This window comes from Cyprinodon tularosa, unplaced genomic scaffold (genome assembly GCF_016077235.1).
Source record: "Cyprinodon tularosa strain WSP-4 unplaced genomic scaffold, ASM1607723v1 ctg613, whole genome shotgun sequence".
NCBI lineage: Eukaryota > Metazoa > Chordata > Actinopteri > Cyprinodontiformes > Cyprinodontidae > Cyprinodon > Cyprinodon tularosa.
The window spans coordinates 327,229-471,407 of NW_024039356.1; the positions used below are offsets into that span (position 1 = coordinate 327,229).

Below are 144,179 nucleotides of genomic sequence, written 5' to 3' on the forward strand. Positions count from 1 at the left end.
TCCTATTCATTCCCCTCCTCCTTCTCAGGGAAGCACGGCTGCACGAGCAATGACCAGAACAAACACATAACACCATGCACGGGCTATGTGTATGTGCTGTAGTCGTGTTGCACACATTTTGTGTGTGAGTTGGGGATCTATAAATAGGCCTATAGCACTGTTTCCATTGACATCATTTAGGCAGGAGAGATGGAAAAATAAATAGGGGGAGGGGAGGCGAGGAAGGACGGTGGACAGGGTTCCTTAATCTGGGTTTAAAATTTAAACAAACCCTGGCCAGCCATCCTCACACACCTTGCACACACAAAACAAAGCTGGTTTTAAATGCAAGAGCGCCTGCTTATCTATTCCAGATTTTAGTTGTTCACCTAACTTTATAAATTCAGTAAACCATGACCTACAGTAATTATACACCTTGGCAACATAATCATTAAAGAAATTATAGAAACATCATGTTTACAATGTAATGTTTGCTGAGAGAAAGCCGCTGCGTGTTTGTCAAACGGGCATGGTCTGGTCAGAGTTGAACATGAACGGAGGAGGGCAGTCATTGAAGGAAACCTGGACCAGGCTGCAAAAGGCATGAAACTGGAGTAGAGTTTCATCTTTTCAGCTGGACGTTGGTGACAAACAGCTACAATGGAATGACTGAGATCAAAGCTCCAATTGAGAATGTGTTATGGATTCAGGTCTCCATCCAGACTGACTGGAGACAATATGGAGGGTAAATATGACTTCTATGTAGCTAGAACCCCCTCAATCTGGTTCCTGTTTTCTTCATGGGAGCGTAGGTTTCCATAGGGACCATAGGGACATGTCCCTACCAAAATTTTGGCCAGACCTACTTGTCCCTACCAATACGTGAATAACATATTTATAATTTACAAAACAGTGTTGTTGCAGCAGTTGCTTCTTTTCCTACAACTTGTATATTGAAGTGAATATTTTAAAAGTGTCAGTTCCTCTTATAGTTCCCACACCCATGTAAATACAATACATCTATTTGCAGTCTCTTGAATATGTTTTTTGCTTTGTTTTACAATACAGAGAATATACGCATATCAGATAAAAAATAAGAGTGGGTTTTACCTCTGTTCACCTATGCAAAATTCTATTTCTTCAACAAACAAAAAAACTCTGGATAAATACACACAACAGATATATTTAGACTATATTTGGTTAAAAAGGCATGTATTTTCCTTCCGTCTCAGTCAAATGTAACCCTTTTCAAAGTGTTAAGTTGTCCCACATTATTCCGGGCCACTCATGCTTCAAACATTGATAAACAGCATCTTGTGTTTTTAGTGCTTATAAGATTTGTATAAATTTAGCAAAAAATGCTGTTTTCTCTTTGAACAAAATGCGCCCTGATGCTCACGTCAAGCAAAAACAAAATAGGAGCATGCATAATACGTAGGACCACTGACATTAGACCAATTCAACTTAAGACCAGTGGTGTCAGAAGTTCACACATTTGTTACTTAAGGAGAAGTATAGACGCTGCAATTTAAAAACACTCTGGTAAAAGTTGAAGTGTCAACTTGACCTCTTTACTCAAGTAAAAGTGAAAAAGTATGTGCTCCAAGAACTACCTAAAGTTTAAAAGTGTAAATAAACCTTTGGAAAAAACAGCCAGATGCCACTATTTGAATTGAAAGCATAATTTTTGAACTATTTCTAAAAATCATTAGAGATAGGTCCAAGGATGAGGGAGGTCTTGTTGGTCTCCATATCCCGATACGCTCTCGCCTGTGTCCGACCTTTCAGACATTTCAACATCTTTTTCTGAATCCGACATTGTAGCATGGCATAGACAATTCACGTTAGCAGTTTGAAGAACACCTGCTTGCTTCTGATGATTTCCTTTAGCTAACCAATGAGTGTTTGCGTTATATGACTCATCCAATCACAATAGTTTTCACTAGATGTGGATGGAGCCAATGATCTGCATTGGATGGAGCACTTGATGTGAAATAAATATTTATAAACATTTAACCGAAGCCAAGAGCAACGAGTAACGTTTGTTTTAAAAAATATAAGGAATAGAAAGTACAGATACTTGTGTGAGAATGTAATGAGTAGAAGTCAGAAGTAGGAAGAAAAATAAGTAATGGAGTAAAGTATAGATACCTAAAAAGTGTACTTAGGTACAGTAATGAAGTATTTGTACTTCAGTACTTGACACCTCTGCTTAAGACCAATAGTGTCCCTATCAAAGTTGAGATCTAACCTACGCCCTTGGTTTTCTTAGGTTGTTATTTAAAATTTACATTGACACCTCAACCTAGCTATGACACATTAAATTGAGGTGCTACATCATTGATCGTCCTCTGTCAGCCTTTCCTCATTCACCAAGGACTGATAATAAACAGCAGAGCAGAAAGCTCACCGTTTCCAAGAAGGACGGAGCCTACAACTCAGAATGGAAAGGTGGAGACATCAAACAAATCAGGACCATTATGTCTACAACAGCTAAGCACTCATACACATAAAGCCGCTGGGAATGGAGTGGGGAAAAAAAAACTGAGACATGCTTTTTATTGACATGCTTTGATACAGTGAAGCAAAACAAAACATTTCTAAATCACGTCTCAAGCAGCCTGACTTGTGTGTTATGCTCTTATGAAGTGTTTTCTGTTCCATTGTCGGCGTGTCTTAGTCACAGCCAGGATCTCTATCTAAATCCCTAAGTGTGTCGTCAGCCTTGGCACTGACCCCTGAGTGCTGCGTGACTTCCACTGGTGCCGATGACGTCTCCAGTGATACATTTCTCCCATGTTTCCAGCATGTCCTGTGATCACACATTTCAGAGTTTCAAAAAAACCTTTGTTTGCCTTTTACTGTTTCACAAAAAATCATTGCAATGTTGTTAAACAAAAACTACAAAGTTCAGAAGGACTTTTTTTTCACCATCTCAGGTACTTGATGTTTCAGCTTGGTAGCAAGTCAGAAAACCTTTCCTCTCTTTTGTTGATCACACGCTTCTCTTCCACCTCCTCCAGCAGGACCCCTCTTTTTAAATAGTGTGTTTCACACACTTTTCTAGCAGCAGAAACTAGATGGGTGTGGTGTAGAATGGCTGCTGAATCTGAGCAGCAGCATCCTTAGACATCTGAAATGTGCAGCTTTCAAATTGAAGGGGATGAATCACAAGGCTTAATTCAATTCATGATCAAAAAGTATTTTTGCCTCTCTTCCTCTTGACACATATACTCAACCCTTTTAGTCTTTTGTTTTTTTCATATGCTACCAATAATAGCCCTCCTACATTGCAGGCTTTAAAATAATATATCTGAGATGATACGCTAAGACTGGTGTAGGGTGAGTCCAAAATCTCCTTGAGAGACAGAATTAACCCAAACCCATTTCTACAGCCTAATTATGGATGTTTTATTAGTTTTTAACCCCATAACCTTGTGACAGAGGATGCCTTTGTTAAAGATGCATTTGGCTATCTTAAAAATTGTGTTCTCTTAATTTTATATTTAATTAAAGCACAGCTAATTATAAATTTTGCGTGATTCAGTGCTTATAATTAATCATTACGTTTTCCCCTCCTGATACATAGAAAGCCTTTTAAAATAATCCACCCCCTTTAAATGTTACAGATACAAAAGCCATTGTCTGATGTTATATTCAGAAGCGCTTTATTAAAAATCGACCAGGAAATAATGTTTTTTTGTCTGAAGTGGAAGGAAAATAATTCATGAGTTTAAACATTTCTATAAATAAAAATCCTAAAACTGTGACATGGATTAATATTTAGCTCCATGAAAAGAACATGCTGTGTAGAATGCCCAATGTTTTCTCGTTTTTTTAGAACCAAACCCTGCTGTAAACTTTGCCTCAACTTTCTCCCTTACCTGTGTGCTGAGCTAATTTTTCTCTGCATTCACTGAATGTCCGCGTTAGTACTGAGATTAAATGACACACAGATTAACTCAGGGTTCTTCTGACAGCAGCTGGTTTCACTAGAGCTAATTTTGTGATGTTAGAACAATGAAAAGTTCCTTTTTTCATTCCTGCTGCTGAGGAAATCCCTATGAATCAATTTAATATTTGTGATTTTACTAATGCTGCTATCACTTCCCAATTCAGTTCATTCAAAACTATTTTAGAGAATCCAAAGGGATATTAAATCTTTTCTAACTCATGTATATATGAATATATATGTTGATGCTGTAGGCAGGTGGGATCTTCTGGAGTGGTTTGTCTGGCAGGGGATCTGGAGAAGACTCTGACTGAAGAAACTTTTTTGTTTTTTACCAATATTCCGAAGAGGATGCTCACCGTTGTCCATAGCTTTCTTCACTTTAAGAAGAATTGTTCTTTGTAAAGTCCTTTACAGAGCCCTCCTTATTTATCAGCTTTTAAGCTTCATTAAGTAGTTTGATCATCAGAAGGACCTCAGCTTTCTTAGGAATCCAGTCTGCTCTGTCCATTCTTGCAGATGACTTCACTTACCTCCAGTCCAGTCAGTTGTCCAGGTGAACACCAAGACATATACTCTCTTCTGTAACCTCCACTTCCCATGAAGGTTTGAAAATGTTGACTTGTTTTATTTATGTTTAAAATAAGTAGATTGTTTCCACACCATGCCACAAACTGTCCACCAGCTCCCCGTTCCCAGCTTCTTTTCCATCCCTGATCACCCAGTGATTGCAGAACCAGCTAAGTATTCCTGGAGATGACAGGACTTTCTGGTACTGGAAGTTGTGGGTGTATAGAGTACAAATACTTTGTTACTGTACTTAAGTACACTTTTTAGGTAGCTATACTTTACTCCATTACTTATTTTTCTTCCTACTTATGACTTAAAAAAAAAAAAAAAAAAAAGACTGTTTACATTTCCCTTTCCTTTCCTTTTCCTTTTAATATATTTATATATATTTTTTTTTATTTTTCATTTTTTATTTTTATTTATTTCACGGTAGCTGATATGGAAGTCCCAAATCTCATTGAATCCGTTGCAGAATATAATGACAATAAAGGCTTTTTGACTTTGACTTTGACTTTTCTACTCATTACATTTTCACACACCTATCTGTACTTTCTATTCCTTATATTTTTAAAACAAACGTTACTCGTTACTCTTGGCTTCGGTTTAATGTTTCTAAATATTTATTTCACGTCATGTGCTCCATCCAATGCAGATCATTGGCTTCATCCACATCTAGTGAAAACTATTGTGATTGGATGAGTCATATAACGCAAACACTCATTGGTTAGCTAAAGGAAATCATCAGAAGCAAGCAGGTGTTCTTCAAACTGCAAAAGTGAATTGTCTATCCCATGCTACAATGTAGGATTCAGAAAAATATGTTGAAATGTCTGAAAGGTCGGACAAAGGTCAGAGCTTATCGGGATATGGAGACCAACAAGACCTCCCTCATCCTTGGCCCTATCTCTAAGAATTTTAGAAATAGTCGAAAAATTGAGCTTTCAATTCATATAGTGACATCTGGCTGTTTTTTTTCAAAGGTTACTTTACACTTTTAAACTTTAAGTAGTTTTTGGAGCACATACTTTTTCACTTTTACTTGAGTAAAGAGGTCAAGCTGATACTTCAACTTTTACCAGAGTGTTTTTAAACTGCAGTATCTATACTTATGTGTGTACTTTTAACACCACTGGTGTAGAGTGTGAAGTAAAGTATCTGATCAATGCTTTACTCAAACTAACAACAAATGAATTAAACTGTTATGTTGATTGCAGGAGAATATACAGATTTCAATCATATTAAAATGATTTGGGAGTGTTGAATGGTGTGTTTGAATTACAAGTTTTACAAGTTTCAGAGTAGGCTTCATCCGTCCGTCCGTCCGTCCGTCCATCCATCCATCCATCCATCCATCCATCCATCCATCCATCCGGTGTTCTGCTCATGTTTTCAGACTGTGGGAGAAGCCTGAGAACCCAGAGAAGGAACACAGAGAACTTGCAAAAGAACCCAATGCTGGGTTTCAAGACCTCCTTTTTTGTTTCCAGACCAATTTTTTTTTTTGTGTCTGCTTTATCAGTGTTTTATTTTCATTTAAGATTAAGATACAATCCTTGCTTCCTTTTTTCTTTTCTTTTTATTTTGGAAGAATGCTGCTTTAGGTTAAATGGGGGAAAGAGTTTAAACACAGTCAGCTGAGGTTGGAGGATATTTTTAGCCAGGAGAAGAGACAGAAACAGAAAGTAATGAACCCATCCTCACTGCTTTGACCCAATTTTAAAAGCCTCTCCTCTTTATAAATACTTTCATCTTCATTTTATCATACATATCCCTTCCTTTACAATAATAACCCTATTGTGAATGTGTAAAATCTCTTTTGTTTTAGTCCCGTCACATTGAGATATGCAGAGACATATGTGTGTGTGTGCGCCGGTCAGCTAGGGGGGGGGGGGGGTTAACGGCAGAGAATATAGGTAGATAAATAAATCTCCTGCTATTCCACATCCACCCACAAAACCCACATCACCCCCACTCATTTTATCCAGCTGAATTAATTTGATACTATTTTTGAAAGTCAGTGTTTCTAAGGGATACCTAATGACGCAATGACGTCAATGCAGGTCAATAGCACACTGCTGGAGAAGAGGGATAGAGAACGGGAGGGAAAACACAGAAAGACGGTGAGAGTAAGATGGAGGAAAGGTTGTAAATGATTTAAATCCCTTCCCTGATTAGTGTAAAATAATATATCCAGAAAACATTTTTTTTTTCCATTTGAAACCCAGTTGTGCGTCTATCTGTTTCCCCCATTTTCCATCAATGCTTTCAGCATGACTGGAAGTCACACAGCACACACAAAAAGGCAAGAAGAAACGTCGAGCCGAAGACTGAGCGTCTGCATTGGTAGATGAGTCGTGTTTGCGTCTCTCCACATGCGTAAAGCTCCTTGATTTGGCGGGACCCCACCATCCGCTGAGCTCCACTACTTTCTGCGTTTCTCCAACCAACGCCGCCTGTAGCCCCTCCCAAGCAAACTCAGCCCTCATTAGAACAGACTCCTTCAAATCATAAATGGCAACCACAAATATGTCAGTTTACCAAAGAACTGGGAGACGGCGCACATCCTGACGCGGGGGGTGGAAAGATGATGCGGGGCGATCCCGCGTTGCCATATTCCGTTCTGTCTCAGCCTACAAACGGCATTTACTTGTAGAAAAAAAAAAAAACCTAAATCTGAAAGGTAAGTACCTTCGTTTGTGGGAGCAATATTGGATGTTTGAAGTAAGAGTGTGTATATATTGCTAATTCTAAAAACAAAACGGGCTGTTAAATTAGTACTATCAAGTTTTATTCCGCTTTTCTTTTGAACTAGGATTTATTTAATGATAACCTTGTCCATCTCTCCTAACTTCAAATTACATTCAATTGCATTTCCTTCAAGAGTTTCTCTCTTACATTATTTCTCAAATTTCAAAACACATCTCAGCAGTTTGATAGGTCACTATTGAAAGTATTTTTTATTACAGAGAATCCACGACGTTATGGGAGCCTTTCATTTTCAGCGAACAAGCTGTTCAGCACCAAGAACAGTTCCTATCACTTTACCTCAGTATCTTCCCGGTCGTTTTCTTTTGTTCGACACATTTTTAGGATTGATCATTTGAAACGGTGCAACAGTTGATCCGTGTTTTTATCGGCTCAGGGTTTGGACGCATCAGTGGGCGCTAAACTTAAGGTCGTTCACAACTGTTTTATGTCTGCTAACATGAAACAATTGTGTTAAAGTAACTGAAAAATGATTAATTAAATGCCAAAAGCGGTTGTATTGTTTTTTTCTTCTTCCTAAAAGTGCTTTATGGCATTTAAGAAATGCTAAATTAATCTCCAAATCATTATTAAAAAGAAAAGGGTAAAGTTTAAAAGGGTTTGATATATAATACATAATCCACTATTAACAATAATACAGGCTATGTTTTTATTAACACTATTTAATAAAAACGCTAATTTTAAGGAAAACTTTCAATCTCTATAAACAGAAAAGTGAAGCCAAATTTTGTTTCGATTTCGTTTCTTGGACCTGCAAGAAGATCTGTTTGAAACTGCAGTTAGATCTTCAATGAAATATTTTATCATCATTATCATAATATTTTGGTTGTTAAATATTTTTATTGAGGCTGATATAAAATAAATCTAATTTAATCTGTTTTTAAGTTTATTACATCACCCTCTCATGAGTTTTTCTATCTCATGTCTTCCATTTTCATTCAGACTTTTGCTTTTGGCACGTTAGGTCTTCTATAAAAATGACGGATTATGATCCTCGGTTTAAACTAAAGTAGCCTAGTTGGCAGCCCCTTAGGAAACCTTCGATAAGAAGCTGCAGTCGTGCTTGAGTGAGTGTAATAGGTCGGAATTTTGCTGCTTGGGTGAGACATTTAGATGGGGGGGTTCTTTTGGGCAGCAACTTGGTATTTTTTTTTTTCTAAGGTGGGATGGGTTTTGAATAAGGAGCTATGGTCCTGATTTTGGCGGCACCTACAGGTAATAGAGGCACACTGCGCTGTGGAGATTGACTGGGTTTCAAACTGCTGTTCTAATGAATGATGTGAGCCAAAGAAAAATTATATTTATATTTTTAAGGTCTTTTATTTTATGTATCAGCGGTGATTTGTGATTATGGCATAGGTATATGTCATAATAGGCAGATATTGTTATTATTATTATGTGTCCCCGTGCGTACACGCACGCGCCAGCGGTCACGGATATACAGTTGGCCCACAGGCAAGGATAAAAATAGCACAAGCCGATGCGACGGGCGCAGCCCTTTTCCTCTACCAGATCCCATTTTCCCCCTTAGGTTTTCACAAAGCGGAGCTTCACCACAGATTGATTTCCCTTCTATGGCCATCATTGTCCTCTCGTGTTCATGTCCACGCAGTGTGCACGTGTAGATGGACGGAGTTGTTGTGTGGAGAACGTCTCACACTGAATGATAGAAGGCTGGGGTGATAGACAGAACATCCAGTGATAGGAGGTTTATTTCTGCGTATTTGCTCGGACGTTTACGCACCCTGTTCCGCGGGGGTGTCATGCGTGTGGAGCTGCCTCAGCTCACCGTGGCTCTGTCTGTGGTTTTACCCGCCAAATGCACTGGATGCTGGGATATAAATGATCCAGGACCAAAACAGCATCAACACTTGGATATACAGAGAAGTGGTTGGGAGGGGAGAGACGGGAGAGGGAGGGGAGAGGAGGGTCGCTGGAAACCCAGATGCTCCAGCCTTTGAGGAGGGATTTTACCTGGAGATAACCTGCTCCAAAAATGTGTAGTTTCCAACGAATCTTTGACACATTAGCCGATCTTCTCATTTATTTATTTCTCCCTATCCATGGCACAATTCGGATATAGCCGAGCGCAGAGAGACAGTCTTTAATCAGGCTTTACGGGCTGGAAAGTGAGAGAATCTAAACGTGACGTCAATGCCTAGTAACTGACGCAGCCCTTCAACATAAAATGGCTTTTTACTCATTTTTTTCTCCATCTCCTATCGTCAGAAAAGCTTAATTACTAGATTTTACAGTGCTCCGTCAACTGCAGAAAGAAAAAGAAAATCCCTGCAAGCAGTGCCGGGTAGGCCTTGCTCTTCAATATTTGGACACATTTAGCGTTCACGAGTTTTGTGCTGAAGTAACACTGGGACCAGAAGCTTCTGAAGAGGGCGACAACACCTCAAACATAGCCGATGGTAGTGGCAGTGTCCAGATTCTAGTTGTTAGGAAGGAAAGTGGCGTTTAAAGGATCAAACGGACGTTTTTTTGTTTGTTTGTTTGTTTGTTTTTTTTTTTTAAGACACTGCAATGATGCAACGGATGAGGACTCGACGCTCTTAAGCAGAGTTGGAGAAGCAGTAAAAGATATTTTTATTACATGGTGCACAACATGTAACGATTCCAAGCAATGCGTTCGTGAGTGTTGTTTTGTTTGTTTGTTTTTTATTTTTTTTATTAAAAAAAAAATGTCACTGCTAAAAATAGAATCAAAGTTTTGATCTTGCGCCAGAAATAGACAAACGGCTTTCACTTATGAGAAAAAAAAGAAAAAAAGGGAGGCGATCCAACTTGGACGTGCCACTGTAAGCCTTTATGAAAACAGCTCTGTGTGCGCGTGGAGAAGGAGGCTTAATCTGTTGCATTTTCCCTGCCTTCTGCTGCAGCCTTTCTCTAAAAATCTTAATGTTTTTTCTGTGCATCTCCCCCATTTTCTTCGAAGTTTAGAGCAAGGACGAGCCAGAATTACGGTGAGAGAGGCACCTGCACACGCAACGTTGAGTCCCCTCTACTTTTGTGTGTGTATATATTTTTGCTGTGTATGTGTGTAAGTGCATGCTTGCCGGTGCCTGATCTGCTTCTTTTCCTTTTTGCTCTGCCTTGCCTCCCGGTCGCTCGGATATCATTACTTAGGGATTGCTAGAACAGCAAAAGCAGTCCCTCCGGTAGATTTGGAATCACCATTTCAGTAAACAAGCTATAGTAAGAAAAAAAAGTGTCTTTGTTTGCTGAGTCTCAATTACCCCCTCCCAATTTCTATTCATAACCGTGAAAGCGAGGGGGGACCCTTCTCTGATTAATGCTCAAGGACGACTTTCCCATCGTTTTAAATCTTCAATTTTTATCCCGACTCCCTAAAGAAGAGCCGTACTGACAGTAAAAGGTCGGAAGAGGAGGAAGTGAAGGAGCTGTTGCTGCTGCAGAGAGCCAGGCGCACCGCATGGGGAAACCCGGTAGCTCTCCAGCAGCAGTGGTGCTGTAACTACACCAAGTGGCAGTAGTGGGCTGTTGCCGTGCATGCGTGTATGTGTGTCTCATTATATGCACGTGTGTGAACACTAGGAGTTGGTGTTGTTTTGGCACTGCTGGGGAAACCAGAGATTTGTTCCTACTGAGTGAATCCTCGTTTTTGAGAGGACTATGGGAACCATAAAATGTTTCGTAGATAACAAATGGAAGACATTTATCAAGAAAGAAAAACAATAAGTAGCGCTCTCCTCTGATGTAGAAGTAGAATTCCCTCATCTGAGGCGGCATGGAAGACGAAGAGGCATGGACAAAAAAAACCACAACGATCTGGATAAGCTTTTCTTCTCACATTAGTTTTGTGATCCTCCACCCCCCACCTGTGTCCGATCAGCTCATTAAAACGCCAGATTTACCCCACTCTTTTCATCGCACCTATTTTTGCAGTTGGAAGAGTTGAAATGATCTGTGTTGACGTAGTTATGATAACTTCGCTTCCTCACGAGCGGAGGGCGCGCACGAGTCAGAGGCAGCAGCTTTACGCCGTGCTGCTGTCTCCTTCCTCTGGAAGGGATCATCCTTTTCGGTTGTGATGGAGACACTGTGACGCCTGTCTGCAGAGCTCTGCAGCCCGACTGGAACAGCGGATTGTGCGCTTTCCTGCAGCTGATGCTTGAACAAAATGTTCGCTATTTTGCGTGCAGGAAACCGTGTAACAGAAAATGAGTTAAACACACACACACACACACACATATACAGACAGACAAGCGGTTGTGTTTTCTCGCTAAACAAAATCCATCTTTCCACACGTTACTCCACCTTTTGAAAACCCAGACACACATTAACAAACAAAACAAAAGGAAAGACTAAAACACAAAAGCGCTCCGTATCCGTCGTCGCACAAAAACGGGTCCATATGACCAGAAAGGGTAAATCTTGTTAAATATTGCAACAAAAAACGTTTAATTTCGATGGAAACAACACGGATTCCCGAGTCGTGACTGCCAAAGTGAGTGATGTGCGCGTTGGCTGCGTCAGGAGAGGCAGTCACTGTGCATTGCCGACGGTAGGGGGAGAGTCGTGACTGACTAGGCTGCACATAAAAAAAATAAATAAAAAAAACGACCACTCGATTTAAAAACAGAAAAAGAAGAAAGGAATATTTAGAAATAAAACATGGGAAGACGACAAACACAGCATACACACAACTGGAAGGGGGTTCAGTTTATGGAGGGGTGGTGGGAGGAAAGGTGGAAGGGGTCTTGCTTCGGTGTTCTGGGTGGGATTTGGGTTAGGGAGCTTCTCATCAACAACCCCCCCCCACACACACACACACACACACCCCACAACCTAACAACAGTCCTGAATATCAGCTCTCTCCCTCCACAGGTTGTTTTTAAGCGAGAGCCCTGCTGATTGTTGGTATGCTGACAGTCTTTAGCAAGTTTCATCAGTGACCAGACCAGAGAGAGAGAGAGGGGGGGGGGGGGGGGGGGGGGGGTAAGGGAGTGAAAGAGAGAGAGCAAAAAGAAGGAGCAAGGGGGGATAGTTAGGGAACAATTTCGGGTATAGGGGGTCCGGGGATAAGGGTTTGGGAGGGGGTCTAGTCCAGATCATGACATTGGCCTCTATCTCAGTAACTTTTCCATCAGTAGTTTCATTATTTTGTGAACAGAAGAAGAACCAGGGTGAACATACAATAGCTGCATCTAAAAAAAAAAAAAAAAAAAACTACGAAAACAAAACAAAACATCAAACTAATTGAAGTGTTGCAGGAACAAGTAAAATTGAGGTAAGTTCCACTTTTTAATTTTTCCTTTGACTCACTTAACTTTGAAATAACACATAGAAGGAAGATCTGAATTGAACGGCCTGTGCGTGTGTTTGAGAGGAAGTGGTTCATGGTCGTGTTGAGCTCCTCCTCCTCTTGAATGTGCTGTTCTGGGACTCGCTGGTTTGAACATTGTTCAGTCCATTCTTCCTCAGTAAACCGTTGCATTGCGCTGCAGTGTTGACTTGATTTCCAAACACTCACCTTACCCTCATCGTTCCGCGCAGAGTCTGCATTTGGAGTTCCTCCATCAGGAACCCCCCATAGCGGCTTCCCTCTCGCAGCACCCATCTGGATTTTGCAGCTGTAGGCAAACGTTTAGTGAATAATTCTTACTCTGTGCTATGCTGGAGAGCAGTAGCAGTAAAATCCTGCTTGACCAATATGAAGTTACTTCCTATTAGACTTGTTTACATTGTTCGCCATCACTGCTTTTGGCTGCAAGGGTTCTTTATGAATCCTGTCTCGGAAGTGGGCTATTTCTGATGATCACATATGGTGTTTATTGTTTTGCTCTTCATATTTACTCGTTTTCACTCATCGTGATTCAGTGTCAGATTGGCAATCCTGCTGGATCCCCCACAAACCAAAACAATGCAAGCAAAAAACACAGATATTCAACGCGCATTTGTTTTGCATCAAAGCATGAAAACCAAAATATACACTTACTGATATAGATTACAGTTTAGTTAGTCGTCCTTTCCCCCATCATTTTTTTTTTCAAAAAGGGGGGTCCCTATGAGCGAGGCACCGATTGGAGGATGACGAGAATTAGTTTGCTCCAATCAGATCCCTCCCTGCTCTCTATTTATTGCTAGCAGTTTACAGCCTGGTTCCCTCCTCATCCAGAGCTTTAGCGGCTGCAGACAGCCAGCGCTTTTTACTTTACAGGGAGCGGATAATATTACACACACAACAACAAAACGCATCGGTGCACAGCTCATTGCGATCACACGGGTTTTGCACAGAATTGCGTTTGGCTGTGGGGAGAAAATTAAAAGATATATATATATATATATATATATATATATATATATATATATATATATATATATATATATATATATATATGAATAAAAAATCTACTTGGATGGGGGTGAAGAGACGCGAGAGGATGATAGAGGACAATTCAAACTGGAGAAAGGAGCGTAAGGACCTTGGACAGATCTCAGTTGCAGCAGCAATAGTCGGAGACACATCTTTCCTCTCCCCCTACCGCCTTTTCATCCTCTCCTCCTCCTCCTCCTGGTACACGTTGGAGGAAATATAAGCAGCGGCTCGCTGAAAGCTGGAGATACAATCGACTAAGCCGGGATTGGAGATACGGGAGAGCGGGGCTACCCGGGTGTCACGGAGTGCAGCAGCTGATAATGTCCTTCACGAATCTTTTTGCGGTCTGGGCTTGCTGTTCATTACTATTAATCTGGGAAGCCCTTACCCCAAAAAGCATTTGCGGAGGGCGCAATCGACGCGCCACGAGGTTCTCAACGCAAAGACAGGGGTCCACTAGTGGAATTTTAAAATCGTATTTTTTATGGACTTTTCTAATTTTCCTTCCAAGAATTCAATTTTGATAAATTGTTGTCGGTATTTACCCTGTCAATTAAAATAACAGTGGAGTTTTTATCAAGGTTATTTTAGAATCTAAACATTTACATGTGTCTCCAAATCTTTTTTTTTTTCTTCTGTTTTTTGTTTGGGGTTTTCTTAATTGTCAAATACGACAAAGCAATCTGCCCTACGGGCTTATACAATTTTATATTGTTCTTTTGTTGTCAAAAAACGTCATCGGACCCCAAACTTGGACCATGTAACACCAAGTCACTCCCTTAACCAAACACCTCCCACCCTCCCTTCACACTTGGTCCCAAACTAAGCAAAAACAAAATAAATAAATAAATAAAGAGTGCCAGCAGAGCGAGTTTTAAACACATGGAGACCCGTTCACGTTACACGTGGAGGGTCGAGCTGAGGTGTCACTTAATTCAGAAAACTCCTCTACGACATATACCACCTGATTCAGAAAGTTTACTTTGGGAATTCCACACATGACCGGTCCGACGCTACTGTTGGTGAAGTGCACGATGTAAAAGGATTCCTCCAAAGTGTCCATCCTGACGGACACTTTGGAGGGGGGTTAGAGCTGCTTCACGCCTCTCGTTAAACACTGATCGTGGTGATCCAAGCAGCTTCCTCCTTTACGCACACCCCATCTCTGGAAACACACGTGTCTCATTTCCAAGTTTATGAAAAGCATCCATTCCCTTTAAAAGACCACATCCTTCTAGCATGACGCTTCTTTTCCAACCCTTTCACGTACAAAAAAGAAATAACAATAAAGAATAACATAAAATAAAAATTGACCAAAGTCATGTTTGCAAAATCAACTCAAAGCACTTCCATTCCGTAAAACAAATTAAAAAGTTTGCCTTCTTAAGCAATACTGTAAAGCAACAAATTACGCAGACAGAAGTATTCAGATCGGTGAAGATAAATGAAAGACGTGACGTTTAACACATTAACCAGAAATAGCGAAAACAGAAAGAAAAGACCCAGAAAAGTTTCACTTGGAGGCAAAAGAAAAGGATGAACTTCAACCCTGAGTTTCTGTTTCATCAGCTGTCCCACTAAGTTTCATACATGCGCTGTTTATGAGACTCCCCCCCTCCCAAAAAAAGATGATAATAAACAACATATATAATGTTTACAGTAAAACAAGCAATGACAAAGGGACCAAAAGAATAGCAAATATCGCTGTAAATCAGATCTTTCGCTTCACGAACGTTCAACTTGGCAACAAAAAGAGTAAACAAAAGAAAAAAGCAAAAACAAAAACGTTTTATCTGAGTGTGACGGAATGGAGGAATAGACAGGTATCTCAGTTGGAGTTTGTTGGAAATCGTTGCGCATTGTGTGAGTTTTCAGGAGAGTCTTCGTTCTTCTTTGTCTGCTGCTTTATTGGCAATAAACTCTAAATGTTCCAAAAGGTTAAAAAGCGGCCTACCTGCTATCATTGTTCATGTAAAGAAAAAAAAAAAGAAGAAAGAAAGCCGCTAATAATTCATACAGAGAAACGCACTGAGGTTATGCAGATTAAATAAAACCCGACCTCTGACCTAAGAATAGGCCTTTAGATTTCTTTGCATTGTTGGCGCCTAAATCGAGGAATAAAACGCTTTCTGTAACAAAACGGGAACCTGTCTGGCTGTAGAGGGGACTGGTGCTGAAAGGGAGGCGTCGTTTTGACTTTGCGTTGCGTATTTCTTTCAGCTCGGCGCGTAATGAGGGTTCCAGGTTCACTGTCATTAAGTTGCAATGCTCTCCATGCAGATGTCCCCCACCCGCGACTCTGTGAGGCCCCCAGTGTAACTTCCACACCCCAGAAACATGATTTCCTGCTTTTTTTGTCTTACAGGAGAAAACAGTAAAGAAAACCTCAGTGACCTGTGTGGACTCTGCTGCTGCGGCAGCTTCAGCCTGAGGAGTTATCCTGCTGCGCTGCGCTCCAGACAGAAAAGGTGATCAGCGGTTTGCACCGAGGACTGAATGGCAGAAATACCTCTATTTTTTTCTGGATTTCCCCCAACAAGGTAATTGCACGGGCTCCCCGTTTGAGTGTGACGTCAAACTCCAATCTGCTGTTAAATTGGGTTTTGCGTAAAGGCGGATGATTACTGCACACTTGAGCAGGAATTGAGGCAGCAGAGGGTCCAGTGCGGTTGCATTTACCTCTGGTCTGTTCTACAGCTGCAGTTAAAATGATCTAACATCAAGTTCAACCACCTGCTGTGTAATTTCTCCTTTTGCTCTTATCCTGTCTTCAAATCTTATACTTAAAAGTTTAGTAGAAACTTTGCAATTTTTACGCCTTGTTGAAGTAAAACATCCATGATAGTCTTTGTTAGTTTTATATCAGTCTATGACGTTATTCCTATTCAGTCGCGCAGAATCATTTTTTTTCCGCCCGTATTTCATGCAATAAGAAGTTCCCTCATTTTGGAGCAGAAGCAAACTGTTGTCGCCCCATTAAAAAGTAATCTGCTCCATCCAGCCTGATCGCAGCCTTAAGTTTCAGCGCACATGTTTACAATTCTGCATGGAGAGACTCCAAAACGCAGCACCTTCTTTGTTTTAAATTTAAAGCAATCCCCAACTCTGCCTACATCGTGACTTGGATTTTAGCATTCGTTATCAAAATTAGGCAACACCTCTTCTAAATGTTTTCATGTGTATAAAAAGTCACACGTTAACCCTTAAACTTTTAATTGCACATATATTTACACCCGTAGCTACGTCTTCATCGATGTTACTCACCTGTATCAGCAAACTGTGTTTTACTGCACATAAACATAAAATCCCTTAAAAGTTCTCCTGATCATCTGTAGATGTAAAAGGTTTGATCAATATGTTCCAAAGGCAGCTCTTGCATGATTCTGATCCTATGTGGACTCCTTTTAAAACCAAAGCAAGCCATGACAATTTTAATTAATGCAGGATAATCAATTTCAATAGACTATTCAATTAGACATTCACTCTGTACTCAAAAATTCGAATATTCTCAAGTCTACAGTTAATAATATTTTTTCCCCCAGTGTTTTATTGTCATTAGATTGTCACAAGAATAGCACAATGAAATTCCCTCTCTGCATTTAACCCATCCCCTTTGGGGAGCAGTGGGCTGCCACTGTGCAGCGCCCAGGGAGCAGTGTGGGGTTCAGGGTCTTTGCTCAGAAACACAGAGTGGCAGTCTGTGGGAGTGGGGCTCAAACTCAGAACCTCTGGATTCCAAGCCCTATTCCCTAACCCCTAGCCTGCCACTCACCCAATAATAAAACTAATGATAGTAAAATTAATAATATACCCTATGAAGTTGGACTTCTGACTGGAAATTCAGTTCAGTGTCACATATTTCTGCTGTAATAAGTGAGCGAAAAATATTGTTAAAGTCACAGGTGTAAATCATTTATTATTAGTACCGGGTGCATATTCATTACTGTAGAAAATCAATTAGAATATGTTCCCCTTTTTAAAATTAAGAAAAATACATACATCATTGGAAAGTTAGCATCCAAACTCATTGTAAGTTCATCTTGGAAAGAATGAGACAAAATGTTTGCTTATTTTCCTCCTTCATCTCCCCAGTAACCCAGATATAAAAGCATGGCTTTGAGATTTCTCCATTTTTCTGCGTTTTCCCACTTAGACTAAATGTTTCATAAAACTCAACAAAAGTGAAAGTGTAAAAGTAAAAGAAAAAACTGCAATATAGAAATTCCAATTAAATATTAACAATTCAAAAGTGGAAAATGTAAAGCCACACATTTATTATTATTATTTTTTTAACTATATCTACTCTGATGCCCACCCAAGTGGGTTGCTGCCCTGGGTGGTGAGCCACAGTCAATTCCAAAAATCTGCCTGAGGATTCTATGAATACGCGGTGGGAGCAGACGTTGATTTGGTCATGATGTTTAGGCTGGGGTATACAGTTGTATAGTTGTCAATCTGGGCTGTCTATAATCATCATCATCATCATCATCATCATCATCATCATCATCATCATCATCATCATCATAATTCATTCAAACTGTTAACATTAGTCAAACAATCTCATTGGCCGACCTGTACCCTTTGCCATCTCTCCAAAATAGAAACATAAACTGTCAAGTTGTAAGATACTAAACCCTCAAACTCCACCAGAGAGTTTGCAAATTAATTCTATTGACAGACAAACATCCCAGAATAGTCATGGCATCCTTAAATGCAGAGATGGGAAGTAACGAAGTACAAATACTTTGTTACTGTACTCAAGTAGATTTTTCTGATATTTTTACTTTACTTTACTACTTATTTTTATGGCGACTTTTTACTTCTACTCCTTACATTTTTACACAAATATCTGTACTTTCTACTCCTTACATTTTAAAAAATTGTCTCGTTACTTTAGTTTTGAATCATTTCAATGGAGTTACCGTTATTATTTTTCACGTCATCAATACCAAATTCAATCTAATTGGATGGGAATCTACATTGCATTTGACGCACCACTACAAGATGAATCGACAGATTCGGCGGTATTCATTGGCGGCAAATCATTGCAGCTTGGTGGCGGTGGCGTTAGCATAGTAGCATGGACGACGAGATGATTGAAAATGAACACAACAGAGATCTATTGGCAGACATCCATTTAAAATGTAGGCAACAGCATGAAAAAAGTGGTTTCTACTTTTACTTTTATACTTTAAGTAAATTTACAAGCCTGTACTTTGTTACTTTTACTTGAGTAATGAAGTTTAATCAGTACTTCCACTTTTACCAGAGTATTTTTTAACACAAGTATCTGTACTTTTACTCAAGTACGGAAAGTGAGTACTTTTGCCATCTCTGCTTAAATGTAGGGTTTCTGTGACAGTAGCAGCGCTCGCTTTCATTCAGCTGGAGTCCATGAAAAAGCAGACTACCTGCTCCGATTTAAAGGTGGAGCCCTGCAAGATAACAATCAGGTTAACTGAGTCACCAGATCCTCAACATTCTCGTCACTCAGTGAAAAAAATGGCATGTTTTTTTCTAGTAATTTATCTCCTGTTCTCCTAAAAAACAACAATACTTTAATTAATTTTTTAGCAGTACAGTGTGTCTGAAGCAGGAGGACATTTCTTCATAAGTGGCTTCACACACACAGGTGGCGTTCCTCATTGTCCCTTTTTTATCCCAACACATCAGTATGTTTTAACCTTAGATGATCAGGTTTAACTTACCACAAAAAAAGGTCTTGTTGTAAAAATGAAATATTGCCCCAGTACAAACAGACACACCAGGGCAGTTATTATTCCATAAACTTATGTATATAAGAACATATTTGCTGCGTTTGTTGTGTTGTAAAGGAGCTGAAGGATGTGTGTCATCCATCCGTCCTGCTACATTCAGTAAATCACAGCATGTAGCTAAATATCTGCTAACAATCGTTTGTCTTGTTTGATACGACCTACCGATGATAGGCTATATTTAGGAAGATGACGTCATGGTTAAAAGTGAGACCAAAGGGCTTTGAAGGCTTGAGCAAGAAAATAGATGAAGGTCTTATCGAATGGAAACACAATACATGCAGTGAATTATTTCTTGTTTTTGCTATAAATTGGAGTTTTTTTCATCAGATGTTTGTCTATGAAAATTATCCTCCTGGATGGTCCCACCTGATCAGTTTCAGGTGAGGATTTGCTCAGGATGGGTTGGCAGTAACTTCTACAAACGCATCTTTCATCTTGGTTTGATCTAACATTATGTGGTTGTTTTAGTTGTTGATCGGATTTTGCAGAGTAAAAATAAAAATGATAATCCCCTAAGTTTGTTCCTTATTTTCATTCAAATTTTAAAAAAAATCTCCCTTATTAGTACCGCTAAAATTTCCCATGTGCCAGAAAAATATGTTATCAGTTAAATTAAAATGTATAAAGGATCAAAGCTTAAAGTAGTCTCCTAATACATGTAGCTCCTTTATCCAAAAGCGAAGGAAGAACCTCCATACTCCCACATTCATACCTGTGAAGCAGTGATGCATCCATTCAGCCGAATGTTCTCCCTCTGTTCTTTTTTGGGTTTCCTAATTATTTACTGTTACCAATCATGACATCAACAAAGGGTATTTTTGAAAAAAATAACAAACTTTGTCTTAAAATTCAGACGCTCCATATGAGAACGGCAGGTCAGAATAAGATCCACATGGCTGAATGAGCCTTTGACATAAAGGGTTTCATGGTATCGCAGTAGTAAAATTCAAGTTAAACCAAAACTTTCCCCTTTAGTTATTAAAAAAAAAATCCTACATCCGTTAAAGTAGTTTATTAGTTATTCTGATTACCAGAATGTGATGGATTCAAAAAGCTGGCGTTCGGCTTTCAGCAGAGATGAAGCACTGCACTTTTCTGTGTTTCGATGCTCGTTATCTGGCATCAACTAAACAGGATTCTGAACTGTAGGAGGAGGGACTGGGAATACATATAGGCGGTTTCCAACTGATATGCTATCCTAAATATCTTAAAATCATTTAAAATACAAAACCTTTATTTTATTGGGATTTAAATCCGATGTTGGTTTTACACAGTGAACTGATATAACCTCTCTGCTTCACTATCAAATTTCCTCCTGGTCTGCTTTTAAGAAACGTTCTTATTTGCCTGATTCATGAAAGAGAAACTCTCTTATTGCTTTATTGTGTTTGAGATTTTCCTTCATTTTGATTTGGTTTCATCTGTTGCACATTGCTGTGATATGTACGTGTGTAATTAAGTTTCAGCTATAACACGGCGTTCGACAAAACCATAAAGATATAAGAAACAAAGCCATAGTGAACAACATAATTGAAGCTCTTATGTTAAAAGATACAATCACGCATACTTATAAAAAAAAAAAACATAAAAAATCATGCTTTTTATTTCAGAGTTTTATTCAAGTGAAAATTGCACACTTTATAAAGTAGAGCCTGCAGTAACTGTACCATTTAGTGTTGCGCCGATGCCATTGTTTGGCCCCGAGACCGATACCTGGCTGTGCAGTATTGGCTGATACCATTTGTTTGAAACTGAATTTTTTGTGTATATATGAAGAACTGCATACTACTTTGACAGTAAAAAAATTGTATTGCCTACCTGGAATGGGTGACATTAGTTGAACAAACTTATGGCTCTCAAAATGGTATCGGTGCCGTTTTTGTTGGTACTCGCCGATACCGATACCACCATTTTAGTGCTGGATTGGGGCCCTGCCTGATACTGGTATCGGTATTGGTGCAACACTGGTAATAATCAGTTTAAAAGTAGATTAATATAATGCCTTGCAAAAGTATCCATACCTTCCCATTTTGTTATATTACAACCAGAAACCGCATTGTATTGTATTTAAATACCGTGTGATACTGAAGTAGAAACATTTTCAGAATGAGAGAAGTATGGGATCCATTTATTTATATATATATATATATATATATATATACCCTACACAAAACCAAGGAACTATCCTAAGAAGCCACTTGATTCATCCATAGAGCCCACCTGTGTGTCATTTTGATCCCGGCTCTCCTGTAACGGCTTCAGCGGGTTGTTAGTGAACGTTTGGAACCAACAGCATCATGAAGACCAGGGAACCTAGCAGACCGGTCAGGGTAAAGAAGCTTAAAGCAGATTTAGGTTATAAAGCAATATATATTGTTAAACTCTGGGAACACTGATCACCCCACTGTCAGAACACTGGAACAATAGCAAAGCTAAGACATGGCTGGAACAATGTTTGTCTTGTACTCCACATTTCTGAAAGAGTTATAAGATGAAAGCCTTTGATGACGGAAAGGCAACAAAGCCCTGATTACGAATAATCCACAGGCTATGTAATGTTCTTCTTCAGCCGCTCTGATTGGATGAAAACTAGCGGTTTTATCCTTCAAAACTCAATGTATGGCAGAAAAATTAGCATAAAAATAACTCGGACCACAGCATCCAAATGGTGAAATATATGGTGGCAGCATCATGCTGTGGGGATGCTTTTCTTCATCAGAGGCTGTGAAGGTGGTCATAGTTAACAGGAAGATGGATGGAAATAAAAAGGAGTTAATACAGGTGAAAACCTTGAATTGAGGATACAATCTCCCACTCAAAATACCTTACACATCTGTTTTTTCCATGAAGTCTTACTGACGGCAGAAATCTCAGAGTGGGGTGGAGGTTCATCTTCCTGCAGGTCAGGGACCCCTAACATACAGCCATGCTATAAGAGAATGCTTTAGGTCAGAGGTCACGGATTAGCGGACTGCCGTCCAGATCCAAACCCACCTGCTGGCTAATCCGGATCCAACATTTAAAACATTTATCAATTATTGCATGTTGTCTGATGACAGTGTCTAAATTCACTTGCGCAGCTTCTCCTGTTAATACAATAAAGCCCTCCGGAGCATACGGCTCCAGGCTGCACATGATCCAAATGAGCCAATGAGCTGCTGTCAGTCTGGGTTGCTGCTGCTGCTACTTTTAGACACAGCAGGCAAACCTGTGGCAAGCCGGGCGATGGGAAAGAAGCAGAAGATGATGAGAAAAAGAGAGCAGAGAAAGTGTGGACTGCTGGAAGAACTGTGGTGAACTGGTGAAAGAAAAGTGAAATGGCGTGCTCAAAGATGACCCTGCACCTTTAGAGGATGTTTGGCTCAACCTGCTGCTGTGAAGCAGGATTCTCCACCATGAACAGAATCAAAAATAAATATGGATCCAGGCTCAAAATGAGCACCTTTATATGCGCTTGAGAATGGCTTAGTCTCCATTCAAACCCAGGTTTAAAGCCTTGCAGGGCAGCATAAAGCCCACTGCGAACATTAAGACAGAAAATAGAAAGAAAATAACAAACGATCAGTTCAGGTGTTTGATAAAATATGTGAATCAATTCAATTCAATTCCGTTTATTTATATAGCGCCAATTCACAACACAACAACTCAAGGCACTTTACAGTTCAACCAGATCATACAGTCAAATTGATTCAGGAAGCAGGAAACAGTCTATAGGCTATACCAAACCGAATGATTGTTTTGTACTTCTGTAAAAAACTATTCTAAAATCCAGTAAAGGTCTATTCTGGACCTTTACTGGATTTTCTTTATTCAGACCCCGCTGATTTTTAATTGCTTACCCCTGCTTTAGATCAATGCATAATGCGTTAAAATTCCCATTTAAAACCATGATTTAAATCAAACTGAACTTTTAGGCCAAACTTCTTACTTGTGTCCATCTCCATACAATCAAATCTGCTATCATAAATGATTCACAGCTGTTATATAAAGTCACAACACAAAGTTCAGATTCTGTTCCCCATATTGATGTGTGATATGCAGGTTTGTGGGGTGTGAATACTTTTACCTGCTTTTTTCCGATTATTTTGTGAGTGAGTGCGCCAACTTTTTTTTCCTGAAGTTTACAAGCACCCTTTGCATCTTTTCCCAGGAAGGTTACTTTAGATATTCTAACAGTTTAGAGGAAGTTCTGGTTCTGTAGGCATGATACCTCTACTGACTGCATCCCACAGGCCTCCTGTTCACTTGGTAGACTTTTCCTGTTTCTCATATCACGATGCTAAAATTCAGAACAGCTTCACAAGCACATTTTTTTTTTCAGTTGCATTTTTGTGCAATACATTTTTAAATAATAACTTTATATTATCTTACATTCCTCATTTATTATGGTCTCTAATTTAGGAAAAAATAACTTTGTTCTGCAAAAAACAAACAAAAAACTAACTGGTACGTCTAGTTTGACCTATATACATCACCACTAATTAGACAAATATCCCTTTAAAGTTCACCATCAGTACCATCAGCACCAAAAGATCAGTTACTTTGAGTCATAGGACTCTTTTTGGTATGCGTTTTTTCAGAGGACAACATTTCCAAGCTTGCTTAGTGCTTGTGTTCCTTAGCAGACTGGTTGGTGACAGGTTGAACAGGCTGGTAACAGGCTAAATAGGTTGGTGATATGCTGAATAGGCTGGTGACAGGCTGAACGGGCTGGTGGAAGGCTGAATAGGATGGTGACAGGCTGGTGGAAGGCTGAATAGGATGGTGACAGGCTGGTGACAGGCTGAATAGGCTGGTGATATGCTGAATAGGCTAGTGACAGGCTGAATAGGATGGTGAAATGCTGAGTAGGCTGGGGATAGGCTGGTGACAGGCTGAATAGGCTGGTGATATGCTGAATAGGCTGGTGACAGGCTGAATAGGATGGTGATCTGCTGAATAGGCTGTGACAGGCTGAACAGCTGGTGGAAGGCTGAATAGGATGGTGATATGCTGAATAGGCTGGTGACAGGCTGAACGGGCTGGTGGAAGGCTGAATAGGATGGTGACAGGCTGGTGGAAGGCTGAATAGGATGGTGACAGGCAGGGGCGTTGCTAGGCACAAAGCTTTACTGGGGCACTGGCCCCCTACCGCATATGCCCCTCCTTCCATACACAAATACAGACAAGCACACTGCCCCACCCTGATGCATTCCTACCAAAATTACCAGTTGAGATATTAATGAGTTTAAGAGCATATTTGTTTTAACAAAAATGAACATTTTCAACATTGCAGCTATAAAAAATAAGACATCACCAACTTTGACAAAAAGCTTCCCTATACACATTCTGAAGTAATCATTAATTCCTAGGTTTCAGAGTTTTAGCTCAGGGGAAAGTTTAACTGAACCTGAACTAAGTTTTTATTTTAGTTTATGAGCATTAAAGTGTACCTCCTATTTTTCATTTTTTCAAAGCGGTCAGTCACTAGACTGTGACTCAGCTTAGAAAGTTCTTATTCAACTGATAAAATAGCAAGATGATGGAGCCTGTCATGTCCCATTGTGCACCTCGGCCAAGTGTGGAGCCTTCTCAACACACTGAATGACCTTTCACAACTCCAGCTGTTGACTGGGATTGTGAGGGAGATCTGGATGACCTGCGTTAGTGTTGGGAACACGATGTTATTAAGCAAGTTGAAAACACACTGCATATCCTTGATGACAAGGCTTTCTTTATCAACCAGGAAAAGCTTTCAAACCATTTTGAATTAAATGAACGTTTTTTTACTCCAAAATTGTGGGGATAGTGGGACAACTTCACTTGTCTAGGACCATCATGCTTTCCCCCTAAGTCACTAATGTCCCCTTCTTATTTGTGGACGCTGGTTGTTGCTCCCTCATCACCTTCATGGTCCTGTCTCTCTCCTGTCTCTCCTGTCTCCTGTCTGTCAGTCTCGCCTCCTCCTCCATTTACTACTCCAGCACCTTCATTCTCTACAGCAAACATTAAAAAACATAAATCTATAATTAAGTAAATATCTATCATATTGCTTATAACGTTCCTAATGTAACTGGTTACATTAAATCACTAATTCATCACGGGACCTTACCTCCCTCTCTCATCTTGTTTTACTGCTTCTCTGCTTCGTGTGAGGAATTTCCTGATATCCATCTACAAACCAATGCAGTAATTTTCAGTTAGTAGCCTATAAATCATGTGGTTTCACTGGGAAAATAATGAAATTGACAGGTAAGAAACGTTACCAGAACTAAAAATGCGTCGCAGCCGCACAGTGTCCCATCCAACTCAGTGAGAGCTGCGCGTTAATTTACCTGCAGTTCATGCAGTGACATGCACTGACGTGGGGGGCGCTAATACATCCTCAATTTGGAGTTAACAACACACTTGCTGCGCATTTGAGTAGAAATATACGTCTACTCCCGTTGGAATTATCTAAATTGATGCATTAAAAAAAAAGTATTACTTTTACTGGGGCACAGCTCATTTATACTGGGGCACGTGCCCCAGTAAATGGGGTCTGGTGACGCCGATGGTGACAGGCTGAATAGGCTGGTGATATGCTGAATAGGCTGGTGACATGCTGAATAGGATGGCGATATGCTGAATAGGCTGTGACAGGCTGAACAGGCTGGTGGAAGGCTGAATAGGATGGTCATATGCTGAATAGGCTGGTGACAGGCCGAACAGGCTGGTGGAAGGCTGAATAGGATGGTGATATGCTGAATAGGATGGTGATATGCTGAATAGGCTGGTGACAGGCTGAATAGGATGATGATATGCTGAATAGGATGGTGATATGCTGAATAGGATGGTGATATGCTGAATAGGCTGGTGATATGCTGAATAGGCTGGTGGAAGGCTGAATAGGATGGTGAGAGGCTGGTGACAGGCTGAATAGGCGGGTGACAGAATGACAGGCAGGTGGAAGGCTGAACAGGATGGTGACAGGCTGAACAGTCACATGTCAGGCTGAACGGGTCAGGTGACAGGCTGAATAGGCCGGTGACAGGCTGAGCAGGCTGGTGGAAGCCTGAACAGATTGGTGACAGGCTGGTGACAGGCTGAATAGGCGGGGGACAGGCTGAATAGGATGGTGACAGGCTGAATAGGCAGGGGACAGGCTGAATAGGCTGGTGGAAGGCTGAACAGGATGGTGACAGGCTGAATAGGCGGGTGATATGCTTAGTAGGTGGGTGACAGGTAGGAGGAAGTCCAGGTTGTGACAAGAGTCAGACGCAGATGTGAACCCAATGAGGGCAATCAAAGGAACACAGGATGACAGGTGATGCACTCAAGCACTAGAATAAAAAACAGTAAGGGGGGGGGGGGGGGGTCAAGCTAAGGAGAGGCAAGGGGTGGACACAGACAGCAACAAAACAATATGGCAGAGACTGATTGTGACATGCAGGTATGAAGATAACAGCTGGAAAGGAATGAGGGTGATTAGGGGAGAGACAGGTGTATCTGCTTTCTTTAATTATCAGAAGCAGACAAGTGAAAGTTTCAAGCATCCCAAAAACAACTAAAACAGACTCTGGCTGCATGACAACCTTGGTGACCTTCTGACTCTACCCACTGGTGTCCCATAATGCAACTCTCTAATATGGGGGTCTCCAAATCCAGTCCTGGAGAGCCATGAGAAAGAAATATCCCTGCTCCAACCCAGCTGAATCAAACAAATAAATGACCCCCTCAGTGGGATATCCAGTTTGGCAAAAGCCTGGTAATGAGCCACTCATTTGATTCAGGTGTGTTAGAACAGGGACGCATTGAACAGCTGAAGCTTACCAACTCATTGCTGGTCTGTCCCATTGCTGTTCTGCATATGTATCACATTTCCTTCATACTGAAGGGTTTCTTTAATGTAATCGTCATATTTTGTCTTTCAGGACCAATACTTTATTTAGAACGGTCAAACCATTTTAAATCAATCGTTTTTCCCAAAGATATTTCGGACTTTTAACTTGAATTTTGACTCCTGTTTCTTTCAATAGCTGTTTTTTCCCATTTAGCTATGATGATGATGATGAAATTAATTAGCTTAATGAAAAGATCATTAAGAGTCACTGACAACATCGGCAGAAGAATCATATCATTAAAAGGGGTGCAAATATATTAAAGTTAAGGTAAAATTTCATAAAATTTAGCTATAGTTAAAACAGTCACTATTCATCCCGTGGTCTTGATTAACTAACACAATTCTTAAGAAAGAAAGAAAGAAAGAAAGAAAGAAAGAAAGAAAGAAAGAAAGAAAGAAAGAAAGAAAGAAAGAAAGAAAGAAAGAAAGAAAGAAAGAAAGAAAGAAAGAAAGAAAGAAAGAAAGAAAGAAAGAAAGAAAGAAAGAAAGAAAGAAAGAAAGAAAATGACACTGTCTCACCTTGACTAGAGTTTTAGGCTCTAGTGTATTTTCTACTATCAGATTAGTTGGATGGGCTACTAAAGCTGACCATGTGTTCAGTTTAGCAACTTAGCTGTTAAACAAAACTTAGCTAAAAAAAAGCTGTTTATAGAACAGCAAGCCAAGAACATTTTTAGGGAGATAAGCATATATTTTCGTATCTGTTCCTCTAAAGGGGAACCACAGAGATCATGTTTCTGGTTTTAGAAGCGCCTGCTGAAAATTACAAACTGGTTTTTCCAAGAAAGCAATAACTTAATCAGAAAGGAACTCTTAATGCAAGGGGTTTACCCCGGTTAGAGCAGGAAATGAGTCTAAGAAATCTGAAGCTGAAGATTTCTAGTCACCATGCTTGACATTTTTTCCTGGGTCAGACCTTGCCTGATTTTAGATTATAGCCCATCACAAAAAAGAAAGATGCAATGTTTTCTTCTACTGTTGACCTGAGCTACTTCATCTCCATTTAGCCTTCCCAAATAATTTCAAACTTTGCAACTTGTAAGATAGAGAATAAAAGTCACACAGCGGCTGAAGGTAACAGAAACAGCTCCCAGTATTTGCACAGCTGTTGATGAATGAAATCTGTAAAGTTGATGCGTTTTAATCTGCATTCTCATCGGATTGTATTGACCTGCATGACAGTAGGGTGCTATACAAATAATGTATCACCTTTGTAAAATATATAAAGATAAAACCACAAATGACTATTAATTTGAAGAAAAAAATATCATATTTAAAGCTTTACGTGCTTGAAATTAAATTTAAAAAGCATATTTTCAGTACATTACTTTGGTTATTTCTGAAACACATCAAATTTTTGGGTTATTATTACTAATGTTAATGTTATGTGTTTTCTATTTATTTCTTTTTTTATTTCCCATTTACTTGTGATTTTTTTGAATCATCTGATAGCCATAATGTCACGTTGTGCATAGGCTGATGATAGTCTTTCTCTCAGCATTTGAATGAAAAGGAAGTGTAATTTTGTGTGTGTGTCTGTGCAGTTATGAGAATGTATCGTCACCACCACTTCTGGTCGTGACTCCCGGCTCACAATGCTTTTCACTACCTTCTGGAGCCCTTTATTTATTTTTAGCTGAGCAACGTTTTATTCACTTGAGCGCCGGCCCTGCAGACAAAAGGAAACACACGTGCAGAGGGATGTATGTGAGGAAGAACATGCTCCTGAACGTCTGCACGCTCTGATTTTTATTACACGTCTTATTTTACCTTAAATGTGCTCAATGTTCATGTTGAACAAGCGCTGAACTGTTTTATCTATGATCTTTGACCCACCCTGATAATCCCAGTTAATCAAATATATGGCTAGATTTAATACTGTGTAATAAAGACCCAAATAATAGCCTGTAGTATCAGGTTTCAATCAATGCTTTATAGCTGCTTTATAACCTTGTTCCTTCATTATAAAAATATTAATTTAGGTAAATTATAAAAATAACATTTGGTAAACTTACTCCTTAAACAAGTAAAAGCAAATAAACCAGAGGCCTCTTTGAGTCTTAATACTAGATGAAATAAATAAATTCATATGATATGATTAATCTAATCAATTAATCTCAGTGTGGTTTCAGTGTGAACAATTTTTCATGTTACAAGCACATATTAGAACAAAACAAACCAGTAAATAATTTACAAATACTTTAAATAATTGTATTTATTATTTAATAAATACCAAAGATGTATTTAAAAAATAATCTTTGTTTTTGATGACAAGTCATGCATAGTTTTCACAAATAGAAATCTGAAGCTGTTTTTATTCTGCACCTTTATTTTAAAACCACTAAATAGAATTTACTTGAAAATTCACCAAAAAGAAAATGATCATGCTTTTTTTTTTTTTTTTTTTTTTTTTTTAATAGCACAGCTACTCTGTGGAAACGTCACAGGTTTGTTAGAGAGCAACAGTTATAAAGGAATGTGCCAAACAGGTCAGGGAGAAGCTGTGTAGAATTTCCAATCAGGGTGTCGTTTAAAACAAATTCCCATGTTTGAACATCTCACTTAGCACCGTTTACACCATTATAGAAATGCAAAGACTTTTATAAAACTGGAAATCTACCAAGAGATGGAGGTCAACCTAAACTTACAAGACAGGCAAGTTGAACAAAAACCAGAGAAGAGATCAACGGTAACTCTGGAGGAGCTGCAGAGATTATGGAGAATAATCTGATGGCAGAATAATTATTAAAGCTGTACTGCACAGGTCTACCCATTATTGATAATTGGCAGGAAGAAGGCCATTGATGAAAAAAAGATCCCACTTAATGTTCACACATGGTGGCGGCAGTATCATGCTGTGAGAATAGTTATCTTCAAGATGTAAGGTGCTTAAAAAGGAGCAATGACTTAAGAAAATAGCAGAGACCGGGGAAGAGGTTTACGTTTCATCTGGATCCCAAACAGATGTTTTCCATCCAGTCTGACTGAGTGTGCTCTATTATGCAAAACAAACAAAGGACAAGAAGTCTCTGTCTGTTTTTGCTAAGCTAAGAGAGGCATATTCTGCTATAATAGCAGCCAAAGGTGTTTTTACAGAGTTTTTACAGTGTAGGCCTATAGACTCAGGGGTTGCTGAAAACAGATAAACCCATCTGAGTCTTTAAATAAAGAAAGGAAATGTAAGCTATCCTTTTACTTTCTGTAATATTCTTTATTTGAAAAATCAAACATAATTTTCGTTTAAAACAACTTAATGTTTACAGGTTTAAAAAAAAGATTTTGCACAGCAGTGTAGGTGTCCCACAAAGGCAGTTATTTTTTTTTTTAAATCTAACTAGTTATTGATGGTGACACTAACTAATTACATCAGCTACATTTCCTATATCTGCAGCCAAGTAAGGTTAGATTTTATAACCATCTATAGATCTTAGTTTACTTTTAGGCCAAAATGAGGTCCAGGTGTTTAACTTTCATTACTGCTTTTAACTAGTGATTTCACATTAAACTAGTAAGGTTCATACTGAGCATTTATTATGCTGAATATAATATATATTACATACTCTATATTGCCAAAAGTCTTCACTCCCCTCCCCTGACTCACACATGAATTTCAGTGATATCCCAATCCCGGACAGAATGGGGACTATATAGTGGACTTGAAGTAAACTCAGTTAACTTGCACTTTGGACAGATGATCACTACTTTTCACTCGCCATTGGTCACGTGACTCTGCCTCCTCGCACAGGGCCTGCAACATCTTTGTTAATAGTCGTCGCTACAACAAATCCCATGATGTTTTGCAAGGAGAACTCTCGCAAAGCAATGGGATATATCTGCTCGACTAGTGACCATGGATGATCACTACTTTTCAAGGTGCATTGTGGGAGATTTCGAGTCCACTACTTTTTCAGCCACTAGACGTTCAGACACTCATAAAATGGCGTAATCACTATATAGTGCCCTATATAGTGATTAGGGTGGATGTTTGGACACAGCCAATGTCATGTGTTTGTTCCGCCCAGCCAATTAACCAGGTGAGTCCAATCTGCAGTTAATCAACCGGTGCAGATTTGACTCTTGATGTGGTTCAGTGGCTGGGCAGAACAAATATATGACATAGAGATGACTTGTTGACTCCAGATCCCCTATTTCTGCCTGTAGCCATGGAAGTGATTGGAGCACCTGATTCCAATAATTTGGATGGATGTGAAAATACTTTTGTTAGTACATCGTATTTCGCAGTACTATCATATGTTTTCTTTTTAGAAGAAAACTGCAGTTGCTTTGCCAGAAAGAGCAGCAGACATCTACAAAGCATCTTACAGAACCAAGGCTTGAGCTTTTGGAAATACTTTGGAATGTGACAGATAACAATAATTGCGATCGTTTCTTCATTAGCTGTAATACTGAATTTAGTGGTGATTCTATAATAGGTCTAAGTAAAAATTAGAACAGTTTAAATGTTAATCAGAACAAAAAAATGCATATCGATTCCCTTCCTCATGATGCTTTGAGCCTGGTGAGCCTACCTGCTCAGTCACTTTTGCTTGTTTGTCCTCATTTCTTTGCCCCCTTGTTGTGAGTATTCCTGGTTTTCAGTATTTTTCGATTTTGAGGATTACATTTGTGGATTGTTGCTTCTGTTAACCTTTTTATATTAAACCTTTGCCCAACCCTACACTCTCCTCTCCATCATCTTCCCTCATTGACTCTTTAACAGGCGCTTAATGGGTAAGGAGGGAAATCTTGGCTGGACTGTGACGTTTCCTTCCTTTAGTTTCACATTCCCACATCCACACTTCCTGTTCTTCAGAAGGTGTTGAGTTCTTCTTCTCTCCAGCTCCTTCAGTTCATCCTCATCCTTGGCTTTTTTCCTCGATTAGTTCATGTAAATCTTTGATTTTCATTCAAAAAGTCTTTCTCACTTATAGGCCAGGTAAAAATCTTCTAAAAACCCCTATAAAATGAATTTACGTTTAGCTATCATTTGATTATTGGCACTATAGAAATAAACTGAAATGAATTGAATGAATTAGTTGACAACTTCTTATTAAAAGCAAACATGCAGACAATCCTTCCTGAAAGCAAATTATTTGCTCCATTCTTCTTTGAATCCTCTGTTCTCATCAGCAATCTTCCTTTTTTCCCTTTGGGATCCATAGCCTGAGACACACCCACCGCTTTGTTTACAACAGCCACCTGCCTGGCACCGCGCCGCACGGAAACGTGTGATCCAGGTTATGACGCAAATCTTCACTGACATTGTTTAAATGTATTTATTATACACATTTTTACAGCATTGGAAAACATATTAATGAATGTTTGTTCTTCCTCCTGCACACAATATTAGAACAAAAAAACAAAAAAAATCCATCTTTTCCCATTTTCATACATTTCTTAAAAAGCTCCAGTGAGCTGCAAGGAGCGCATTACAGAGCCGCGGGATTCCGACCCCTGGTCTAGAAAGTATGGGGCTAGAGGAATGGTCCCAGACCCTTTGTGATCCACTAAACCTGTGTTCAAAATATTCTTGGAAGGGATACTAATATGAAAATTATACATGGGATTTTTTTTTTCTCCTGACCTGAATGTGTGTGCTCAGATAATAGTTTGGGTCCATCTACATTTTATTCAGCTCATCTTTTCTCTAAACAAACATGAGCCATTCTGGGTTTATATATTTCATTTATGGGTGACATTTGTTTACAGGTGCCCTGAATTTAACAGAAATAAAACGACTTATAAAATGTTTAACCTACTAAGCTCTACCTTTAATACAGTCTTTTATTTTTTATCAAACATGATGATGATCAAACCTATGGAAACCAAGCATGGCTGCTTTGGAATCAGAAAAGGCATAAAATGTAAACACAGGACCCCTCTGTCACTGATTCCCTACTTTAAAATCATAAAGGCATAAATTTGAACAGCAATCCATCAACTCTGCAAAACTCCTTTACTTTTCTGAAAGCTGGAATTGTCCTGCTGGGCCATACGTCACTGACAGATGTGTGCATCTTCCGGTTTTATTTCTGATGATCAGGTGACAGCGATAATGACTCAGAGGTGTTTCTTGCAGCTTTAAGTTTTTCTGATCATCTCTGCGTAACTTTGGAAGTGTGATGAATTCAAGGTGTTTAATGTGGAATGAAATCTGTGAATTTAGGAATAGATGTTTCATGTTTTTAAACTTTTTTTTTATGTCTGTATGCAGGTAAATAGAACCCCTCAGCACCAGGGGAGGCAGGGTTTAGGCCAGGGTCCACTCAGCCCTAACACAGGTGAGCTCAACGTGTTTATACCAAACTGGATAAAAGCTCTATTAAAGTTTCAGGCAAAGAATAAAAGACATTTTGGTAAAGTTCAAAGTTTTATCCTAATTTAAGAGCTTCACAAGTGACAAAAAAACAGTCATCATTTGGGTTCCTTTTTTAAAATATTTGATTTTGTTTTGAAAGATCTTTTCTGTATCAATTCATTTTTTTTCTTTTCTGTATTAATTCTGTATTCATTCATTTCAATAATTTAATTCATGAGAGGTCAGTTTTATAAAAGCTAATAGAGCAACACTTCAGAATGAGTCATTTTAATGATGAAGATTTTTTACTGATCTGAATTAGATTACAAGAACAATTCTTTCCAAAAGGTATTCACACCCCTCAAAAATATTAACAATTTGTCATATTGCTTTAAAATGAAGAGTAATTTATATGGATTTTATGTGATAGACCGACACACGGTGATGCATGATTATGATGTGAAATAGAAATACCAACGGAATAGAAAAATGTGGAGGGAATAATGTAGTTTTTGTAGAACCAGGAACCAGTTTCTCCAAAAGATCAGAATTGATCAAATTTATCATCTTTAAAAAATTAAAATTAAATACAAATAAAACACATTTTGCTGTTATAAAAGCTGTATACGTTTTGTGTATCTACTACATTTATTAACAAACTGCTATTTTTTTAATAGCTTGCATTCAATTAGATTGGAAGGAGGAACATCTGTAAATAACCGTTTTTCTGTTCCTTCACAATCAATTGGATTCAAGTCTGAACTTTCGCTGCTCTGAAAGAGGACATTCTCTTAATCAGGTCCCAGATCTTACTTTCGTGTTTGTTTGGATACCTGTATGGATCTAAAGGGAATCATGCGTTCAGGGATAATACAGAGCGTTAAAAACCTTTCAGATCTTTTGCAGCTTCTCCCAGGTGTTTGCTATTTTCTCTACATGGTTTGTGGTAAACTGGAAAAAAAGTTGTAATGTATTCCCTTTAAAATCTTCTCTTTCGAAAATCATCCACAAAGGCAAACTTTCGCTAATTAGGTAACACCTGAAGGCAGCAGGTTAGATCAAACATATAAATACCAAAAAGATTTTATTGGTTTAAAGAAAGGATTTAATTTATTCAACATGTGAGAAACAACTTGTTGGTTCCAATAAAATACACTGACACAATGTCAGTTTCTGCTTGTTTTGATTTCTACATTACTGGTAATAATAAAACATTTTAATTTTCAGTTTTATCAGTGTTTACATTTTCTTTACTGACACATTTTGATCCACTGCAGAGATTCAGTTTTTTTTCTGCTTTGGATCATACCACATTTAACAATTTCTGACTTTTTGAAAAGAATGTTTTTTTGTGTGCAGAAGAAAATTATGATTCTTTACAGATTTTTTTATTCTTCAGAGAAATGATCTTGTGTATTTTCACTTGTGTCGTATACTTGGTGTCTTTTAAATTCTATGTCCCATTCAGAGACAGAGAACCTTGCAGTGAGTCATGCTGTCATGAGACATCATTCATTTAATGCACTTTTTAATTCAAATGCACCGTAGTCCTACATTTTGAAACCCCAAACTATTCGTACACTTGGCCAATTCAGTCTTTCTGTTTTTAAGAGAGCTGGAAACTAATGACTGTTTTGCTAACTGATTAATCAGTCAATTATTTTTTGATTTATCGATTAATAATCGGATAGCAAAATGTTCCTCAAGGAAGATTTTTAACAGAATTAAACCACATGAAACTATAACTTTTCCACTTGAGGAGTTCTGGATAGAACAGATTGACAGATTAAATTATCATTATTATTTTTTTTTTTATTTATTGTTATTTTAAATGCAAAATATTTCTATATTTTTTAACTTCTGAAAAAGTTTAAAACAAACAATCCACTGGTCTTTGTTTCCAAGGTTATTTTTTAACAATCTGGGTATAAATGTGTCTTTTTATGTTAAATGCAAAATTTAAAATTTTCTTTAGTTTGTTATAATTCCTGCTCTAAGTGGGTCGCTCTGTCAGCTAAAGGCATACCTTAAAGTCTCTATACTCCAGTTAACGATTAAACAATTACTAAATGAGTTGACGATTCTTTCAATAATTGATTCATTTTGATTAATCTGATTAATTGTTTCAGCCGTAGTTTTTACCCATGTTTCCTCTGACTGGGGGGGTACATTGACATTTTTTTGTACTCCACCCAAAGTACCAACTTTAATCTTTGCAGGGAGTAAAAGTTTAGGGTGAGGCAGGGAAGCCCCATAATCTCAAAGACTTTCAGCTCATCATGAATAAAGCTGCTCAGCAAATATAGGAGTGGTTTGATCTTTGTAAATATGTTGTTAACTTTTTACTTTCTACTCAATACATTTTAAATACAAACTCATTAGTTTTACTTCATTTAAGCTCATTTTCATTTTTTAAGCTCATCAAAATAATAAGTTTCATCCAGACAATTAATTTCCTTGTGGTTAGACTCGGTGCTGCCCTAACTTGTTGTTCACCACAAACCAAAATAAATATTTTTTCAACATAATACAAAGTTAAATGTGGCACTGTTACTGTTAGTTATAAAGATAAGAAAATGAAGTCTAAGGAAGTTATCATCTAGAATTGTAGAAAAATTTTCCTTTAATAGGGTAGAATATAAAGCTTCTGTCCTTAACATTTTTTCCTGCATTACTTTTACTTTTTTACTTTAAGTATTTTTTAAAAATGGATTACATTTTCTCAGATGTTTTCAGCAGTGCTGTGAAGGTTCTTTATATCTGCAGATCTAAGTGAATAATACGATTCAGGGGTACTCATTTATTCACAGACAAAATGTTAATTTTTTTTTATTAGATTATAATTTTTTCATTTTTGGTATAATTTTCATGGCAAACAAAGTTTCCTTTGTACAGCCATAATCAAATATAAATATAACCACTGGTGCTTTTTGTTATTCTATACTGCAGCTGAATTAAAAGACTCAAAATAACTTTTCATTCTAATGAAAGATACATGATAAAATTAATATCCCTTTATTTCTTATGTCTAATGAATATTTTAGTAAATGAATTGTGAACACAAAATGTTTGATTTGTAAACTGTCTACTTACCCAGAAATCCCTGCATATGTCAGAGAGCAACACGTTTGCGAGTTACTTCTCACTCTGACGCACTGATAATGACACTCGCTGACTCAGACTCACACGCTTGTCTCCTAACGGACACATTCAGTCACATGCTCAGTTAACGCCAAACTATAAACACGTTTCAACTTATTCTTTCACTTTTTTAGCTGTTAAACTTTTATTTTTTCTTCATTTACAAAATAGTTATCTATCTATCTATCTATCTATCTATCTATCTATCTATCTATCTATCTATCTATCTATCTATCTATCTATCTATCTATCTATCTATCTATCTATCTATCTATCTATCTATCTATCTATATCTAATCATAATCATCTCAACATCACAAAGAAAACAAAATGCATTGTGGGAAAAAAAGCAGACATCATCCACTACTTTTCTGTCTCTCTTCTCGCTCATGAAGTTTGTACTAACTCTACTAAACAAACTCACACTCAGCTTTTAAAAACTATAGATATCGTAACAGATCTGGTCATATCTGTGTTTTTAGTTGGTTCTATTTTTTGAGAGTTTTCTTCTTTCCCAGCGTTTCTGGGAAGTTAATCTCTCACTGCAGTCAGATGTCGTTGGGCCTTAGTGGAGGCCGCTGAGAAAATAAAATATGTTTAGTTTAATTGCTGAGGTAGATAAAGATAAATAAATCTTTTCTCTACCTAATATTACATAGTTTGTTCTGACCATTTGTACCACTTTTATTCTGTAGTTCTAGGCTGTTTATTCCTTCCACCGTTATGTTTTTGTTCCTTATAAAAAAGATAAACTTCTTGATAAGGGTTTCAAAGTGAATTTAAAATCTTGCTGGATGTGGGAACTTTGATCAATTTTAATCTATTTCTCATTTTTAATTGTTCTGATTTTTTTTCAAGCACCTTAACATTCAGAAATCTTTTAAAAACTATGACAACTGAACAAGCTGACATATCCTATCTGATGTCTGAGGAAAAACATGTTATTGTAAGAAAGATTTGGAGATTTTATATAATCAAGGTTTTCTGCTCCATTTCTCTACAGTATTAATTTAGATTTACCGTTTTAAATTTTAAAAATAAAACTGTAGAAAGGATGTTTTATCATAGTTGAACAAAGAAAAGTATCCTTGTTTGATGCTGAAGAATGGAACTGTGTGTTCATGAAATTATTCCATTTGGGGGGATTTTTCTTTCCAAGCAAATCAAATCAAAACATTTGTTGAAGAGCTTTAAATCTACTTAGCTAACCCCTACCTCCAACTCTTTTTGTGAAAATAAAAACTTTATAAAGGACTTATTTCCTGTTTTCAAGATGTTCAACTTCAGAGATTTAGAAACTTAGAGCAAGACGACAAACTGGGTTCACAAACTTTTGTCTTTCTTTGTTGTTGTTCTAAGTACCTGAATGAAGCGGACTGGAAATGGTAAGTATTTGAGAAAACATACAAAAGCCATTTAGATTTGTTTACAGCAGCACTCAAGGTGATCTATCCGCCTGCAAACATTCAACGAGGCAGCTTTCAGAAGAATGTTCAACTTATTATAGAATCTTCAAAAAGTTTTTTTTTTTGGCTGGTTGGCTTTATAAAGCGGCTAATAGGAGTCTTTTAGAACGAGCACATGGCAATGAAATAATAATAATAAAAAAAAGGAAAATTACATCCAAAAATCTATTCTAATCTTTCACCCATCTAAAAGCCTTTCAATAGTTGCTCAAAAAAAATCAACTATGTGGTTCAAAAGGGAGATTTAAGTAGGAAATTATCGATAAACTCAAAATTCTGATGTTTTTTTTTTCCATATTTCTTTGCGATTTGCTATTCTTTAGTTCATTCATTCATGAAATCTAGAAAAATTGTTTTTGTTTTAGCATGGGAACTTAATCAAATTTATGCCAATGAAAGATTTGATAGATTTATCTTAATGGTGCCAAAAAATGCGAGAGTGTTTTTCATATTGCAGTAAAGTGAAAGGAAAGGTTAACCTTTCAAATTAAACTTTTTAGGGCTCCACCTTAAAAATACACGATAGCAGGAAATCTTTATGCCTGATGCTTATCTGATCGCATATTTATACTGCTATTTATGAGAAAACATAATTTGGGTTTAGAAAATCATTTTCCGAACATGCGTTTGATTCCTGTGATATTTTTGTTGTTGAAGCATAATAAATGTAGAGCCATTCCTCAGAATGGCCTTTAAAAATTATTCAGACCTTAAAATTGTTCATATTCTGTCTTGAAGCAACCACAGACCTTGACGTGTCTTACTAGAACTTTGTTTGATAGAGTAAAAACAAAGGAGAGCATGACTGTGATGCGGGAGGTAAGGAAAGCATCGTCCACAAATGATTTTACACAGAGAAATCTGAATCATCTATTCCTCCCATCAGTTCTGATCTGTTTCTCTCTCCCTGCTAAAGAGAAGTTACCCCACAGCATGATGCTGCCACCACAATGTTTCACCATGATGTGACCAGGGTTTTATAAGTTTATCACTCTAATCCCAGTGTAAACTTTGTGGCTGGGATGGGAAATGTGGAGCACTTTAAGGTATATTGGAAATATTTCGAAGGACTGTTCTTCAGTTTGTAGCTTGGAAAGAATTTACACAGCAAGAAAACAGAAAATAAATGATTAAAACTGAGATTTTCTATTAGAACCAAGGAAAAGAGCTGTTAGTTAAAATAATTTATTCCTTTATGAGACTTTAGTGAAGAACATAAATGTCAAAACCCCCCAGAAACCTTCAAAATATTTTCCTAGTTTATTCTTAAAAAGAAATATATATTTTTTAAAGCTTTCCTTTAGAGGTTTATGATAGATATAAATGACTTCTGTTCTGCTGTCGTTCTGGATCACAAACACTCACAACCGAGCTTTAGTATTTGTAGTTTTAGAGACGGTCAAATCTTTATACACACTGAAAAAAATTGGAGCACTATTACTTAGATAACAATTTCCTTGAAAGAAATTATTTATAAATTTCACTCAATAAAATCTAAGTTGATTTTATTATTATTAAACAAAGTAAATTTTACCACCAATTTCTCTTATGAACAAAAGATGAGAGAGACATACAACCGTGGACACACAAGGAGATTCTAGAGAAGCCAATTAACCTAACAGTCATGTTTTTAGACTGTGGGAGGAATCCAGAGTACCTGGAGAGAACTCACGCATGCTCAGGGAGAACATGCAAGCTACATTCCGAAAGACTCTGGACCGGGAATTGAACCCAGGACCTTCTTGCTGCAAGGCAGCAGTGCTGTAAACTCTCATAAGGAAACAATATTTTCTATTTCTGATCTAAACCTGGTCAGAACAAACACCAAATTTATTCAAGCACAAATGCTTTGCTCCTGTTAAGATGGGAATTTATTTCAGTAGTTTTGTTAAAACTATTTGGTAAGATAAATTAAATTGACTTGTTTTTTGATTGATATAGATTTACAAATAAATTGTACGTAACACATCAGATGAAAGGCGTCATTTTGAAGTAAATTCACTTCTATGAAAATTTGCAGTAAATTTTACATATAAACCAAGGTAATATTTACAGGAACAAAAAGTTCCTGTTTTTAGTGCAGCTCTATGGAGCACAGGGAGCCTTTATGTCCGTCACCTCATTCTGTACGGTGAAATCTATCTTTTCTCGTGGGGTAAAAATGAAATGTTATAGTAAATCTATAATTTAAAGTATGTTTGTTGTTGAAATCAAAGCTAAAAAAAGTGAAAAAGATTTTGACTTCGTGTTGGGACTTTGGGAAGCAGCACGATTTAAAATAAAGTTTTGGTGAAGAAGGCCGGACAGTTAAGGCGACGCAGGAAATGATCTGAATGAATTTTTGAGATATTTTCAGATCCAGAAGATCCCAAATGAACTGGAAGGGCTGTATTCTTTATGATTCCTCAATGGACCATTTAAAACAGACAAATATTAACTTCGTAACATTTGTTTCTCCTTTTATGACAATATATCCTCTTTACTCTTCTAAATCATCCCATCAAACTCAAAACGCTGTGCTCAAGTAAACATTTAAAATGCACAATTCTTAAGGGTTAAAATAATCATTGGCTTTCTTGTCCTCTAAAAGTCAATAACTTGTGGATGGATTTCTACATTTACATACAGGGGATATATTAATTATTTAAAATAAAGATAATAAAGGTAACAAGAAGATGAAGAATCTAAAATATGAAAAGATGTTTAAATGTAAATTCCTCTCATGTCATTGGACAACTTTAAATAAAAAAAAACATCTATAAGAAAACATCAACATGTAAAACAAACTTTGACTTTTCATTTATCTGACCTATAATTGACCTGGTTTTATAACTGATCTGGCTTTATAATGCATGGAGTGTGTATTTGTGCTTTTTGAATGAATTTGACAGTCAGCCATTTTGATGTGGCCTCTCTATAGGCAGTCCTGTTAGCTCTGCTGCCAGCAAGTGACGTAGGAAGAAAAACGCTCCTGGGGAGGTTATTGTAAAGTTGTTTCTTACGTGAATTTTACAGCTTTCATTGTTCTTTATTTATGGATAATTTTGGATTTGATAAACACTGCAGTCAGACAGAAAATGGCTGACTGTACAGCTGAAGGCTCAGAGCTCCACTACTGGCTCTCTGTTTGAGGGGAAATGCTGACACAAAGAGACCTAAAAGAAAAAATGAAATAAAATAAACTTTACTTTGAGAAAATTACCACAGCGTTGCATTTGAAACAAAAAATGTTTTCATTTTGTTTGTTGTCTTTGCTGCTATATCATACAGCCAAACTAAATTTGCAGTTTATATAACATTACTGCACATAATATAATAAATAAAAACTAGATAAAAAAAAGTATATTTCAAAGAGAGGATTATTTAGATGTAAATAAATGAAAACATGGATTGCTATTCACACACACCCTCTCACTCTTTTTCTCTCTCTCTCTCTCACACACACACACACACACACACCTACACACACAAAGGATAATTTGGTTAATATTAAATGTTCTTATCACCACACACATAAAAATCTTTAGATTCAAATGGAGTGTATAAATTAGTTTTAGAGATATATATACAGTACATTTGACACAAAACACATTTTTTTGTGCGAGTATAAGAGAAAAAAAGTCAAAAAGAGAAGCAAAAGAGCTAAAAAAATGTAAGATTTAGATGTAGGATTGTTTGAAATATAGAAACATAAAAGCGTAAATCAGAGTGCAGCTCATTGAAGGACTGGATTCAAACACACATTCAGACAGTATTTTTTTTAGACAGTGATTTCACTGTTTCCTTATTCCTACAAAAAACAAATCTGCAATAAAATCATTTTGGTGATTCGTGCATTTTTCTGAATTGTATATATATATTTTTTATCACATTAAATCACATTATTTGAGTGTTATATTTAAGGAGAAATATATGCGTTCTCAGTGTGTGAGTGTGTGTTCCTCCAACTTGTTTTGTTTGATTCAAAATGTGTGTAAGGGTTTCATTGTAATCCCACGAACTCCTGTTTTACAGCTTAATAAAGTATCTTTTTGCACATTTAAATATTTTACATCTCGGTCTCAACTTTGCCACTTTTCTTAGGAGACCGTTCATTTTGTATGTCACAGTTGTGGAACAGTGTGTGGAGAAAACAGAAAGGAAAACATGATAATATATTATTTTCCAGCGTTTATCTGAACCCATAAATGTTTCTGTGTGTGTTTGTCCATTTTAGGTCAGAAGTTATGAATTCAAGAGGAAAGAACCTGGAAGCTTTCTCATTGATAAAGCAGGAAAGTAGAGAAGGATCAAAGTTCCAACTTAGAAGATGAAGGAAGCTTCTTATGAGCTCAGCTTTCTACTTTGTTTCTATCAGCAGCTGAAGCTGAGACGGTTCAGCCATGAGGTCTGCGCTGAACCGGTCTGATATCAGGATGGAAAGGTAAAAACTCGAGTGATCTGGGTGTGAATGAGCTTCATTCCTCTTTACATATAATTCAAAACCAAATTTCTGTCCTTGTCAGGATGTCTTAGTTTATAAAAAAGAATTTGGTTTTGTAATTTTTAATAATTGCAACGTCTGTTTGAGGTTTGAACCTGAGATTCTGCGGGGAGACCTTCTCTAACTGTGGGAATTTGAATGTTTTCCACAATTCAGCTGCTGTAAAACGAGATCAGATTATTGCGGATTGATTCCTCTGATATTTATTAGGTTTTTTTCTTTTACTGCAACAATATCTGTGGGGTAAATCCTCACCATAAGGTTATAATTATTCTCCCAGTGATGCATTATCCACTGGGGTAAAAAAAACTTTTCTTTACACACAACAATCTTAAATGAGAAAGAATTAAGTTTTAAATGGTTTTCATTTCAATCATCCTCACTTAAAAAGTTCTATGAAAAGTTTTAGTTCAGTATTTTTCTTTCATAACAGTTTAGTTTCTTTAAGGTGTTTTTGTCGAGTGTTTTTACCTCAACTCATAATGTGTTAGTATTCACGCTTTGAAAAATTATTTTGAGTGTATTATTTCTCAACTAACTTATCTATGAAATAATTTTTCATTGACACACAAATCAAAGGCTGCATTGTCATTTTTTGAATAAATCTGAGACTTTTTTAGGTTTTGTCTGGAAGGTTGTCCATTAATGAACATGAGTGGTGCAGTCATAACGTTCACCTGAGGAAAATTATTTACTTTGGGCTTTTTTTAACAGATGTTTGCTTTGGAAACATAATTAAAATAAAACCTGAATCATAGTTACATTAACTTTTCATCAATAGACTTTTTATATGTCAATGTTTCCTTTACTTCCTCGCAGAAACAATGATGAATCCATTTAATGTTCCTACCTCTTAATATCTTTGTATGTCAAATAGTGAACTTCCAGAAACTTCAATGTATTTACTGGGATTTTCTTTTTTGTCAAACTGAAAACTGGGTATGAGTTGTGTTCTGAAAGGAGAATAAAATCAATTCATTTTCATATTAAAATCTGAAAATATGAATCTGTTAACCTTAGTTAAAACCTAAACAGTCGGATCCTCTAATAACTAACTAGATCCCTCCTGTGTGTAATATCATTATGGAGCTCGGTGGTGGCAGCATCACCATGTGGGGTTTCTGTTCTTCAGCAAAGATTGGGAAGCTGGTCAGACGTGTTGAGGAGATGGACAGAGCTAAAGATAAGAGCTGGGACTAAAGGCTCAGCGTCTCCAGCAGGAAAAGGATTCTTAACTTTAAACCAGAGCTTCACTGGAATTAAGCTTTTTTCATCTCATGAAACACTGCAAAAAATGAAATATAAATAAGACCTTTTTTTCTTAAAGTAAGAGCATTTTTTCTTGAATTGAGGAGGTAAGTGAGACACTTTGCTAATTGGAACAAGAACATTTACATTTAAAATAAGAAAAAAACGATTGCAATGTCTTATTTCAAGTCCAAATGATCTAAAATTCTTATTTTCAGGGTAAAAATGCTCCTTCCATTGGCGAATCATTGTATTTACCTGCTCGAATTAAGGGTAGATACACTTAATTTAAGTCATTTTTACTGATTTCTAGATCGTTTTTTGCAGTAAACAATTTAGTTCAATCCGAGAACCGAGTCCTAAAATACACTATATTGCCAAAAGTATTTGCTCACCCATCCAAATTATTGGAATCAGGTGTTCCAATCACTTCCATGGCCACAGGTGTATAAATTCAAGCACCTAGGCATGCAGACTGTTTTTACAAACATTTGTGAAAGAATGGGTCGCTCTCAGGAGCTCAGTGAATTCCAGCGTGGAACTGTGATAGGATGCCACCTGTGCAACAAATCCAGTCGTGAAATTTCCTCGCTCCTAAATATTCCACAGTCAACTGTCAGCTGTATTATAAGAAAATGGAAGTGTTTGGGAACGACAGCAACTCAGCCACGAAGTGGTAGGCCACGTAAACTGACGGAGCGGGGTCAGCGGATGCTGACGCGCATAGTGCGAAGAGGTCGCCAACTTTCTGCAGAGTCAATCACTACAGACCTCCAAACTTCATGTGGCCTTCAGATTAGCTATAGAACAGTGCGCAGAGAGCTTCATGGAATGGGTTTCCATGGTCGAGCAGCGGCATCCAAGCCATACATCACCAAGTGCAATGCAAAGCGTCGGATGCGGTGGTGTAAAGCACGCCGCCACTGGACTCTAGAGCAGTGGAGACGCGTTCTCTGGAGTGACGAATCGCGCTTCTCCATCTGGCAATCTGATGGACGGGTCTGGGTTTGGCGGTTGCCAGGAGAACGGTACTTGTCTGACTGCATTGTGCCAAGTGTAAAGTTTGGTGGAGGGGGGATTATGGTGTGGGGTTGTTTTTCAGGAGCTGGGCTTGGCCCCTTAGTTCCAGTGAAAGGAACTCTGAATGCTTCAGCATACCAAGACATTTTGGACAATTCCATGCTCCCAACTTTGTGGGAACAGTTTGGAGCTGGCCCCTTCCTCTTCCAACATGACTGTGCACCAGTGCACAAAGCAAGGTCCATAAAGACATGGATGACAGAGTCTGGTGTGGATGAACTTGACTGGCCTGCACAGAGTCCTGACCTCAACCCGATAGAACACCTTTGGGATGAATTAGAGCGGAGACTGAGAGCCAGGCCTTCTCGTCCAACATCAGTGTGCGACCTCACAAATGCGCTTCTGGAAGAATGGTCAAAAATTCCCATAAACACACTCCTAAACCTTGTGGACAGCCTTCCCAGAAGAGTTGAAGCTGTTCTAGCTGCAAAGGGTGGACCGACGTCATATTGAACCCTATGGATTAGGAACGGGATGTCACTTAAGCTCATATGTGAGTCAAGGCAGGTGAGCAAATACTTTTGGCAATATAGTGTAAGTTTGTGGAGAAAAATAAAGCATTCCTATTCCCAATCCTTCCTGTCTTATCTGACTGAGTTTGAAAGCCTAGAACTTGAAAAAATTTCCATCTCTTATTATGTAAAGAAAGTATTGAGTCGAGAAAGGCTGAATGCAAACACTACTTTTCTCCTCTTTATGTGTGAAATCTTACGAAATTCCTCAATGTTTGCGGTTGTGACTTGATAAGGAGTAAAAAAAATTAAAGGTGCAGGTATATTTTTGGAAACCTCTTTATGTTTGTGTGATGTATTTTTAAGAGTTTGCACCTGCTGACTGGGATGTTACATGTTGACCTAACAGAGTTAGAGAAAGGATTAGATGCTATTGGGTCTTACTGACATTTTAAGCATGACTAACGCAAATGTTAATCAAACACAAAAGCTACACTTTACTCTATTTTCTTCTACAGAATGTATCCATTTATAATTTAGATTCTGGGAGTTTTTATAATGTTGCATGACAATCTAACAGGTTTGCGTGCATTTTTTTGAAAATTGTCTCTAATTTTGTGTGGTAAAATACATTTTTCAGCACAGGCAGATAGCTTTTGCATGAATTGTAAGATTTGTGTGTTTTTTCAGGCAAATGCAGCAGCTCCTAATTTGCTGATCGTGCTTAAGAAATGTTGAACCACACCGGATGATGTGATATTATCTCACATAAAAACTGTGAAAAGTGGTAATTAAATGTTTACATGTTTAAAAACACAAAACAAAACAAATGATTGTTAAAATATTTACACACACTCAGATCATTTTCTTTTTTTGTTTTGTTTTTAAATCGAATTAACATTGACCAACTAAAATTAAATAATACAAACAAAATATCTAAAACATTTAACCTCTGTCACAAAACTCTCCCAACTAAAGTCCCTTAAACTGAGAAAGTGTGTGAGTGTTCTGCTTACCAAAACAAAAAGCTGTGAACCATTTTTTGAAATGAATATACATGAATGTATGAAATTGACAAATAGGTGAGAATCTAAGCAGTTTTCTGTCGTCAGAAGTTCAGCTGTGCATTAAAACCACGTGGAGTTCATCTTAACATTTATAGCAAAGATGCGCATGAACTGTAAACGTAACAATCCTGGGACTATTTCTTTGTTTCTATGTGTGAGAAAAATGCTGTGAGGGAAATATTTCAGCTGCTCGTTAACACAACTTTCTGTTTTGTGTTATTTATTCGTTTTCTGTGTAAGATGATCTTTGCAGTTTGAATTTACAGAGAGCTTTGATGCTGTAGATATGACACCGGATGTAAAAACTCAAAGAATACCTGCAGGTACTGTGTGTATGGAAGCACGTTTTGACATCGATTAAATTAATTAATGGCACTAATTAAGGACTAAAAACTAAAAAAGAAAATAACAACCCTGGAGTGTCTGGAAGTCAAAAAGTGTTAGATTTTCTTTACCGAAGCCCACACAACTTTCAAAAACTTTCAGCATATATCTGCTGTAATGTTTAGTCACTTTTGGTGACTTTCCTTAAGTAAAGATGAGGCTGATTTTAATCCGAGAATATTGGCTTATTTTAGTCCTCAGGTGGATCAGTGTCAGGAAGTAAGTAGTGGGAATGCAATGAGCAACTATTAAGTGGGACAGATTGAGGAGGTTGCATGGACCTGAGCAGGCTGAAAGATCTCGGAGGCTCACATGTGAAAGGAATGGTGGTCTCCTCTGGTTCTCCAGGACATTATAGGACGTTATGAGAATCCACACAGCATATCTGCAGACAGTAGTTAGAACTAGGATAATCTGGCAAGGGATGGACAGCGTGAGGGGTGGGAATGATGCAAACTCAGCACATCTGCATTATCTTGTGTTTGGTTTTATGAATTATGTTCATTTTACAAATGTGGTAATAAAGGCCGGCTCTGCTGGATCTTTGGTTGTATTGGAAGCTTTGTGCTGCAGAGGCTGATGTGCAACTGTAAGAAGTCTACCCATAAAATGAATCCAAGTTTTAAATTTAGTGTTTGGTTGCATATGTGAATTTTTAAAAGGAAAAGTCAGTAGTTTGAGATTTATAGTGAAACAAAAGTTTTTTTTTTATTAATCAACGCAGTGTGTTTAGTTTCATTTTGATGTTTTTTTTTTTTTTTTCAAAATAAAAAGTTTTATCCTTGATTATGTGTGTATTAAATAGTCCATGGATTTCATGACTTTAATGTGTTTTTTTCTATATTTTGGGTTTTAGGAAAATGAGGTGGCATGAAGTAGTTACCAATGCAGCAGGTGAAACAAGAAGTGGAGGAACAGGATGAAGACAGATGACGACTGGGTGGAGGTAGCAGGATGGGTGAGCTAAGAGGCGAGCCCACACCTTATTTCCATGGGCACCACCCGAAACCAGGAAAGTCAAGTTGGAGCAGGACCCAAAAGCGCCCATGATGTCTGATCTCACAAAGGCAAGGTAAATGGGCGTGACTCGTGGATTGAATGTAAAAACAAGCATGCAAAAAAGTATGAAATATTATCATTTTTGATTAAAAAAAATAGGGAAAGTAAAAACAAATTCAAATTGTTATAGTTATATGGATTTAAGGTGTTTATATTGGAAGCAAGGAGGAAAAGGAAACAGAAAAAGGTCCCAAAGTTTTGGTAAACTGCTTGTTTAAAATTAACTTCCCTTATAGGACACAAACATTAAAGTTGTCATAAATGATGGCGTGGAAAAGCCCCCATCATGCCCACTGTATGGCAGACAATATGTGGTGCTGGGGGCCTGTTTTCTTCCAAATGCCCTTATCATCACACCAGGGTGGCCTATAAATCAAAGGTAAGCAGGAATTACCAATGAGTCTTTCAAAAAAAACAATAAATAAGAGGAATTTTGCCTTTTGGGTGCAGTTATCTTGAAAAAAGAAATAAAAGAAGCACAACTGGAGCTTAACATTTTTAGCAAATTCGTAAAAAATCTCAGCCTATTTAGAGTCCAGATGATTTTATGAAAATCTGATGGCAGAAGAATCAAAAAGGGTGTTTTAATCTGAAAAGTCTATGTCGATAATATCTAAAAATATAATTTTCTTATGTAAATGACTGAGTGGAAACCCTCCCTCGTCAATTTATGTTGTTCTTTAGCAACTGACTCTTCATTACCTGCCTAAAAATGTTTAGTGGATAAATTAACTTGCTGCAATTTAAATAGTGAAGATAGGGAAGTCAAAAGGAATCTTTAAAAAATTGAGGTGAGGATCTAATCCTTAGACAGTCGTAACAGAGACTGGTTTTCAGGCCAAGTTGTCATTTATTCCATTCAGTCACCAATAGATGCACCCACTAAAATTTAGCTTTTTACTTTCAGCTTTCCCGCACAAAGGATGTTAAGGTTTTTTAAAGAAAAAGTTATCTTGGAAGATATGTTTTGTAAATCAAAGCACTGTCTTTTTGGTGACTCACTAAAATCATTCTGAGACATGTTCCTCTTAATTTAGTCTCAATGGTAGACATGAAGCGGGACAAGAGAGGAAACTTCTAAGATACAAGTATGAAAAGCAAATATCTAAATTTTATTCTATGCTGCTTTTTTTTTTTACTAATTCTATTCATAGAAAATTTGAAACAATCTGATAAATTCAAACTAACCTACTGGTCATACAGTTATCTGTAAAATGGGCATTAGCAGCAATATGAAAAAATACAGCTAAGATTACTGATTTAATTGTGAATTGTGCAAGGCATGCACCCTCCTCAAAAACTGTCTGGATCAATACATAATCGGTTTCCTGCACAGCGTGGATGGATTGACAGGAATCTGTGTTTATTTCATGTCAGGAGGCTTTGAATTAGTTCGTTTTCAGCTTCTTGGTGGTTTTGCTTTAGTATGAATTTATAGACCTGAAATGGGAATGTGTGAGAAGCGTCTCCAGAGTGAGCAGCTCCGTGTGTGTGTATGTGTGTGTTGCTGTATGTCTGGGGATCAGCATAGCAGTAGATGTAAGTCTGTCCTTTTTAGCTTGTTTGGAAAAAGCAGCTGACACGTTTTCCTTTTGTTTGTGTGTTCAGGATGAAGCACAGAAGACCAGTCCTCCCCCCATCATGCTGAGCAGCTGCACACTCAGCTCTGCCTCCTGAACACACACACAACAGGTGTGTATCAACTGGTTTTATCCTTAAATAGAACAAAAAATAATGAACTTTAATTTATGGCTGATTGTATACATTTAAAATGAAACGAGACACACTTTTCAGGTAAAAACTCACGAGGAACCATCCTTTATTCTCTTCCTCATTTAATTTACAGACACACACAAACACACTGTTTTTATTTATTATACATAAATTAATACACTTAAGTATCTATTAAGTCGTATTTTAATAATTTATAATGAAGCTGTTAGGCTCCAAAAACGCACCAATTATGGTAAAACTATAGACTAGAAATCTGTGAAGGATGATAAGCATACATGCGCTGCTCTTTTTCTGTCCTCAGATGAAGCAGCTGTCACATCGCAGTTCTCTGTCGGATAAAACACCACTGAAGGTTTGTAAATCAGAAAGTGTGACACCTGAGTCTGTAAGTTTGTTGTGGTTTTCCCTGAGACGCTGCGCTCGGCTCCCTTCGTTTGTCCTCCTCGGTGAGCCGAGAAGTTGGAGCTGATGGTTGTTTCATACAGGAACAACATTGTGCGTAAATAATCCACTTGTGGCGCACATTAAAGGTTAAGGAGGTCCGAAATCGCCCTAGGCTCCTGCGTAAAGGATGCAGGGTGTGACCGATTCTCCGACTGGTTTTGGGAACTCCTGCACAGATCAGAGAAAAAATAAAATAAAATAAAAACAAATCAACAAGTATTTATTTTTGATGAAACTTTGCTGTTGTTGAGATCTTTCGACAGCAGACCATATTTTTTTTATAGTTTAAGAAAATGTGGAATTAGTGTTTCTGCCTATTTTTCCAAGTCGTTAAGCTTTAGTTATCCTCGTGTGTGTTTCTGGTTCTGCAATATTAGTTTAAAAAGTGAAAAACAAAAAGCGCAGCCACAGCCCACCTGCGCTGAGTGAAGTTAAAAAGAGGATGGAGGATTTGCAGGTTCGTTTTTCCGCGCTCCTGCTTTCTATTGCACTGAAAGGCGCGTTTCAGCACCGCGGAGCGGACAGCAACACGCAAGGAGGGGAGGGGGAGGGGGGTTATCTTTAGGAGGAAATCTGAAACCTGAAGCCTTTAAATCATGAACATTTAAAATATAAACTTAAATATTCCTAACAAAAGTCTCCCATTTGGTTTCTACAGTTTAACTTTGAAATAATAATAATAAAAAGTGTGTGTGTGTGTGTGTGGATTTGCGTGTGTATGGGGGGGGGGGGGGGGGGCGAGGGGTGGGAAAAAGTGTGTGGTTGGTAAAGAAAGACAGGGCGAAACTTTCAAGGTTTCAATGTAAAGAATAATGATTGTCTGCAGTCGATACCACAGCAGACATGTGTTTAACACACTTAAAGACTTAAAAAAGCGCTGTTTAATGAAACCTATAAATCGCCTATTTTTTTTAAAGTAAAACATCTGTTTTTGTGTTTGTTTTGGGTCTTGTAGCTCTCGTTTTATTTATGCAACATCATTTGGAATCTGTGGTAAAAAGATATGAAAAAGTTTAAAGATGACTTATTTCTTTATTGCACAGGAACCATCCTGAATATAAAATACTCTAAAAAGCCAGTTCGAGCTGTTGTGTAAATCGTTTAGAGGGGGGGAAATAATCTCTGTTAAGAAATAATAATTAATCTTTAGCAGAAATCTCCCATATAACCCATAAAACTAGGTGGATCATTATCATCACTGCTTCCAATAGATCCTCTAGAATCCTAACACTCTCTTCTCTACAGCTCACCACACAGGCTTTCTAAAGGATTTAGTTGTTGGGGCTAAAATTAACTAAGACCAAATGAATTATGTTGCTGGTTTTCATTTACTTTAATGTTTCATTTTATGTTTTGGATAATTCTCCTGCTCAAAAAACAAACAAACAAACTATGAAAAAAAACAGACCCGGTTTAGTTTTCTGATAGAAAATGCATGATGGGAAATAAAAAAAATAATCCACAAATGATATTCAACCTTAACAGTAAAAAATACAACATAAAGTTATTTGGCTTTTCCCACTAAGCTTACCTGCAGAATATATTGCTGGAAATGTCCATGTTATCTTCATCTGACAAAGACAGCAGCTCTTGATGGGGTTTGACAAACTGTTTTTGTTTGTGATGGTAGGTGGGATGGCTGTTATGGTGGCCATCTTTACTGTAGACCTTTAAATATAACAATTCAATGAAATGTTGTTTTTACCTTCCTTAACCTCCTGCTAGTTTTTAAAGCAGCTTTTCAATTTTGGCTCTGAAAATGCATATTGTCAAGTTGATTTTAGTGTGTCTTCTTTGTTGACTTATACCAACACATATTTGATGTACATAAAATCTATGTTTTATTGTATTTCCCATTTTAAAGAGCCAGTAACAAAAATGTGGCTACTTAAACGTTGCTGAAAGTATTAGTTAAAGGAAAACATTTGGAAAACAAATTTAGCCGTTTTTATATATTTTATAGCTATCACTATTAATTTAATTAGAACATTTTGTTGTTTACACAGGGTTATTTTTTTTCTCAGTCTGAATATGTTGAAATTTAAGGTGGATCTTTAAGGTGAATTTTTCGAAGATAAATATGAAGTCTTTTAAAAAAAATGATGAAGGTAAATTTGAGTGCATCTGTATAGATTTAGCAGGACTTAACATCATTGATAAACAGCATTTTTTGTTTTGGTTTGTGTCTCTACAGCTGTTTGGCAGACAAATCATGGCAGTGATCTGAGGCCGGATTCCCCTGTTTGCAGTGTGTGTGTGAGAGAGAGCATCAGAGTGAGTGTGTGTATAACAGCTGGATGTTCATTGTCTGTCTTCTCAAACATGTAACATTTTTCTTGGCATGTGCAACATTCCAATCATACTGTATATTGGATCTGCTGTGTTACATATTAAATATAAAATGCAGACCCTTTTTAACCCTGTATGTTTTCCTCATTATTGTACTAGAGCAGTCAGTTTGTGCCATGAATTATTTATATTAAAGATGACATTTGTGCAAATATTTTTTTCTTAAAAAAAAAAAGCTGATTTTTTTTTTCCCTCGTGCATTTTGCTGAATTTGTTATGAAATGTTTATACAATTTGTTTCTCCTTCCTCTCGGATGCCCGACGATTGTGTCTAATTTTGCGAACAGCAGCAGGAAATTTTTGGAGGAGAAACACCAGTTTCTTACTCTCACTGCTCTGCAGAGTACACAGCAGGTTCTGCTGGGAGCCACAGAGCCTTGGTCTGGCTGCATTTCGTGTTTGGTTTGCCCGGCTGCCTGGATGGATGAGGGGGGAAGACATGGAGCATGGCGGCTTGCAGGCAGATAGGGTGTGAAAACAACAAATGAAAAACTGTTGCAAACATCCTACTATAGTGCTGCTGATTTTTATTGTGAAAAATTAAAAAGGTGACATGCTTTGGTGACGTGTAACAAGTTTTTTCTATGAACTCGTGTGGAAATTTTAAACACTCTGTGAAATAAAAGCGATGGAAATTTACAAGCCTGAATGTTTATGTAACACTCGCACATCACCTCAATGTTTTGGATTGGGGAACTCACAACTGATGAGTAATATCGCGAGAGCTCTGGCTGGTGCGGACGGTGTAGAGCTGGGGTTTGTAGTTTTTTCTATCTGCTGAGCATCTAAGGCTGATAAGTGCAGGAAAAGCGGGAGCAGCAGCATGTGAAGGGCGCTACATCATTCTGAATCTAGATGCCAGGATGCTTACATGCACCTGTTTTCACATTTTTTGGTGATTATCAGCATTGCGATGCAGACAGAATACCTGAAATAGTGGGGTGAGTCATGCTTTGCTGACCTCACAGACCGGCGTCACTTCAGCCAATGGGGGGGGCTTTATGCGCCCTCCGTGGGGCGGGTGGATGCGCACATTCCGCACCAATGAAGGCACCATTTCATTCATAAAGTGGTATGGGCAGTTTTTTTTTTTTTTTCGAAAGCGTCGGTTCTGGTGGTTTCATAATTCTCACTGAAACTGTCTAACCTGTTCCCCCAACAGCCAATCAGAAACTCCGGATGAGAACTGCCGTAATGTGCGTCCAATCACAGCGCGCTCCGATTCCGGCTGAGTCCCGCCCCCTACTTCATACAGAAAACCTAATGAATGGGGGGGAAGCTCCGGTTTTGACTGACATGAGAACTGACCAATGAGGTGAAGCGGACTGACAGAGGGACACCTGCTGCAGTCAGTCAGGAGCGGAGGTGGGCGTGGCTCTTCAAATCAGGCTAGACAAGTGTTGGGGGGGTGAGGGGTGGGAGTGTGTGTGTGATGCTACAACCTCCTTATAAAGGGACTCTCTCTCACGTTGTGGCAGGGAAATTAGAGCACATTGCCTAAAATTGAGGTCTCCAGTGTTACCCACTCTGCTCCACGCACACACGCGCTGAGTCACCGAGAAGCTGCAGCCATGGACCTGGAGAGCGTGGATGAGCTGATCAGCTGGGCCGAGACGCCTCTGCTCTGGGTCGGTGGGTTTACCGTGGCCTTCCTGGTGCTGTGGCTGCTCTACAGGCTGATCACAGGCGTTAGGATATGGATCCTGGGGAACGGGCAGCTCCTCAGCCCAAAGCTGGGGAAATGGGCAGGTGAGTCTGCTTATAGCAGTGGGCTGTTTTTTCCACGCCGCCGCAGTTACATGGCGGCCAGAAGTATCTCTGTGGGGCTTAAACTTCACTTTAGACCCAGGAAAGGTGAATCCTGATTGGGTTTGTCTGTGCGCCTTACTTCATGTTTGTGTTGCATAACAGGTTCAGGTAAGCAGGTAATTAACTCACAAGGCATTGGTCTTTATTTGCTCGATTACCTTTTTTCTCCTCCCTTCTGTTTCTCTAACCACCTGGCTCCCAATCAGCATTTTAACCCCCCATTGGAGCAGTGTGAGGGGAACTAGGCAATAGGTGGGGGCGGGAGGGGGGTGCCCCACATTGGTGAGCCAGGAGCCAAAATTGCGCAGGCTATGCGCACTTTTCAGCCCGCAGTTTTAGCGTGGGGGTTCGCTCTCAGACTCTAACAGTAATACATTTATACAAAGCTAAAGCGGCCTATAGCCTGTAATAAAACCTGACCCACATGTGGATCCTTTAAATGACACGTGTCAAATTAAAGTTGTCAATCTATCATTTTGACACGTGCTTCACTTCTATTCTTCACCTTATCCATCTTGATGAATAGTGCCGATAATTGATGGGACCAGGATGAATCCTTCATTGATTGTTGTAATCTCGGATCATCATGTCGTTGTCCCTCTTTGACCCACTTCCCCAGTCTCCTCCTCCCCGGTAAAGGCTGCAGCTCAGTCCGCTCTCCTCTGCATCCTGCCGGCTTCATTCAGACAGCAGCAGGCTGATGATCCTGGCTGGTTTTTTACCCTCCATGCTCAGACTGATCACCACACAGTTCTGGTCGGAGCTGTGTGGTTTTCCTCCGATTGATCAATAATCTTTAATTGGTTCCATCAGGGGGGAGGGGGAGGGTGATAAATGTGTTAATGGCTTATCCCCCCCTCCCTGACTGACTGAATGCGGAGGAATGTCGCTGCACTGATGAATCACGCTTGATTATCGTCATCCATTGCCCTCTGATCACCTTCTTTCCATCGGTATTTCCAATCCCCCTTGTATTATTGCGTAGGAAGTGACTATTAATTGTGATGCCATTGCCCCCCCCACCCCACCTCTTTGTTTTTCGTGCATGATGGGAGGGGTGACTTTCAATCTGTTGGGGATTTAACCTCATCCTAACTTTTCCACGCATGCTGCTCCTTTGCGTAACTCTAAGTTGCATGCCACTCCCTGAAACCTGCGACTTCCACCAGTCTGACAGGTCTGAAGTTCGTCCCCGGTCACAACGGCTGAGGATGGCACTGGGTGAGCAGGTGTGGGGGGGTGGGGGAGGTGAGCTGTGCGCCATGGATGAGCTGTTCCTCTCAACAGGTTGGCCCTGATGCGCCTGTGTAGCCAGTTTAGGCGGTGGTGATTTTTCTTGCTTGGCACATTCACCAAGTGTGTGTGTGTGGGGTGGGGGGGGACTGTAAATATCTATAGCTTTTAGTTTCAGCTTTATTCTTACTTGCTGCTCCAAATTCTCCATCTCCAGTTTTTAATGATTTAGTTTTATTCAAACCTTACTTTGGTCCTTCTGACCCTCAGATTACATCTACATTCTATTTTTCAGTCCAGACACAGTGCAGTTAATCCGATTTTTAAACCTGTCAGCTTTTCTTAAACTTATTTTTAGGCATTTGTGTTTCAAACAAAAACTTAAGTAGTCATTGATCTGGTGCAAAATGAAAGGTTTGTTCTTTTATTGTATTTTTAAAGCAAAAAAAGCTCCTTATAAGTTTCAGCGTCGGGGTTATGGTTTATTGCTGCCAGATATGACCATAATTTGGACCCCAAGTAAGTTTAATTTATTTAGCCACCTTAGTGTAGCAAACTTCAGTTATACATTACCCATCTAAACCTATAATATTATCTGTATCTCTATTGATCCTTGCCTTTTTATTTTTCGATTGGGGAGCAAAATTTCAGGTGTTCAGCCGAATTATTTATCAAAATGTTTTTCCAGATTGAATCCAAATTAGTGGCTGTTATTAAATTTGCATTGAGATATGACCGGCTTTCAAGCTGTGTGAAGTAAACTTCTAGTTCTTCTTTAATTCCTTCTGAATTATTTTAGCGAAATGTTGTATTCGGTCCTGTCCAGTCCTCCAACTGATCCTAAACAATGTGTTAAACACAAGATACAGCAAAATAAAGTATTGTACTGTAAATCAAAAGTGTTCAACAAATAATTTAATTTCCACAGACATAAAAAGTGCTTTTATTTTTAACTAATGGAAAATTTGCTGACTTGGCTGATTAGACCGTAGTCATGGTAACAGGTATTTCAGGTTTAGAGTGTTTTGCCGTAACAAGGAATTTAACTTATCAGCAGTCTGTGGATTGAGTGAAGCTCTGCAGATCCGGGATTCCACCGGCTCTCCTGGGTTCTCTGTAGATGGCTGGGACTCCTAAGGGCAGAGTAGGAGGATTGCAGCATGAATCCAGTTTCTACAGCCCCTCTGCTGCACCATCAGCAGCTCCTCTTACGTTTGCCAAACAAAAGAACCCTTTTGCTAAAGCCAAATCCAAGGCATGGATTTCTTTTTTAAGGATTTTTTTGTAGTGTTTAATTTACATTTATTCTTTAAATGCAGTTTTCAGTTGAAGCATCATTCTTTTTTATTGACTATGCACCTTCCTGGTCATATATGCAGTGCAGTGAGGGTTTGCCTCACTCCACTCCCTCCCTCAGGGTTACTCTCCGGTTTGCCGTATTATGTAAGCGGATGCCGGAGCCTGCTCTGTTACGTGCTTGTAAAGCTCCATTATAGGGAAATGAATTTAGACTGAGATGTTTTTGTGGAGGGGAGGATAGGATGGGTTGTGGCTCTGTTTTCACCTCTAATTTCCTTTGACATTATTCAGAAAATGTCTGTTATGTAAGGAGGATGCAGCCATTCATCAGGGGAACACACTGACAAAGGCATGGGTTAGTCAGCTGTCTTTACTTGCATGCAGTTTCACACAGTCCTAAGCATCTGGACATTTTACCCTTTAGTATTTTTAATGAAAGGGCTCTAAATATTATTCTTTGAGGTCCATCAGCCCATGTCTCAATAGATGCATGGGTTCTCATTTATGCTTCCCCTGGTGCTGTATGTGTGGGTGGAGGGAAGGTGGGCTGCCGCTCATGTGATGAACACGCTCCGTCACACGTGTCGGAGGAATGGATGCTGGACAAAATGAATGGAAATTTAAACTTCTGTTTCTCTCCCTTAGTGTTTCATTTGTCTTCGTCTTTAGCCATCTTTGCCTGTTGGGGAATTATCAAACTAGCTTTTTTAGCAAGTTTAATTGGTTTCTGTAATGCTGGTGTTTCCCAGGGCTTTGACAGGCAAGCATAAACGGTTTTATTAAGTTTAGAGATGGCTCTTCCTTTTAAAAGCATTCTAGTTTTTCCATTTAATTCTCGACTGTAATATTTTATTTCCAAAAAAGTTAAACAAACAATCCACTGGACTTTGTTTCTAAGTTTGAAGACGTTTCGCTTCCCATCCAGGAAGCTTTTTCATATAAAAATGTCAGAAATAGAGTTCAAGGTTTTATACCAACAAAACCTTGTCTTTGTCTGCTTCAGTTTGCATGTTTTCCAAACAAAAACAAGGCTTATATGGGCTACTGTATAAAACATTGAACTCAATGCTAATTGTGACATTTTGAATTGAAAAAGCTTCCTGAATGGGAAGTGAAACGTCTTCCAACTCTGAAACAAAGTCCAGTGGATTGTTGAAGTTTTTTTTTCAGATTGATTGACCTGGATGACTTAGAATCTTCACCAGCATATCTGACTATAATAGTTTGTTGCACAAATTCAATGCAGAACCTGAAGGGAACAAATCTGTATAAGAATTGTTCTTGTGAAAGACTTCAAGTTTATTTCTGCTGAAAATGTTTTCGGTATGTTGATGATTTTCCACTAACCATGAACCTTCTTGATAAACTAGATTAAAACTAGCCCACATTTTGACCTGTTGCACAACTATTCATTTGCCCTACTAGTTTCTATTTTTATGGCCATCAAGGGCATCAGCAAGAAGCCTCTGTCATGCCGTTTAGTCTTAAACCACATTTTATTAAGCGTGTATCAGTTTGTCTAAAGAAAATGTGGCAGGTTGGGTTTTAAGATCTTGTCGCCTGTCGAAAGACGCCAGTCCTTCTAGGATGTTCTTGGAGGAATGTTCTGTATGACGTGCTCTTATCGCATTGCATCACCCAAGTGGTGTGGAAATATTTGCAAGGCATACCTTTTGATAAACGTAAGGCAGAAAACTGTTTGTAATCTCTTGATGAAACTCTTTCAGAAATGAGTGAACTTTAAGACAAAAAACAATCTAGGGGGAAATTCAGGACAATCTTTGTGGACGAGATTCATTTATTGCTCTCTGTCTTGAAATAGAGCTTCTATCTTGAGAAGCTGTGCAGAGCATGTTGTGTTATTCCCTCTATCCGCTCACCCTCCCTTACCTCCTCCTTTGGCTTGATTTAGCTTTATTTTTGTCAGTCTTTACATCACCCATGTGACTTCCCAAACGATTGTTTGTGTGTGTTTAAATATGAAAAGTGGGAGATTCAATTTCTTTTAATAAATTTTTTTAAATGGAATGGTTACAGCAGATTATGTAATGCAGACAAACGCAATTTGTTTGGCTTTACTAACGTGAGCCTTTTCCTCTCCTTCAGGTTGGCAGTGCTAATGTAGGCGTTGGTGCGTTAGCCAGAGGGTTTAGGATCCAGCATCCTCCTTGGCCATGTTGGTTGGGGATCTTATTGGTATTCAGGTGGAGCAGCAGGCAGCTCCCAGACGAGCAGGAGCAGGAGCTGCTATTTTTACTCCCCTAGCTGCTTTTTTTAGCCCCTTAGAATAGTGAGCAGGCTGCAGGCAGGGGCTGCTCCACTGCTGAGGGAGGGAGGGAGACTGAAAAGGCTGGGGGGAAATCAATGTCTCTGAATATGTTGTGCTGCACCAGGCACAGCTGAACTGCAGTGCAAATACGCCCCCATCAGGTCACCCAGAACATTGCAGCAGATTGTCGCTTGCTGGTGTGGATGAAGTGAGGCAGCAGCTAGTCTCCTTACTCACACACACACTGCTGGGCCCCATCAACACTCATTGACCCTGCTCCCGTCAGTGATGCTGTCACTCACATGCGTATGTCCTCTTTGTTATGCTCAAGCTTTGTCACTGATGTCATGCGTCTGGCACGTGAGGAGATATTTAATCCCAGGGGATGAAGGAAAGGCTTGTCTGAGGATTAATGAGTTGCAGATTTTGCTCCTTTTTCCAATTATTCAGTGAGGAGATCCTTAGGATATGAATGCAGCACAGACTCGATCAGATGCTGGTCAATATTTGAGAAAAATGCAACATGGTGACGGGGAGGGCGTGTAGTGTAGCCATTTGTGCTGGGCAAATAATTGCATTTGCAATTAAGTCACAATTAAATAATATGCAGTTTTAAAATTGGCACAGATTTTTAATTACACTATATTTAACAAGAGTAAAAACACTAAATTTCTCACTCCTAGCCTTTAGGTGGAGATTAAATGCTTGAAATGGGTTTTTTGCCCCACAGAAGAGAGATTTGCAGCTAGCAGCAGATCCATGCATGCAAGTATAAGTAAAGACATTTTCATACAACGGTTACCGTAAAGTCCTGTAACAATCAACTCTGGGTAAGCAGGCTTTCAAAAACCCAAAAGCCTGGAGGTGAAACATCTATAAGCTTTGGGTTGTTCCAAAGGAAAATCAAAATAAAATCTCAGCTTGGTTTAAAAATAATCGCAATTTAGAATTTTGGGAAAATCGTTCAGCCCTAGTAGCCATACTCTGGTTCAACAGGAAGCTGGAATAATACAAATGCATCTCATATGGGTAGAAAATAAATTTAGCAATCAAATGATTTTCTTGTGCTGAACATGGTACCCTAAACTAAAAAAAATGTAGTTTTTGCTGCAACTTCCCTGTACTGCTAATGTTATTTGACTTCAACTGGGGTGAAAGATGACAAATAGTTTCAGATTATCTTAGAATGTTGCGTAGAGTTCCTTAAACATGTCCTCTGGCCTAAATTTCAAGTGACCGTGACGGCCTGTAGATAAATGCCACGTCTGTCTTGTTCCAACCTTTTTTTTTTTTTACTGATTTTTGTTGATGGAATGATTATTTTAAGATGGAAACTTCTCCTACAAAGGAGGCACAGAGTGAAGCTCCTTGATTGGAAGTGCACACTTGGAAATTTACCAAGTGCATTCTTGAAATGTATAACATGTTTGACAGGAACATCCATCTGAGAGAAACGGATCAGCGAGGACCAGTTAGCCGTCGGAGAGCATTCCTGCATTACTTTATCTGCTTGTTACGCGCCTGCGTCTGAGGGTTCAGGCAGTCATGCATTCTTCTTTCATTCCTGCAAACGGGCAGCACTTTCTGCCTCTCATAGCCACCCCATCTATTAATGGTGGTTTTCCCATTTGGGAGGAATCTACTCGACATCTTAGGGAGTTTAGTTTGTTCTGTTCCATGAATGAGCAACATTTTGGAAACGGTCTTTCTCCTGTTGCATCCCGTTAAATATTTTGAGATGCTGCAGCCCATGAAACAAACTCTCTTCATGTCATGTCTGCAGACGTACCACCCTCTCTCTCCTCAGCCATTTTTTCTTCTCAGCAGCTGGAGCCTCCTCTCTGCCTCCTTCCCCTGCAGCTGCAGCCTCATCCAGCTTTGGTGCAACCCATGCCCATTGAGGCTTTTCTGCCATGGAGCGTTTCATTCTTAACATGGGGGGGGTTTAAAAATAACCAGGGATTCTCTCTCTTTCTTCCCAGCTTCACCCTGTGTGAGCCTTCCAAGCTTCTCTCCTTCATTCACTCTCTTCTCCTCATTGTACATCTCCTCCACTCTTTTGTTCTCTTGCTTCGCCCCAGTTCTATTTTTAGCCACCCCTAGGATCCCTCCCTACCCCTCTTCATCCTCCTTTCTCCCTCTCAATGTTCGTCATCACTCCCTCCTCTCTGCATCCCCCCCCTCCTGTCATCTTTTTTAAGACTGGTCACTTTATGTCATTATTTTTATATTTGCATAGGCATTAGTCTCTGGTTCTCATCTATTGTATTCCATACATATGAGGTCTAGATCTGTGCTGTCGGCATTCTTACTTGAAGGAAAGATTTGTTGCTGTATAGCCTCTACTGTTCCTCGGTGAATAGCAGTTGCATTTTGTTGCAGGGCGTGTACAACTGATCATACCTCGACTGTCTTCTTGCACAGTAAAAACCTCTGGCTTAACTCCATCTCGAGGCGTTGACTAACTCAAGCGGCCAAACCTGAAGCGGCGGCGCCGTAACTTTCCAAACAAATTAGATTTGTTGGTGCCTAAGTGGAGGAAATTCCATAATCAGGGTTGGGTGTTTTTATGCGTTTTATCCCAGTGAAGCACGACAGGGTCCATTTCAGAAGTCCGACTGTATTTTCCCACTTTGACGCTGTGATTTCAATCAAAACCATTTGGGTCCCAGCATTGAGGCATTCAGTTACTCCTACTTGAACCCTGCAGTGAGCCTAGTAGCATTAACTGGCCTTGACCTCTTATGACTTTATTCTTCTCCTCTGTTTCTCCCCAGTTGTGACAGGAGCCACTGATGGCATCGGGAAATCCTACGCGGAGGAGGTAAGTCCTGTACAATCTGACTCATGCACCTACATTATTTACCCAATGGGTCACAGTAGGGGAGAGAGTCTACAGTTCTATTTAGATTTAGCACACACATGTTTGGACTATTGTACTAAGGATATGTTGATCATTGGGGGGGGGCAACAAGTTGGTTGTTGAGTTCCACAAATGTCCCCTTTTCTGGCACATGAAGGTTTTAGTTTTTCAGGTACCAATTATTTTTATATTTTTTCCATTTCTGGTAACATGCTCCTGCGCTGCAAAAATGATTTAATAGAAGCATGTTTTTTTTTATTGACCTGTTCAAATGAAGGAAAAATACAATTTTAAGAAATTACTTATTTTTAGATTATTTTTGAAAGTGTAACGTTTATGTTAAAAAAAAAAAAAAAAAAAACCTCAATGTATATCAAAGAACATGCAGTTGGTTGGACTCTCCAGTTTTATTAGCATAGTCTCAATACTTGTCTTGGTAATCGCGCATTTGATTGCCATGAATGGTATTCTACTGCTAAATTTCAGTGACCATACAAAATTAAATCGTTGCCACGGCTGCACTGAACTTCCTTACCTTATGCACCATAATAAGCAGCCTGTATAGTTTGGAATGACGGGAAATTAAGGGTTTTTCTCTTCTAATGTTTTTGCAGTTGGCTCGTCGAGGGTTTGCCATGATGTTGATCAGTCGCTCCCAAGAAAAGTTGGATGACGTTGCCAGGTCGCTTGGTAAGTAAAACTGGTCGTCTGGCTTACAGTTCATGTTTCTTAGAGCTTATGGACATCTCTATAATTTCCTAGTTTCTCCCATTTTTAACAGGATATATTTAAGATTAAGATGATGGGAAGTCAGGATGAGCCGGTCTGGCAGTTTAAATCAGACTGGAAATAACCGTCAGTCTATTTAAACCAATTAGGCTTTCTAAGCTCTTCTACATGCGAAGGAGATTAAATTTACTAACTACCTCATGTTTGTGGTCATAAATGTGTCTAGAGGAAGTGTCGTGCTGCAGTCACTATAAGATGGTGTTTAAAAGAACATCTTTAGCTTCTTCTTTTGGCAGTTGAGCGTAAATGCCATGTTTGCATTCCTTTTCTAAAAAAAAATGTATATCCTCAGGTAGGCAAGGTTTCTACATCCAGCATGTTGCATAAGTAGCAGAGGATGAAGGCTGAAGCAAAGCAGACTTTATTCAGCCTTCCTGTTCCTTCCTGGAAGTCATGCTCTCTCTCATTCATCTGCATTTTCAAATGCCTCTTCCTCCTCAGGGCCTCTCCGTTTCATTGTTAAACCCCTAATGTAGGGCCTCCTTCAGTGGCAGTAAAATCGTCATTTAATGAAGGTGTCGCACATTTACTGACGGATACTTTTCCATTGGTTTAATTTTTATCTGTGCTTCTCTTCTAGGAAGCAAACTTTTTATGGAGCGGCTTACTTCACCTGAATAATATGGGCTAGGCTATATATCATTACATTTCTGTTGATCACACATCTAGAATGGTGGGGATAGGCAAACATGCAGTATTTAAAAGCTGCTTGTGTTCTTCCTTAGTTCAAAGTAATGTTCCTTTAATACTCTCCTATAAAGGTGGGGTTGCCTTGTGTCTGGTCCATCAGCAGGTTTAGGGTTAGGCCTGTCCCTCTGTTGGTGACCTCTACCACAGCTCTGCCCGTTTGGTTTTTTCATTCGTTTCAGATATTTCCGAGAGTGCGATTTCCCTGTCGTGCTTTGACTCAACAGGGGGCTCATAGGTAGTCACGAGCAAGAAGCGACGAGCCAAACTCTGGTGCTCCTCCCTCACGATTAGTCTAGCAAACCCAGCCTGCCTGTAACCTGGCAACTCTGCCTGTCCCACCTACAATTCTACCTTTGTTCCTCTGTTATATTCCTAGCAGGCTCCTTTTTCTTTCAGTTTGTTTTTGGCCTTGACCTCTTCTAATAACTTCCTGAAAGTGCCATCCAACTAGTCCCCCAGGGAGATTTCGGTTTCTGTCTGTTTTTATCATGCAGTAATGGGTACCAGTACTGACAATCTGGGTTAGATTTAAATTTCAGAGGCTACTGTTGTAGCCCCACCCTCATTTTTCTGTTGAAGTTGTTTTGTAATTTAAAAACAGTCTTTGCTTTATATCATACATTTTTTTTAAATATATTTTCGTGTTCCCAAATCTAAACTGAGCTTAAGGTCCAGATTGGTCTAAGTAACTCATCCTAACTGCATCAGGCATGTCCAAAATGAGCTGGAGGGTCATAGAAGACCAGCACCCATGTTTATTGGTGCACAGCGCCCTCTTCTGGAAATGGATCTGAAACCAGACTGTTCTGTTGGGTCTGACGAAACTTGTAATAAAAGACCTTAAACATACAGCGTCTTTAACATTCTGCCTTTTCAGAAAATGTTTGTTTTATTATAATCCAACCTGAGAAAGTAATGAGCTGCTGTTTTCTTCTCCCAGAGGAGCAGTTTAAAGTGGAGACCAGGACAATCGCTGTGGACTTTGGCAAACTGGATATTTATTCCAAAATTGAGGAAGGACTGGCTGAACTGGAGATTGGTGTTCTGGGTAGGAACTGATTACCTTTCTTTATGTTTTCCCGTATCGAGGAATACCCATAAAACTGTTGATGCACGTGTTGTTGGAATATAAATTGTGAAGATAGACGAACTAAAATGATGGGATTTTTATGTAATCATTTTCACGACAGTGTTTTAAAAGAACAACACTTGTACTTTGAGTCTTCCTCTTTTAAAATGGATTTTACAAGCAAGTCTTACATCACATGTTGATTTTTAAACATTGGATTGTAGACTACTTTCCTACTCTAAATACAACTGATTTTGATTGGGAAGATGTTTATCCAACCTGTTCTGATCCAGAAAAGTCTAATTAAAATTTGTTTAAATGCAACAAAGCAAAGATCTCCTCCTGTTTTGGGTCTATTTAAATTGACAATGTTGTCTGTGTCTTTGCCAATAACGTGAAATTATTTAGAAATTCTCATTCTTCTTTTCAATGTTAAGCTAATTCCTCGTGTGTGTGTGTGTGTGTGTGTGTGTGTGTGTGTGTGTGTGTGTGTGTGTGTGTGTGTGTGTGTGTGTGTGTGTGTGTGTGTGTGTGTGTGTGTGTGTGTGTGCGTGTAATTCCTCTTGAATAGAAGGAATAGGCAGTCATGATTAAAACTCATCTTATTCTATTTTTCTTACGAATGGTCAGACCTCCAAACTTACATGATGGGAAAATCATTGAAAATCTAGAAAACATATGTCTATAAAAGTATAACATTATAGAATAAGACCTGTAGGAACTCTGGCCTGTAGATAAAGATGAAAAGTTTTAAAACTTTTCGTCTCTGCAAAGTTTTGGAAAACCTGAAATAAAATGTTTCCTGTGAGGCCAAACCCTGGTTTTTCTAAGAAACCTGCATTGCTTTATTCACCTGAAACTGTGGGAGGTCTGAAGTTAATATGGAACAACCTTTATTTTCTTTAGGCTTGTGTTCTGCTAATCCCACTTATTTGGATGTTTGATTCAAAAATAGAAAAAAACTAATAAAAGCAGACTTTTTTAGAGAATTGGCTAATGTTTTGTATTGTTTTTCCTGCTGTTTTATCATGTAGCGAACACAGGACTGGTGTTTCTGTAGATGTTCTGATTCTAGAGTTCATGCCGTACTTAGAAGCTGAACGTTTACAGAACTCTTTGTTCTTTGTGTGATACCAGTTGTGCTCTACTGGTTGCAAGGTGTGGCTGTGTCTTCTCTTTGGTAAATCCATTCTCTAGCTTGTTGGCTTTTGCTGCCACCTTGTGGTGGTTGTCAGATTCTTTTAAAACTGTAGATTTAAGATTTCATTTATTACCTTTGTTTTCTTCTTCAACAGTTAACAATGTTGGCGTGTCGTACCCCTACCCTGAGTACTACCTTCATATTCCTGATCTGGAAAATGTGAGTAAATCTTTGCAAAGAGACATTTCCTGAACATTAGTTTCAAGGTTAAATTCAATCTGCAGAGTTATTTTTATTTTTTATATTAACTTTATCGTACCTTTTTGTGCTTCAGTTCATCACTAATACGATAAACGTCAACATGACCTCAGTCTGCCAGGTACGATTTTGCTCCATTCCCTTCGAATTCTTCAACTTGTACATAAATGTCATGAAGTCTGCATCTAATTCCTGTGGTTGCCTTTTACCTTCTGTACTTTGTCCTACTTTTTTTTTTTTTTTCCTCCCTGCTCTTCCCATCATGGTACCTGCAGTCTCTGTTGTTCCCAAAGCAACGGTGGACTACACCAACGCTGTCTGCGCTCGCCACCCACGCCACTTTTTTCCCCTACCCATCTATCTCACCTCGCTACTTTTAGTTCTGGTTGTTTTTGTGATTCCCTGGCACTGTCTGCCATTGTTTTTGTGTGTGTGTGTGGTTATAAATGACTGAGCAATGTCTTTGTTTTCTAGATGACCCGTCTAGTCCTGCCCAAAATGGTTGAGAGGTGAGTTGAGGTTTCCATGTTTTGCGACATGACTGCAGTCAAACATTAGTGTCGAATGACTGAGGAGCCCAAACCTCCCCAAATGCCTCTAAAAATAAACTCATATTTTTTTTATTTTTCTTGTGAGAGGAATGCTTTTTATAAACCAGCAGCGTTTTGTCAGGTGGGATTAGAAATGAGCCTTTTTCCATCACCGCATCTCTTTCCTTCTCCTTTGTTCGTTGTGCTGACAAGCTTTCAATTCACACAAAGTGCTCTTCCGATTCGATTGGCTGCTCCATTCCCATGTGATATCCACCGACCAATGGCAGCTAAGGCACATTCGATCCCGTGTGAGGCTGTAGCATCTTCACTACATCACTGCAGCAACAGGCTGCCATGGCAACACACACAGCCACACTATCAAACAGCCTTTGCAGGATGAACTTTTTGGCTATTGTTGGGGAGCTAAGTGTCAGAATTAAAAAAGAAGTTTGCTTTTGAGGGAGAAAAGAACATTTGGAAATATTTTACATTCGTACTCTGCGTGGTTCCTACACTCTGGAAATATCTGGAGTATTGTGTAAAAGTCTTAAAGGGGATGTGTCAGGCTAAATTGATTTTAAACCCTAAATAGAATTTGTTGTACAGTTTAATTTGGTCTCTTCAGGTGCTGCATGGAGATTGATAGATGGATGGAAATGTATACACACACCCCAAAAGACCTTTCTTTTAAAACCTAATGTCAGTATTTGCTGCGGTACTACTAAATAAGGTCCTGAACTGCATGCTGGACAACGTCCTTTGACTCATTTGAAGAGGGTGTAAATTAGGGCTGGACAATTCATTGCATTTGCAACATAAATGCTATTTAACAAAATGCAATTTTCAAATCCCAGAGGCGCTCTATTTGGTTAACATATTTAAAAAGAGTAGATGGCTAAATGTATCCCATCACTTTAGCTGGCAGTAAAATGCTTAAAGTAGATATGCAACCACACAGACGGGAAGAGAGAGACGAAGCTGGGGTGCAAATTCCTGCATGGAAGTAGAGCTCAACACTATTTGAACAAAGGTTGCAGTAAAGTCCTGCAACAAAGGAAGCTGGACAAGCAAACCTTCCATATCATGAAAAAACTGAAACTCTGTATAGAAACATTTACATGAGTTTGGTTAAAGCAAGGGGGAAAAAATCAAAATATCGGTTTAAATTTATGGCAATTTTTCATTTTTGGTGAAATCGTTCAGCTCTAGTGTAAATGCAGTAAAACACCATTAAGATGAATTCATTTGAAGGTGTGATCTTAATTTTCTTATTGTCATAATTCTTTTTGGGCAGACTCTGGAGTTAACAGATTTGTCCTACAGCCTGACATATTTAAATCAATTTGGGAATAAATAGTTTTTACATCAGTGAATTTCATCATTTGCATTTAAAAATCACGCTGAAACAGGTTTAAGATGTAATATGGAAGAATTTTGAACACATGGTCTGAAAGTTTATTTGTTCCTCAGTATTTTACATCCTGATCTTCCTTTGCTTAATATATACTTTTCATCCTTTCTTGCAGATCCAAAGGAGTCATCCTCAACATCTCCTCCGCCAGTGGCATGTATCCCGTCCCTCTGCTTACAGTCTACTCTGCAACTAAGGTATGTGCTTCATTCTTTCATGCATATCCTCCCGCAAAGATGTGTGAAAGTCTCTAAAATCCTCTTGTGCTGCAGTAGCAGGATGTATAACTGAAAGAAACGCAAAATTCAGCATTGATTTAGATGGTAGGGGAAAATGCACGACCCATTGGATTATTTTTGCATTTACAATAAACCTCAGATTAACGTGCAGCAATCCTTAATGATGGCTCTACAGGGTTGTGCTGGATGGTAACAATGGAACAGGTTTAGGTTCATTGATCCCCCACAGGACTTTTAGCTTCCATGGATGCAAGTGAATCTGGCCTCTGTAGGCTTAAAAAAAAAACATTAAAGCCCCCTGTTAGTTTTTCTGATGGTGATGAAAATAATTTCTGCTTACAGGCCTTTGTGGACTTTTTCTCCCGTGGCCTACATGAGGAGTACAGACGGCAGGGCATCATCATTCAGGTTGGTATGAACCACAACTGCTAAAACTAGATCTATACTTCAGTTTGCTGCATTTTATTTTTTTCTTAAACCTTGCAACATGCTCAGAGATTTTGGTTGTTATGTTAAATCAGGATTAAAACTGGTAGAGACGCATAATGGTAGTATGAAAGAATTTTACTTTGAGTGTGGAAATTTAAAATTATTACATTGGTTATCTTTCTTTACTGTGGTAAACTCCTGCCACCTTGTGGCTAACGTGTTCCTAAGCCCTTTAGTGAAATAAGATATTTCAAGCTCAAAGTGATTAAATCATTTTTCATTTTTTTAGAGTGTGCTCCCCTTCTTTGTGGCAACCAAAATGACCCGCATCAGGAAGCCCACCCTGGATAAGCCCACCCCAGAGCGCTACGTAGCAGCTGAGCTCAACACTGTGGGTCTGCAGAGCCAGACCAACGGATATTTCCCTCACGCTGTCATGGTAAGGAAAAGGAAACCGTAAAGCACAGATTGTTGAGCTGAATACAGTTAAAGTGAAAATTTCAACATTATTAGTTACCTTAGATATTTGGTTTATAGAGGTTTCTAACATTGTTGGTGCACAGGTTCCTTCTGCTTGTTGTTGGCATTAATGTCATAATTTTTGGACTTGTGGTTGGTTTAGAAAATGCTTTTTCCCTGAGATGGAAAATTTGATCTAAAAACTTGTCTTTTTTTGTTGTTTTTTTCTAGAATCAGAGCAAAGCATTTGATTAAAAGCTGCTCGTACTTAGAGACTTTGTGTCAGAGATGGCAGTTATCCATCAGCCCCTAACTGGCTAGTATTGCCATTTGCCCCAAGTTCCTGGGGGCCCCATAAAACTGTTTACATGCATAGTTAATCCAACTATTCCTTATTTGTGCACATTATGTTTTTGATAAAAAATCCTTTGGCTAAAAAAAACACTTGTGTCTCAGCCCCCAAACAGACAGCAGCAAACCATTTGAAAATGAATGATGCGAAGAGCAGTGTTGCCAACTTAGCGCTTTAATCGCTATATTTGGCAACATTTCAGACCCCTCTAGCACTCTGAATTCAAAAAAGCGCATAGCGACTTTTTTTATGCTACTGGAGACTTTGGAGACAACATCTAAAAGCAGGGAACTCTGCTCTCCAGCGCAAGTAGATTGGTAACCCCGCCTCCTGCTCTCCTCTATCTTTTCTGCTGTCATGATTCATGCAGCTATTATTTCATCCAAATGAAAAATGGAGAACAGAGAAGCAGATCATGGCTTGTCTACAGTGAAAAGAAGGACTGGGTTATTTACTTTGGCCTTTTTGGAAACACAGGAAGGAGCAATCAGCTAAGTGAGCTTAGTGCTTGGAAAAAAAATCTTTCATTCCTTTAGAGACAGCATGAAAAGTCAGCTGAGTACAAAACATAGAGAGGAAAACAAGAAGAAAAGGGACAAGAAGAGAGAACAGATAATGGATGTCTATTCTATTAACATTTCTCTATCTATAGAATGGGTTGTTTTTATGTGTTCTCAATTCAGAGGGCCCCCTGCCTGTCTTTGCCCAGGGCCCCAAATTTCCTAAATCCACTCCTGGATATATTAAACAATTACACTCCTAGTACTTGGGTAGGATATTTTGGATAGAGAGGTGTGCCAACACTACTGTGATGGGCAATGAAAACTGAATTCCAGAAGCTTCCATTCTTACCCTTTTTTTGGAGCTTTTAAACATAGATTTTGTGCAGCTTTTCCAATTTGCCAAAAATCTTGATCAACTATTTTAGTTTCTCAATCGACGCCCTGAAACATCTTTAAATGAAACTCCATCATGCCATTTTCATGAAAGGTTGCAGTTTGCCGTTAAGTGCCGGTGTTGATGTCCGCCTTTTGATTGCAGGGTTGGGTGACCACCAGGCTGGTACCAAGCAGCATCGTCATCTTCCTGGGCGCCAGAATGAACCGCCTTCAGCGCACAGGTTACCTGAGGAGGAGGAAGCTGCGGGAGCAAAAAAACGGAGCCAGTTTGAAAACTGAATAAGATGGACAACGATGCAGCTGGCGACCATGATGTGCTTGAGGAAGTATGTTGGTGCGATTCGACCCATGGAAGCTGCCTTAAAATTGAACCTATTGTGCCTGATGAGTAAACCTTCACAACAGACATAAAGCTGCACAGTCTACCCCTGATGTCTGTCTGGGTAGATGTAGCCAAAGAATTCAGGAACTTGTGATAAAAGTGCTGGTTTTGATGAATGGTGCCAATCTTTGTTTTTTTTTTTTTTGTTGTGTTTTTTTCACTGACACTATTGGTGGGAATAATGATGCAAAAACAATGACCAAACCCTGCTGTAGTAGACAGTGAAAACGGTGATGGGCATCTTTTTTATATCAAATTATTTATTGTATATTTGTAAGACGTATATATGCAAACACAGAATCTGCAACACTTGCTTAGACCCTAGTTCTCTTTACTTATGTGAGATATTTGAAAATGGCAGTTTCTGTTTTTATCAGACCAGTTTATTTGCCTCCATGTGCTAATTGTTTTTTTTTTTGTTTTTGTTTTTCTCGTGGGTCTTTTTGTTTTACAATTTATTTAAAATGTGACACTTTAGTGGGTTGTAGTTACATCAATGTCTCTTGTTCTGAGGTCAAGTCTATCAAATCTTTTTCCTTTCCCTGTAATATTTCCAGAGACGGTTGGATTCAGTGACGGGGTGGTTTGATTTATTGAGGCAGGATCTTAACTGTCAAAGTGAACGATGCGAAGCAGTTTTCCCTCCTAATTACGTCGTTCTTGGTCATTTTCCTCCCAATGTATTTGAATGACTCTGATGTTGACAGACCGTGCTGTTAAATGTGAAGCCAGGATTTCATTGGTTTTAGTTTTATTCTCAACAATCTTGGGTTGTCGCATCATTACTTTTTCAACCTCGTTTTTTACGACTGTTAGATTAGTTCAGATGCCGCCAAAGACGCCGTTTCAAAACGAAACGATTCAAGACCTTTTTTATACTTGACACCTGTTACAATACCCCATATGATGTGGTCTGACTGGACCTTAATGGTTTTTTTTTTTTTGTGTGTGAATGTTTTTTGTTAATTCATAGTCTTTTTAAATGCTTGAAAATAAAATGTTATACATGTGAAATGGACTGTTTACATTCATTCTCCTCTTGAAGACCTTTATAATTGTTTTGGCAGAGGAAGCTCTGCTTTTCTTTGAGGGTGAGCATATTTAAATAGAAAATAATTTTCTGTTTAATATTTAACAAAAGTTTCTCCTCAGAGGGCAAATTGTATGTCTCCTATGATGCTGGGGACTAATCCTGTTCTTTGCCATAAGATATGAGGTAAATCAAAAAGTTATGTATCAAGAGAATAGTGTTATAATTTATTTTGATTTTCAAAGTAAAAATAATGCATTCTACAAGCGCTGATGAGCATTGATAACCATGCTACAATATTGGTCAACATAATTTCTAAAGGTGGTATTACCCCTTCCTACAATTCATATTGGCTGATTCGGTGTTTCGAAGATATATCTCTTCTTCAGGTTGGAGTTTTTTCTTTTTTAATTAAAGTTGCTTTTAAAATTATAAAGCACTTAGAAAAAAATATATTGTGTATTATTGATGTCACCTGAGCATCTAAAAATTTTACCACGTCAAATATGGCATTTATGCTTATACAATTTAAACCAAAGTAAAGTGCATAGGATACCCAAGTGGGCACTGTTTAGACTGAAGCACCAAACACTAAAGCATTTGGTCTTTATTTAGTGTCCTCCATGTTTAATGAACCAGATTAAGCTGAAATGAGATTCAGGCATCTAGATTGGTTCCTTCAAATAAATCTGTAGTTTACAGAGAGATTACAATACAGATAATATTCTATGTAACTGAACAATGAAGATGGCAGTTTGTTGTTAAGGGAACTGTGGGACTTCACACAAGCGGGATTTTTTTTTTCCCCCCTAAAACTTTCGAACAGACAGGAAACTGACCTGGGAGGCTGTGACTTGATTCAGGCAAGTGCAGTGTTGGATATACTACAGTGTTTTGTACTTAATAAAAATCACGTTTGGTGACATTAAACTGTAGGGCAAAATTCACACAAACTATTCCTCTGCCTTAAAAGAAAAGAGTAGCTTCACTAAAAGAATCAAATTCAAACATGAAACAATAAAGGCACAAATAAACATAAAATTGGACACATGACTTTGCATTGAAACTAAAACATGTTTTCCTAGAGCTTTGTTTAAGAAATGAAAAATTTACTTTTTTTTTAATAAAGCAGAGCATTTTTCAAACTTTTGCTGTATTTGATTTATTTTATAAAAATGTAAAGTAAGTTTAAAACTGTTGATAAGAACTGGACCAGAGGACAATAGATTAAAATTTACAATCTTAGCCTAATGTATTGTGGGAACATTGCATAGTTACTTTAATTCAGCTCGATAGTTCATTTTCATTTTTTATTTAAAAGTATTTTTTTTATATAAATAAAAATCATAGCGGTGCTTAGGAACCATTATTTATCTCCATAGTTTGTAGGGGACCTAGTTTTCGGTAACACAGAAGCAATGGCTGTTTCGCAAGCCTTTCCTGACTCTCCTGTGGCTTCTTAGCTACCATTTAGGTGATTATTTGAAAGCTTTTGTTTTGTTCTCATTAGTGGGTGGTATATTTGTCACATTTGTTGATTTGTAACGTTAAAATATTGACGTATTTTCGCATAGATCTACTGCGGGTTTCTAGATATGTCAGGTTACATTTCTTCTAGCGCCATTTGACTGAAAGCCTTAACTGAACCATTGATTTTTTTTATTCCATATTTTAAAGATAATTATTTTATGAATTTTCATACGTTTTTTTTTTTTTTAGCTTTACGTGACGTCAATCTACTTATTTAAATTATTCATAAACATTCTTTTAAATGTATCTCCAGATCCAGTTTGGAATTTATAGATGCATCATGCTCTGTTTTTCTTTTTTAAAACAGTAAAAATAAATAAATAAATAAAAAATGAATAAATAAAAACGAGAACAGAAGTCACTTAGTTACTTAGGATGAGCAGAATATAAATAAATCTAAATATTTGCTCATTTTACGGGAATCAATAGGATGGAAGCATTCAAATAAGAATAGGAACAGATTTATAAACTGATTAGTTTGTTAATAGAGCCAATGCAAGTCTCTCTATAAAGCATAATTCAGTACAAAGACAACTGAAAGTGCTTTACTTGAATTATATAATAAAATAGAAGCAAGTAAAGATAAACGCATGATAAAACGGGTAGTAAAACAAATAAAAGAGTTGGAACACAACCGTAAACTAATGATTCCTGGTTAACAGTTGTTTTTCAACAGTAGGAAGAGACACTGACCTTGCAAACACTTCTTATGTCCTGCAGGAATGATGTATTGCTTTAGTTTGACAAATAATTTACTTTTTGAGAAATCTGCTCTTTTGGTTGTTGTTGTTGTCCTGGTGCAGAGCGGATGTGATGTCAGATAAGCGTCAGCGTGCAAGAGTCCAGGGTTCCTGGGCCAGACAGCTGCCCAAACCCTCCAGTCAAACAGGTAGATTCAAGGAGAATCATTGCCTGCAGCCTATCAAATGATTCAGCTTTTTCTAGTTAAAAATGCATGTTTTACTGCTTTCAGAAAACATCTAGTTAGCAGAGATGGATTTGTGGTTTCTGTTTTTTTTTTCCTTAATTTTTTTCATCTCCTCCTCAATAGTGGGCATCCTAAACAATCAGCCCACAAATGCCAACACAGCCTCTGGAACGTGGAGATTTGGAAACCAAAAACCATCTAAAGCATTTGAATTTCACCAGCCAACCAAGGTAAACCAGAGAATGTAAAATGTGCTGCTTTTCAAATACATTTAAGGATGTTATTAAACCTTTGCGGCGTCATTCCCTGCAGCCAGTAAGAGAAATCCCACCAGAGAGGGTGATAGAGTAAGTTCATCTATGGCTGGTCATCAAAACTTTGGTTTAAAAGTATCTATTTGATGCTTTTCTTACATGAAACCTTTGTAAAATTCCCATTCTTTTCACCAAATGTAAGTAAATATGACTATTTTATTTTTCAACAGACATTTGGGTGATTATGAAATAAGTTCTGGGCCGTCTGGTGTGTCTCGGTGAGTACAGGGTGGTGGCAGGAGATTTGTCTCAGGTGGATGTTTGATGGAAACACAAATTAAATTGAAGTTAAAAGACAGTAATGATATTTCTTCCCACTAGATGGCAGTATTCGTCTTGTTTGTAGCTCAAAATCCCATTTCATATTTCTGCAAATATGGGAGCAATTCTAGGAAGAGAATCCAGACAATCAGGGGCAGTTCACAGGTTAATAGAGGCTGGAAATAATGAATATCTTGCAGATCGACAAATCTGCTGATTATTTTTTTGATTAAATCGATTAATAATCAAATTACCAAGGATTCTTTGAAGAAGACAATTTGAAATTGAAATTAAATCCGGTGAAACTCAAACTTTTAGAGTTCTTGAGATTTTTTTAAAATTTTTCAATTCATTTCGAATTGAAAAAGCTTCCTGGATGGGAAACAAAGTCCAGTGGATTTTTTTTTATTTTCTTTTTTTGGAAGTCAAAGTAAAACCAAGAATAACTAGTTCATGCAATCTATATTCTGAAGTCAGTGAGTTTTAGACTGTGTTGTTTGGATCCATTAATAAGAGCAGTTTAAAATGAATGGAAGGAGAAGGAAAATCTGAACCTGTTGATTAAAGATGTGCAGCCTTATATCCCCTGTTGGGAATGAAAAAATCCACCAACCAAATCCTAAATCTGCTGAAGAAATCTGCTCGGCATGTAACTGCTGTACCCGTTGATTAACCCCCCAGCATCTCTGAACGTTCCAGTTCAAACTACTCAGGTTTATAAGCAAAACAGAGGAAGATACGACGCCTGGATGAGATTTAGTTGATTCCATAAACTCCTAAATCATCAGGAGGCTTCTTTCAGCTTTTTCTCCCAAGTTGTAGACTAGTTTACACAACAGTTAGTTCACTGTTTACCTTCCCTGTTTGAACACTAAGCAGTGACTTTATCTGTTTTGAAATGTTTGGTTTATTACTGTTATAAAAACAAACATCAATTCATTTTCTTAGCTGTTTATTTAGTCTTGTGTTTTTCGGACCCATCCAGGCTGCGGCTGAGGCCTGGCTTTCTCACAGCAGAAGAAGCTGACTGGATGTTCAGTAAGCTGCTGGCTGAGCTGCCCTGGTCCCAGAAGACTAACTACAGGCTGGGTGGGTACCGACAATAACCGATAATATCTGATCATATCTGATAAGCTGCTGGGCAGCCAATACATGTATTAGTTTCACTCCGCTTTGGTTATTTCATGGTTCATGGATCTGATGAAGTAATATGCTTTTAAAAAGTATTCATACGTCTCTACAAACCTTTGTGTATTTTAATGGAAACTCATGTGAAAAGACAAACAGAAATGGAGTTGGAAGCATGTTTGAAATATTTTTATGATTCAATGTCTGGAAAACAGATCGGCATGCTTCCGTACTCTGGTTTATAACTTCCTAAAACCATCTTCAAAACATTTACAGCTGCAGGATGAAACTTCTCATCCAGCTGAGTCAGCTTCCCCCTCCCCCATATCATGATGCTGCCACCGCCGTATCTCACAGTAGAGACAGCTTGCTCAGGCTGGAGTTCAGTGTCAGTTTCTGGAACAAAACAACTTCTAAGTCTGATATTTAATCATTGGCCTCATGCTGGTCGTGTCTCCTTCACAGATCCTTGCAAACTGCATCATGGGATTCTTCTGGCTTTTCACCCAAACTCTTTTTCTTGCTTTTCTTCTTGAACATCTGTAGCTCTTCCAGAGTTTCCTTAGTGTGTCTTGGTAGCTCCCTACAGGAGCAGCGATGCGCCTGAGGTACCTGGTCTGCATAAAAAGATTTCTTTGATCGTGGATCACAGTATTAACCTAACTGCTTTTTACTGCCCACCCAAAAAAAAGTAAAGAAAAAGAAAGAAAGAAGGTTTGCAGTCGCAGCAGATTCAGTTCGTTGGCCATGGGTGTGAACGCAGGGAGGATCCATCACACTCACCTTCTGGCTCACCCTATGATGCGGATGAAGTCTGGATGAGAACTGACGGTTTCCTCCTGTGAACCCCCTTTATACCAAAATGCTGCCAATACGCCATTATACAGTAGCTGGAAGTTAGAAACAAGTTCAGCGCTAATCTGGAACATGTCAGATACCTTGATATGCGTTGGAGAGAAGTTCTGGATAAGTTACGCAGAAGTTATGCACAAGTTACTCAGAGGTTTAGGATAAGCTAGACGCCACGACTGATGAGGAACTGACACTGAGTGTCTGTCAACCATCAGATAGCTGACCTGGAACTTATGCCCCATGTATGACATGCCAGAATTTTTCGTACGGAAAATCTGGCAAAAGCGCTGGCAAACGTTGGATAAGTTTTGGGTATGTTTTGTACAAAATATGAGCATCCTAAAGTACGCTGAAACATGAAACACGCTGGCATATGGCGATTACGGCCTGACCTATGCCAGTGTGTGCCATACGTGGGCCATAAGTTCCAGGTAAATTATCTAGTCGTTGACATGCGTTAAGCTTAAGTTATTCATATGCTGTGGCGTCTAGCTCAGGCATCCCCAACCTCGATCCTCAAGGCCCGCTGTCCTGCAGGTTTTAGATGTTTCTCTGCTCCAGCACAGCTGATTTTAATTGAAAGCTGATTAACAGGCTTTTGGTCAACTGCAATCATTATAATCAGCTGTGCTAAAGCAGGGAAACCTCTAAAACCTGCAGGACAGCGGGCCTCCAGGACAGAGGTTGGGGATGCCTGGTCTAGCTTATCCCAAACCTCTGAGTAACTTCTCCTCCAGGCTGCATCCCCAGGAATACGCTGGTCTAAATCGTCGAGGTGACAGGGGCTTGATGCAGAAAAATGAAATTTCTTGTTCATATTTTCAATTAAACCTTTTCCTAAGTTTTGATTTCCTAACAGCTAAATTAAGAGAACATATTCACAAAGGGTTTCCCCAAACACTCAGACATCTCAGTGGTTAATTAAAAAAATCCACCACTTTTTCAAGGTTTCCCTAAATTGCACCCTGATTTTCTTTATAAATTAATTGACCTTTTTCTAATCAAAAGGTTAACCTTTTTTAATGGCTACCATCATGATCCGACACATGGATGTATCTGCTGATTCTTTAATCCGTTCCTCATTTCCAGAAGCTGCATGAAATGATCTTTTTCCCCACAACAGTGACCTGAACCTTAGTTACCATCATTCTGTTCGTTCTAACAAATTTCTCAGAACTTCTGAGGTTCTGCTAAGAAAGAACTGCAGACAAATCAAGCCACTTTGTTCCTTTAGGGACTTCTAAAGGTTTTATTAAGAGGTATCACAATAAATGGGGGCTGAACAAAAATACACATCACAGATAAACGGAAGTTTGAAGCTGCAACTTGGAGAAATGTGAAATAGTTTCCACGGTATTCACATCTAGGAGGTCAAACCATAAATCCAGAACTGTCCCTTTTCCTACCGCCTGCCTTCTCTTCCAGCTGGCTCTCATCCATCTGATGTGCTAATCTGCGACAGCGCTGCAGCAGACACTTTGTAATCCTCTTTCACTCACTGGAGTTTGTCAACAAAGTACTTAGTGTTTGACAGAAGGAACAGCTGAGGGCTGCCCATGCTTTGTTTTCCAGATTGTTTTAATGCAGTTATTTCCTTTTTATAATCCATTTGGTCTCAGGAGTCTGAATTTAGAGAATGGGACCTTTTTTCCTTCTGCTAACATCTTTTTATGGAAGAAAAGAAGCTTGTTAAATGGTTCCACAGTTAGAAATGTTTGCTTCGAGGTTCCAGGAATAGTTCAGTCCCAGTGGAAGTGATGGCTTGTCAGAGAGTTTGTTTTGGTCGACTGTGTTTCTGTACCCGAGGATTGGCCAAAAAAAGCAGAAAAAACAGAATAGCTACTTGGGAGGGAGGCACACAGACCCAAAGATGACAACAGAATAAGAGTCCAGTTGGAAACAGATGTTCTCCCCACGTTTGGCTGGAGCAACTGTTTGGTGGCGAAATATTTCCCCGTTAAAAAAAAATTAGAACCAGTTTCTTCATGTTCTTTTCTGCTTAAAATGTTATTCGTTTATTTCCTGATATTGGCTTTTATTTTGGAGTAAAACTGTCAAAATGAATCCAACCTGTAAATATGTCACTGATACAGTTTTGGGGTTTATTGTCTTTTTTTATTGATGTTTTAGCTCCAATAAGACTTGGACTTATTTTGTAATTTACAATTTTTGTAAATGCTTGCTTTTCTTTTTTTTTTAGCAGTTGCTAATATTGCTGTTTTGTTGTCCAGGTGAGGCATATGAAGAGCCAAGGCTGACCTGCTGGTACGGAGAGCTGCCGTATACCTACGCCCGTTCCACCATGGCCGCCAACCCACAGGTACCTCCATCTTTATTTTAAGCAGGGGAAAGACTGTGATTTTTTTCAATTGTTGCATGAAGCTACGGATCACATTGTGCGACGAAACCACAGGGATTCGTCGTACAATTTGAGTTCACAGCTCATGATGCATGTGCGGCCCGACACTGTGATGCGATCTACCTGCTCACACTGTACATCTAAAAACCAGGTGGGACTCAGCTCCGCAGTGAGATGGCGCTACTCTGACTCGTCTATCCGGAAGCCAAACGAGTAGAAGAGGAATATGAAGCTCACTAGAGTGAAACGCGCTGCCTTGGAAATTAGCGCAATTTTGTGCTGAAAGCCCTAAAAAGAAAAGGCCACGACGTATTTGGACAAAGACATGGCTGAGCAAACAGGACTACTACGGTCAGAAAGAACTCCATTTCACTCATTGCATCCCTGCCATGCTTCTGGGTTTTCATCCTAGAGGAAGAAGAAGAATCCTTGTTTGCGAACTGAGTGATCTGCCCACGACCACCTTACGATGGCCGACTGAAAATCAAACATGTTTGATTTTTTTCCTGACCTTACGATTCCTGATTGGGAGGTGGTCGTTAGAGGCTGATCGTCCCTCAATACCCCCTGTACACTACACCACGCACGGCGCACCATCAGGCTGAAAGTCAGCCTGACTGGAAAGTCGCCCTGAAAAGAATCACACAGTGTACGCCTGGCTTAACTGGATCTGATTGATGAAGGCTTAGTGTCTAGAAAATGGAGAAAGATGTTTTTTTGTTTGTTTTAATATGGTTTGAAGGAGCTCAAACTAACATGTTTTCCAATGCTGTAAAGATTTGTATAATGAATAAATCTAAACGATAAATGTAAACATTTCTGTCAGTGAACATTTGCGTCATACCCTGCAGCAGGTTTCAGCGCGGCGAGGTGCCAGGCAGGTGGCTGTTGGAAACAAAGCAGCGGCTGTGTCTCTGGCTATGGGGATAAAAAGGAAGATGTGTTATGAGAACAGAGGATTAAAAGAAGAATGGAGCGAATCATTTGCTTTCATTACCGATGAGGATGGATTGCCTGCATGTTTGCTTTTAATGAGAAGTTGTCAGCTAATAAAAAGAGTCATTTGGAAAGACATTTCCAGGGAAGGCATGCTAAATACGCTGCCGACCACAAAGTTGGGAATTAGAGAAAAAGTGCAATTGCAGAACTTCTGGATAAATTACAGGATAGAGTCCCTCCATCATGGACAGCACCTTCTAAACCAGACTGTAGAGGAGCTGAGCAGCTCCTTTAGTCAAAGACTTTTGCATCCTGTTTGTAAAAAGGAGCGCTACTGCAGGTCGTTCATCCCTGCTGCAACCAGACTCTATAATGCAACACTACAATGGCAATAACTTGTGCAATGTATAATGTGCAATTGCTATTTGATACCCAGTACAATAACTAGATATATATATATATATATATATATATATATATATATATATATATATATATATATATATATATATATATATATATATATATATATTGCATATATATATTAGCCATGCTAGTAACGGGTTGGACCCCCTTTTGCCTTCAGAACTGCCTCAATTCTTGGTGGCATAGATTCAACAAGGTGCTGGAAGCATTCCTCAGGGAGTTTGGTCCATATTGACATGATGCGAATCTCCCGTTCCACCACATCCCAAAGATGCTCTATTGGATTGAGATCTGGTGACTGTGGAGGCAATTTGAGTACAGTGAACTCATTGTCATGTTCAAGAAACCAGTCTGAGATGATTCCAGCTTTATGACATGGCGCATTATCCTGCTGAAAGTAGCCATCAGAGGTTGGCTACATTGTGGTCATAAAGGGATGGACGCGGTCAGCAACAATACTCAGGTAGGCTGTGGCGTTGCAATGATGCTCAATTGGTACCAAGGGGCCCAAAGAGTACCAAGAAAATATTCCCCACACCATGACACCACCACCACCACCAGCCTGAACCGTTGATACAAGGCAGGATGGATCCATGCTTTCATGTTGTAGACGCCAAATTCTGACCCTACCATCCGAATGTCGCAGCAGAAATCGAGACTCATCAGACCAGGCAACGTTTTTCCAATCTTCTATTGTCCAATTTCGATGAGCTTGTGCAAATTGTAGCCTCAGTTTCCTGTTCTTAGCTGAAAGGAGTGGCACCCGGTGTGGTCTTCTGCTGCTGTAGCCCATCTGCCTCAAAGTTCGATGTACTGAGAGATGCTCTTCTGCCCACCTTGGTTGTAACGGGTGGTTATTTGAGTCACTGTTGCCCTTCTATCAGCTCGAACCAGTCTGGCCATTCTCCTCTGACCTCTGGCATCAACAAGGCATTTCCGCCCACAGAACTGCCGCTCACTGGATGTTTTTTCTTTTTCGGACCATTCTCTGTAAACCCTAGAGATGGTTGTGCGTGAAAATCCCAGTAGATCAGCAGTTTCTGAAATACTCAGACCAGCCCTTCTGGCACCAACAATCATGCCATGTTCAAAGTCACTCAAATCACCTTTCTTCCCCATACTGATGCTCGGTTTGAACTGCAGGAGATTGTCTTGACCATGTCTACATGCCTAAATGCACTGAGTTGCCGCCATGTGATTGGCTGCTTAGAGATTAAGTGTTAATGAGCAGTTGAACAGGTGTACCTAATAAAGTGGCCAATGAGTGTGTGTATGTATATATATATATATATATATATATATATATATAATACCCATGTAAACACCATGTGCAATACATCTTTATAAATATATATCCTCAAATCTGATTTCACCATGTTTTTGTTTTATGGTATATATTTTTCCAATTTTTTGCAGTTTAATTTATCGTTTTCATCCTTCTGAGGCTCTTTATTTCATCTGTTTTACGACCTTACATCTTTTCCACACAGTGGCACCCGTTGCTGGTTTCCCTCAGGGAGGCAGTGCAGCAGGCCAGCGGATGCACCTTTAACTCCCTGCTGTGCAACTTGTACCGAGACGGACACGACGGCATCGGCTGGCACAGCGACGACGAGGCCTCCCTGGGTCCCAAACCTACCATTGCGTCTCTCAGTCTGGGTGACACCAGAGTTTTTAGCCTTCGCAAGCAGCCCCCAGCGGTGAGATGGGATGCTAACCTCTCTGCTTTTGTGCATCAATCACGGCATGTCGGCATTATTTTAGGACCTTTCTGTTGGAAGGAAATCAGCTTTATAGTTTCCCATAAGTTAAATCTGCCCCTTTCTTTTTTTAAACACTCATTTTCATTTATTTGTGGTGACAAGATTCCAACCAAAGAAGATGTGGTCTTTTGGCACTCAGATTCTAAATAAGAATATTTCCTTACTTCTTAGAGTTTGAAAGAATGTTTTGTCCTGATCTGCTATTATGAAAGGAGGAAAATGGGGACTACACCTATGTGGAGCGGATTCGGGTTCCTCTGAGCCACGGGACTCTTCTGCTGATGGAGGGAGCGACGCAGGATGACTGGCAGGCATGGTTCATCAATTTAACTAACTTCCTATAATATAAATTTTGTAGGGGTTAGAGGAAAGCCTGTTAGCAGCTACCTGCAAACAAATTTAAGATATATTCAGCCATATTTTACACCAATATAAAAATAGTCTAATGAAATATTGTGCAATTTGAAACAATAGATCCATTTTCCCTAATTATTATATAATTATTAATACTTTTAGTGCAAATATTCAGTGACCCTTATTAGCTTTTTGTTCTCTACCAAAAACGTCACGTAACTCTTTCCTTACATCACAGGTTCCTGAACGCTAACATTAGTTGTTTCAGGTAGTTTTGTTAAGGAAAAGTTGGTCATAACTCGTATGGAAATAATCTTTTATCTTGTAGGTCGTATTCCTCAGATGATTTCATCTGTAATTGTTGAAGCTAGCAGGGAAACCAGCTCTGTACCTTTTCATTTATACCTGATTTAGACGACTATTCGACCTCCAGAGAGCTGTGCTCCTCAGAGGGTGTCAGTTTGGGTTCTGGTGCAGCGGTCAGCAAACATCTCTTGCCAAGTGCATTCTGGGGGAAGTTTAGAGTTAGTTTCTGAGTCCACTAATGTCAAACTGTAAAGATAAACTCAGTATCATGACTAAACTCACCTGCCTACCTCTGTGTCTAGACAAATGGCACAATTTGGAGGTGTGTGTGCACCTCTGCTAATCTGAGCACTGTGCTAATTTGCATGGAGATTGTGGATTGTTCATCTCAGCTGCTTGTTGAGATTATTTCTGAATTCAGACCTCAGATAAGCCACATGACCAAAGATGTGCTACACTGGCTAATACTAAGTGCTAACACGGCAGTATTGCTTTGAAAAGGTCTTTGCAGTCAGAAAGCATCCCAGTGTGTCCCAGCCTTTGCTAACGGGGTCGATTCACACTAAAGACAATGAGGTTCCTTCTGTGACTGATGGGCAGATACAGCAGATGAGCCTTACTGTTATTAAGACTCATTTATTCTAGACTCTGACACTTTCTTGGCTTAAAAGGTGTGGAGACATGTTGCGTACCTGAAGGAGTCTGACACGGTTAGCGGCGCCAATTCACATGAGTAGAATTACTGCTTCACACCAGGGCGTAGAAACTAGATTTAAGGTTTGGTTTGTTACACTTTGTGTAGAAACATGACACACAAAGATTGAACTGGATTCTCTTTGTTAAATCAAGATAAAGTATCTGCAGTTAGTTTGAATTTCCAACAAACGGATGTTTATTTTAGCTAATATTGTAAAAAGCTAAAGATTTTTGACATAAACTGCGGTATTTGTAGAAGCACATGTGTTCATTTCATATAGTTATTTGCAAATCTCAGCCTTAGTTTCCAAATCTGGAATTCCTTAAATAGAAACAGTATGATGTAACAAGAAAAAACAAAATGGGGAGAGTAAATGATTCTGTAAAAAAAAAAAAAGGACATTTTTTAATCTACTGAAAAACTGGTGGCATAAAATAACAAATTCTATTTAAATATAACAGGTGAATAAAAAGTGCCCTCAAGGACTCCTTAAAATGATGAATATCAGTTATCAGTTAACACAAGTAAACATATGTTCTTCCTGAAATAAAACATAATTAGATGAATAGTAAGGCGACATCCTAAAGAGAAATAAAATCTAACTAGTGGAAATTAAAGAGCCAGAGTGAAAGGATTGAGCTGGAAGAGAAAATGAGATAAGGTCATGGGTGTTTTATGTCGACATCTCACTTACCAACCCAACAAAGGTTTCATTGCTGCTTTAGGACACGTTCAGAGAAAGAAGATCACTTAGATCGTTAATCCACTCTGTTATTGCAGTCAAAGTCCCCTCAACAAAGCTTCAGACCCAGGAGGAGCGCTGTAGACCGAGAGTCTAAATATCCAACAAAACCACAATCAGCCGGTTTCTGCCCTCAAGGAAAAGTCTGCTCATATTCAGAATTAAAAATTCTGAAAGTACTTTAAATATGAAATATTTAAAAATTTCATCTGAATGTGCTTTACTGGAGGCATCCATGTTTGTCAAAGAACACTACTGCCACCTACTGCTTTGTGACGTGACGGTGCGGTATCGGCTGTTGATCAAGTCCCAGTGCTGTATCTGGTGTTTGTCACAACGCGCTATTATCCAAGTCATCTTGAAAACATTCTTCTTCCAAATGTTCGCTACATATTACGGGTTTTTTCTCTGGCCAGAAGTTCGATGGCAAATCCTTCCTCTTCAAGTTGGCAATCCAACGACCAACCCGTCCGTGGAGGATCAGGAATCAGAAAGGTGGAATAACTCATTGATTATTCACTTTTACCCGATGTATTCCATTGTCAGTTTCACTATAGCTCTGGTGAATTTCAATGGTGAAGTCCTCTGGAAATCTTCAATAATTGTTGTTGATTGCAGATGTGTCTAGTAGTTCCCATTGATTTTGCTTGTAAAGCGGGGAGAATGGCGCTTGGCCTTCCTGCACCATGATGTCACTGCTGGAAGATGGCAGGAGGGAGGGGTTACTATAGTTGGGCAAAAATTGTTTTTATTTTTTTCACTGATTAACTCTAAATTGAGTTAACTCTAATATGTTTGCTCTAAAAAGCAAACATATTAGTTTTAGGTATAAATAATGATCCATTGATTTTTCCTTGCTGACCGGACTTTTCCTTCAAAAACTGAACTCAATAGAACATAAAGGTTTCACACGTAGAAAAATGTATGTTTAAATATTTATTAAACAGTTGAAATTAACGCTGCAACTAACGATTATCGTGCAAATCGATAAATCTGTTGATTATTTTTCGATTAATAATCAGAAAGCCAAAGGTTCTTTAAAGAAAACCTTTTTTTTCTAAATTAAACCAGGGGAAACTAAAACTAGAGGAGGTCTGCATAGAGCATATTGACAGACATTTTTTTTACATTTTAATGCAAAAATCCCATTATTGACTAATCGATTACTAAATTAGTTGATGATTATTTCAATAATTGATTAATCTGATTAATTGATACAGCCCTAGATGAAATGGTAAAGGACGCGTTAGCAGGAAGGTTAGAAATAGTTTGAACCCGGTTAGTTGCATAATCTGCTTAAATCTAACAGGAGAATACATTTCTGGATTCATTTTCAATACATTTAAGGCATTACATTTTTTTCCCATTTAATTCTACCTTTGATTGAGGGTTTTTTTAAATGAAGCAGATTTTTTTTAAACAAAAATAAAAATGTTAAACATCTAGATTTTAGCCTCAGATTTGCTGGTCAGCTGCCAATGCTCCTCATGCTTCAACTCAGGAGAAAATGCTGCAGGTGAGCATATGGCCCAAACGTTCAACGTCCTTTACTCATTAGTCTCTTTCTCTTCACCAGCATCAAGTGGCAAAGGAGTACCATGACCGAGGCCCACGCATCAACTTGACCTTCAGGACTATCCACCCAGAGCCGGAGGGCCACAGAGCAGGCACAAAGATGAGATTTGCTGCAAAGCCGCTGTAGATTCCCCTCAAAGAGACTCTAAGCTCCTAAAGGGGCGTTTCACCACTGGGATGAATAGATGTATGTTTTTGAAGAAGGAATTCTAAAGCCCTAATTGGTCTGTCTGAGAGGAGAATAATACATCAGATGTTTTCAGTACCAGAGGTTCCACTGACTGGTGGTGCGTTCATTGAAGCCTTTTGTTTCTGGTTACTTTCCTTTCTGTTTTCCTGAACCGAAAAACAGAAAAACCTTGGCTTTAGTTTCCTCCTGCAGCGTTAAACACCCTTTTCTAATTGTCTCTTTAACAGATTTCAGAAGTTTGGTTTAAACTCTGGTCATTTTGGGGAGGATTTAAATATGTGACTGGTTCTGTTATAGGAAAGGTCCTGAAAGGACAAATCCATAAATGGTTTAAAATGCTTACTAACTTTATTAACATCTGCCTTGAGCCTTGATTATTGTCAGGAGTGTTTAATGGCTTCAGTTTAAAGCGAGGAATCAGAAATGAGCATCTTTGGACGGTCAGTAACAAGAAATGGTTAAGTTGAAGAAAGGTCTTCTGTCTTCATTAAAGTCCAAATGCAAAGCAGAGAAACACTGCAGTTCAGTGGCAGCAGCTTCCTGTGGAAAGTTGGTAGAACATAATTTAAAAATGTTTAGGTTGAAATAACTCCCAGAGTTTTTTTCTTTGTCTTTTTTTTGTCATATGTTCCTCTCCAAATATGTGAATCCTAAGATTATAAAAAGAGAAAAACTGTTTTGAAAATTGAAATTTGTGTCGTCTGTAACTCAATTCAGTTTATTTCTATTCACAACGCGTCATCTCAAGGCACTTTACAGAGACATTCAACCAGATCAAATTGATTCAAAAGTTTTCTTTCTAAGGAAAACCAGCTGATGTCATCGACTCATGACTTTAAGGCAATCCCTCACACCAAGCATACATGTTGAGACAGTGGAGAGGAAAACTTGCTTTGACCAGGAAGAAACCCCCAGCAGAACCAGACAGATGGTGTGAGTGACCATCGGCCGAGGCTGACTGAGGTTCAAAGAGACAGAAGCAGAGATACAAAAGGCACCTGTAAAAGGCGGCCCCTTCCAGGAAACACACGAGCTCCGAGCCAGCTCTCATGTCAGAGGATGAAGAGAGAACATCCAGTTAGTCACAGTCAGAGAAACAGGACTACACTGAAAAACAGGCCAAGCTCCAACATTTATAAACAAAGGTGTTGATGGCAGCAGCACAGCTAATAAAGATGAAGCTACTATGAGAAAAAGCAGAGGACATAGCGTTAGAGATTGAACTAACAGATACTGCAGAATGTGAAGATAGAAATAGAATGATGAAATAGGGGTCCCTATGTCCTCCAGCAGTCTAAGCCTATAAGCAGCATAACTATAGAGATAGCTCAGGATTACCTGAGCCACTCTAACTATAAGCTTTATCAAAAAGGAAAGTTTTAAGCCTAGCCTTAAAAGTAGACAGGGTGTCTGCCTCACGGACTAAAACTGGTAGTTGGTTCCACAGGAGAGGAGCCTGATAACTAAAAGATCTGCCTCCCATTCTACTTTTAGAAAATCTAGGAACCACTAGTAAACCTGCAGATTGAGAGCGAAGTGCTCTGTTAGGAACATAAGGAACAATCAGATCTCTATCAGATGGAGCTTGGCCATTTAGGGCTTTATATGTGAGGAGGATTTTAAATTCTATTCTGGATTTAACTGGAAGGCAATGAAGAGAAGCCAGGAAAGGAGCGATAGGATCTCTCTTTTTCATTTTCATCAGAACTCTGGCTGCAGCATTTTGGATCAGCTGAAGGCTTTTAACTACAGTTTGTGGACTTCCTGATAGTAAAGAATTACAATAGTCCAGCCTTGAAGTAGCAAATGCATGGACTAGTTTCTCAGCATCACCTCAGGACAGGAGATTTCTCATTTTTGTAACATTCCATTCAAGGGGATCTTTTGTATTGCTATTATCAGATGAAGAGGAAATAATTTATAGTGATTAAATGATTGACTTCAGTGTTTCCAAACCACTTGGATGCATTAGCAGGACCTTTTAGAAAAACATGTTTGAAACCAATAGCTTCATAGCCAGCACTGGTGTAAAAAGCACCGGGACAGATTGCTGAAAATCAGCATCAGCATGAAAGACAAAAATATTATTTTTTATACAACTTGCATTATTCACATGGTGAATCAGACTTAATCAGCAGAACACATTGACACAAATGAAAACAGATGTGGTCAAACTGTGTGCAGACTTCACTAAAAGTCTCCTGTATTATCTAAAATGATGATGCTTTTGATGTTTCATGATGGGGTAATACATCTGAAACATTTGGGCTGATTTGTTCTCATTCACTAAAGCAGGACAGTGAATGCTTAACGGGCTGACACTGAATATAACCAAAGAAGTTTGATCATTTTTATCCAAGTAATCACTCTACACATTTTAGATCAGTTTTATAGCCGGCAAAAATAAACAGTGACGTTAGTCTTTCGCTTTACTCCAGGTCAAGATTGCACCATGTTCCTATTGGCAGTTTTAAGGCTGAGGAGAGATTATTACTAGTTAGGATTATTCAAGGAGATTTGCAGCAAACGCCACATATCCACTATGCCTATCAATTTTTCTTTTAACTTATTTGTAATTTTTAATACTAGATAGAATAGAATTTACTTGTTTTTTAAATATATTTTTTTATTATCTTAATGTACTGAGACAAGTATATTTAATCATTTGAACAGTGCCATAGTTTGGTTTATTATGTAAAATTATTGATATTCCTTGAATTTTTATCACATCTGCTACTTCCCAACCAGCAATGCTGATTTGTTGCATTGTGATTTAACGTGATGGACAAACAAAAAGCAGCATTGGATTAGAAAGAATTATATAAAAAGAAAATCTGTATCTGTGTTCAGTCTCTCTAAACCAATGCTTCATAACACCATTGTTGTTATGAAGCAGTTACAGCTTTTAAGTCATCTCTACCAACAGATTGATCTTTTTGCTGATTCATTCCTGCTAACTAGGCAAAGCTACAGCGCTCATTTAAACTCTTAACCCTGTCTGTGTAAATATTTATGGGAAAAGTGTTTCATTTTTTAATAGTTTATTTTTATGTCTTTTTAAAAATATCTCAACTAAGATCAAAATCGAGCTAAAGGAAAAGACTTGTTTTTGTGCACAAACATGTAAATCTAATCCAGATTCTTTGATCTGATTTTTAAAATTAATTTTACGATAAAATCGTCATTAAATGTATTGAATGAGTGATCTTTGACTAGACCGTTCTAGAAAAAAGATCATGTGCCTTAAACAGAAGCATTTCCTTATACCTCTGGCTGCAAAGGAGAAGCACCAAACCAGTCTTAACCTTTACCTTAAAGGAATAGTACACCCAAAACATGATTAGCCTTCATTTTCTACTCACCCCCATGCTGAACAACACTCTGGAGTACTTTTTTGAAATCTCAAATGCATCTGGAGATCTGGGAGGCTTCTTGCTGTCTGCTGACATTCAAATAATGGAGGTTTATGGTGACAGAGACAGAAAGGTCCATAAAAGTCCACAAAAAACGTGTCAATATTCCTCCATACTGCTCGTCCAATGTATTCCACGTGTCCTGAGTGGGTAGCATCCAGAATTTACTCGAAACGAAGTCATTTAGAATGTTTTTAGAGCATAAACAGTAGTGTATAGGATTTCCTGAAAGCGCGCACATGCGCGCTCACGACGCTACGGAAGCCGGCAGACCAAACCAGCGCATTCAGCTCGGCAAAGAACTCATGCTCTTCCTCAACACTGAAGTCCTCAGACATTTTTCTTTCGTTGTTTCTTTCTTTGTACAGGTAAACGGCACATTTCTTCTTCTACGCTTGCATTATTGGAAGAGCAGACGCTGAATGCGCACTTTCATCTGGTTTGGTCTGCCGGCTTCCGTAGCGTCGTGATCGCGCATGTGCGCGCTTTCAGGAAATCCTATACACTACTGTTTATGCTCTAAAAACATTCTAAATGACTTCGTTTCGAGTAAATTCTGGATGCTACCCACTCAGGACACTTGGAATACATTGGACGACCAGTATGGAGGAATATTGACACGTTTTTTGTGGACTTTTATGGACCTTTCTGTCTCGGGCACCACAGACCTCCATTATTTGAATGTCAGCAGACAGCAAGAAGCCTCCCAGATCTCCAGATGCATTTGAGATATCAAAAAAGTACTCCAGGGTGTTGTTCAGCATGGGGGTGAGTAGAAAATGAAGGCTAATCATGTTTTGGGTGTACTATTCCTTTAACCCTGTCTGTGTAAATATTTATGGGAAAAGTGTTTCATTTTTTAATAGTTTATTTTTATGTCTTTTTATAAATATCTCAACTAAGATCAAAATCGAGCTAAAGGAAAAGACTTGTTTTTGTGCACAAACATGTAAATCTAATCCAGATTCTTTGATCTGATTTTTAAAATTAATTTTACGATAAAATCGTCATTAAATGTATTGAATGAGTGATCTTTGACTAGACCGTTCTAGAAAAAAGATCATGTGCCTTAAACAGAAGCATTTCCTTATACCTCTGGCTGCAAAGGAGCACCAAACCAGTCTTAACCTTTACCTTAATAAATCAGGCGTAAACTCCGGATGGCTAAAATTGAAATAGGTAAACTATACAACTAGCTCCAGCAGAAATAATGAGGTTTTAGATGGCAGATAAAAAATCTTAATCTCTCAAAGAAAAATGTAAAGCGCCGATAGATTCAGGCTAACAATTTAATTTCAGATAGTAGGTTCATATATTGAGCAGCTAGTGGTGTTTTCTGATTGGCCCTTAGTGAACAAAGAGCAAAAGACCAATGAGTCACCTGATCTCTGGTCTTGAACGTTGAGTGAGGTTCACTGTATCGTCTTCAGTGAATGCAGAGGTGCCTTTACCCTGTAATCCGGTGAGACCATGGAAAGTGTTGGGATATATGGCTATATGCTGAGAATGATTAATATTTTCCCTAAACACCATATAAAAAAACACATACTCCTCAAAACTGCATTCAGTCTAACATTATGGCCCAAGTTTAATCCAAGCATTTGTGAAAAACAGATTAAATTATTGGAAGTAAGGACATTGCAGTATTTACTAATTTTAAGAAAAGTCTGATGCAATGCAGCCTGGGCTTAGCATGACACAGCAAATTCCCCTCAGCATGTAATGACCTCAGCTTTTCACCAGTTACATCAGTGTAACCATGACCACAGCGAATCCCCCCCCCGTTTGTCCCTCACCTGGTTCCTCCATTAGCTCAAACCACTCTCCCCTTTAGATGCTGATCAAAAGCACAACATAAACCACAGCATTTCACAGTCTGCTTCATGTTTCCACCATCTGAGCACCAAGCCGTTCAAAGTACTACTATTATAGAGCATCACATGTTTCTGTATCCAGAGAGGAAAGCCCCCCACTAAGGAGGGGCTTTCATGGATGGGAGATAAATGTGGCCTAACCTTATGTTGCAGCAGCACAGGTTGAAAAACGTGTCATGCTGTCAGAGCCTATTGGTTACTGCATCTGAAATGTGTTGGTGTGGATTGGAACATTTTGTACAAAATAAAGGAACTTCACATTAAATTTACTACAGCTGAACATTGAATTTAATTTCAGGGCATAGTGCCTTGATGTTCCAGACAAGATGACCAGAGCGTTTCCCCTGATCACTGATTGTTCCAGTCTGGCAAAGAATCACAACCAATAACAATTAAAGCAAATGACAGAGGGGAAAAACAACAGCTGCTATCTCAGTTTATTTCTTATGTCCATTACTTTCAACTGATAACAAATTTACCTGTTTCATTTAAATAATCACATAAAAATACTAAAGTTGAGGACAAACAGAATTCATGCTCTTTTAAGAACTAAGTTTTTTAGTTAACTAGCTTTTAACTACAGTTTGTGGACTTCCTGATAGTAAAGAATTACAATAGTCCAGCCTTGAAGTAACAAATGCATGGACTAGTTTCTCAGCATCACCCCTGGACAAGAGATTTCTCATTTTTGCAATATTCTGTAGATGAAAGAAGGAAATTCTAGAAACCTCTTTGATATGGGATTTAAATGACAGGTCCTGATAAAAAACAACACTAAGATTTTTTTCATTCAAATGAAGTGACTGACTAATCAGCTTCTTTTTCCAAGACTCTGTGTCATGATCTGGCCTGTTTGCTCTCCATTAATTTGTAATCCCTCTCACCTGCCCTCTTCCTTCCCTGCCTCAATTATAATTTATTCCTCTCACCTGTTTCCTCTGGTTTATATTCAGTTCAGCCTGAGCATTCAGGGCCAGATCATTGCTTGTCTTTCTGTCAGTCTTTCTGTTCAGTTTTATTTGGTTCATGTCCTGGATCCTAGCTGCCAGTAGAAAGAGGGTTTTAGTGTTTGTCTTGTCTCCTGATTATCCACTGTTCCTCCCCCGCGGAGTCCTCTGGGTTTTTGGCTCATTATGGGGGGAGGTTCAGTTTTTATCCAGTAAGCCTGGCTCCAGGGAGGAGACCAGTTTAAAGTCTGCTTCAAGTTCCGGTTCCACGTCCTGTCTCTGTTACCCTCTTCCACTGAGCCTGTCTGTCTGCACCTGATCCTTTCTGCTCCTGTGCGTGACCACCTGGTCATGCTTCTGGTCCCAGTCAGACTCTGAACCCTCATGGAAGCCCGTGGATGCATAGAAGTCTTGATCCTGCCACCTGTTTCTGTTCCTGCCTGATCTGGATCCTGCCTGTTCCTGTCTGTTTTGGATCCCTCACCAGGACCGGCTTCCAGCATGACCTCTGGGTGGGACTGCAGCACTGGGGACACTCGTGGTCTGGACTGTTAAACCAACAACCCCCCACCCCTCCCTGCAGTGTCCGCGAGCCACAGCTCCGCTTTTGTTTTGTTTTATTTAAATAAACGTTTGAACTTTCCTACTGACTGTCTCGCCTTGAATACTGGGTCCTTCTTTCCTCGGTCCATGACACTCTGGTCCAAAAACTATAACTTCTGTTTTGTCTGCATTCAGAAGCAGAAAGTTAAGAGTCATCCAGGTTTTTATGTCTTCAGACATGCCTGTAATCTATGTAATGGGTTAGCTTCATCTGGATTTATAGACAATAAACATTATGTGGAAGAATCTAAAGTTTTGTCGCACTGCAATCAAGTCTTCTATAATATTAGCGATGAAGAACAACGGCTCAACCGTTTCAATGTGTCTATTATGCAGAACTGTCATATTTAGACAACATGCAAGAAAAAATATCTTTTTAGATTTATAAGAAAGAGATGTATGAAAATCTGGTCTATCTTCATTGATGTATTTGGTACAATGGAAAAAAAATCAAAATCTAGTTAAGGAATTTTTTTCTTAAAATAAGTGCATTTGTTCTTGTATCGAGGCGGTAAAAGAGATATTTTTACCGGGACAAGAACATTTACACTTAAAATGCATAAGTGCATATTATCTATCTTATTTTAAGAGTAAAAATACTCATTCCATGGACAAACTATCTCATTTATCTTCCAAATTGAGTGTAAATATACTTAAAGAAATTTTTACCTTCTTCTATATCGTTTTTCCAGTATTAATTTGCTCGTTCATTTTCCCGTTGGCAGAGTGTGATCCGTGTAGATTGACGCTACACTGGTTTTGGTGCCTGTCAGTTTTAAGCCACCCGTCGTTGCACATTGGTCCTCCCCTATGAAAATTGATATAATTCTGATCCATTTATTCTTTGAAATTAGTTCAGTGCAGAAGATTCACTTACAAGCCACCTTATTTAGTGCAACTGTTCAATGTCCTGAAACCTGTAACAAGTAGAAAAACTTCTAGCAATTAGGATTCTAGAAATGGTCAAGATGACTTGACCATTGACTCATTGAAGGGGTCATGTTTGCTGGCTGCTTTGAGACTATTAGAAATAACTGAAAATCCACAGGGTTTTTAAACACATCGACCCTCTAGTTTTCAGAGGATGGTTTCCAATAAGCAGCAAACAGCGGCTATACAGGTCCTTCTCAAAATATTAGCATATTGTGATAAAGTTCATTATTTTCCTTAATATAATGATAAAACTTTTTCATATATTTTTGATTAATTGCACAATAACTGAAATATTTCAGGTCTTTTATTGTCTTAATATGGATAATTTTGACATACAGCTCATGAAAACCCCAAATTTCTATCTAAAACAAATGAGCATATTTCATTCGACCAATAAAAGAAAAGTGTTCTTAATACAAAAATCTTCAAATAATTCTGTACAGTTATTCACTCAATACCTGGTGGTGAATCCTTTTGCAGAAATGACTGCTTCAATGCGGCGTGGCATGGAGGCAATCAGCCTGTGGCACTGCTGAGGTGTTATGGAGGCACAGGATGCTTCCATAGCGTTTAGCCTTTAGCTCATCTACAGTGTTGGGTCATGCGTCTTTCAACTTTCTCTTCACAATATCCCACAGGTTCTCTATGCGGTTCAGGTCAGGAGAGTTGGCAGGCCAATAGAGCGCAGTGATACCATGGTCAGTAAACCAGTGGTTTTGGCTCTGGGGGCAGGTGCCAGGTCGTGCTGAAAAATGAAATCTTCATCTCCATAAAGCTTTTCAGCAGATGGAAGCTTGAAGTACTCCAAAATCTCCTGATAGCTGCATTGGCCCTGCCCTTGAAAAAACACAGTGGACCAACACTAGCAGCTGACATGGCGCCCCAGACCATCACTGACTGTGGTTACTTGACACTGGACTTCTGGCATTTCCTCCAGTCTTCCTCCAAACTCTGGCACCTTGATTTCCAAATGACCTGCAGTACTGGGCAACAGTCCAGTGCTGCTTCTCTGTAGGTCAGGTGCCTCTGCTGCTGTTTCTGGTTCAAAAGTGGCCTGACCTGGGGAATGCGGTGTCATGATCGAAGTGTTTGTGTGGAAGACCCAAACGCAGAGACCAGTAGGGAGAGGTGAATAAAGCCTGTTTATTCTGGTTCACAGAACCAGGGGCAGGAATCAGAGTCCAACAGAAAAACAGCAAACGAACCTGAACCAAGGAGACATCAGGGGTAAATCAAGCTAGAAGCCAGGAAGAGACAAGACAGGGCAGGCAGATAACAGACAGGAAGCAAGATGGGATGTTTGACGAGGATCCAGCAAACAGGAACTGCTTGAAGGTATCAATGATGGCCTCCTGGACAGCAGTCAGGTCGGCAGTCTGATTGGATTAGGGTTGATTGGGGTTCTGAGTGATGAACCAGGCTGGGAGTTTTAAAGGCCTCAGGAATCCTTTGCAGGTGTTTAGAATTAATTTCTTGATTCAGATGATTAGTTGCATAGCCCTTTCAGAGACCTTTTTTATGATAATTTTGTGAGATAGGAATTTTGGGTTTTCATGAGCTGTATTCCAAAATCATCCGTATAAAGACAATAAAAGACCTGAAATATTTCAGTTAGTGTGCAATGAATCTAAAATATATGAATGTTCAAGTTTTATCATTACATTATGGAAAATAATGAACTTTATCACAATATGCTAATATTTTGAGAAGGACCTGTATAGCAAAAACCTTGTTAAAGAATAGAGGACATACTAATTTGAGATAACAGGAAAGGAACAGAGGCACAAATGACCACCACCAGGGGAAGCACATTAAACTTTGGATCAGATCAGGCCCCCAGCAGCAGGAAACAACATGGCTGCCACTCCTGTCACGGAAGAACAAGGGTGAGCAGCATATCCTAAACAATACTGCATGAGAAGCAATTTGAGAAACAATGAGTCTCAAGTTTTAGCCATGATATCAAAATGGCACAATCAGAATTTGACCAAAATCAAAAGGGAAGGAAGGGAACATCCTGGCTTGTATCATCAGTTCGCTTGTGGTGACTTCATCTATTTTCATGGCATACTTTCTTCCCCTTAGTTAATTTGCTTCAACATCAGTCTACCTGACTGTGCTGATCTTTTTAAGGCCATGATATTACTATTTACTTTCTCTAACATATGAAGTCAGTGTAATGACCACATTCCTGTCCAGTAGAGCACCTTAAAGAATGCGGTTGAACAGGTAAAAGGCCTAATGGATGTTAAACCAATCAATCTGTAGTATTTGCCCCATGCCATCATGTCAATATTCAAGGTGAGAGATATATTTAATCATAGTTGTCTTTAAATAACCTACATTTGGAAAATCACCATAGAAAATAACTGCTTTGTTGCTACATATGAAAGACTAACACATTGCAGCATTATTTTAACTATGCTTTGCACACCTGTACATGCAAAACCCAGGACCGAAAGAGGCCTAAGTAGAGTTGGAAACACTCAGCAGTGTGAAAAAGTACTGCAGACACAAGTTTAAAGGTAGGAAAAGTGGGGCTTACAGGAACTAGTGTTGATAACAGAGAAATGACTGCATGACTTTGAGACAGAAGTAGGCAATGTTGGTCCTCAAGGGTCACTGTCCTGCAATTTCACATGCACACCTAGAACAAATGAATGGTTAATGGCCAGGCCTGTGCAGGTCATTTGGTCTTTTGTTGCTGGTATGTTGGAGCAGGGATGCATGCAAAAGATGCAGGACAGTGGCACTCAACAACCGATGTTTCCTACCCCTTTTCTAAGCAATCTACTCCTCTACAGGCACATCATCTTAGTGAGAGAAAACGGAACTGGATCCAGCTGTGGTGGAAATGGCAGTGAGAGATGTTACAGAACAGAAAATATCGGCTGTCTGGGAACCGAAAAAAGAGCAAAAGGTCCATCTGGGATTCCTCAGAAACCAAGAAGACTGAAGCAGGCGCTCGCTGCTGTGCAACCTCAGAGTCAGGAAAGGGATTTAATGACTGACATACAGCAGGAGCTTGATCAACTATGTATCTGAAATGCAGAGACTGAAATCTGAGACTAAAAACACAGGGACACACTGGAGGCCCTGGAGATTAAACAGGTATACAGTAAGGCACCGTTAAGAGCCTTTGGAAGCTGAAGAAGGAGTGCCACCACTTAAAAGAGCAGGATAAGATAAATAGGAACTGGAAAGGAATCAATGCTGGGAGAAACAGAAAGCAGTAAGTGTTGATTATAGCTTTGTGTAAAAGGTTGTAATGCATCATGAGATAGTACTTCATATTTACATATCTGAGGGTCTGTCTCATAGTGCAATCATTTAAAACAGGATTTCATCATCTTTCTCTCTGTGTTGTCACTATCCGCATCAATGTCTATAAACACTTGTAATTTCTGCACAATCATTTGCAGCTGAGACTAATCCTGTTTTGACAAAGACATCATAAGTAGCTTCTTACATAACCATGAGGGAGCACTGGTCGCTTTATTATTCAGGACTGATCTGTTCTTGTATATTGAGCTGAAAACGCATTGCAAATTGTCAAGACTCAGAATAGAAGGACCAAGTATTCAGGCAAAACAGAAAGTGGGATTACTTCAAAAGGTGCTAATTAAAAACAGGCGGATCTGCGGATATGCAGAGGCTAGGGCATCTAGGACAACAGCCTCTGCAGGAAGAGAGAAACACAGGTTAATTCAATTCAGTTTATTTATATAGCACCAAATTCACAACACATGTCATCTCAAGGCACTTTACAGTTCAACCAGATCATACAGTCAAATTGATTTTAGGTTAGTGACCAAGATAATCTGACGGAGGATGATTATGAATGTGTAAGTCAATAACCTGGTTTAACAGTTCAGTCCATAGCCAGAGGGTAAATTGGGATCAACCGGTGGGCTGCCAACAATATGCAGCGTGCACCGCCCAGAGTGTCCCAGATGCTGCAGCCCCAGAGAACATGCCGGAGTCCGAATTCAGGTCAGGCAAGCAGAGCAGAACAGGAACAAGTAAGCTCGGAGGTCCAGGAGTCCAAAGACAATTCAGGCAAACGTTTTAGATGGGAACAGGCATGTTGAGAGGTTGAGTGGCAGAACAGGTCAGGATCAGGAAATGACATTCACCAAGGAACTATAAAAACACTCTCAAAACTGGCTGGAGAGAACAAGAAAATCTGTGTTTACAAAATGACAATAAAAGGTGTCTAAGTCCTATCTAGAGAAAACCAGTTGACTGCATCGACTCATTGACTCTTCAGCAATCCCTCACACTAAGCATGCTTATAGCGACAGTGGTGAGCAAAAACTCCTTTTTAACAGGAAGAAACCTCCAGCAGAACCAGGCTCAGTGTGAGCGGCCATCTACTGAGGTCGACTGGGGTTCAAGGAGACAGAAGCAGAGATACAAAAGGAAACTGTAAAAGGCGGCCCCGTCCAGGAAACACACAGCCAGGCAGACGAGCTCCGAGCCAGCTCCCACGTCAGAGGATGAAGAGAGCACATCCAGTTAGTCCCAGTAAGAGAAACAGGACTACACTGGAAAACATTTCATGTCATGTATGCATTTGTAGCACATTTGAAAAAAATTTTTGACATTGATCTTGAGCTTTCAGATCAGCACACTGTGTGCCGTTTATTTGTAAATAGAACTAACAGATTCTGCAGAATCTGTTAGTTCAATCTCTAACCTTCTGCTCTCTCTGCTTTTCCTCAGAGTAGCTTTGCCTCGTCTGTTCCTGTTTGGCTGTGACGTCATCCTGGAAAGAAACATCAGCTGTGCTGCTTCTATCAACACCCTTGTTTATAGATGTTGGAGATCGGCCTGTTTTCCAGTGTGGTCCTGTTTCTCTGACCGTGACTGAGTGGATGTGCTCTCTTCGTCCTCTGGCATGGGAGCTGCCTTGGAGCTCGTCTGCCTGGCTGCGTGTTTCCTGGACGGGGCCGCCTTTTACAGCTGCTTTTTGTATCTCTGCTTCTGTCTCCTTGAACCCCAGTCGGCCTCGGCAGATGGCCGCTCACACTGAGCCTGGTTCTGCTGGAGGTTTCTTCCTGTTAAAAGGGAGTTTTTCCTCTCCACTGTCGCTACAAGCATGCTTAGTGTGGGGGATTGTATTTGAGTCAATGAGTCAATGCAATCAACTGGTTTTCCTTAGATAGAAAACTTTGTATCAATTTGACTGTATTATCTGGTTGAACTGTAAAGTGCCTTGAGATGACATGTGTTGTGAATTTGGCGCTATATAAATAAACTGAATTGAAATTGAATTGAACTACCAATTATAGATTCTTATGCAAAAAATTTAGCCAAATCTGTTTTTCTACCACTTCTGACCAGATTAAAAACAGTGCAACTAGAAAAGGAGGTGCCATAAATCAAACTCAGTCAGTATGCTGTATTGTTGAAGTTATAATTATTGCCTTAATTTTTTTCTCTTTAAAAAAAAATTAACTGCTTAATAAATCTAGATGATGCAGCTCTACCTGTGAGTTTGCAAGCTAATGTAATAAGACTGAGAGTGAAACTCTAAGTAACTCTAGTACTAAGTACTAGGGAGGTTTTTGTCAAAGAGAAGTCAGTCCATCACACGAACTCCTAAAAACAAACTGTCCATCCAAGCATGGACAGCCTCTCTTTAAGCGAGTTCATACTGACTAAATTAGCCACCATGTGTGTGTTTAGACAGGGGAGGGACTTGGAGCCATGAATGGAAACTCTGCAAAGAAAAGCACCAAATGAAATACTTAAAGCTACAGTGTGTAACTTTTAGCGACATCTAGCGGTCAGACTGCAGACTGCAGCAACATGATCATCTCCCCCCCACCGCTTCTCCCCCCCAACAGTACGGCAAGCGTTACGGGACAAAATGTCTTCCACGACGTCCACATCACCTACCTTCTCAAGTGATGAGGTTTGTTTACACAGATAATTTTACAGATAGTATTTCATTAGTCTGTGTAGGGTATAGATTTCATGTAGACTTAAGATAATAAATATACCCGTTATTTTTTCTACATCGTTGGGACATTTTGGCGATCTCGCAATCGCTAGTTTGTTGGCTCTGCGCTGCCGTAGCGCAAAGATGTCTGCCTCCATGGCTGCGAGACCCGCTCCTATGTAATTATAAATAACGAATTCTAAGGCAACGCAAATATTAAGGTTAAGAGGCTGAGCTCGTAGATGATGATAATATAACATAGTTATGTATAATATATTACATTTCTGACTGTAATTATTACACACTGTAGCTTTAAAACCTTATAGCTTTAAGACAAACTTTCATATTGCTACCTCACCGTGAAGCTTAAATCAAAATCCTGATTGTGATTATTCGAAGTAGTCATTCTTCATCAACCTGATACCTTTTGGACACTCCTTCTAAATTTTGAGAGGTCAGGCTGAACTTCAGTTTCTCCTTATATTGCAAACAAAATTAAAACTTCAACAACACAGTACTGAAATTTATCCATGAGACTTAAGTCTTTAACATTGTTTCTCCTCTGGCAATCCAACGTAAACAAACATGGTGTTCCTTACTGCAGTGCTTCCCACTCTCCAAGTCTCAGACTATAAATAACTTTGTTGTCGCACTTCGTCAGCTGATATTAAGGGGGTAGCAAATAAAAACAACAAAACAGACCAATCTCTTAGACATGGTCGTACTTTCTGTGTGTTTTACTCTGTCTACTATTTGATGCCTTCATTTATAACCTCATCTTTGTTTTGCCAGAAGCAAAAAAATAAGTACGTACCCTCGAAAAGTATTCATATCCTGTTCATTTTTAGATTTTATCATCTGGTAGACACAAGCCTCCATATACCTTCTGGGATTTTGTTGAAAATTTGAGAAAAAAACCTGTATCATTACAATAAATCAGCAAAGTCAGATCAGGTAGAAGTTTAAAAACTGAATTTAAGAAAATGTCCAAATTTTTGAACGACCGTTGGTAATCATTCAATATGTCATGTAATAATAGAAACAGTATGGCACAGCTGCAAAGCTACCAAGACATCGCCATCCTCTCTATAAACCAAAACAACAAATAGAACATTGGAAAAAAGCCTATATCCAGAGTAGAAATAAGTACTGCTATAATATTTGGGTTTCTATGACAGCATTATGTCATGATGCAAATACTATATTTTCCTTTTTCAAGGCCATCGCTCTTTGAAAGTCTAATTAAGAACACTTACATGATATAAAAGTGGGCTTTAGGGCTGCAACTCACCATTATTTTGCAAATCAATTGATCTGTCAATTATTTTTTCGATTAATCAATGAATAATCGGATAGCCAAAGGTTCCTGAAAGAAGATTTTATACAAATTGAACTGGTGAAACTAAAAACGTTTCACTTGAGGAGTTCTGGATAGAGCTTATTAAAAGACAAGAAAAAATGTTTTAATCTTAAATGCAAAATGATTGTATCATTTTCTACAATTTTTATGTAATTATTGCTCTAAGTGGGTTGCTCTGTGAGCTATATGGTTTTGGTTTGATTCTTGTGTTCTAGGTATTTTGATTGTATTTGAGTTCTTAGATATTTCCTGTTTGCCCTCTTGTGTCAGTCTCCTTTCCCCAGCTCCCTGCTTGCCTCTGTTCCCACCTGCTCCCAATCTTCTAATTAGCCTGGTCTTTTTTACTCTCTTCAATATTTCCTACTGTTCAGTCACTCTTTGCTGGTTTGTCATCATTTCTTTGCCCCCTTGTTTTGAGTGTTCCTGGCCTTTAGTATTTTTGGATTACTCGACTTAACAATTAATCGATTACCAAATTAATTGACATATATTTCAATATTTAATTGGATTAATCCGATTCATTGTTTCTGCCCTAGTAGGCTTCCAATAGCCTCAAATCATCCTGTTTATTTCCCAGCCTGGCACTGAATATTTCACAATAGTTTCAATGAAAATGTGTAGTTAGGTGCCAAAGTTTGGATTGAGAAAAACATATTAATTACTGCAGTCACTTCAAACTAAATACACAAAGCAAAGATCACCATTACTGAGTTCCTTCTTCTTAGTATCTATACTGTTTGACGAGTTGAGAGGTTTTCATTCATTTCCAATTAATTTTGTTTAATTCATTTTATCTATATAGCGCCAATTCACAGCATGTCATCTCAAGGAACTTTACAGTGACAATTCAATCAGATCATCCAGTCAGATTGGTTCAAAGTTCAAAGAAAAAACAGCTGATTGCATCGTCTCATTGACTCAAAGGAAATACCTCACACCAAGCACGCTTGTAGTGACAGTGGAGAGGAAAACTCAGTTTTAACAGGAAGAAAACCTCCAGCAGAACCAGAACCGGGCTCAGTGTGAGCGGCCATCTGCTGAGACCGTCTGGGGTTCAAAGAGACAGAAGCATAGATACAGAAGGCAACTGTCAACCAGCTCCACAGGCGGCCCTATCCAGGAAACACAGCCAGGCAGACGAACTCAGAGGCAGCTCCCATGTCAGAGGATGAAGAGAGTACTGCAATATGATTTCCTGTGTTTATAGACAAAGACACAACAGCAGTGGAAGACCTCCTACTCAGTCTGTGGCTGTTGTCGGACTCGGAGTTCTGGCTATGGGTAGCTCAGGGGCGGATCTAGAAAAATATTTATGGGGTGGCAAGAGGGGGGCAGGAATTTTTTAGGGGTGGCAACATATGGCATTTGTTTACACTGAATTTAATCACAGTTATCACAGTGTGGTGAGAATAGTATGTACAGTACAAGTGTTTCATGTGAAACGGTTCATATTAATAATACATCGTACAATGAGATCTCACTTAATAGGAGATAGAAGAATGATAACACTACTTCTAGAGGGGCCTTATGACAGGAAAGGTATTAAGGTAAGACACAGGTGCTGAGTCGCAGATGTGTGAGATTGACTGTCAGAGAGGCAGCTTTGCATCATTTGCACAAGAAGAAACGATAGAAAGAAAAAGTTACCTATCAGAGATCTATGGACTGAGCTAGACTAAAGTGAGCAGAACTACACAGTAGAAATAAATGGGTCAAGGCACCCGAACAAGGTACTGGACATCTATGTAATGTTTACTCTGAACACACATTTACCCCATTTGTTCCTCAGTAACTTGACATACAGCAGTTAAGGCAACATGAAAGGGACATTTCATGCATGTAAATATGCTGTAGATAGAGCTGTATATGGAGGACCAACTCTGCCATATTTAAAAATAAATACAGAAATAAATAAATGCTCAATAAATAAATAAGCATACAATTAATTGCCACCAAAAATACAATCAACAAATAAATGTAATTAGAAATTATATTATAATGGCAGGCAGAAATGTTAAAAGGGCAGGCAGAAAGAAATAGCGGCGAATAAATAACTAGGGTAAAAAAATACAAAGGAAGAATAAAACAGACAAAAATATGATAACATGCACATAAATAAATACTTAAAAATATAAGTAATTAAAAAATGAAGTTGAAGATAAGAAATGACAAAAAAATAAATAAGGTAAATATTAAAAAGGCAAAGAAATAAAGAAGCCAATTAAAAGAGTTATATACCTTTATGACTAGCTGTATAATTTAATTTCTACTTACATTTATTTGTTGTTTGTATTTTTGGTGGCAATTTATTTATTGAGCATTTATTTCTGTATTTATTTTTAAATATGGCAGAGTTGGTCCTCCATAGTGCTGTATCAACAAATCAACAAAAAGGCGGGTTCTGTATGTTACATCAAAATCTCCACAAATCTGAAAAGAAGCAACATAAAAATACATTTTGCTTGTGAGTAGGTGCATACAGGTAATTTCTGGATAGTTTCATATTATATATACAAAAAAAGAAACAACAACACTGCTTCATATTAAGCAGGATTCACACCAGTACCACATTTTTAACTTTTAACACTTTTGGTTTTATTAAAGGAAATATCAGATTTTCTCAGGGGCCAAAACAAAATGTAGCAGCTCTGTAAAGGCTCACCAGAGAGCAAAACATAAAGTTAACATGACTATAACCAGTGGCACGGGAAGGGGGGGTGCTGCGGGGGCTGCAGCCTCCCTCGTCATAGTAACATAATATTGTACTTAAAAACATGAAATTATTTATGTATTTATTTTTTAAAAGACTGTGTTTGATATGGGATTAAAATCATGGGCTGTGTATAAGATATAAACTAATGATTCATTATTTTAATATTTCATAAAAAACTAGGCTACTCCCCCGGAAGCTTCCGCCACCTCACATTCGTTTAGGCATGGCTAGCAATAGGCAGCAGAAACGTATTTCTGACTATTTCGAGGTAAGAAATGGTTTTAATTCCCCTATACTGCCGCCGAGCATTTATTTAGCGTTATTTATTTCTTATTTATTTCTATATGCTGAGCCTATTTGTCGTAGTCCTGTGGCTGAAGAAGTCTACGCTAGAATAAGGCTGCATATCACTAAATATTATGTCTGTATTAAGCTAATTAGTGATAAAATATGAAATTAGTTAGTTTTTTTTTGTGTGTTTTTTGTTTCAGATATGAAATCATTCCCCATATCCATAGTCGAATGGACTTTCAAGACGTTTATTGCTCAGTTTAGGCTAAATTTAGGCCATGTTTCATTCAAGTATTCCTGATCCTGTTGATTGGGAGCTGTTGTTTGTTTTGAATTATTAAAAGAGAAGAAATAAAGTTTAAAATGTTCATGCTTTGTTCCGATTTATTTTAAATGGCAGTTCTTGGCGACAAATGTAGGCCTACAATATTATGTTAAAAACATCAGCCACAGCCCTCAACATAATGACGTCATGTGTTTTCCAACCCAGCCATCAGCCCCCCTTGCTTGAAACAGCTTCCAGCGCGCCTGACTATAACAGCTGAATGCAGTGATTTCCATGTTGCTCAGCAAAATGCTTCACAACTTTATTTAGATCCAATCCCTTTGTGCGTTTTGATTTGAGTACAACCAAACTATATAGTCTCTTTTCTGTCATAGTTGACTGCAAATATGTCTTTATGAGGCTGAGACGTCTGGCCTAACTAACATCATAGATAGAGAAATAACGTTCTGCAACCTGATTTTTATCATCTCAAAATCAGCATTGCAGCTATGCTAGCAACATTGTGCTTTCATTATGATTTCATTTCTCGATAGATAGTTAATCAGTTTTCACCTTTTTCATCCCGTGTCTCCTCTCCCCATGACCCCTGGCTCCCTCGCTTTGCCCCATTCGGTTTTCAAAACAATCAGTCTCAGTCGCTCTCGCGTCATCTCGTGCTGCATTCACTGCAGTCCGACATTGGAAATTAGCGGCCGTAATTCTCAAATGATCCATAATTTATAAGCCTCGCCACCCCTACCGCCAACTGGGGTGGCAGCTGGGGTGGCAAGGCTGTCATTTAGGGTGGCAGTTGCCACCCTATGCCACCCCAGTAGATCCGCCTATGGGGTAGCTAGATGATTCAAACTAGATTAGGAAGCTTTTGAAATGTTTACCTTAGAGCATGGAAGAGAAAATGTCATTGTGACAGGTTAAAATTATTAAAATATTTTAAAAGTTATCCTTATACAAATTAAAATACACAGGTTTAAAAGACTCATATTACAGTAAAAACAAGAGTTAAAAATAATTCATAATTATCATTTTGTTATGATTGTTAAAAAGTAGTGGTAATACAGTACGAAGAGTATTCATACTATGTACACTATTTACAATTTCTTAAGAGTTCGATGGTTTGTAGATCGATTGCTTCTGTCCAGCAGAGAACTGTGTTTTGCGCTTGCGCAGAAAGTTTTTTGGTGTTCTTTTGAATAAAGTTAAAGTGAGTAAAGACGTCAGCAGCATCTCCATTATTCATTTTAACTCAAAAGCAACCACGTACCTCTCCCAAGATATCGGAGCAGAGGGCGCAACATTTTGGAGGCACCGCTGGGATGTTTGGTCAGAGAAAAATCCACCACCTGTAAGTGGAAACTCGAGCCGAATATCCGCCATCAAACCCGGCATCGGCAGCACGAGGCACCGCCGACGTTCACCGTGGCTCTGTCAACATGTGCAACAGGTTGTATCTGTAGTGCGCACGACCACCACTAGAGGGCACAATTGTTCCACAAAGTTTAACAGAAGCTCACCGTGAACTGTATTATGCCTTTTATCTGATGAAAATGGAATCAGAGCTGGAGAACGTGCAGTTAGAAGTTAAAGGTGCTTTATATGAGCTGAATATTAAACAATTGCTGACAATATGCAATGGACTACAAATATCTGGACTCAGAAAAGAGCAACTTGCAGACAAAACCCGAGGCCAGTTAATCACACTTGTTATAGAGCATATTGAGAAGATTGAGTTAGCTGAGCTAGAAGATGAGGGATTGTCTCACTTACTCAGTATTAAGGATTTGATCGAAAATGCAAAATTGACAGAGCTAGAGCCAGTAGGTGAAGCTCAAGAGAGAGATGTCCTGCAAAAAGAGGTAGATGCATTACGGACCACGCTTCAAGCCAAAGAGAAAGCTATACATCAGCTAATGAGTGAGAAACTGAGCCTACAAAGCACACCGCTGCTGAAAAAAGCTTCAGCCCCCCCAGATTGCTCCATTTGGCGCAAAGACTTTAAAATATCAGGTCAAATAGGAGAGCCTGGACAGAAAGACAAGCTTACATTTAGTAGTTTGGCCAGGCAGATTGAAAGTGGACTCAATAAAGGCTACCATGAAGATGAAATAGTTGATGCAGTAATTAGAGCCATCACACCAGGTCTGCAGTTAAGAAGTTACCTGGAAGGCAAAGGTGACCTTACACTCCCTGCCTTGTGGAGGATCCTGAGGTCTCACTATCAGGAGAGAGGAGCCACTGAACTGTATAAACAGCTCTCATCGGAGGTCCAGAGCAGTAAGGAGACCCCACAAAACTTCCTCCTGAGAACCATGGACCTTCGTCAGAAGATTCTCTTCGCTTCCCAAGAAGCTGATTCAGGTCTGAAATATGACCCAGCCTTGGTTCAGAGTTTGTTCATGCACACCATCCTAACAGGTTTACAGAGTGACAATGTTAAGAGCGACATGCAGCCCTACCTGCTTCAGTCATCCACATCCGACGAGGTCTTGTTGGAAAAAGTGAATATAGCATGTGCAAATGAAAGAGAACGACAAGACAAGAAGAAACACGCTGTCCCCCACCGAGCGGCCATTGTGAATGCTGTCCACCACAGTGATACCCCAGCGCCTGTTGGGCAAAAGACTGTCCAAAAACAAATAACAGCTGCCATCCCACCAGACCTGCTGTCAGAGATTACAGAGATGCGGTCTGAGATGGTACTTTTAAAGGACCTGCGGGCTGAGGTGTCACAAATCAGAGAGACTATACAAAAGTCTACAAGCACAACGCCACCCACCAGTGGAGGACCTGAGCACCACTACTTCACACCGACCTTCACGCCTCACCCCCCATACCAAGAGGATCCATCTTCTCAGCACTGCAACCCTCAACGCCCCCAAGCAGCTCTTCAGCCGTACTATCCAGCAGCAGGGTCAGCGTCGACGAGAGGCATCGCCCAGTTCCAGCAGCGTTTTGCCCCTCAGCGGTACTACATGCCCCGCCCACAACTGAGGTGTTATGGTTGCATTCAGACAGGTGAAGGGTTTTGTCAGCATTGTTTCAGGTGTGGGAGCAGTGAGCATTTTAGGGCAGGCTGTAAAGCACAGAGGCCAGTGAGACCAGCCAGGGGTAACCCTTTAAACTAAAAGCGGTCACTCCAATGGGACATGGTGTGACCAATGACAGAGATAGGTCCCAGTGTTGTTATGGTTGTGCTAGACAACGTGAAAATCAGACTTTAAAATGCTGTTCAGTGTGTAAGAGTGCCTTTTACTGCTCCAAAAAGTGCCAAGGTGAGCATTGGCCAATACACAAAAACAAATGCAAGCCCTACATCTGTGGTAGTGTTCACAAGGGGAATAGAAAGTTATATGAAAAGCCAGTCAAAATGAAGTTACCTTCTATTAAGCAGTTAGTGGGAAGAAAATGTCTCATTAGATGCATTCTAGACAACAAGAGGGTTGAAGCACTTTGGGACTCTGGCTCACAGGTTTGTGCAATATATGAGTCATGGAAAAACACTAACTTACCTGATGTACCACTGAGAAACGTGAGTGAGTTTATCACTCAGAATGAACCCCTCCATCTTGAAGCAGCCAATGGCACAGATATGCCATATGTAGGGTGGGTCGAGATACCATTCAAACTTACAGCCAATAACTCTGAATTACTCATACCTGTTCTAGTGCTTAAAGGTAGCCAGCAGCAGTGCCCAATTATTGGGTTTAATGTTATTGAGCACTTGGTTTCAGAAAGTATGAAAGATGGGAATAATTCAGGGGATAAAGAAAAACTTCTGAGAGCAGTTAAATTAGCTTTTCCACATCTTAAGAAAAACAAAGCTGTGACCTTTATAAAAGCAGTTAGTGTAGGACAAACACATGATTACGATGTGAAAACAAAAAAGGAGAGAGTGACTGTGCCCAGCCAGAGTTCAGTGTTTGTTGAATGTAGGGTGCAAACTAAAGCAGTTAAAGAGGACATTACGCTAATTTTCGAACCGTGTGAGAACCCACAGTGGCTAGATGGCCTGGAGTTTTGTGACACATTAGTTTCAGTGAAAAAAGGGTCTATTCCACGGATTACTGTTAGTGTACAAAACCCCACCCATCATGACATTGTGCTACCAGGGAGAACCATTATTGGTACTGTGCAGTCAGTGGGGTCTGTCTATCCCATTAACCCCTTCAAGAAAGACCTCTCATCAGCTGCCATCAACAAGATCCAGGCCCAGGACACCACAGGATGCACCCCCACCAGTGAGCAATGGGACCCTCCTGTTGACCTGTCTCATTTGGATGAAAATAAAAGAAAAGCTGTCCAGCAGATGCTGAGAGAGGAATCAGCATCATTCTCAAAAACAGATGATGACATAGGATGTCTGAAGGGCCTGCAAATGGACATTTTGTTAAAAGACACAGAGCCAGTTTCGAAAAAATATCTCTCTGTACCAAAGCCACTGTACAGAGAGATGAAGGACTACTTGCAGGACTTGATAGCGCAGGGGTGGGTGGAAAAATCTACTTCTTCGTACTCATCTCCTGTTGTCTGTGTGAGAAAAAAGGACGGTTCGCTGCGCTTATGTATTGACTACAGGGAACTTAATCGCAAGACACACCCAGTCAGACACCCTCTACCCCGGGTGCAGGACGTGATGGATAGCCTGGGAGGAAATACCGTCTTTTCGCTACTGGACCAGGGTAAGGCGTATCACCAGGGGTTTATGTCCCAAGAGAGCAGACATCTAAACGCCTTCGTGACCCCCTGGGGCCTTTACGAATGGATTAGAATTCCTTTCGGCCTCATGAATGCGCCAGCTGCGTTCCAGCGGTGTATGGAGCAATGCCTGGATGGACTGCGAGACGAGATATGTGTTCCCTATCTAGACGATGTTCTTGTGTTCAGCAGAACTTTTGAGGACCACGTTGATGATGTGAGAACAGTACTGCGACGCCTCAGAGACAATGGAATAAAACTCAAACCACGAAAATGTGAGATTTTCAAACCGGAGGTGAGGTACCTTGGCAGGATGGTTTCTGCTGAGGGAAGCAAAATGGACCCGGCGGATACAGCAGCAGTACGGTCCCTGAAGAACAAGCAGCCAGGTACTGTTGGTGAGCTCAGAGCGATACTAGGACTATTAAGCTACTATAGGCAATACATCAAAGATTTCTCTCGTATTGCTAGTCCCCTGTATGACTTGCTCAAAGTGCCTTCAAAACCAGAAGCTCAACAATATACAAGAAAAGGGACAATGAGACAGAATAACAGTGTGCCCTCAAGTACTCCTATTCAGTGGAGTGATGTGCATCACTCAGTCTTAGAACAGTTGATAGACTGTTTAGTTCAGCCTCCTGTTCTTGGGTTTCCAGACTTTACACAGCCCTTTGTCTTACATACAGATGCCTCTAACCAGGGATTAGGAGCTGTATTGTATCAAAGGCAAAACGGCAAACTCCGTGTAATAGCATATGGCTCCAGAACTCTAACCACAGCAGAGAAAAACTACAACTTACACTCAGGCAAGTTAGAATTTCTGGCTCTTAAATGGGCAATTACAGACAAGTTCCGTGATTACTTGTACTATGCACCATTTTTTACTGTGTTTAGCGATAACAATCCGCTTACTTATGTTCTGTCTACAGCAAAGTTGAACGCAACAGGTTGTAGGTGGGTTGCAGAACTTGCTGATTTTCATTTTACTGTGAAGTACCGCCCTGGTAGAGAGAACATAGATGCAGACAGTCTGTCTAGGATGCCCTTAAACATGGAGACCTATATGGAAGAATGCTCAGCAGAAATGTGATGTGGTGAGTGCAGCAACACAGGCAGTTGACCATCAGGACGAGTCTAGTGCAGCCTGGTCTATGGGTATTTCGGCCAAGTGTGCTACATTGTCAGTGAGCATTCCGATAGCTCCATTTACTGTAGGACAGATCAAATTAGACCAAGAGACTGATCCTGTTATTGGACAAATTATACAATATAAACTGGCAGAGTCAAAACCTTCTGGTTCAGAACTGAAACAGCTGTGTACACAAGTTGTATGTCTTATTAGAGAATGGGACAAGTTACAGTTTAATGAAAGAGGTGTTTTATACCGACAAACGAAAATCAGGAAGCAACTTGTGTTACCTGAGAAGCACAGGCCCACAGTCTTAAAAGAACTGCATGACGAAATGGGCCACCATGGTGTGGAAAGGACTATGTCTCTGGTACGGGACCGTTTTTACTGGCCCTTCATGCAAAAAGAAATAGAGGACTATGTAATGAGGAAGTGTGTGTGTCTTAAAAACAAGAGACCAAGCCATGAGACAAGAGCCCCGCTCACAAACATAGTTACTGCTCAGCCCTTTGAAATTGTCTCTGTTGACTTTTTACACTTGGACAAATGTAAGGGTGGCTATGAGTATGTACTTGTTATTGTTGACCATTTTACACGTTTTGCTCAGGCTTATGCCACCACTAACAAGTCTGGTAAAACAGCAGCAGAAAAAATCTTCAACGACTATGCTTTAAAGTTTGGCTTTCCCCAGAGACTTCACCACGATCAAGGTGGTGAATTTGAGAACCAACTTTTTGCCCAGCTGAAAGAGTACTGTGGGGTTGCAGGCTCAAGAACCAGTCCATACCACCCACAAGGAAATGGGCAAGTAGAGAGGTTTAACCGGACTTTGATCCAGATGTTAAAAACACTCAATGAGAAACAGAAGAGTAACTGGAAGAGCTCACTGAACAAACTTATCTATGCCTATAACGCTACTAAAAGTGAAGTGACAGGATTTTCCCCTTTTTACCTGCTTTACGGACGGTCACCACAATTACCAGTGGACATGTTGTTCAGTTTATCTCCAGGTGGAGATCAGGGTGACAGTAATCATCAGACCTACATGCAGAGGTGGAAACAAGGTATGACAGATGCTTATGAGATCACTCGGGAGAATGCAAGCAAAGCTGCTGTTTGGGGCAAGAGACATTATGATAGTAAAATGAGGTATTCTGCTCTGCTGCCCGGTGACCGTGTCTTAGTCAGGAACTTGACTCCACGTGGGGGTCCAGGCAAACTGAGAAACCACTGGGAGGATGTTGTACACACAGTGGTTCGTCAAGTGAGCAAGGACATTCCTGTTTATGAACTGAAACCTGAGAGGGGCAAGGGCAGATCCAGAACTTTACATCGTAATCACCTGCTCCCATGTGACCATTTACCCTTAGAGACTTCTTTGAGGCCTCAGTCAAAGAACAGGTCCAGTGCAAGCCCAGCTCAGACATCACAGGTCTACTCGGAAGAGGATGATGATGAGGAGGACGGGTATTATTCTGTGCCGAGACACCTGAGCACTCGCTCTCATTCGCCACAGCCTAAGAGGTCCACAAGATCAACCTGCCAGGACAGCTGCCCTGATGAGGTGCTGCAGGTGACTGAGCCTGACGTGGCAGAAGCTGACCAGCTACCTGAGGATAACATTGGTCAGGTAGAGAATGTGCCGACAGAGGTGAGCCTTTCTCCCCCCTCTCCACCTCCTCCTCCTCACGACAGTGATCTTGATGGTGATGTGAATCTGAGACCCAAACGTGCGTCTAGGAAACCAAAAGTATTCACTTATGATTTACTGGGTACTCCGTCTTGCTATAACATTCAAACTTTACCTTTTTATACAGGACAGGTTTTGCCTTGGGTAAACAGTGTTCATCCTTACTACTTTCATGAGTCTTATGGACAATGTTGATGCATTGTTGTTGCAATGTTGATGTAATGTTGGCTATTTTGTTTACTGATGTTGCCTGAATGCACTTCTGATCAACTCCTATCTAAGACTGTGTTTACAGGGAAAGAAATGGGAGGAAGGACTGTCACTGCCAATAATCTGTTTTTGCTTCTCACAATATGCAGAGGACAAATATGCAGTTAACTGTGAAATGGCCGCTTGAGACTGACTGAGTTCTTACTCAAAAGGAATGTATGAAAAGAGTTCCAGTCTGTAAACCCTGTTTTTCAATGAGTTGACTATGCACTTGAATTTGCACAACTGAGGTCAGTAGTTTGTGTGTTATGGTCCTGATGTTGGGGACAACATCTATTTTTGAGGGGGAGTATGTGACAGGTTAAAATTATTAAAATATTTTAAAAGTTATCCTTATACAAATTAAAATACACAGGTTTAAAAGACTGATATTACAGTAAAAACAAGAGTTAAAAATAATTCATATTTCATAATTATCATTTTGTTATGATTGTTAAAAAGTAGTGGTAATACAGTACGAAGAGTATTCATACTATGTACACTATTTACAATTTCTTAAGAGTTCGATGGTTTGTAGATCGATTGCTTCTGTCCAGCAGAGAACTGTGTTTTGCGCTTGCGCAGAAAGTTTTTTGGTGTTCTTTTGAATAAAGTTAAAGTGAGTAAAGACGTCAGCAGCATCTCCATTATTCATTTTAACTCAAAAGCAACCACGTACCTCTCCCAAGATATCGGAGCAGAGGGCGCAACATCATCAACTCTGAGGGGAAGTCCTTTTGGCTTCCCGCTCTCTGACCTCCATATTGTATTTTCTACTACAGCTACAGTTACAACTTTATTGAACTTTATTGATCTCACATTGGAGAAATGTACCTCTGCATGTATTCCATCCTCTTGGAAAGCAGTGGGCTGCCATCATGCGCCGCCAGGAGAGCAGTGTGGGGTTAAGGGTCTTCCTCAGACAGCCAGAGTGGCAGTCTGTGGGAGTGGGGCTCCAACTCAGAACCTCAGGATTCAAAGCTTTATGCCCTAACCACTAGGCCTCCACTCCCCTTGACAATAATTCTGTTCAATCTAGTATTGAGAGCATTAAAAGCATAGAAACATGAAAAACTAAAAGAATTTTACAAACATGACTAAGAACTGGGGCTGCTCAGTGGGGCAGTGGGTAGCACTGCTGCCTTGCAGCAAGAAGGTTTTCGGTTCTATTCCTGGTCCAGGGTCTTTCTGCATGGAGTTTGCATGTTCTCCCTGTGCATGCGTGGGTTCTCTCCGGGTACTCCGGCTTCCTCACACAGTCCAAAAACATGACTGTTAGGTTAATTGGCTTCTCTAAATTGTCCTTAGGTGTGAGTGAATGGTTGGTTGTCTCTGTGTTGCCCTGTGATGGACTGGCGAGCTGTCCAGGGTGTACCCTGCCTCTCGCCCATTGACTGCTGGAGATAGGCACCAGCACCTCTCGCGTCCCCAATTGGGACAAGCGTGTCAGAAAATGGATGGATGGATGGATGGATTAAGAACTGCTAGAAATAGTTTTACTAGTGTTGATACGAGTAGAATTGATCTTGAATGCATATGTCAAACATAGTTGTGTTGCCCCGACCTTCCTTCTTTGAATTACAACTTCTAGCGGTCTAAAGGTCGGAAACTCTGACTTCCAAGTACAAATGGAATGTTCCATCAGTACAGGAGAGAAAGAGAATCCATAAACAGAAATACTACCCATATAAAGTCATTGTGTTTCTGTATCTCTGAACTTCAAACAGTCACGTTGGAGTAATGTTATCTCCCTGTAGATGCATTCCAGTCCAGGCCACCAAAAAAAACATAACAATGAAAAAAACACTTTTCCAGGCAGTTTTCTGTAACATAAAAATGACATGAAAACATTGACTTAAAAGCACTAAGTAATGCCTACCGGAAACTTAATGCTAAATACATAACAGAACAGAACTTCTTTCTTCTAAAAACCATATCGGCTATTCACAAATCTTTTGTAAAGTTAAAAATATGGATAAGTGGCTTAGGAATCTTATCAATTAATTTTGTTGCTAATAACTCATTAATTTCATTATAATCTAAGGATGGCTTGTTTGTTTGATTTATTTCAATGTCGTCAATTTGTTTCATCCACAGGTTAGACATTTTTTTACCTCCTTTCTATGACAATGTCATTTTTTATTATATTATTAGCTAAACACAACATTTGAGTTTGGTTTTATAAGCCTCTTCAGGGACCTGCAAGGTAGATGTGCAATCTTACTGTTAATAAAGACAGAGCACATACTGTGACTGGGCACCTTTACCTCTCCTGCTTTCTGAAGGCTGTTGGCATTTAGGTTGCTGTGGCAGCACGACTGTCCTGTCGTAACAATGACCACAGGGAGATTTGTTAGTCTGGGAATGCTTCCTGCAGCGTGTTCCTCACCTTGGGAGCCTACAGGCTCTGTACCCTGCTTTTACTTGTTTGTCTTCCTTATGTTTTCCAACATTCTGTGGCACGTTATCTTAACAAAAGAGGACTTTATGGCCTTGCGCTTAGGCTGAAAAACATCTTATATTACAAAGTCACTGTTGGTAACTTTAATCCATGTTCAGTACAGAAGGTAAACCTCAAATCGGCTGTTTTGAATATAAAATCTCCATTTTTAACCTTCCACTTGTTTTTATGTCATTTAACTAAACTAAATGGTAAAACTGAATGCGGTGGCATGCAATGTGAGCTTAATCATTGGCATCTTTAGTTGGTTTATTTTCTGCTCCTTTAGCAGTAGTGTCTGTGAGCAGGCTAGCTAAAACGTACTAAGGTTATTACAGTTGCTGGCACAAGCACTTGTTTGGGCAGGTCCATGCTGAGTCGTAGCCCGATGTTCCTCTCTTTGTCCAGTAAACATAATTTTTTATTAATTCATTTCAGTTTATTTCTATTGTGCCGATTCACAACGCATGTCATCTTAAGACACTTTACAGTTCACCAGATCATCCAGTCAGATTGATTCAAAGTTTCCAAGAAAAACAAGCTGATTGCCTCGACTCATTGACCCTTCAGCAATCCCTCACACTAAGAATGCTTGTAGCGACAGTGAAGAGGAAAATTCCCTTTTAACAGGAGGAAACCTTCAGCAGAACCAGACTCAGCGAGAGCGGCCATCTGCTGAGGCCGACTGGGGTTCAAGGAGACAGAAGCAGACATAGAAAATGAAGCATAGATACAAAAGGCAACTGTCAACCAGCTCGAAACTAGCGAAACTAGTGAGTTAAAAAAAAGCAGTTAAAAAAGCAAAATTTGGTGGACACTGCTTCACCTATTCCGACCTTTTCTATTGGGTTCCTGTGAAGAGGTCTTTGTATTTTCTATTCCGAGTATGTGTTTGATTCAGGATTTGATTGATGGCATACAGCCTACTACTTTTATTTTCTGTATCAATGGCAATCAGTTTCTTTGTGTTTAATCATTTGATATCAATTTAACAGCAGTTCAAGGATTCATGCAATATCATGAAAAATTCAGTTGTTGAGCTTAAAGCTTTCTAATTATAGCATTCCTTCATCAAAATCATGCACAATGTGGTATTTCGGTTAATTTATTCATGAGTAATCCTCATGAGACAAACTCAGAGTAGTTTTCTTCCATATATTTTTAGCTATCTGTGATTGTTTGAATAGTAAACGGCAATGAGGGAGTGTAGACGGAAATAGATAGGAGTAAACACGACGAGTAGACACGCGGCACACATTCGGCAGCTCTATTCATACACCAGATTAAGTCATATGTGCTTATATTTAGCTACCATGCTAAATGCTACTTAATAACAACTACAGTACCATTAAAAAACATTCTATATTAAATATTTAATTAAATCAAAATATGCACAATATCATAGTTAATTTCCCAATGAATAATGAAATTCTATTTGAAATCATGAATTTGATAGTAAAATTAGTTGTTTTTTAAAACAGAATAGGATTATTTCACTCTATATATATATATATATATATATATATATATATCCTTTTACCTTCTATGTCTCTGTGGTGGTATCAGCCCTCCTCTGTTGTCTATTACTTGTTCAATGTATAATGTGCAATTACTATTTCATACCCTGTGCAATAAACTGATTCTCTATATTAGACACCTAGTGCGATAACTATATATATAAATATCCATCTATATAAATACCCATGTAAACACACTGTGCAATTACCCTGTTGTCATGATCTGGCCTGTTTGCTCCTCTTTAATTGATGATCTCTTTCACCTGCCGTTTTTCCTCCCTGCCTCATTATAATTTATTCCTCTCACCTGTTTCCTCTGGTTATATTCAGTTCAGCCTGAGCATTCAGTGCCAAATCATTATATGTCTTTCTGTTAGCCTGTCTCTTATTTTGATTCATGGTTCATGTCCTGGATCCTGGCGGCTAGTGGAAATAGGGTTTTGTGTTTGTCTCGTCGCCTGATGGTCCACTGTTCCTCCCCCACAGAGTCCTCTGGGTTTTTGGCTCTATCGGGAGGTTCAGTTTTTTATCTCAGTAAGCCTGGCTTCAGGGAGGAGATCAGTTTAAAGTCCTGCATCAAGTTCTGGTTCCACGTCCTGTCCCGGCTACCCTCTTCCACTGAGCCTGCTCATCGGCACCTGATCCTTTCTGCTCCTGTGCGTGACCACCAGGTCACGCTTTCGGACCCTGTCAGACTCTGAACCCTCCTGGGAGCTTGTGGATGCCTGGAAGTCTGGATTCTGCCACATGTTCTGTTCCTGCCAGATCGTTTCAAGCCAAGTGAGAACCTTCCAGCCTGATTTCTGAAAACCTGTCTGTTTGCCTACCTGCCCGCCTGTTATAGATCCTGTCCTGTCCCCTGATTTATGAGCCTGCATGACCCCTTCTTGGGTTTGTCTGCCTGCCTGAGACCAGCTCTGTCAGTCTCTGGATTCTGGATTGATAACCTGTGCTTTGACCCGTTTCTGCCTGTAAGTTACTGAGCCTGCCTGCCCCCTTAATGTTCTGAGCCTCAGAGTCCAAATTCCATGCAAAGACAGGTTAGTCCATCTAACAGTTTCAGTTGAAGCCTGCCAGTGCTGCCTCTAACCTGTCCCCTTGTCTCCAGGACATACCAGTCTGCACACAGAAGCTGTGCGCCCGAGAGTCAGCGTCTCCATCACCTGTGTTCTCAATAAACTTTTCAAACCGTCACTGACCTGTTGTGGTGAATCTTGGGTCCACATCCAGCTCATTACACATGTATAATAATCCTGCTATTAAAAAAAAAGAAAAAACTGCATATATACCATGCATCTTTTTCTTCCTTTGGCACCTTCTTCTTCTCTTTAACTATTTCAGCTGATGTAACGAGTAAATTTCTCCAATGTGAAATCAATAAAGTTGATCAATCAATCAGTATATTTTTTTATATATTATTGATTATTTTTATTGGAGTCAAAAGAGGAAAGAACAAAACAAAAAAAGATGAAAACTCTGCATGTATTTTTTGAGGGTTACGGTTAGGGTTATCTATCCGTCCGTCCGTCTGTCTGTCTGTCTTTCAGTCCGTCCCTCTGCCTCTGTCCGTCCGTCCGTCTGCCTCTGTCTGTCAGTCTGTCCTTCCATCCGTATATTTTCATATTTTAAAGGGGCAGGCATACATCAGCCAAGATTAAAGGGTGGAAAGATCCGGTTTGTTTTTACAGAACCACGTTATTGTGGAGAGCACATTCAGCCTTGTGAGGGAAACAAGTTATCCCACACAAAACACTTGGCCTGTTATGCCATCTTTTACAGTACAACTATGCAACCTGTACACTAAACATTTGTCCAAAAGCTGAGCATTCCACAAGGCTTAGCATGGCTTTAAAAGTGTTTGTACCGATTTAACTCTCATGATTTTCACATTAAGGCTGAGATTACTCATTAGTGAATCTTTGGGATATTTATCTCAATTTGGCTAATGAAAACTCCTCCTCTTGCCTTGATGCCATAGATCCAAAGAAGGATTTAAGAGCCTCTCTCCATGCATATTCATGCATATTTTTTTGAGGGGTTTAGCATGACACTGTTTTTACTTTGCTTCAAAAGGAGAACTGTGTGCATAGAGATTTACCTGCACAAGGTTGCACATATATCTCTGTCTATACAGAGGGGTAGGTTGCACTTGTTTACCGTGCTACCTGAGGGTCACTGATTAAAAGCCCAGCTCTGTTTGTCTCATTCCTTGGGCATGAAAATTTCACCTAGCTTACATATGGTGGGCCTGGTGGCGCCTATACAAGGCAGCCCTACAACTGTCTGTGTGCCTCAGAGCAGGTGTGGCTTTGTAGCTTGCCACTATGTTGTGTGTAAAGTCAGGAGTCCCCTGGCTTGAGTTGGTGCTATATAAGTACATGTCATTTACACAAGTTTGTATATCTCTGTGTACATAGCATGAAATCAAAGTGGCTCAGGTTATCCTGAGCTATCTCTATAGTTATGCTGCTATAGGCTTAGACTGCTGGAGGACATAGGGACCCCTTTTCATCATTCTGCTTAATTTCATTTCTATTCTCCCATTCTGCAGAATTTGTTAGTTCAATCTGTAACATAAAACTCTTTCTGTTTTTTCTCATCATAGTAGCTTCATCTGGTCTGTTCCTGATTGTCTGTGACACCATCCTGGAGAGAAATATCAGCTGTGCTGCTGCAATCAACACCTGAGATTATAGGTGATAGTTTAGTCCTGTTTCTCCCATAGCTATAAACTCAGCTTTTACTGTAACCAAATGGAATTTCTCTCTTTCATCCCTTTGACATTTAAACTGTCTCAGAGCTGATCTGATTAACTGTTTCTCTGTCAGAGAGAACCACCTGTGAAGCTAGTTTACCATTGGCTTCTATAACACAGAAAGTATTTATGGATCAGTTCTTCTATGTTCCTTTTGCATGTCTTCTTTTCTCTCCATGTACCCGAGTCGGCTTTGGCAGCAGGCCTCTCACACTGAAGTTGGTTCTGGTTCTGTTAGAGGTTTCTGTTAAAATGTTTTTGTTGGTTTTTTTCCTCTCCTCCGTCTCTTAAGATGAACTGGGGATCTCTGTAGCCTACCCAGACTTATCATGAGCTCATATTAATACCCTTTGTCCCAGAGCCATCAGTTTAGATGGGCAAACAGTGAGCTTGTTGTAATATTTTCCTTCTTTAATTCTGTCCTCACACGTCTGGTTTTACTATTCCAGTGGGGACTTTCCATTGACCTCCATTCATTTGTAGGTGAGTCCTACAGTCTAACTGTGACCCTTAGCCTAAAACTATTTTTTATGGGTTCCAACCTAACCCTAATCCCAGCCTGAACTCAATTCACACCATAATCTTGAAAATAACACTAACACCTAACTCTAAAACAACATTTGTACCCATACGGATCAGACATTGCTCTCCACTAGAGCACTCAGTCCATATTGTGTCACCTGACTGGCAACAGTAGCCCTTGTGATTATTGACCGTAAATTCACCCAAAATAAACCAAGGGGTCATCTCAAACTTCCACCCATACTGTGTGCATGAGGGTGTGTTTGCATTGGCATGTCTGTATGTGGGAGACGGTAGAGCGGTGACCCGGTTGCCTGCTGAACTCAACTGAGACGTCACAAAAATCTGTGGGGGGTCATTTGAAGATATATTTTCACTCCTATCGGCTCCGAGTGTGGGGGGTGGGAATCCCATGAGGTCATGCTTTAAAGAAAAGCTTGTCACTTCAGGGGCACCAATGGTTTAAGCATTTAGCAGATGACACCAGCTTGGCCTGCTTGCAGTGTTTCCTGTCACCTTCTCTACTCTGACACTGACTCCAGTAACAGACTATCTGAGCCACAGTTACTGTTCTATCATCCTTTTCTCCTCAAAGTGTTTCCAATCTTAAATATGTAATATTTAAAAAGTGTAATTTCTTATAATCACTTAAAAATTGTTGTGTTCTCCTGCTTTATTCATTGTCTCTAGTTTTTATACTAACAAAATAAGCCTATAGTTGATTTTGAATTAGGTTTTACATTTTGCATCAGGATCGGGAACATGAGTCGAGACAGATACACTGATTAAACAAGCAGCCTGTGTCATGGATGGAAGAAAAACAGTCTTTCAGCGACAGTGTGATTTGATGCAACAGCCCACGTTGGCTCTGACTTCCCCTCAGTCAGCCCTGACGCTGATAAATATAGTCATTACAGTAACGGTTAGGATGACGTGACGTGTTGGAATGCTGCTGAGACTGCCGGTGAATCCATCTCTTCACAGTTTCTATTTATCTTCTCTGACTTTGACTTCAAGTCCTGTAAGGGAAGTCCTCTTTGACTGTGACATGTCTCCCATGTCTCTCATCCAGGCCTACTTCAGAGACAAAAATGAAAAAATGAAAGATTTAGTCATTCTACCACAGTTTATAGGAAAAGTGGAATTCTGTCATTTTATAGCAGCAAACTTTCGTTTATCTCACCAAGAAGGTATTTATATAACCCCCAAAGTTAATTTTTTTTATTCAAGTTTTTAGTGAACATTTCAAAGACATTGTACATGGTAAACTTTAAGGATTTCTTCATAGATGACCACAGTATATAACTAACAAAAACACTGCACATTTTTGTCTAAACTATAAGGATTGCAATTACTACCTAATGAAATCTGTTGATAAATATTCAATATCTGCATCTCACCTCAGGTTTTTAGCATCAAACTCAAATTTATTTTGGAGAAATTGGCTATTACCCCTTTCCCTCGTGTCAAACAACTCGGCAAGCAACCCCATGTTAGATTCACCTCGGCTCTGATCGGCATGCTGTTGGAACACAAGAGCCGGGTTGACCGGCACTATTGAACGCAACGTACTGATGTCATCACACCGCGCCTGTCGCTTCTGATCTAACAAGCAGAAACAACTCTGTTTACAGAACCATTACATAAACATGGAGCAGCTCTGGTGAGAGGAATTCAGACAGTTAATAAAGAGAAACAATAAAGCACACTGACTGCGCTGGTGTTTCCTTACATGTTGCTCTCCATTGTTTACTTTCCTAATTTCTGTCACGCTGATGACATCATCAATGCTAACCTAGCGTTATGGTGTCTGTAGATACGAAGCGGTGGGAGGACTGAGGCCACGCAGCTACCAGCCAGGGGTTAGATCCAGCTTTTTTTGCCAATGGGATCAACAAGCCAAATGCCGATTGTTAGCGGGCCAACCCATGTTTTAAAAACTTAATACACTTATTTCAGTTGGAACGAGGCTTAAGATTTCCCCCCCCCCCGTAAACAGAGCTCTTGGTTTCTGCTCCAAGTCAATTGCTTAAAACCTGAATCCAAACAGCACTGATACATACAATGGAGGAACATACTGGTTTGTTTTCTGCATTTCCAGCACAAATCATCATCCAGAAGCTTCATCCTATACCATCTAGATGAGGCATGGTAGTATCTATGTAACATGTTATATTGTGTACCTCTCTCACATGTTTAATGCAAATACAACAACAATCAGCTACAACTATTCCCCATCTATCACTTTCAATCTTTCCACAACCAAAAAATTCAAAACACGTTCGAGATTGGCCTGTTTTTCAGAGTAGTCCTGTTTCTCTGCCTGTGACTGGCTGGATGTGCTCTCTTCATCCTCTAACATAGGAGCTGGCTTGGAGCTCATCTGCCTGGCTGTGTGTTTCCTTGACAATCTCTTTCTGTGCCTCTTTTTGTATCTCTGCTTCTCTCTCCTTGAACCCCAGTCCGCCTCAGCAGATGGCCGCTCACACTGAGCCTGGTCTGCTGGAGGTTTCTTCCTGTTAACAAGTTGATGCATTCAACTTGTTTTCCTTACATAGAAAACTTTGAATCAGTTTGACTGTGTGATCTGGTGAACTGGAAAGTTCCTTGAGATGACGTGTAGTGAATTGGTGCAATAGAAATAAACTGAATAGAATTGAATTGAAAACCTGCAGTGGCATTCATAACTGTTTAGTAGGCGCCAGTGGCGGCTGGTGAAAAATATTTTTGGTGGGGCTGATATAGCCTAGTGTATGTCTCCAACTAATCCGGAATAAGAATTCAAATAAACAATTGGACAATACATACAATTTAACAGTAATGATTTAATTTACTATATAATAACAGTAACAGTGATGATTTGGGTCACTGTGACGGGGTTCTTTGGCCTTTGGCTCAGTCGGGTTACCGGTGTTGGTGATTTATTGTGCTCAAAAACTCAAAACAGGGTGCAAAAGAAACTAAACATATACAAGATACTCTGGGCCTCAGCCTCCCTCCAGTTACCAGCAATGTAACAAAGAAACAGAAAACAAAAATTGCCGCTTTTCTTCCCACAGCCCTCATTAAATAGTTTAAGCCCCTCACCTCAGGCTCTCTTATTTCTGATTTCTTCTCATTAATCAGTTTTGTCCATATATTACCTCCACAAACAACTGATGTACAAAAACAAATAATTTTTACAACTTAATTCTTTTACACAGATTCATTGACTTATTCAATTACACCAAACTGGGTTTGAACCCAGCAAAGACGCAGCCAGACTGAAGATGACAATTCCCCGTAGCATAAACACGTACACAACCACCCACCCCCCCCCCCCCCCCCCCCCCCCACACACACACACACACACACGGCTAACCCCACTGAAATATTAAGTGTGCACCCTCAATACGCCAGCAGGTAACCAGGACAGCTTTTGTGTTTTAAGTTCATGGAGCTACTGGGCTCTGCGCGAGTGTATTGGTCCTCACAAACACAGTATAACAGGAATGTGTGTGTGGCGCGCAAAGTTAGAGAGGTTGTTTTAAGCGACGAGGTGGATTCGTCACAGTCACAATAACCATGACATGAAATGTTCATATCCTACAACAGGGGTGTTCTTCTGGCAAACGGGTAGATAAATAAGGATCTCACCGAATTTGGTGGAAGCTGCATCTCGTTCGTTACATTCGCCATCTTCCCTCTAATTGTCTGCACCTGCGCTTGGGTTCAGAAGCCTGTTAAAGCGCAGTATTTTCAGCGCCCCAAGACCATAAAGTTCCGAGACGCTGATTGGCCATTAAATTCACCTAGCAATAGTACATGATTGACAGATTCTCTGCAAATGTGGGGCTGTCTGATCAGCGCCCCCAGAACAGAGACGGTAGGAGTCTGTCTGTGGAAATCCACAAATGAATGACAGTAGATAGGGAAATGTAGTTTATATGATTTGTTTTGCTTATAGGTACACAGTCTAGAGAGTAAAACTGACATTTATGAGTTAATTTCTAAAAATATATTTTACGTTTCTCTCTTCTTATCAGGGAGGGCGGTGCCCCAGCGCCCCCTATGGGCCGGCCGCCACTGGTAGGCGCCCTTTCAAACTAAGAGCCACTGAACAAATCTGTATGTTGGTGAGCAATGCTGGTCGAAACACAGACTACAAGACCTGCAGCTGGAAGTTATCAGTCCCCATCCTCATTGTTAGGGAAAGCTCTGTGTTTACACTATGAAGCTTTCTCTCTCCGGTTCTTTTCCTGAGAGGAGATCACTCAGGACAAACTCTTTAAATAACACTTCATAATGTATTTGTATTAAATAACCATGAGACACGACTAAAGATTTTGACAGAAATTATAATGTTACTCAAATAAGAGAAGTTGCTTAGAGTTACAGAAGGCAGTGCTTACCAACCGGGCTCACATCTCATGAAGTGGCCACGATTCACAGGAAGCAGAGCAGGATAGTTCTTTTAGTGGCAAACTGTTCAATTCAATTCGGTTTATTTAAATAGCACCATTTCAAAACACATGTCAACTCAAGGCACTTTATAGTTCACCAGATCATCCAGTCAAATTTGATTCAAAGTTTTCTATCTAAGGAAAACCAGTTGATTGCATCGACTCATTGACTCGTAGGCAATCTCTCACTCTACGCATGCTTGTAGCGACAGTGGAGAGGAAAAACTTCAGGAAATAGAACGGGAGGTTCAGTGTGAGCGGCCATCTGTTGAGGCCGACTGGGGTTCAAGGAGTCAGAAGCAGACATAGAAAAAGAAGCATAGATACAAAAGGCAACTGTCAACCAGCTCCACAGGCGGCCCCGTCCAGGAAACACACAGCCAGGCAGACGAGCTCCGAGCCAGCTCCCATGTCAGAAGATGAAAGAGAGCACACCCAGTTAGTTACGGTCAGAGAAACAGGACTACACTAAAAAACAGGGTAGGCTCTAACATCCATAAGCAAAAGTATCCTAGATGCACAAAAGAGATCCTACTCATATCCTACCTTCCAGTTTGTGTTAGACTTATCTATCTCTGCTAGTTTATGGCTCTTAACTGAACAAAAAAAAAACCCCACAAACAACCATGTTAAAGCTACAGTGTGTAATAATTACAGGGATATACAGTCAGAAATGTAATATATTATACATAACTATGTTATTTATCATCATCTACGAGCTCAGCCTCTTAACCTTAATATTTGCGTTGCCTTAGAATTCGTTATTTATAATTACATAGGAGCGGGTCTCGCAGCCATGGAGGCAGACATCTTTGCGCTACGGCAGCGCAGAGCCAACAAACTAGCGATTGCGAGAACGCCAAAACGTCACAACGATGTAGAAAAAATAACGGGTATATTTATTATCTTAAGTCTACATGAAATCTATACCCTACACAGACTAATGAAATACTATCTGTAAAATTATCTATGTAAACAAACCTCATCACTTGAGAAGGTAGGTGATGCGGATGTCGTGGAAGACATTTTGTCCCGTAACGCTCGCCGTACTGTTGGGGGGGAGAAGCGGTGGGGGGGAGATGTTCATGTTGCTGCAGTCTGCAGTCTGACCGCTAGATGTCGCTAAAAGTTACACACTGTAGCTTTAAAAGCTTCTTTATCTGATCAGGAACTGTTTTATTTCTCATGCATATTATTAATTTCAAATGTGCTCTGGAAGTGTCTTTTTACAATCATGGTTACTCATACAGCTGGTTTAAATCATGGATACCTGTGATGACACTGGCTTTTTTTCTGTCATTTTATTAAATGACATCAGATATTGTTAATGTAAAGAAATATGCTCGGATTTCTGAGTTAAATCTTGATCTTTTAAGACACCAAAGTTGTCAGACTGGTGTCTCTGCACCCACCAATGGAGAATCTTTTCTCTCTTTAAAGTATTGAGCATTTCTAAACTGAAAACTGCTGCAACTACAGCATTCTGTTGCACAATCTATGACTTGTTAACCTCACATAAACTTACATTTATTTATTTATTTAACTGTTAAACCTTTTGTGGAGCATAAAGAAGATACTTCCTATAAACACAACCCGCATATATAATCTTCTTTCTCCACTCTGGCCTTTGATCACAAGTTTCTAAGTACAGCTGCCCGTGTGGGAAGACATGAGACCGTCGTTGTATCAACACAGGGTCTGTTATTACCTCCAATATTTAGCTCTGACAGAGGTATTCATGCATATTTACAGTATTAACAAAGTAAGCCCTGCTCCTCGCATGGGAAAAGCACCAGGACCTTCTTTTAGCTCTGGTGAGATGAATTCATCTAACTTGACCACGTTTACTTTGGCAAATAAAACATCTGCTTATAATGACGTACTTGTATTTGGATTCTGTCCCACACTGATGGAAACTCATTCCAGGACTTGGCAAAGTCATCGTAGCATAGAGAAAAAGATGAAGACCAAAAATTAGGACAATCCCCTGAATTTTAAGTTATAATTTGCTGGGATGCTCAGGTTTAACAGCCGACTATATCAACTTCTAATTTTCCTTTTAATACAGAGCCTACACCATCTAATGTTATGCTATTTTGTCAAGTTTGTAGCCTTAAGAAGAAACTGACCCTGAGCAGATTTGGACACTTCGGTCCTCTGGCCTCGACTGTTGGAAAGCCTTCAGCTCCTGATTGAAGATTAGCCCTTTTTATTTTAGGAGCCTTAATCATCACCAGATGATAAATTCTTGGAGAGGTTTTGAAAAAGTCTCATGGTCAGTGATGAAAAAAAGATCAAAGCAAAAGAAGAAGCATTATTAGATTGCGACCAGATGACACATCAAACCAGGAAGTCCTACTTAACATGGAGGAGATTTGTCTTGTTTTTTTTTGTATTATTTTATCTCTAAGCAAAAAGATGCTAACAACTTTGTTGTGAACACCAAAAAGAAGAACCGCCGTATGAGCATCTGATAGCCTATTGAACAGCATCTGTCATGGTTTATAAGGAGGTTGGTAGAGGCCCCAAATGCAGTGAGGAAGCAACAAACAACAACAAGGAACAAGCACTGAGTGACTGTAGAGGTGGTGTATATAAGGGGGACAGAACAAAGGATGGGCTAAGGAGCTGAATATGGAGCAGGTGTGAGAGGAACAAACTGGAAGAAAGCCAAGGGGAAAGGAAACAAACACAAGGAGGCAACAGAGATTAACTAAAGACTGCCAAAAGAAAAGGGAGTTTTTCCTCTCCACTGTCGCTACAAACATGCTTAGTGTGAGGGATTGCTGAAGAGTCAATGAGTCGATGCAATGAACTGGTTTTCCTTAGATAGAAAACTTTGAATCAATTTGACTGTATGATCTGGTGAACTGTATAGTGCCTTGAGATGACATGATGTGAATTTGTGCTATAGAAATAAACTGAATTGAATTTAACTGAATAGATGAACAAAACACAATAACTAATAACTGAAAACTAAAAACTCAGAGTCCCAAAAGAGGAGAACCATGACAGCATCAGAGCAGAAGCTCCCAGAACAGCTGGGAATAAAATGTTGAGGAATTTTCCAGTGAAGAGAGCAAACAGAATATGGAGAATTTGCCAAAGCTGCTTCTAAGAAAACTGCATCAGACCCAAATATTTGTTCTCCCTCCTGCCTTTGTTTGGGTTCAGAGCCAGTAAAGGTCGTCTAAAATTTGTCTTAAATTCACTTCTGCAAGTCCAGCTGTTAGTTGTTTACTTTTATTATAAATGACTAATCAGCATTGCGAAGACCCACACGGCAGAGGAAAAAAGACGTACTGATGGGTGTTTGCAAACAAACATTTGGAAGAACTTTTTCTGGTCAAATAAGACTGAAATTAACTTTTTGGCCTTTTCCCACCATGCAAAATGGTGATGGCAGGAACATGCTGTGGGATGCTTTTCTGCTGCAGGGATAATTGATAAAAAGAAATGGAATAAGTTAAATAAATGGCAGCACAAATACCGGTTAGAGGCTGGAAAGAGAAATAGAATAAAAACTAATATTGTAATACTAAGTGAACTGAAGTTTTAATAAATTCCCTGATAGAAATAGACCAAATCCAACTAGAGGACAGCTTACTTAATCCAATTTTCTCTTTCCAAACTCTGATTTCTTGTATTACATGTTCGTTTGCTACATATGTATACTACACAGCCTTTGGACACAGATGTTGTCATGTCTTTATTTTCAGGGTCTTAGTGTTACAGAGGCCGGATCCTTGACTGAGAGGAGAGGAGGGGAGGGGAGTGGGAGGGCCCTGACTAACACATGATGTGGAGAGAGAGAGGTAGGGTGGGTGGTGAGCGGCTATATAAGAGAAAGTCATAGCCGTCTGTGGCACTAGCTGCAGAGAACCGACACTGACATAAAACGAGAGACAGCCAGCTCCAGAGCTGAAAGCAGCAGACGAGGGAAGAGCAGACACCTGCCAAGAACTGGTTTTCTTCTTCAAGACTGATTGTCTCTGTCTGGCCTATCCTTGGAGATTTCTGGCCCAGGTTATTTGTCTTGGTTTTCAGATCCCCTCTGGCTTTCCTGCTAGTCAGATAAAGATATTTTCTTCTCTTTGGACAAAGCTCCTGAAAGAGCAAAGGTCCCAGCCGTGTAGGCAGGAAGAGCCAGACCTTCCTCTGACTGTTTTACCTTTTTATCAGGCTCCTGTTTTCACCATGGCTGCTGTGCGTCAGATGCCAACAGAGACCTCTGGCTTCCACGTCCTCTCAGCCCACCTGATGGCCGCTGCTACTGAGGAGTTTCCCCAGCAGCTCCCCGTACCCAAGAGCCCTGCAAAGGGCAAAAGTCGCTCCCGCCGACCTCGGGAGGCCCGCTTCAAAACCCAGCCTGTCACTTTTGCTGAGATTGCAGAGGTAGAAGAAGAAGGCTCTTCTCCCATGGAAGAAGAGAGGGCACGCCGCTCTTTCCTGCAGTCCTTGGAGAATCTGCGGAGAAGCACACAGACCCTCTACAGCCCGGCAGCTACCAATCGCACCCCTACGCCCACACAGGCCAGCCTGGACTCCAGTGACTCCGACTCCACCCACTGAGGTCCTCTGCGCCCCTGTCTTCTGTTTCTAATATTCCTTTATGGGACTTCAGATGGAGGTCAACTACACAGAACCAAACTGGCCTACCTACAGTCCTGGCTTTAAGTTTAAGCTACTGCTGCCATGCAAAGTCTGCATTTAGTTCACTAACATGTCAGCACGCTGCTTGAGGATGCACATGGTACCTGTCTGTAAAGACCTGCACCACAGGCTGGTTTAACAGCTGTACAGATGTCGTGCGTAGAGGTAGCAAATAATGGCGTGCTCGGCGTCGTGTCTTTAAACGATTTCCTTTTCTACTGTAGTTGTTGATATAAACTATGAAAGATATTTTTCCATGTTGAAGCTGTTTCTGTCTAGACTTTTCTACCTGACCAAGGATCACAGAAAGGATGGTTCAAAGTGTTAATGTTGTGACTGAATGGTCCGTAAATATACTGACAAAGCAACATGTACTGCAGCTAAAAGTTACCTGACTGTGCCTGAAGCTTTAGAGGACCAATATGGAGCTTGTCTCTAGGATTTTGTTTTCCTGCTTCACGGTCAGTGGAGTGGGTGTTGCTGCTTCTATTTCTGAGCAGAAATGACCTTTTTTGGAAATTGATTTATTTATCTTATTTTGTAGCATAACCAAGTAAAACTCTAGTCCCTGCCTCAAGTTTTCCTGTCTATGACCTCTTTTCATACAAAGGATGACCTTTATATTTGGGATTCTATTACTTTGTATGTGTTTATATACATATTTGTTTATGTACTACAATAAATATTTTCAAGAACATTGGGTGACTTTCTGATTTCTTTTAGGTATAAAACTGCTACTGAAATCAAACATAACACAGGCCTAATGGCAGCCGGGGCAAAGAGTGATGACTAACAGTAACCGAACAGGTGGTCCACTTTTTTTATAGATTGAGGTTGTGTCTGTTCCAAAAACTGGGACCTAGCCAGCTCTATTTATCAGAACAATAAGCTCAGATTTGTGGTTATTGAAGCCAAATATCTTGGTCATGTGTTGACAGACCGTCTGTCTGATGATGAGGACATTTACCGTCAGGTCCGAATGATATACGCTCAGGCAAATATCCTTGTCCAGACGTTTGGATTCTGTTCTTACGAAGTGAAACTGAACTTTTTCAGATCATATTGCTCATCACTGTATACGGCACATTTGTGGTGCAACTTTAAAAAAGCCAGTCTTCATAAGTTGAAGGTTGCTTATAATGATGCACCAAGACTTTTGTTAAATAAGCCCAGATGGACCAGTGCCAGTGAATTGTTTGTATCTGTTAGTGTCAGGACTATTATGGCTGTTTTGAGAAAGCTTATGTATTAATTTATTTGTCATCTAAATGAGTCTAATAATATAATTATTTTACTGATGACCAATGTCAAATATATTGCAGTTAAATACTCATCTGTGCTTTGGAGACATTGGTATAATTGCCTCCTGAAGGGTTAGGCACCTTCTCTGTTGTACTCTCATTCTTTTTATTCTTAGTGTATCTGTTTTCTTTTAATGTATATTGGACCTTGAGTCTGTAATAATAAAATAAAATTGTCCTAATACACCAGCACCACTGAAATGCTGCTGCCACCACCGTGCTTGAAAGCTTCTACGAGTCTTCTGACAAGTCATTCATCTCTATAAACACAACTAAACCAGACTGGGTATGGGAGGCAAACATAAAATCCTACCAGATGGAGTGAGGTACATGCTACAGGAATCTAGTTACTTCCCCACTTTAAATGACCTCCAGTTATTCTGCCATCAGCAGTGGTCAGACTTCATCGCTGAGTTAGGCTGTCAGGAAAGCTGAACTAAACATTATCTTTGAACCCGTACGCATATATTTAAACAAATATGTTCAAAGTTCTACAAGTTTATGTATTATTGGTCATTCTAAAAGTTAAGAGAAATGCTTTAAATGAATGGCTAAGAGGTTGAAATAATGTCATTCCTGTGAACTTCTCAGAGCTGTCGCTTTCTTTGCAAATTCATCTTGTGTGTTTATAAAAAGGCTGATTATTGACCCCTGTGTCATCGCTCAGTTCATCACCCTGTATCTGCTGGTTGGCTGGTGACGCACTATCAGTAATGTCAGGTTTTTGCCCATGAACTCAGCCTCAGCGTTACGTCAGCTGGAAAACTGGCCTCCGAAAGAGCTCCTCCAGCTCCTCTCCTCCTCTTAATAACCCTTTTTCTTAATCCTCCTGGTAACAAGTAAAGTGTAGAAGCTTCTATCCAAGAGCAGCTCAGCAGTAAAGAGCTAATAAAGACAAACCTTTAGGGTTCTGCTAATAAAGGCTCTTGGTTAAACATATTGTTTGTTTTTTGGGGAGTGAGTCTTTTGTTAATGTTCTGGTGGAAAAGGAATTTCTCCCACAAGTAAAATTGAGACACCACTTTTATAGAGCAGCAATCCAAATTGCCCTTAAAGGTATGACCAACCCTGCTACTATGTTTCACAATGGCCAACCTTAGTTCTGTCAGGACCAGTGGCCTAGATGGACAAAGAAAGACCAGCTGGCAGTACAGGAAAGTTCTCCACACTTTTAAGCAAAGGAGTAACTGTTTTGTTGGTTCCTAGAATTTCTAAAAGTAGAATGGGAGGCAGATCTTTTAGTTATCAGGCTCCTCTCCTGTGGAACCAACTACGGTACCAGTTTTAGTCCGTGAGGCAGACACCCTGTCTACTTTTAAGGCTAGACTTAAAACGTTCCTTTTTGATAAAGCTTATAGTTAACTAGTTAGCTGCTATCAACACTTCATCCTCTGACATGGGAGCTGGCTCGGAGCTCGTCTGCCTGGTTGTGTGTTTCCTGAACGGGGCCGCCTGTGGAGCTGGTTGACAGTTACCCCAGTCGGCCTCAGCAGATGGCCGCTCACACTGAACCTGGTTCTGCTGGAGGTTTCTTCCTGTTAAAAGGAAGTTTTTCCTCTCCACTGTCGCTTCAAGCATGCTTGGTGTGAGGGATTGCCTGTCAGTCAATGAGTCGATGCAATCACCTGGTTTTCCTTAGTTAAAAACCTGAACCAATCTGACTGTATCTGGATGAATTGTAAAGTGCCTTGAGATTACAGGTGCTTTGAATTGGATCTATAGAAATACACTGAACTGAATTGAATTGTTATAAGTGCTGGAGGGTGGGACCACTGATAAAAGAACCATTGGTTCTTTTATACATTATAGATTCTGTATCTTCCCCCAGTTTACATCCTTTTTCTTTAGAAACCACTTTATTTTTTTTTTACCAGATATTTTGGATAAAGGAGCGTGCAATAAAGACTGGTTGGTCCAGTTGTACTGTCTATCTATGGAAACCATTGTTGGGCCCTCGGGATTGTGTGCTGAGCTGTGTTAGGGTTTCTCTTACCTTTCCTCCTCAGAGTCTCCAGCCCAGAAGAGCCTCCAGCTGGTTCCAATTGGACGCAATCAGGGAGCAGTATTTAGAGGAGTGGATTTCCTGGGACGGACGCCAGTCGGTTAATTTCCACGCAGTGGTAACTTACCAGCTAGCTCTTCTTAAACTGAACTCTGTGTCTTGGCTCAAGCTCACCTCCTTGTCTTCCTTGTTCCCTAGAAGACTTGCAGTTCCAATAGGTTCTCTTCTCAGTCCTCCTGGATCCATCTTCCGCTGCTCACCTGTCTGTCCACCCTCTGGAGCTCTCAAGTCGAAACCCGACACTCAGCCAAACTCAATCTCTGTGGGCTCATCCAACCTCCCCTCCATCTGCTCCGCTCTCCATCGACCTGTAAGGAGTTTGCATCTTTTCTAGTTAACTCAGTTCCCTAGCCCGAATCTAACTGATCTCTCTCTCTGTGCAGTTCTTGATTAAGCCGCTGTTTCCTGAGAATCTTCGCCGATCCAAAAACTATCTCTCTGTCAAAACTTTTCAATAAACTTTCTAAACCGCTTCCAGTTTCGTGTTGTGTCTGCGCCAGAGTCAACTCTAGAATCATGTCAGAACCGACTGGCCAGCAAGACTCTGCAGCACAACTACGAACCGCTCTATCTGAACAGGGAGTTCTCCTCGGCCGGCACGATTCGGCTATCTCTACTATTGCTCAGCAACAAACCTCACTCATGCAAACCCTTAGCCAACTGTCACTCCAAGTACAGGAATTAAGCTCTAAATTGCCGTCTCCTTCTCCTCCGAAATCGTACTTACCGGTTGGCTCTGCAGCTTCTTCCAGGTCTCCCATGCCTAGAGACGTTGTTTTGCCTACCCCGGAGCCATTCAGCGGCGACCTGAACAAGAGCAAAGGATTCCTGCTACAGTGCTCCCTAGTGTTCGGGCGGTCCCCGCAGTCATTTCCGGATGATGCCAACAAGATCTCCTACTTCATCGGCCTGCTCAGAGACAAGGCTTTAAGGTGGACAGAAGCAATAATTGATGAATCTAACATTGATGAATACTCCTTCAGAGAATTTTTGGATTTATTCAAACAAACATTTTGCCTACATGTTGGGGAGGAAGAAGCCGCCAAAAAATTATGGACTTTGAAACAGGGAAACAAGTCTGCTGCCGAATTGGCAATTGAGTTTCGCACTCTAGCCGCCGACTCAGGTTGGAACGAGACAGCCCTCAAGGGGGCGTTCCAACATTCCCTTAGTGAAAGGCTTAAGGATGAATTAGCCTGCCGAGAGGAACCAGAAACCTTGGACCAGTTAATTAATCTAGCCATCCGAATTGACAATAGCCTCAGAGAAAGGAACCGTCAGAGAAATATAGCTTCCCCGCACCAAGCTTTTGCTATGACTCCTAGCCCTCAGTCTCAGCCTCGGCCACCTTCTCCTGAACCAATGCAGATTGGCAGAGCTCGGCTCTCACCTGAAGAACGCCAACGGCGGTTGTCTTCAGGGTGTTGTTTGTATTGTGGCCACTCTGGTCACTTTATTTCCACCTGTCCGGTTCGCCCAAAAGCCTTTGCCCATCAGTAAATCTGGGGGTACTGGCGGGCAAAACCATGATTCAAGACAACCTCAGCTTAACTTTTCACTAATCCATCTGCCTAGACCATAAAAGCCTCCCCGTGCTCTCCCTAGTGGATTGCGGCTCTGAACAGAATCTCATCAGTCCAGATCTCGTTCACCAATATAAGATTCCAGTTCAAAGACTCCCAACTCCTATTTTTGTGTCAGCCTTAGATGGCAGCGCTCTCAAGACCATTACTCATCAGACTGTCCCTCTTCGGTTTGTGTCCCTAGGCAACCATCACGAGCAGATTTCATTTTTGGTTTTTCCCACTAAGAATTCCTCAGTGGTTTTGGGCTACCCCTGGCTAATCAGACATAATCCCCAAATAAACTGGCCTCTATCCCGCATTGAGTCCTGGAGTCCTGAGTGCTCTAACAGCTGTCTCCGCTCAGCACTCCCTCCTCAGAGTTCTGTGTCCAATCCCCAGCAACCTCCAGCTGACCTCTCTAAGGTTCCACCAGATTATCATGATCTACAACGCGTCTTCAGTAAAGAATTAGCCCTCTCCTTGCCTCCTCATCGGCCATATGATTGTGCCATCAATCTTCTTCCTGGCGCCCCTCTTCCCTCAGGCCGACTATACAACTTATCCAGACCTGAACGTCAGGCCATGGAGAACTATATTAACAGTTCTCTTGAAGCAGGTATCATCCGTCCCTCCTCATCTCCAGTTGGGGCTGGATTCTTCTTTGTCGAGAAAAAAGATAAGACTCTCCGCCCCTGCATTGATTATCGGGAACTAAATCAGATCACCATCAAAAACAAATACTCTCTTCCTCTCATATCCGCCGCCTTTGAACCCGTAAGCCAAGCCACCATTTTCACTAAACTCGACCTCCGAAATGCCTACCACCTGGTCCGTATTCGGGAGGGGGACGAGTGGAAAACCGCTTTCAAGACTCACATCGGTCATTTTGAATATCTGGTCATGCCTTTTGGTCTTTCTAATGCCCCAGCAGTTTTTCAGGCCCTCGTAAACGATGTCCTGAGGGACTTTCTAAACATCTTCGTTTTTGTCTACATAGACGACATCCTGATCTTTTGCAGAGATCTGGAGGAACACAAGACCCACGTCAGACAGGTTCTCCACCGTTTGCTAGAGAATCGCCTGTATGTTAAGGCCGAAAAGTGTGAATTTCATGTTCCTTCAATCTCTTTTCTTGGTTTTGTTTTTGAGGGTGGACAGGTGAAGACGGATCCAGCCAAGATCAAGGCAGTGTTGGACTGGCCAACCCCTGAAACCAGAAAGCAGCTCCAGCAGTTTCTTGGATTTGCCAACTTCTACAGGAGGTTCATACGAAACTTCAGCGTCATCGCCGCTCCCCTCTCCGCCCTAACCTCCACCAAGAGACCCTTCATCTGGACCCTTGAAGCTGAGAAAGCCTTCTCTGAGCTCAAGACCCAATTCTCTAAGGCACCCATTCTTATTCATCCTGATCCCTCGGCTCAATTCATCATGGAGGTAGATGCATCAGATACTGGTGTTGGGGCTGTACTCTCCCAGCGGTCCCCAGCAGATGGTAAGCTCCACCCATGCGCCTTCTTTTCTAAAAGATTCTCTCCATCTGAAAGAAATTATAACATTGGAGACAGAGAGCTTCTAGCCATCAAACTCTCACTTGAAGAGTGGAGACAATGGCTAGAAGGCTCAGAACTCCCAGTGGTCGTTTGGACTGACCATAAGAATTTGTCCTACCTCCAGAACGCTAAGAGGCTTAACTCCCGGCAGTCCCGCTGGACTTTGTTCTTTTCTAGATTCAACCTAAATATCTCCTATCGTCCTGGGTCACGCAATATTAAGCCTGATGCCCTGTCCAGACAGTTTGCCTCAGATGATTTCTCTAAAACCCCTGAGCCGATCCTTCCACCATCCTGCGTGGTAGGGGGGCTATCCTGGAATCTGGAGAGGGCCATTGAAGCAGCCTTGAAGGCCGAGCCCGATCCTGGGGGAGGACCTCCAAACCGCCTCTATGTTCCGGCCAGAACCCGTTCTCAGGCCATCCAATGGGCTCATTCTTCTAAGTTCTCCTGTCACCCTGGGGCTAGCCGTACCATTGGTTTGCTCCGCCGCTATTTCTGGTGGCCTTCCCTCAACAAGGATGTGTTGGAGTTTGTCTCAGCCTGTTCCACATGTGCACGTGGAAAAAATCTTCACCGCCCTCCAGCTGGTCTCCTGCAGCCTCTCTCAGTCCCTAGTCGGCCCTGGTCACATATAGCACTAGATTTTGTCACTGGTCTTCCTATCTCTAAAAATAAGACAGTCATCCTGACAGTCATAGACAGATTTTCCAAAGCCTGCCACCTAATTCCTCTTAACAAGCTTCCATCTGCTGCTGAAACCGCTCGCCTCCTATTTTCTCATGTATTTAAACTTCACGGCATCCCCTCAGAGATTCTATCAGACCGAGGTCCTCAATTTATTTCTTGTGTCTGGAGGGACTTTTGCTCTATCCTGGGAGCCAAATCTCGTCTCACGTCAGGGTTTCATCCCCAAACCAATGGCCAATGTGAAAGGCTCAACCAAGAACTAGAAAACGCACTGCGTTGCGTTTGCGCCAACAACCCCTCCTCCTGGAGCACACATTTGCCTTGGGTTGAATATGCCCACAACAGTCACATCTCCGCTGCCTCTGGGTTGTCTCCGTTTGAAGCTTCTCTTGGCTATCAGCCATCCCTCATCCCCTCTTCTTTTCCAGACGCTGTCATCCCCTCTGTAAGGGGTCACATGGAGGCCTGTCGCCGCATCTGGGACCAGACCAGAGCAGCCCTCAACCGCACGGCTGCCCAGAACAAGAAGTTTGCAGACCGCAGACGCGTCCCTGCCCCAGTTTATTCTCCTGGACAAAAGGTCTGGCTTTCATCTAAGAACTTTCCTCTTAAGGGGTGCTCCCGAAAATTGTCTCCCAGGTTTCTGGGCCCTTTCTCGGTCCAAGCCGTCATCAGTCCTACCACTGTCCGCCTGAAGCTCTCACCTTCGGGTCCATCCCGTTTTTCATGTCTCCCAAATCAAGCCAGTGTCTTCCACCCCTCTGTGCCCTCCATCCAGGCCCCCTCCACCCGCCCGGATCGTTGACGGCCACCCTGCCTTCACTGTGCGTCGCATTGTGGATTTCCGTCCCCGAGGTCGGGTTGCCAATATCTGGTTGATTGGGAGGGTTATGGTCCGGAGCAGCGGTCCTGGGTTCCGCGCTCCTTCATTCTGGATCCCGCGCTCATCTCTGACTTTGAGCGCCGTTCAGCGTCTTCTTCTGCTCGTCCGCCAGGTGGCGTCCCTTGAGGGGGGGGGGTACTGTTGGGCCCTCAGGATTGTGTGCTGAGCTGTGTTAGGGTTTCTCTTACCTTTCCTCCTCAGAGTCTCCAGCCCAGAAGAGCCTCCAGCTGGTTCCAATTGGACGCAATCAGGGAGCAGTATTTAGAGGAGTGGATTTCCTGGGACGGACGCCAGTCGGTTAATTTCCACGCAGTGGTAACTTACCAGCTAGTTCTTCTTAAACTGAACTCTGTGTCTTGGCTCAAGCTCACCTCCTTGTCTTCCTTGTTCCCTAGAAGCCTTGCAGTTCCAAGCCGGTTCTTTTCTCAGTCCTCCTGGATCCATCCTCCGCTGCTCACCTGTCTGTCCACCCTCTGGAGCTCCCAAGTCGAAACCCGACACTCAGCCAAACTCAATCTCTGTGGGCTCATCCAACCTCCCCTCCATCTGCTCCGCTCTCCATCGACCTGTAAGCAGTTTGCATCTTTTCTAGTTAACTCAGTTCCCTAGCCCGAATCTAACTGATCTCTCTCTCTGTGCAGTTCCTGATTAAGCCGCTGTTTCCTGAGAATCTTCGCCGATCCAAAAACTATCTCTCTGTCAAAACATTTCAATAAACTTTCTAAACAGCTTCCAGTTTCGTGTTGTGTCTGCGCCAGAGTCAACTCTAGAATCATGTCAACCATATTTAGTAAAATTCGAAAAACTGAACACAATATCCATTATTAATGCATTTGCAGCAGGTGTGGTGCAGGGATAAAGCGTGAGACCCATGTAGACTTTGATCCTGGTTCCAGCCTGGTTCCCCGTTTTCCCTACTCCCGTTTCCTGTCTGCCTAATTACAGAAATCATATAAAGAAAGGCCACTACAGCCTAAAAAAAGGTTATTAATCTTATATGATTAAATATTTCCATCAACTTCAAAACTATTATTATTATCCACATTAATGTTACACATATAAAACCAGCAAGTTTCAGTGCAAGAATTATAAAATAAGCAAGTACATTTTCTCTAAATTAGGTTATTTCTCCTTGATTTAAGCAATTAACTAAGACTAGTTACCAAAGGAAAAAGATATATTATGCTTAGATTAAGAAATTACAATTTCGTTATCTTATTTCAGGAGTGAAATATCTACGGTAATTGTGTTATTTTAAAAGGTATTAATATTTATTCCACTGACAGATTATCTTACCTGCTGAAATTAAAGGTGTATATACACTTTTTTCAGGTCTTTTTGTGAAGGGAATTTGATCAACCTTTCTAATTGCTCTTTATAACAAATAAAGAACCAATAATTTAATGGTAGCAACTGAATCCATTGTAGAGTGTAGCCATGGTGAATTTCAAATTTAACCTGCTTCAAATGCATTACAGAAGTGCAGTAAAGGAGCCGTCTCTCGCACATGTACAGCTGGGTCCAAACAAATCTGAGTGAATAAATGCCATTTTGGTTAATTTATCCCAATAGAAACTTTAAGATTTTTTTTATGCAGTGCATTATTGGCTGAAAATGTACCACTAAAACTGAGCAAAACATAGAAAATGTTCAGGTTGCTTCATGCAATCATAGGATGTAGAATTGTTTGGACAAATTCTGACTCTCTGTTAATTAAAAAAAGGTCTTTACTTGTTTTATAACTATTTTCTTCATGGTTACTTTGTCTGAACACATTTATTATTGAGTCCTTCTTAGCCTAATAAATTCCCATTTTATCTTGATGTGGTTTGTTCATGTTTGTATTTTTCTTTTATCACCCTTGAAAGAACACTATTACAAAATGTCCTTAAAAACAAGTCAGACGACATCTCCAAAACAAGCCAGTCATGCGTCCTGTTTTTATTACAAACAGAGGTCAGAAGAATGTTCAACTGGAGATAGAAGGTTTATTATTGAATGGCTAAGATCAGAAAAGGTTCAACACTGTTGGTTTAAGAGGACTTTCCCAGTTCTGTGACGTTAATAAGACCTGATTTACATCTTAGTTTGAGTATCTGGGTGATCAGCATGACTAATATATCAGGTACGGTGTTTTCACTGGAAAAGGAACAATCTGCAGCATATAGGAAACCATCTGCTCTGTGATTCCACCCACAGCCTGGGGAACATTATGCTCAGCAACATGCATGGGATGAGTTTACATGGTGTTTCTCCCATCGAAATAATATATAAATTCATTCAGTGACATTTATGGCAAAGTTCCTAGATAGTCCTCTGGGGAATATAATATAATTTAAAATCCTCCTTCTCACATATAAAGCCTTAAATGGCCAAGCTCCATCTGATATCAGAGATCTGATTGTTCCTTATGTTCCTAACAGAGCACTTCGCTCTCAATCTGCAGGTTTACTAGTGGTTCCTAGAATTTCTAAAAGTAGAATGGGAGGCAGATCTTTTAGTTATCAGGCTCCTCTCCTGTGGAACCAACTACCAGTTTTAGTCCGTGAGGCAGACACCCTGTCTACTTTTAAGGCTAGACTTAAAACGTTCCTTTTTGATAAAGCTTATAGTCAGAGTGGCTCAGGTTATCCTGATCTATCTCTATAGTTATGCTGCTATAGGCTTAGACTGCTGGAGGACATAGGGACCCCCATTTCATAATTCTGCTTCATTCTATCTCTATTCTCCCACTCTGCAGAATCTGTTAGTTCAATCCAGACATGGGCAATGTGGAGTCAGCAAGTCATCTCCATGTCATGTATTTAATCTACCCAGCCAATTAACCAGGTGAGTCCAATCTGCACAGGTTAATTCACGGTGAAGATTGGACTCACCTGCTTCAGTGGCTGGGTAGAACAAATACATGACATGGAGATGACTTGCTGACTCCACATTGCCCATGTCTGGTTCAATCTCTAACGTTCTGCTCTCTCTGCTTTTTATCATAGTAGCTTCAACTGGTCTGTTCCTGTTTGGCTGGGACTCCATCCTGGGGAGAAATATCAGCTGTGCTGCTGCCATTAAGACCTTCATTTAAAGAAAACCAGTTGATTTCATCGACTCATTAACTCGAATGCAATCCCTCACACTAAACATGCTTGTAGCGACAGTGGCCTCTGAACAGGAAGAAACCTCCAGCAGAACCAGGCTCAGTGTGAGCGGCCATCTGCTGAGGCCGACTGGGGTTCAAGAAGACAGAAGCAGAGATAAAAAAGAAGCATAGATACAAAAGGCAACTGTAAACACAGAGAAGAAAAAACACAGCCAGGCAGACGAGCTCCGAGCCAGCTTTCATGTCAAAGGATAAAGAGAGCACATCTAGCCAGTCACAGTCAGAGAAACAGGACCACACTGAAAACAGACCAATGACGAACATGTATAAATGACATGATGAAATGATATGTTAAAAGAAAAAGGATGCCAAGCTATCGTTCTCGCTGTTTTACATGGTGCAATAATTAAAAGATTTTTGGACTAAAAAGAAGCATCTTGAAATATATAATTTATTTATAAGGCAAAGAAAGGAAGTGATCTTAAATTAAATACTATGGTAATTATTATATTCAATGAAGATCCTCATCTCAATCCAGCTAAATCTGTATGTGCTTGAGCTAAAGGTCTGAGTTGTTGGTATTTTGTGTTTGAAGTGTGCTTCCTGGTTTTTAATGCATATATATATATATATATATATATATATATATATATATATATATATATATATATATATATATATATATATATATATATATATATATATATATATATATATATGTATATTATAAGAGGTTCAAAAGTTTACATCTGTATCCGTCTAAAGTGTGCATAAACTCATCAACAGTAGGCTTTGAATGGTATATTGTAATTTTTTTATTAAGATGACAAAAGGTAATTTTCAAAATTAAGTATTTGCTTGAATTTGCACTGATTTCTCTTTAATCAATATTTGGCAGAAATAGGTGGAGTCCTTTCCAAAACATTTGAATAATCGTCCTTTTTTGCAAGTTAGACTTTGACCTTGTGATTTTTATAGCCATTAACCAGCTTCTGGTAGAAGCCAGCTCCAGCATAAACACCTTCAAGATAAACAAAAGTGTGAAGTCTCCTCTACGTAGAAGCAAAGCACCTTTTATAGAAGAGGTTAACAGTGAAGGGAAATAAAAACAGATCCATTCAGCCACAGTGACAAAATATTCAAAGGAGGAATCTTTAATTTAAGAACATCTGATCAACATGGTTAATGATAGCACAATGGTTTGTTTAGCTACAAAATTATTCAAATTCAACTTGAACAAATAACTTTCAATAACATACATCAGAATCAGCTTTATTTGCCAGGTATGTGTACACATAAAAAGGATATGGCTTACTTATACAATAAAATAAAACTACAGTGGTAAAAGAAATAGACACGGTCTACAGAACATAGAGCACATAATATAATATAGTGTGTGCAGACACAGCAGTGTTAAATATGGTGATGGGGCAGTGCTGGGGCGGATTTAGGAAATTCGAGGCCCTAGGCAAAGACAGGCAGAGTTTGGTGCTTTTAGATCAGCAGTCACCAACCTTTTTACATTTGAGGGCTAATTCAGGGGTACTGAGTCACAGGAAGGGCTACCAATACTGACCTATGAATTGCAAAGGGTCAACGTTCACCTAAACTTCATACATTATAAACATATTTTTATCATTTCTTTAAATTTATAATTTTCTTTTAGACATTTTCATTTTGAAATCTCTATAAATGCTTAAATGCCATATATGATTACATGATGAAATGTTCTACAACCCTATTTAAAAAAGAAGAGCAACAGAATACAATGAAATTTCAAACGTAGCTCACTGTTGAGTTGTTCTATTTTCAGAAGACTCTAAGGGCACCCCTTGTGGTCCTTGAGGGCCCCTTGGCGCCCGCGGGCACCATGTTGGTGACCCCTGTTTTAGATGTTGTCTCCAAAGTCTCCAGTAGCAGAAAAAAGTCTCTAGATTTGGCGCTAGCCGCTTTTTTAAAATCAAAGTGCTAGGGGGGTCTGAAAAGTCGCTAAATATAGCAACTAAGCGCTATAGCGACTAAACTGCTCTTTGCATGGTTTGTTTTCAAATAGTTTGCTGCTGTCGTTTGGACCTTTCTGAACATGTGCAGCAAATGGACTGAACCAATATGGTGGACACTGGAGGGCGGGGGGGGGGGGGGGGGGGGGGGGGGGGGGGGGGGGGGGGGAATCAGAATCAGAATCAGAAATACTTTAATAATCCCAGAGGGAAATAACTTTTGTTACACGCTCTAGTTACAGTTTTACATGATATATACACACATCCAACTATACAATAAAATAAAGATAAAAAATAAGAATAAAAAGAGATAAAATATATATACACATATAGCTCTTCTGTATATATATCTGTACGTATATCTATGTATATGTAAAAACTAAATCCAAATAAAGTGAAAAGTCCAATTAAAGTGAATAAATCCAAGTAAAGTGATACGTGGCGTGCAAAAATAGTGCATAAATGTCAATTACGGGGGGGGGGGGGGGGGGGCGTGCCTGAATCACTTGAGGGAGGCGTTATATAGGTTGATGACCACAGGTAGGAATGATTTCCTGTGGCGCTCTGTGGTGCATCTGGGTAGGAGGAGTCTTCTGCTGAAGGAGCTCGTCTGCTGGACCAGTGTGTCGTGGAGAGGATGTGAGTCATTGTCTAAGATGGACCTGGACAAAAACCTGGACAGCACCCTCCTCTCTGCCACGGTGGTCAGGCTGTCCAGCTGCTCCCCCACAACATCACCGGCCCACACACTTAATACTATCAGCTTTCTGATGGCAAAAGGGTTTTTTATCAAAAACATAATTAATGTGCACAAATAAGGAATAGTTGTATTAATCATATATTTAAACAGAGTTTTATGGGGCCCCCAGGAACTTGGGGGCAGTGCTGGGGCACCTCTCCTGTAGTCTATGTTTATCTCCACAGGCAGTGCTGGTGGGACCAGAGAGGCAGCTGATCAACCTACCATCTGAGGCCAAATCATCAACTTACAAGAACAAGAAATTCAAGAGTTGACTGACGGATCTCTTGAGGTGCAGTTATTGGAGTGGAGGGAGAGGACCAGTGGGGAGAGCTGACACCTCTGGGGGCACCGCTGCTGATAGTTTGGGTGCTGTGTGTGGTTTTCCCATAGCCTCACCCTCTGTCTTCTGTTAAACAAAAGGTTTAGGTTTTACTGAAATTGTTTCAGAGATCTCGGAGGGCTTGGTTCTGAGCGATTCCGGGATTGTTGTTAAACACCAAGATGAAGTCTTTTGAAAATCCTCAGACAAACATTTAAGCTCTATTTGAATGGATAAACAGTCACATTTTGAACTTCTGGATTTATCGTCTTAACATTTTGTGAAATGGTCTTAAAGCTGGGTCTCAACCAGGAAACAAAGCTATTTAAATGAGATGTAATAATTTCTGATAAAAACAGTGGTCAAACATACAGTGAAAGTTATGTCAGTATGGCTGGAACCAAGCAATGCAATGTGCAACTTGTGCAATGTATAATGTGCAATTGCTATTATGCAATAATAACCTGTTTCTTTATATTTGATACCCAGTGCAATAGCTATATAAATATCCATCCATATAAATACTCATGTAAACACACTGTGCAATAACTCTGTATAATAATCCTGCTATTAAAAAAATAAAATAAAAAAGCTGTCATAGGTGGACGCATTGTTTATACTGTATATATCCCATGCATATTTTTCTTCCTTTGGCACCTTCTTCTTCTTCTCTTTTTGACTATTTGAGCTGATGTAAGGAGTAAATTTCTCCTCTGTGAGATCAATAAAGTCAATCAATCAATCAGGGCAGCAGGGCTTTACCTGCTGATTTCAAAGGCTTGACTACACTGCCATCTAGTGGAGATTAATTATAGTGGCGTATATTCTGCAGTCACTCTGCAGCTGTGACATACTCAGATATTAGCTTAGGTCAATGTACATTTTTCAGTGTATTTTAATAATTTGAAGCTTTTTTTTATTAATCAACATTACCTTTTAATTGAAATGTTCAGCTATAAAAGCCAATGGTTCTCATGGTACTCAGGAGGAACAAATAGGCTGTTAAAATACCCTAATCTTCACTTAATAGGCATCAAATTTGGACTCACTCGGCATCACTCTGCATCTAGGAAGCAGAAATGTATTTTTATAGAATAGAATATAATAATAATACCCCTTTTTGCCATAAAGCGGAGAAAGTCGGGTATTTCAGGGGCAAAGGGAAATTTAATAACATTTATTAGAATTTGCTATCTGCAGTAAAATTGCAGATAGTAAATAGTTTAACACTTAATTTAAATGAATACTTTTGTTTAAGTTTGCTATTTATTTCTAAAGACAAATTCTGCATCTTTTAATGATTTTAATTAAAATCAACTGTGCACCATATGAGTTTGAAAACCATTTAGATTTGGTATAAATCTGCTCTGTGACCTAACTTATTTGTGATAAGCATTTAGAAGGAGGTTTTATGACATAACACAACAAATTCACCAAAATCTGACTCTTGTTGACCTACTGATTAAAAATGATGTTTGGCAATATGTTATCCAATGGACACCATTTTAAAGAGTAAACTTTTTAACACTTTAATGTGCTG

General features: G+C 39.7%; 3 protein-coding genes and 1 long non-coding RNA gene across 18 annotated transcripts; all 4 read left to right on the forward strand.

Moving 5' to 3' along the window:
• The first annotated feature begins 6,935 nt into the window (after positions 1 to 6,935).
• On the forward strand, positions 6,936 to 53,098 carry LOC119798179. Of its 15 annotated transcripts, none has more exons than XR_005282679.1 (9): positions 6,936 to 7,181; positions 10,212 to 10,287; positions 15,982 to 16,156; positions 33,469 to 33,535; positions 42,376 to 42,582; positions 47,730 to 47,945; positions 49,541 to 49,624; positions 49,968 to 50,018; positions 52,305 to 53,098. It is a non-coding gene; the product is annotated as an uncharacterized LOC119798179 (long non-coding RNA). The 15 variants fall into 15 exon arrangements; XR_005282680.1 differs by having other exon boundaries at positions 6,937 to 7,181; positions 10,212 to 10,265; XR_005282676.1 differs by having other exon boundaries at positions 6,938 to 7,181; positions 10,212 to 10,239.
• A 932-nt stretch (positions 53,099 to 54,030) lies between these two features.
• On the forward strand, positions 54,031 to 71,362 carry hsd17b12a (hydroxysteroid (17-beta) dehydrogenase 12a). Its single transcript, XM_038307540.1, has 11 exons — positions 54,031 to 54,208; positions 61,847 to 61,893; positions 62,547 to 62,622; positions 64,352 to 64,459; positions 65,776 to 65,840; positions 65,956 to 66,000; positions 66,354 to 66,388; positions 67,939 to 68,020; positions 68,405 to 68,470; positions 68,781 to 68,930; positions 70,344 to 71,362. The coding sequence occupies exons 1-11, from the start codon at positions 54,031 to 54,033 to the stop codon at positions 70,482 to 70,484; spliced, it is 993 nt and encodes a 330-aa protein (XP_038163468.1). The 3' UTR covers positions 70,485 to 71,362.
• A 1,645-nt stretch (positions 71,363 to 73,007) lies between these two features.
• On the forward strand, positions 73,008 to 86,121 carry alkbh3 (alkB homolog 3, alpha-ketoglutarate dependent dioxygenase). Its single transcript, XM_038307529.1, has 10 exons — positions 73,008 to 73,087; positions 73,947 to 74,032; positions 74,195 to 74,301; positions 74,384 to 74,418; positions 74,556 to 74,603; positions 75,632 to 75,735; positions 78,858 to 78,946; positions 81,841 to 82,050; positions 82,326 to 82,424; positions 85,789 to 86,121. The coding sequence occupies exons 2-10, from the start codon at positions 73,957 to 73,959 to the stop codon at positions 85,912 to 85,914; spliced, it is 894 nt and encodes a 297-aa protein (XP_038163457.1). The 5' UTR covers positions 73,008 to 73,087; positions 73,947 to 73,956; the 3' UTR covers positions 85,915 to 86,121.
• A 41,509-nt stretch (positions 86,122 to 127,630) lies between these two features.
• Positions 127,631 to 129,128, forward strand: cunh11orf96 (chromosome unknown C11orf96 homolog). The gene has a single exon (XM_038307531.1). The coding sequence runs from the start codon at positions 127,978 to 127,980 to the stop codon at positions 128,350 to 128,352; it is 375 nt and encodes a 124-aa protein (XP_038163459.1). The 5' UTR covers positions 127,631 to 127,977; the 3' UTR covers positions 128,353 to 129,128.
• Positions 129,129 to 144,179: the final 15,051 nt, after the last annotated feature.

Excerpts from the sequence above, each read along its gene's own strand:
- hsd17b12a (XM_038307540.1), top strand. The coding sequence starts at position 54,031 with ATGGACCTGGAGAGCGTGGATGAGCTGATCAGCTGGGCCGAGACGCCT. Across the intron at positions 61,894-62,546 it reads GGAAATCCTACGCGGAGGAG|TTGGCTCGTCGAGGGTTTGC; the intron begins GTAAGTCCTGTA and ends ATGTTTTTGCAG. Across the intron at positions 68,471-68,780 it reads GGCAGGGCATCATCATTCAG|AGTGTGCTCCCCTTCTTTGT; the intron begins GTTGGTATGAAC and ends TCATTTTTTTAG.
- alkbh3 (XM_038307529.1), top strand. The coding sequence starts at position 73,957 with ATGTCAGATAAGCGTCAGCGTGCAAGAGTCCAGGGTTCCTGGGCCAGA. Across the intron at positions 75,736-78,857 it reads GAAGACTAACTACAGGCTGG|GTGAGGCATATGAAGAGCCA; the intron begins GTGGGTACCGAC and ends TTTGTTGTCCAG. Across the intron at positions 78,947-81,840 it reads CCATGGCCGCCAACCCACAG|TGGCACCCGTTGCTGGTTTC; the intron begins GTACCTCCATCT and ends TTTTCCACACAG.
- cunh11orf96 (XM_038307531.1), top strand. The coding sequence starts at position 127,978 with ATGGCTGCTGTGCGTCAGATGCCAACAGAGACCTCTGGCTTCCACGTC.